The following is a 144,179-nucleotide window of genomic DNA, read 5'->3' on the forward strand; positions in this document are numbered from 1 at the left end:
TTCACCAAGGCAGTAAGCAATTCACACAGGCTCATAGAAACAATCAGTAGGGTTTAACACAGGATATTCACTCTTCTGGCCTGGCTGTAGAGAAAGCCTGCATCTGGCAGCACTGAAAAATATTTCAAATTGTTCAATGCCTTCTGGAACAGAAGCAGGATAAGTTACAGTCTGAATACTGCCTGAAGTGCTTCTCCATCTTAAAATAGTCATGACAGTGAAAGGATTAGAAATCTCCATCAGTCGGGACAGTGCCTGAGCTGTGCGATTTTAATCTTAATATAGCTACAGTAAATTGCAGGAGCAGAGCTCTGAAGAGCCATCTGAGCTTGCCATTCTGCCATGACAATGCAACTCCAATCAGACTCTTGGCAAGTGATTCCTGGTTTCAGAAGACAATAGGTAGCAGCAGCTACTGGATACTGAAACTCTTCCAGGCACTAAAACATAGTAAAAAGAAGTTGGACAGTTAATACCATTGTCTGAAAAACGGTTAGAGAATGATGCCAGCAGATCTGAATGTGCTGGTTAAATTGATTTAGTTATCCCAGTGCAAGTTACCTCCATTTCTACAGAGCCTACTCGCAGACAGAAAAGATCATTTAGCAGCTGATAGAAGCAATGAACAAAGTCAATTTTCTGTTACTTCAGAAAATACATCCATTTTTCTGAAAACATAAAAGCAGGGAAGAGCTTGTTTTATTTTACTCTGCAGGTACACTCCTGAGTTCAAGGTATTGGTGGCACAACCCCTCTGCAAAGGAGAGCATACAGAATGGAGCCATTTCTGAAAGGTAGCACCCAGTTCAGGGTGTATTCCATGAGCTAACTGTGCCAGTGTCACCCCAGGGTGGCAGAGAAGAGCCCCCCACAGGAGCAAAGGGCGTTTGATTCAGACTTCTGTGGAGCAGAACCCTGCACACCAGCCTCCTCCAACACATGCACACCCCCACCGCGGTAAAATTGTTATGGTAAGAAATCATTCACCTCGGAAAAAAATCATGCTGCAGACAGCGAATGTATGCGCTCCCCTTCACAGCAGTGACCATACCACCATCCAGAGACATGACTACTTAAAATAAACCTATGTAAACACATACCCTTATGTAACTTATATATAGAAGAGATATATATAAGTTTTATTTGTGTATACATAGATATAAATACACACACACACAGATGCGCACCCCTAACACGAAGCACAGAACACACACACACACAAATACTGTAAATAATGCTGAACTGAAATCTAAGAATATAATTAAGAAATTATTAGCACATTTTAAATTGAGTTAAAAAACTATTCAAAGTGTCTTTAATATTTATGTTCAAGTAAGGGCCAGAACGACCACAGATTAGCACTGCTAAAAAGAGCTGGCATCGTATTTCCCATACGATGCCAAAACTCGAGTTATTTCTCATTGTCATTTCGCCATCAGGGCACCTCATCAACTACAAAGGTTTTGGTTTCTTTTAGGAAATAGTGATTTTTAAAGACTTGGGTTAACAAACAGTATTGTTCAGGCACCCTCAATCATAAACAAATCCTAAAAATCATGCACACCTTAAGAGTACAAGAAATGAGAACTAGTGGGACTTAGACAGCCACACCCACAGTACTCAGTGGCACAAACAAGTCTTCACAGTAAAAAAGGCAGTACTGGAGACAGGGGATGAAAAGGTGACACAGTGGTGGCCATTAAAACAGCAACATTTACCAAGAGTGACCCTCCAGTAAACTTCTGAGATGCCACAGATGCTCCATATTCAGGAGACACAGAACCGTGGTGGCATTTCAGAGGCAACTGTGGGTGCAAGCTGGGTTTCTGTGGCAGCTAAAACTACTGTTTACATGTGCCCCAGGGTGACAACAAATACCTCTAACAACACTGCAAGGATTGTTTGGGATATTTAGTATGGCTAAAACCCTCAGTACCAGTGTCTTCTATCAGCAATCGCTTTATTAGAATGTCAAGGAATTGTTTTAACTTAACTGTTTAATGGCATTAAATGTAACTAATGTTTAATGACATTAGTTATATAAATGATAGTGATTTAAACAGGAGATCTTGAAAGAAAAAAAAAGTATTTTTCCTTTTGTTTTTTTTTTATTTTCCTTTTGTTAAGATCATTTACTATTTGTATTCTGATAAAAGCCTCTCAAAATGACTGGTACCCTGGTGTGTGTAACTGAGTCAGCAGACACACAGACATATCTCACACACACACACACAACTGTACACCTCACTGCTACATCAACAGCCTTTTAAATAGAGAGCCCCAGCTCCTGCTCGAGGACCTGTACATCAGATATATTCTCTTTGTGCATTTCGGCATCATCATCACCATTCAAGTTCCACGTTTATCCAAAATCAAGGTGGCCTTAAACGTAACAACAGCCTGTCCCTCACCCTCTCTAATAAAGCCATGATTAAAGTCTTGCAGTTTTTGCTCTCCTGCTGTTCAGTTGTGCAAATCCAGACAGATGTGCAGACTGCAAAGCTGGCTTCCAGTCTCTTCCAATCTCTCACCAGTCCACTCATCACACAGAGACGACGACGTCGAGATAGAGTCTGTCGTAGGACTCACGGAAGCACAGGATGAGAAGCAGGCTGAGCAGACAGGATCCTGGCAGGCACCAGTTGAACCAGGAAAACTCTGTAATGCAGAACACAATCCCAACCTCAGAGTTACCAAACATGTTTCGTGTTTAAAGTGAGCAAAACTTTAACTGGTGGTGAGTTTGAAGGAGATTGCTGTGTTCTGAACAAAATCCTGACAGCGCTTCACTGGCAGATGATTAATGTGGTCTATGAGACTTCCTTATGGATGCCTTATGTATACATAAAGTGGTTTTTTTTGGTGTGTGTGCCTATAAATACATACATATATATATAAACAGATATATGTGTATATGCATAGTGCTTTTTATACAAATGTGACTGATAAATGTAAGCATAAAAAGTGTACATATACACACAACTAACTTTATATAACATAGTATATATATGCACACATATATATGTATGCATACACATAATACATAAATAACACACACATATATGCACACATATATCTGTTACAACCAATGCCTCAGCTAATGTTAATCCACCATAGACAACCTGTCAACGAAGAGAATGAGGGGAAAAAAAATCCATCACTGCTAATGGAAAATGAACCATTTCTGAAGACTCTACTCATTAGTTCTTTGATTTCTATGGATTGAAAACAGAATCAAATTAAAAGTGTAAGAAGTAGGACTTGATTTTGCATCAAGCCTGCTACACAGTATCAGGAGGGAAAACCAATTGCTCAGAAGAAACTTGTGAGCAGGTCGATCAATTAAATTTAAAACTAGTTGTACCAACAGCTCCTCAGAAGCCTCTTTTTAGCTGTTAGACATAATGTACTACACTTAAAAGCCTGTGTTCCAAAGTCAGTAAATCCTGTTGTCTGGTATTTGACCACAAAACAGAAGCTTTATTCAGATTTTGGGTTTGGGAGGGTTTTTTTGGTTTTGTTTTGTATGGTTTGGGTTATTTGAAGAAAAAAACCCAAAGCAAGTCAAAACAAACAAGTGCACCACAACTTCCTTTAACACTTTACTGGAATTGGTTTTTTTAATTTGAAAGTTTCCTTTAGTATTATTAGGATTTTTTTTACAGAATCTAAACTCTCACTCGAAGTTTGAGTTAATAAAAATCAAGACTTCAGCACTGATGCCTTCTCAAATATGTAATTTATACTGATGCAAGTGTGCAAGTTTGAGCCTAGCTGGGATATTTTAGTGAGAGGGATTAGAGGTTGTGAAAAGGAAACAATGGTGATGTCTACTTCACTCATAGGCTTGCTGAGATGTGTGCTCTCTCTGGCTCTGGCTGCCTCCCTTCTCTCCCTAACCTGATGTCTAACTAATCTGTCTGCTTCCTAACGCCCCCATGCCAAGTCTCCAAACTCACCTTGAACATAAAGCAAAGTCTGGGATAAGGTGGAGGGGTGGAAAGGAGGTGGAATAGTGGTTGGGAGCCCCTCCTGAGGACTCTGTTTTCTGGGAGGGCTGTTGTGTTTCTGTATTACTTTTTTTAACTTATATATTTCTGTCTACAGCTGTGTATGTTGTAAATATCTGCTTGGATATTGTGCTAAGCTGTAAATATAAAGCTTCATTCTAATTTCCAGCTCAGCTGAGTCTAGTCTGTGTGATTTTCTTAAGGGGGGGGAGGGGGGTTGCAGTTAACACCCACGCCATCACAAAAAATGCACTTTATATTACACAATGCACAGGACAAAAGTCAGAAAGCTGACTGAAAAAAACCCACAAAACCACAACAACAGAAAAAAAACCCCAAAAATCAACCTTTCAAACACTGTAATCTTCAACACCACCTTCCCTCATCCACCAAAATCCCTCACAGATTTGTTTAGGCAATAATCTTCTTAACACCTTAGTAAAACCTACCTAGGCTTAGGGATGACCATGTTACGCAATGCCAGAAGTCAATAAGCAAATGCTTGGCTATTATTTTCCTTGTAATGTTCTTGCTTAATTGGATTAAGCAGACTTTAACTCAAATATCCTAAAAGACTGAATTTAACTTGTGAATCCTTCACATCTTTTGTACTGCAGAATTTGTGACAGCGCTGTCAATGCATCCTAACACACTGACCATGTGAAGCTACTGATTGATTTGCTTTAGTTTTTTCTCTTGGAAGTCCCTGCAGAGAAGGCAAAGGGAATTGCTTCCAGTGAGTGCAGCTTTGGGTCTCAGGGCACAGAACTAGTAGGGAGGTTGGAAACTTTACAGAGTTTTACTTCTCCACTGTGCTAGCTGGACCAAAATCTTCAGCGCACTGCTAAGTTTCCATGGCTTGGCTCTTCCACAGACTTTTCAATATCAGACTACAAGGAGAAAAGACGAGAAACTGGAAGTGCTGGAAGATTATTTGGCCCAAAAAGCCAGACTGAGGGAAGACGAATCTGACTGAGTTCTAATTTATCTGTAAGCTGCTTAAATGCCATTATAGGATGTATTTGAATCAAATAAAAGATAAATGTTTAACTTCATTATCTACCTCCTATGGGATTTTTTTTACAGCACTCACTGGCATCGATTCCCCCCAGTGGCTACATGCACCCTTCAACTTTTGATCACTTGTGGAGCTGCATCACAGAGAATGATGCCCCTAGCAATATATTGCTTTCTGGTATTGTTTTCCTTTGAAGAAACAGGGAAAATATTCCAAGTGAGTGGATATACTATTTTCAGGTTTTTCTTTACCTGCCTTTATTGACACCTGCTAGGGAAATACTTAAAACAAGGGGGAAAAAAGCTCAGTATACCTTATTTATGAGAGAATGAGTTCATTTTATCATAACTGTTCAGTCAGAAGTGAGACACTGAATCCGAATCCCTACACTCAGTAAATTCTGAATACTGGACGGTTACTTTGAAAAATGCTGAAAAAATTCCCTTAGTATTGTGTGTAGTCTTTTCAGCTCAGGTATAAATGTTGAAAATCATAGTATACATGAACAGAGTTCACACCTGTGCTAGTCTGAAGCTAGCTAGAATGTTTTGGTGAGAAGGACTTGGTTACAGGCTGTGAAAAGAAAACAATGGTGATGTCTACTTCCCTCATAGGCTTGCTGAGATGTATAAAAATAAGAATCAAAACATAGATAAGGGAGTCTCCACTTCTGCTGGGGAACTGGCTGAGCTGCATCTCTAACCTCACCCCTCTCTGCCGTTTCTTTGACTAATGCACTTTGCTTCCTAACCCCCTGGCTGACCCTCCATTCTTCCTTGGGACTGGGGTAAAGTTGAGAGGGGTAGGAGGAAGGTGAAGGGGCAGTTTGGAGCCCCTCCTGGGGACTCAGGTTTCTGGGAGTGCTGCTGTGTTTCTATATTACCTTTTATCTTGTATATTCCTGTATATAAATGTATACGCTGTAAATATCTGCTTGTATATTCTGCTAAGCTGTAAATATAAAAGCTTCATTCAATTTCCAGAGCCTGCTGAGTCTAGTCTGGGTGATTTTACAAAGTGTGGGGGGGGTGGGGAACAACCAAACCATCACACCATCAAATAATATTAACCAGAAAAGCACTCTTTAAAATGCAAAGACTAAGTATCACTCCACTGAGGCTAGGGATGGAATTCAGATTTTAGAATGACATGTTCAATGTCAGTCTTAATAAATAAATAAAGAATATATTTTTGTATCCATAGACCACAAGTTGCAACGGGGTTGTTAACCTGCTTGTGATTTCTTGGCAGAAGCATGCAAATCACTCTGACAATTTGCCCCAGGCTGTAACCTTCATAATTTCAAGCACAACTCATTCTCAAAATTGTCATTCTCCTCTTTAACACACATCATCTTAAGAAGCACAGGCACTCAAGATAACATATAAAGACTTGCAATTTCTAATAGGTCCAAAGCAAAACATTGCTTTACAAGTCTTGCATCATGAAGCAAGTGTTTACCACAACAAAACACAAACCAGAAATGTGAAAAACATTCATAAAGACCACTTCCCTTTGAAAGCAAGATGGGTTCTTATTTCACAGCTAACAGCAATAATGTGCATTATAGTCTATTAAACAGTGAGTTGAAAGTTACGATTATGAATTATGAGGAAGCAATTAATTCTTGAAAGATGACCAAGTCTGAAGATGTGTTGATGAAAATATCAAGCAAAACACTGTTCTGCCTCATTAGGCCACTAGATTATCTGAAGAAAGGAGTATTTAATCTTTGAGCAGTGGTCAGGAGATGCTCCCTCCCCTGCAGTTCAGCACTCTGAATGAAGCAGACCAGAAATGGCGCATTTCTGCTCTGCCTCTCCTGACCAACACATCAGATCCTACACCATGAGTCTGGATTAGTTTTTCAGTGGTTTTGAACACCCATAGATAGAAACATTATTGATGATCACATTACCCAGGCCTGTATACAAGCATGATGATTGTAGGTATCTTGATGGTTTTTGACTACAGCAAATTCTAAGCAGCATACGACTGCATACATCTTGCACTAGAGCATTCTGTTTTTACTAGCATGCATACAAAAAAGAACAATTAAAATTCTTCTCTTTTGCTGCTATATAGATGGATTCAAACACCTTATTATTAACAGAAATTGTCTGTGCAAATCCTTCCTCTACTGACAAGGGCATGTCTTCACGGAGAATGAGATTTTCAAAGTAGCTTAGATTTCTTACCTGTATGGTAAAATGTGAGGAAGAACAAAAGCACTCCCATAAACACATTACTCAAAAAAGTGACAACTCCACAGGTAATTCCTTCTGGAACAGGGTAGACTGTCTCCACAAAGAGTTCAAAGAATATTGGTACACTGCTGTTGAGGAATATACCCAACAAAATGCAGGATGTGTACAGTGTAGCTATAAAAGAAATAAAAACAGTTATTAGTTTCATGCTGTCACTTCCCCCCCTCTATTCAGAGCTGCCAAGAATACTAATACTTTAGTAACTGAAAAATGCATAAACTTATTTTTATTCTCTGTGTATCATAAAGCATATCACATCCCACTGGTTTTATGCAGAATGCATACACTAACTTTGAGCAAAGAAATGGAAACACTGATTTTAAAGTTTCTTTTATTTTTGAAACAGAAGCCACAAATACACTTTCAGTGGTTTGAAATGCACTTTTAAATAAAACAAACAGGACAAAATTATGAATGCAAAGCATCACCTCCAGTCTGATTTACTTCTGAAATGAATAGAAACTATTGTCCTAGACACAACAAGGACAGAGAGCAATTAATGCACCAAATTGGAAATGGACATAGATTAACCTTTCGACTTAGCTCTAAAGGTCAAAAGTAATTTTGTTTCCATTTTACGAATAAATACTAATGATCTAGCAGATATCAAGACATTAGTATTCAGCACAGTGAAAGCTGCAACATGTTGAATCCCTTTTTGCTTCGAAAGGAAGTGAAGGGCACCCCGCCCCTGGCAGGACCAGCACATGTCTGATAACAGATTATTATAATCACTGCTGTAAACCAGCTTATTTTTCTTGCACAAATTAACAGAAGAATAAAGACATTTCTTCAGTAGCCTCAAAGATTTTGTTCTACAATTTCTGACACTGCCTAATACTTTACAGTGCTTAATACCTTAATATAGATGCTCACTGTAACTATATCACCTATTAATAATCCTACATTATCTGCATCTGAAACAGAGAAAACTTTAGAAGCATTTAATGTCTATATAGAAATGTAAATAAGTCTGTGCTGAACACTGTCTTGGGAAGGGGAAGATTTCCTGACTTGCAGTCTCAACAACCTGAGATTATCGATCAAGTAAACAGTATAAGGAAACAATTAGAAGACTTGGAGGGGGGAAAAAAGAAAATAAAAGTCTGGAATAATTCCTGAAGTTTCTACCAAAATTACAAGAAAATGTGAAGATTTTTTTTTCATCTACAGAAGTGTTACCAAGTCATAGGGAAATTACTTATAGCATCTTTTTACAGTACAAAATCCTTAGACAGGGTTTTTTTTATAGATACTACATATCTATATGTAGTTTACATATACTAGAAACTACATTTTCAGTTTAACTGACATTTGTCTGTCTGGGAAAGAGGAGAACTGAAACAGCTCTGCTTCATCTTCTGTTAAGCATTGCTCAATCTTTCAATTGAGAAACTGTTAGGAAGAAGGAAATTTCTGACTTGAAAATTAAAACATTAAAAGAAAATAAAAATCACTGTTTCTTAAAACATGAAGAATCACAGAAAAGAGATAAGGCACTAAGAAGCAGGAAGGGCTATCAATCAGATCCTCCATTTGAGATGGTTCGCTTCCAAAGCACAAAGACATATTTCTTTCCCTACAGAGGATTTTCCTGGACAAGATAAAGAGGACAGAAGTCCCAGTCAGAAAGATGACACAGATGTCACAACTTCAGGAGATGCAGCTGGCTCCCCATTTCTATTTTTAAATAGCAGAATCTTCCAAGTTGGTAAGGAAAAAAAAAGAACAAGTAAACCATGATAACTTTACCAAGTCTCAAATTCTCTTATTATAAACTGCAGAACAGAAGTCAAAGAAATGGATGCAAGGTTACCTGCAAGAGTCATGGGAGTGGAACAAAAAAAAACACCCACAAAGCAGTATTAGGATGATCTTCCTTCTGGGCTCTCCTAGCTAACATTGAAGAACTGATTCCCCAGTTACAAGATTCAATGATTTTTTTCCCTGCAAGTCTTCACCAGTGTTTAAAATTTCATGAAGCTCTCTTTGAACTCCTGTATATCTGAAACATCACTGAACATTGCTCTAACTGTCTCTAAGTGCTCTCAGCTCTAGCCAACACCTCCAAACATATTCAGCTAAATGAAGTTTTCCCGTTGGCTTGAGAAACCAACACATAAATGAAACAGAGGAATCTCTTAAGAGATGTTGGCTTGAGAACAATATCTGCCCTTTATTGCAGTCATTTGAAGATACCTGTAGATAACTACTTGTAACTTCCAGGGAACATTGCCAGAAGTTTTCCCCAAAGAAAAGGAAGTCATAGGCAGCTCTATCTCTGCATCAGAAATTCAAACAGTAAAAACAGCCATGAAGCTGCTGAAAGCCACAAGAACACCATCAAAAGTGAAGGTGCATATGCAGAGTGTCAGAGGCAACACCTCTGCAGGAAGACTGAAACCTCTTCCAGAAAGAACAGCAGCTGGAAAAACAGAAATCACATGCTTCTGAGTAGAAACAATCTCCAGAAACTCAGATTCACTCGAGATGAGGGCAAAAAGGTGCATCTAAGATCAGCAAAAGACCAAGACTTCAAATTTTAGTCAGTATAGCAGGTGACAAAGGTTTCATAAACAAATAGAAGGCTTCAAAATAAATTTGATAGTTTAAAATATGTAAGATGAGTGACATCATACTGAAATGGAGTGAAAAGACTAGACTGTAAGAAAACAGGCACAGCAGCTCTGTACTTCAGCAGCTACACTCTTACATTTCCTTGTCACAACAGCTTGCTTCAGCCATGCAAATACACCCACTAGCACACACCCATCCTACTAGGAGCAAAGCAGTGCTAGCATTACCTTTTATTCTCCCCAAAGCATTATTTATGTCACACGAGCACACCAGGAACAGCCAGCTAAATACCATGACACCACCTCAGCTCACAGGTAACACTTATACATACAACATGTACATATGTACACACATATGGATATTAAAAAGAGACCTTATTGCTCTCTACAACTACCTGAAAGGAGATTGTAGCCATGCAGGGGTTGGTGACAGAACAAGACACAGCCTCAAACTGCACCAGGGCAGGTTTAGGCTGGACATTAGTAAAAAGTTCTTCACAGAAAGAGTGATGGGCCCTTGGAATGGGCTGCCTGGGGTGGGGAGTGGTATTTAAAAGGAGGCTGGATGAGGGACTTAGTGCTCTAGTTTAGTTAATTAGAAGGGCTAGGTGATAGGTTGGACTTGATGATCTCAGATGTCTTTTCTAAGCTGCTTAATTCTGTGATTCTGTAAAGAGGCAATCATAGAATCAAGCAGGTTGGAAGAGACCTCCAAGATCATCCAGTCCAACCTATCCCCCAGCCCTATCCAGTTAACTAGACCATGGCACCAAGTGCCTCATCCAGTTTTTTCTTGAAGACCTCAAGGGTCGGTGACTCCACCACCTCCCTGGACTGCCCATTCCAATGCCAATCACTCTCTCTGGCAAGAACTTCCTCCTAACATCCAGCCTATACTTTCCCCAGCACAACTTGAGACTGTGTCCCCTTGTTCTATTGCTGGTTGCCTAGGAGAAGAGGCCAACCCCCACCTGGCTACAATGCCCCTTCAGGTAGTTGCAGACAGTAATGAGGTCACCTCTGAGCCTCCATTTCTCCAGGCAAAACATAGGACCCAGTAGATGTCAATTTAAGTTCTAGAATCTACCAAAAATGGCAGCTTTAAACTGGTAAATCACTAAAGGAAGCTCTGATAGTGAAGGAGACGTACAAATCTGAAAGCCTCCCTTAATAGGTCCACGTTGTAATAGTAGGAAAATATCTGTATTTCATATTTCTGTAAGTGATCCAGGGTCTAAGTGGTACACAAATACGCTTCCGTTAATCATAGAATCAACCAGGTTGGAAGAGACCTCCAAGATAATCCAGTCCAACCTAGCACCCAGCCCTACCCAGTCATCTAGACCATGGCACTGAGTGCCTCATCCAGTCCTTTCTTGAACACCTCCAGAGATGGTGACTGCACCACCAATTAAGTTACAAGTCCAAGAATATAGAAAGTTGAAGATGTGCAGTTTCAGAAAGAAGCTTTTTCAGGAAGAAATCAAATAAGAGCTCAATAATTACACTGTTTTTTTTTTTAATTTCACTCACTTCATATTCCAGCTTATGGGCAACAAGACACTGTAGCTGGGAAAATACCACTTATTAATACAGACCATTTACTTTCCATTTCAATGACCTTGCATTGAAAGAATGCAAACAATTACCATGATTTTATACTGCAAAAGAACAGCTGTTAAAGTTACGGTGAATGTTTTTTCAATTAAGACAGTCTTGATGACAGTCATTGGAAAGGAATATAAAGATATAAGAGCACTGACAAAAGAAAGAAAAAATGGGAAAGAAAAAAAAAAAAGAGATATGTACCAAGAAGTTAACAATACGTCCTAATATCCAACAAGGACAAATAGCTTGGAAAGGCATACACTGCCAAAGTGTGTCATCCTATTAGTATTAAAGTTGGTGGGGTTTTTTTTGTTTGGTCTTGTTTTGGGTTTTTTAAATCATTTTTTCTTAGGAAAAGGAATTAACTGCCTATGAAGCAATGTGCAAAATTGTGTACTAGAGACAGTGGCAGCTGTGGATACCAATAAATAATGGAACTGGGATGGGTTTCTTTAAATCATTTTGATTAATGTCATGTTTTAAAGATGTTTGTGTGAATGAAGCAGCTATTTCTCAGGTTAGCCACTGTAAAAAGATCAGGAAAGGAAAAACACTGATCTGAAGCACAGCTGCTTCAAAGTATTGGTCCAGAGCTGCTGCAGCAGGTGGCTCAAGCTAGGCTTCATCAAGTCACATTCTGCAGTGTGGCCGTTTGAGCTGATTTTCTAGCTCAGACATAGGGGAAAGATGAACACTCCAGGGATAGGCCACATAATGGCAACAATAGATAAATTAATATAATTTCATTGGAGCATCAAGAGCTTAATGTCTAGAAGCACAGCTTGTTCTCCTGCTTCTTCTGCTGGCTTCTGCTGCTTGAGCTGCGCCTGCCTATCTTCCCCGGCTGCTGTTTTGGCTACTGCTGCTTCTGCTGCTTGCCCCCTCCCCCATCTCCCTTAAAGTTATTGTATTGTTTTTTTTTCTCTTTCCTTCTCTAGTTGTTATCTCTCTTTACATTGTTATACTTATTCTGTAAGAAATACAATTTCATCTTTCCCTGACTTTCAAAGAAAATCTGTGTTGTGGTGAGTTTGTTTTTTTCCCGGGGGAGGGATCTGCCCTAACTTGGGACATGCAGTATGTTTAGCAATTTAGTCTTGAATTATTACATCACTAAACAAGTAACCAGAAAGTCTGATCCAAGACTAAATGAAAGTAATGGAAGGATCTCTACTGATGTAAACAGTTCTCATCAACCTATTAGCACATAGATCTTGATTGATTTTTAACAGAATATGAAATAGTACCGTTTCTTAAATATTAAAAAACAAGTATTTAGGAGATAAATATACAAAAGAATTGCAATATGCTAGAGCAGTGTCAAGGGCAAGCAGGTGGTACAGTATCTTCTTCCACAGTCCTCTGCCAGAAACTCTTGAACTCTGTACATTTTGTAACAGTTTTCTTAGACAAACTGAGCCAAGACTCACATAAATTTCATATGGCTCAGAGGAAACTAACCACAACTGATTATGTTCTCTTGGGTACAGCATACAATTTAAAGCAAAATCTGTGGAGATCTAGGGCATTTTGTTATTGCCCTTTGTTAACAGTATCCCAAATGTCAAAACAAAAGGACAATCTTCACGTGGATGGATGCTTCACAGACTTTAGCATCCTTATGAATGACCTGAACAACTCAAAGTCAGTTCCTACTAAACTCTCTTAAGTCTGTTAAAGTGGAATGAAACTTCCCTGTAATTTAATTCTTGATGTTGGCCATGGTAAAAACAGTCATGGAAGAAGTCCTCCTTAACTTCTCTATGAGAAATGTGACTCCCTCAAGGTAAGACAGTAATTTTTCCTGTAATCCATTTATAGGAACAAAAAACACAATGCATGAGGATGTCCCTGTAGTGCACGTTGATAACATCAATATGTTTCATCGCCTAGATTTCCATTCCAGCATGCACTGATCAAATTCTTATTTCATGATATAGTTATGAAAGCAACCAAAATTCTGATCAAATTGGATTTGTTCTATATACTTCCCAGGAGGAAAAAAAAAGGCAAGTAGAACTTGCTTTGAAAGCAGAGAATTCACTTTGGAGAAGTAAAAAGTGAAAGAATTACTGAGTGAGCCTGGGGGAAGCTAGAAATCATATAATATTTGAGATGTGCTATTGAGGGGCATTGAAAATTTTCCAGACTTACAGATATTCATCTCTGAAATGTGCCTCCCAAATTTCAAGCATTGCACACTATTTAACGCTGAAGGTTTTAACCATTTTAATATAAAACTCTTAAATTATTTCTTCTTTAAGCTATTTTCTCTCTGTGGATTTACAGAAGCGATCAGGAAGACAGAGGTCATTATTCCCACCTTATGAGTGAGAAAAGCACCACAGAAGTAGGGCTAATGATTTGCTCACTGCCACAAGCAGGTTAATGCTGAAGCTAGAAATAGAAATGTTTTCAGGACACTGTTTTATCCACAGGGCCCCTTTGCCTTATACTCAAGCACATTTTGTTTACAGTAAAGAAATTAAACTCAAAGAATAAAGTTTTAAATAATTAACACCCCTCTTTTTCATTGCTGTGCTTTGTAGATGAGGATGGGAAGACAGATGTGTTTATAACATTCAATCTGTTGAACCTGAAAATAAAACGTAGGCTGCTTAACCTAAATATAGTCATCAACTCATGGAGATGCCATCCTATTCAGAGTACCTGCAATGTAGCCCTAAAGACATTTTGTAAAGTAAAATTCTGCTGAATGTACTCATAAATATTAGAATATTCTTGATATGCTGTGCTGAAAACATTCAATCTGAGCTTCAAGCAACTTGAGTTGCATATCAATTTTTGGAAAATGCTACTATTTGTATCCAGAGATAGAACCAGCAGTATAAAGTGGCAAGATACTGAAACTGGCACTACAATGGCTTACACAATTATTTTGGGTCAGAGTATCCCATTGTACATAAATTCACATAATGAAGTTCAGAACAAAGCAAACTAACAATGGACTTGGCACAGAGTAGCAGATCAGCAGCTGCATTGGGAATTCAATGGAAAAAACCCCTATTTTAATGCTCCATGTGTACATAAAAATGTCTCAAACTCGCTGAAAAATGCAAATAATATACATTAAAATTTGAATTTCTCAAAAGAAAATTCAAGTTTGCTTAAAATGTAAACCAGTTCCATAATCAAGGGGTTTTAAGAAATGTGATTAGCTGATGAGAGGTGCTGTAGACAGATGATACAGTAGCTGTGATGCTACTGTATCATTATTGCCTGGCTTGCCCTTTCTCCCGCACCTTGCTCCCCACTAGCAGTTATAGTTTCATACAGATGACTCCAAATACATTCTTCTATAAAATCTTTTGGAATATTAAGAAGCCAGCAAGTGACAGAAAACCTGTATTGCTCTGTGGCAGAAGGAAAACCAGTGTGTTATGATAATGCAGAGCGATGCAGGCATTACACAGTACAAACAATGCTAAACAGCATCATTTAAAGGAAACACAAAGCACTCATTGATTTTTAATATCTGCATTAAAGGTCCCCATTCCAAGTAATTCCATTTTGCAGGAAATATCTTTAGATGATGTGCCTATTTACAAGGCATTAGGAGAATATTACACAAACAAGAGCAGGAAAAACACATTTTGCTCTGACCATTTTTTTTGGAAATATAATTCCTCCCTCAATATTTAAACCAGACATTACCACAACTGCTACAAAGAATACTGATTAAAAGAGAAGAGGCTTTTGTTTGCATTTTCAAGACAAGACTTTAGAGATATTTTCCCCCTCCTTTCCTTTAGAGTGAGTATCTGGCTAAACTCTCTCATCTTCTTAGCATTTCAAAAGCCTGCTTGCAGGTAAGCTTTCCCATCTGAGTGTTTACCCCGGGGACCAGGTGAGAGAGAAGCAGAGAGTTTTCAGAAGAGGAAAACAAGCATGGATGCCACACAATACCCACAGGCTAATGGGGAAAAAAAAGTATTTTTGGACCTGGGGAAATTATAGAGTCATAGTCAGGGTTGGAAGGGACCACAAGGATCATCTAGTTCCAACCACCCTGCTGTGGGCAGGGACACCCTACCCTAGATCAGGCTGGCCACAGCCTCATCCAGCCTGGCCTTAAACACCTCCAGGGACGGTGCCTCAACCACCTCCCCCTGGGCAACTCATTCCAGGCTCTCACCGCTCTCATGGTGAAGAACTTCCTCCTCATGTCCAGCCTGAACCTACCCATCTCCAGCTTCACTCCGTTCCCCCTAGTCCTGTCATTCTCTGATATCCTGAAAAGTCCCCAGCTTTTTTGTAGGCCCCCTTCAGATACTGAAAGGCCACAATAAGGTCACCTTGGAGCATCCTCTTCTCCAGACTGAACAGCCCCAACTCTTTCAGTCTATCCTCATAGCAGAGCTGCTCCAGCCCTCTGAGCATCCCAGTGGCCCTTCTCTGGACACGCCCCAGCATGTCCACATCCTTCTTGTAATGGGGGCTCCAGAACTGGACACAGTATTCCAGATGGGGTCTCACCAGAGTAGAGGGGAAGAATCACCTCCCTTGCCCTGCTGGCCGCACTTCTCCTGATGCAGCACAGGATCTAGTTGGCCCTCTGGCAAGGTCTACCTATGGATGTGAACTATATACTTGTGAATCAAGCAACTGCTATGTAAGATGAATTGCATGATGATGATGTTCTCTCACTAGCCTTCTCCTCTAGGGAGAAGCATGCCCTAAATTCTAGGCCAGTACAAAGACTCCCACAAGGCATCTTGCTCACTGTGATAGGACAAGGAGCAATGGATGCAAGTTACAGCACCAGAGGTTCCACCTCAACCCAAGAGGGAACTTCTTTAAGGGTCACAGACTGGTCACTGAAACAGGCTTCACAGAGAGGCTGTGGAGTCTCCTTCTCTTGAGACTTTCAAGGCCAGTCTGGATGCATTCCTCTGTAACATGACCTAGATTGTGTGGTACTGCTCTGGCAGGGGGGATGGACTCGATGATCTCTTTGGGTCCCTTCCAACCCCTGACATCCTGTGAGCCTGTGATTTTGCTTCCTCATCAAAATGACTATCCTGACCCATGGAGTCTATCAGGCCATGTGGATATTTTAGCAGTTTCCAGGTATGGCTGAAGATGGCAATGCTTGTGGTTTTGTAGGGCAACATCTCACTCACTCAAGAGAGCCACATAAGGGAAAGCCCCTCACAAAATGGGAACCAGTCAGTTGGAAGGGGAAAACTCCTTGCAAGAATAAATGTACACCCCACAAGTTTCTGTAACAATCAGTTTTGAACTCAATTTGCTTAACCTCAACATATGAATGAGCCTGAAACCATGGACCAAGATTCATCACTGGCTTTGGAGCACCACCAAACCTAACACTTGTGTTTCTTGTCACTGGACAAGAAGTTGAGGAGCCCATTAACCTTCTGGGAACATCAAACACTGTTGCCCTCAGTAACACAAGAATCCTTGCTTTGCAGCATGTGTTCAGCGATGCCTGCAAAGTAGCTCTGGGACAAAAAAAGCATTACACAGACCTCTCAATAAAAAAATAAGAGAAGTAATAAAAAATAAGCAAACAAACAAACAAAATCAACCCACAAAAAAGAAAATCACAAAAAAAACCAACAAACAAACCCCCAAAAAACACAATAAAAGAGGGGGGGGGAAGAGAGAAAAAAGAAACCCTCCTCCAATGGTGGCTGACATTGTTCTGCACATCTTCCAGTTTCACAAAAACACACAGTATAACTAATTCAAAGCCCACTGTCACCACTGGTCCACTGAGTATGCAGAATGACTTCTACCTTAACCAGCTACTCCAAATCACTTCCTAAAACTCAGCCAATGGCCTGCATTTGACTTGCTACATTTATATTCTGATATACTCTACATCTCAAACTTTTAATTAAAAAGAAGGAAAAAAAAGCTCATCCAAATCAATTCAAATGTACCATTTCTCCCAATTACTGTGGAATGCATAGGTCATCATCATATTGCATCATTACATTGAGGAATAATCTAGCATGCAGTCCTATAAATTAGCTTAAATGGCTTGTGTGTTTTCATCCATAAAAGCATATTTCATGAAGATACACCAATGCTTTTCTGTGTACAAGGCTCTAAATTGAGCAGGCACATTACATCTATTTTAGCTGAACTGTAATGAGAAAAGGCTGGCAGGAACCCCCCCTCCTCCTATCCGTGGAGTTTGAACATTATACCGCAGAAGAAAAAGAAAGAGATCTTATTTGGAGGATGCACATTAGGTCCTGATGCTTTAGATTGGTTTTTGTTTGTTTGGTTTGGGGGTTTTTCTGAGGAATGTACCATATTGCTGGCATTTCTACTCAAAACAAGCCTGTGCTTTATAGAAAAGGGTTCAACATTTACAGTGACATATAGATGAGAATAGCACAGACAGTCTAAAATACAATTCACAACTCAATTGAGAAATCATCCATTTTAAAAGAAATTATAACTGGATGAAAAGAACAACCCAAGCCCCAGAGTTTTATCAAGGGATGCTATATCTTACACACTTTCATGTCCTGACAGTAGATCACTTTTACAAGCCATAAACAAGAAAGAATTAATAGAATAATAGAATGGCTTAAGTTGGAAGGGACCTTGGAGACCACCTACTCCAACTTCCATGACATTGGCAGGGGCAACTCTCAAGTAGTCTCACTTGCTCAAGGCCTTGTACACCCTGGCCTGAAACATCTCCAGGGAGGAAGTAACCACAACCTCCCTGGGAAGCCTATTCCGGAGTCCCATAACCCTTGTACCAAAGAACTTCTCCCTAAGATCCTTTGTCTTAAAACCATGCCCCCTTGTCCTATTGCTAGACATCCATATGAAAAGTCCCTCTCCAGCCTTACTGTAGGATCTCTTTGGGAACTGAAAGGCAGCTGTAAAGTCCCCCCAGAGTCTTTTCTAGGCTGAACAAACCCAGCTCCCTCAGCCTATTCCTGTAGCAGAGGTGTTCCAGCTCTTGGATCCTCTTTGGGGCCCTCCTCTGGACTTGCTTCAACAGTTCTGTGTCCTTCTTATGCTGGAGACACCAGAACTGGATGCAGTATTCAAAGTGGGGTCTGACAAGTGTAGAGTAAAGGGTAAGAATCATCTCTCTTGACCTGCTGGCCACACTCCTGAAGCCTACATTGCATGCAGAGTTCTTTACAAAAAATAAAATCAAAGAGAACTCCATCATTGGTGAGTGCACACATGATGACTTCCACCTCTTGAAAGCTCCCTGCTTCATACTTGTGCATAGACTTGAAGGGATATTTCTGTTTGGCTTGTTGCATCAGAGTACAGCTTTTACCTTACTGCAGGCAAGCACAAGAAATAAGCATTTATTTTAGATTTGATGGAAAGTGTAGTCATTTGGTATGACAACAGGCATCATGAAACCTATTTATTGATCAAAGAACATTTTATTCAAGCAGTTTTTTTAAAAAAATAGTTCAAATTTCAAGATAAATCACAAATTTGACCTATCCATCCAGATGGTGTTTCTCCTGAATTGATCATGTATTTCAATTTGCTGTACCCACTTTGGTTTATAGTTGTGACATATGCAATGCACCAAGGACACTTACTGAACTCAAAGTTAATTTGAGTCAAACAGTATTTTACATACACTCCACACCAAGCTCTTTATTAAAAAGGAGAAAGAAACAGTTTTCATTTCTCCTGCAATAAACTTGCCTATAAAAAGAGATGGCACTTCATGCAAAATGGGTTTACAGAATTCTCTAATACATATTTTTTTAAATCTCAATGGCATACTGTAACTCATTACTCTGCTGAAGGTATTTGTGCTGGGTTAGGAACTTTCCCTCTCCATTACTGGAATTTATCAGACCAGCTGAGATGCGTTAGAAGTAAGATGAAGCTATATTTACAGCAAAGCAAAATTTACAAGTATATATATATATACACAGTACATTTACAATTACATACAAATTATAAATAATTCAGAAATCCAAATTCCCTCCCAGACAAAGAAACTGCCAGAAGGGGCTCAGTGCCACCCTCTCTCTCCCAGACAAACAATCAGCAGAGCTTACTTGTTACCTGTTAGTGGAAGATACTAGAATGGAGCAAAGGACAAGTAAAAAGAAGAAGCATCCCAGAGCAAAGAGGGACAAATTGTTTACATTTTGGCTTTTTATCCCTTTTATCAAGGGATCATCATCATTATTCTTTCACAACCAGTGATCTAATTTCTCTCATTAAAATATTCCAATCAGCCTCAAACCAGCATAGTCTTGAACAAAGGGTGGAACAGTCCATTGGTACAGAGAGTAAACCAAAGTATGGATTTTAAGAGTTAAGCAGTGTTAATTTCCAACTCAGTGTACAGATTGCTGGAAGCTTGAGTACATCTCTAAGCTTTTCCCCCACACTCCTACCAAAAACACTTTTCCCCCATCTTTTTGAGGTGCAGGATGAGATAATTTGGGGCTGGGAAGAGTTTCCTGAAACTGCATGCAGGTGCAATAAAAAGGGCAGCACAGTGCAGGGATAGTATTTTCACCTAAGTCTATGGGTCACTTGGTTGAACTGCTCACTACGTGTTTCCAATAACCAATGTTAAGTTTCAAATCTCCAAATTCCCAGACATGTCACTACTTCTTACATGCAATGCTATTCCCATCATCTGATTCTTCTTGGTTTATTTCTCATCTCTGTTATTTCAAAACACTCAAACCAGAAACAAAACTCCATCACAAAATCAGTTCTAAAATTATATTCTGGGTTCTTGTTACTAAGTTTTGTTAGTTTTTAATCTTTTATGAACTTATACAAAGCTGATAAACATATTTCAGATTTAGTAGATTTTCTAAGCCTCTTTTTTGTGTGTGTCTTATCAGAACTACTGTGCCACTAAAGACATCAAACCAGGTTATGATACAGTTGATCTGAGACTGCAAATATTTGCCTGCAATACTTCTTATGAATAACAAGAATTAAAATAATTGTTGATACCTGTGGTTAAAGGCAGATGAGTGACACTAGTTAGGCAGGTGAGAGTGAACCAGGTTGATGCTAATGTTGCTCCAGATAAAAGCAGCAGCAGTATAAACTTCAGCATGCCCCTGATAAAATCTGCAAATCTAAAATAAAAGCACACATCAGAGCAGAACGAATGCTGATTTTCACATTATTTGACTGTGATGCTTGACAATTAATTCTGTGTATTCTCATTAAACATTTTGGAGACTATAAAAAACAATTTAAAAAAAATTTGGTTTTGTTTTCAGAAATAGAACAAAGGCATTTTTGTAAAATGGGGATATTTCCAGCTGTCAAGCTGAAGAGCAATGGATTTTTTAGCTGTCACAAAGCGACCACCAAACCAGAACAATTCTCAAGGCAATCAATTGAAAACACTTGGTATACAGGAAGAGGGATCTTTTTCCTGCATTTGTTGGACACAACATCATGCTACTACTTACACTGCTGTTTAGTCAGTTTGCCAATCCCCCTTGGCAGACACACTACTCAATCAGCATATGAGGAGGCTGCTACATTTCATTCAAGACATAGTTAAGATTCATTTCTGAGGGAAATGACAAAACTCCAAATACCACAATGCCTAGATCAAAGATGACAAGGAACAGATTGAATGGTGATGAAGCTCCGGGTGGCTTAGGCAAAGCAAGAAGCCTTTATGCAGGTGGTCACTCTGCTGGTGACTGGTTTGGGTTGAAATGTTCCAGAACCCAAGTGCTCGGTGCCACTCCTCTCCCACACATGCCCTATTGGCAGTCTTGAGGAGGACAGCCCCACAAGTCCTTGGGCAGTCTGGCTGTTATACAGAGTGTTGCGGAGAGGAGTTTTGGGGAATGACATGCGAGGCCGATTTCAATGAAAGTTTAAACCCTAACCCTATGTACAAATGAGGGTTTTGCAAAAGGGCTCTGCTACCTTCCATGACACAGAGAGAAATACCATCTTCATACCACCTGGTGGTACAATTACTTTCTTCAATCTTTTTTTCCTTTTTCTTTCAAGGAGACAGAATGCAACTGAGCAGTGCTCTCATGGCATAATTATCAGTGCAAGTGCTCTTTTCAAAAGGGATTTCATCACAGCTACTAAAAAGATATGTATTAGCAAAGGCAATGTCATTTATCCACTAGCAATTTTCTGTAATATCCTCCTTAGGATATGTGATTTTTGGCTGCACAGGTTAGGTATGTATGTCTAAAGAATGTCTTCTGTCTTCACAGCCTTCGAGTTTGACTCAACTAATGGCAGAGCAATCCACATAGGTTGATATATAATGAAATATGTCCTTTTGTCAGTTAACTGCCTTCTGTGCCCTGACAAAAATCACTGTACAAGCTCACATGATAAAACATATAATGTTACCAACATTTTGAGAAGTAGGAACACCTCAGCTCCACATACACTGTAAGAGATGTATGAGCAAATAAATCCCCCCCAACCCCCCACCACAATTCTTTTCTCTTACTTTGATTCTTCCTGTGCTTTAATTTCACATTGAATTTAGCAGTGAGTGGGTCAATACACAGTAGTGGAAGATCAATGCTGCATATAATCTTAATAGTTTACGACTGCAGTGTTCAAGTGGCTTATACATTAATCTACAATAATCAGAAGTTAGCTGCTACTGTGGTTTGTTTTTCTTCTCTGACAATCCAAATCGAGCAGTCAAGATCACCTCTGACAACCCAAATCGAGCAGTCAGGATCACCTCTTCTCAGTGCCTTTGCAGTTTATTTAATTATTCTTTGGGATCACTGGGGCCAAAATCAGAAATTCTAGAAGCTTCTCAGAAGCATCTCAAAGTACCAAGTTTGGGCTTTTTTGGCAGAGTCTGTACTTTGCCTCAAGCAAACACCACCGCCACTCCCTCTCCTTACAGGCAAGAACACTTCAGTACCTGTTCCATCTAGTGAAACACAAGTGTGAGAAATATTTGTTTTCAGGGAAGGACATTCACAGACAACAGGTCTGGAAGGGATCTCTAAGAGGTCCTCTATCTCTGTCCTCCCATCAGGAATATGTGAGGGTGGGAGGGTGATACGCAACTAAAGCCATTCATGACAGTTAAGTGGAACCATATCTATCTTTAGTGAGCAGCTGAGACTTTCTGACAAGCATCCTGGTTTGAATATGAATGGTAGCAGTGTACCTCAAGGAGCTCTTAAATATCACAGGACTCCAGAAGGGTCAAGCACAAACTCAGAGGTTTATATAATTATGGAAGTCAGTCAGAAAAAAACACAAGGGGAAAAAGTGACATAGCCTGAACTTTATAACTGAAGGACTTCTGTTTCTTGTCTGATTACAGAAGAATGAAGACGGCTGTAAATCTAGTCAGCTCTTCAGAACACTTGTTTTAATCAAAAAATGAGAAAAAATATTTTTATCCTCTAACCCAGGAGCTGCTATCAAAACTCTCTTTGTTCTGCTCAATTCCTTCTTCGTCATCTAGATATAAGATGTCTGCAGCTACTAAAGAGCTAAAAAAGTGGGCACACCAGAAGAAAAGGTATACACTAACCTAGAGACAGATCTGAGCCCACTGTTGGCAAAAGTCTCTTACAACCCAGCAAATCCAGCTCTATGCTGGATCCTACAGTCACAGTCACAAAACTGAGTTGCTGGTGACACTGTCTGTTGCTAAGGAAATTACCACCACATCATAAAGTTTCAGTATTTTGACTACATTGCAGGTTAAAAGCAGGTGGCAAAACTGAGTTGTGGAGGGCAAAGTCTCAAAACTATCTATGATCATTAGCAAATGTGGAGAGCAAGAAATAAACACATTTCAGAATCAATTTCCATGCAATGATATGGATGTCACTCTTTGACACCACCTTTCTTCAAACTCCTATCATCTGAAAGATGCAGGTAAGGGTACAGCACCTGCCAGTTGCCCAAAATAGCCGAGCCATTTAGATTGCAAAAACGCATCACACAAATTATCTACACATTATCTAAGTTCATGGCTACTGGGACAGCAGTGGATGGCAAGAAGAAGGATTTATGTCCTGTGCTGAGGAAAACTTGCACCTTTTAAAAAATGTGATAAACAGATTTCCAAACTGGGCACTACTTTAAACAGATGATTGAACACCTACTGTCACGTGCAGGAACAGATGTTCCAGGGCAAGGCTCAGTTGTTACAACTCTAAATGGCAGAATCTACATTGACAAAAGTAAAAGGAGCAAATTCCTAAACTGCCCCAATTTTGCTTTGATAAATTAGCAAGAAGTGAAAAAAAAAAAAAAAGAGAAAAAAAAAAAAGGAGAAAAGCCAAAAAGGAAAAAACCCAACCAAAATCCAACAGTTTCTTGAGAAAGTGGTTAAGGGACAGTGCTGCTTGCTTGGCAAATCACAGTTCTGACACTGAAATACATCAACTTGTCAGCCTTGACAAGAATCATTACTTAATTTTCCTAATTACAACTTTCAGTAGATTACAGTCAGACTCGTCATTGATTCAGCTCTACACAGATAAATGCTGAATAGGCCTAGGAGAGGGAGTCATCCATCAGGAGTGACAAATAACCTTCTCCCTCCCTCTCTGTGTGCAAACCCTCCCACTTGAACTGCGTATCGCCCAAGTTAGACATATTTGAAGACAGTCTGTTGGTATTTTTTAAATTTACTCTAAAGCTAAGAGCTGAGTACTACAAAATCCTGGCATTCAACTGATAATTTATCCGTTTTGAAGCAGTTAAGGAGACTGGCAGCACTTCCTGAAACTTAACCCAAGAAATATATTTAATAAATTAATCTATCAAAAAGTCTGAGATTTGCATGGTGGCATTGACTCAGCAGATTCTCTCCTAACAACACGAAGTGAGCTGGCTAAGGGTGCCCCTCTACTACTGAAATGCTACAAATATATGAGAGATTAACTCAGGATGTTATGGTGCTTGCTTCAGCATGTAACCCGCTTAGGGCATCTGTGTCACTTCCAGAATTGGTTTTAAACATCTACATCTCCTGGCAAGGAAACTTCATCTCTGAGCTTAGCTAATCAAAAGCAACTCTTTTTAGAGGAAATGAGAGTGTGAACTTTGTTTCAGTGAAGTTCTTTGGCCTGCATCTGGAGCAGATGGGAGGGAAGTGCTTATTCCATTTCCCTAGGTCAGGACTTGTTCCCTCTCCCTCATTCCAGTTGCTAGGCAGCTTGCAAAATGTCAGGATGAGAAACCTTACATTTCTTTATGCATTGATGATGCACGGCAAATGAAAGAAGAGAGCTACAATTTCTGTGCTAAAAAGATGCCTTTCTGGGTCCATAATCCCATGATAACTGTAACAATGACAGACCCCTGCTCTTGTGCTAAACTCATTGCAGAATTGGTGACTAAAGAGTGGAGATAGAGAAGCCAGAACAATGCCTAGATATCTCGATGCAAGGGCAATGTGCAAGTACCTCCTGAAAGAATTTTTCTCTCCTCCTCCATTGCTTTTTAAAAAGATCTCAATGAAGAAAATGCAGCAGTTTTTTGGAAGGGCAATCTGCTTCTTCCTCATCTGCTCTCCATGCCATCCACATTCACAAAGGCTAGAGAGAGTTGTGTTTGGATATATGAGAAGCCTAGGTACACCCATACTGTACCCCATAGAAGTACAGCAAAAATAGTCCATATGGGAATCCAGCAACCTGGCCAAAACAGGCCCAGAACAATTTCTCTGTGGATGAATACAGCATATTTGTGGGTAGGCTGCCTGTGCTACATTCCCAATATCCCTTTGAGAATCAATATGCCTAAAAGTGTTGATGGAAGGAGACAGACACTAATTTCTTCAATGCTTTCCAAATGTACAGCAACATATTCTCCCTCATACCAGGCAGCTTAATTCACAAGAACTGTGTTTAAAACTAACATACAGGAAGCCCTTGTCAGAGTGACTTGCCAAATTGAGGTATACACATGTGGAGTTCTCAACTCCAAGCAACCACTAACAATGTATATACAAATTATTGCTCTACAAGAAACAAATCATAATCCCAGAACACATTTTCAATTTCAGGGCTTTAGAAGATGAGAGAGAAAACAAGTTAGGTTATCAAAAGGATAAACTAAATGACAATCACAGTTGAAGAAACGAAGGAGAACCTATGATTATTCCTACCTTGCCATTGCTATGCCAACAACACAACCTCCAACTATAGACCAAAATCCAATCCACCCTGCATCTACCTGACAGGAAAAACAAAAACAGAGAGAAATGTGTTAAAGTCGAGAAAATAAGATGATAAGATGTTACTATGAAAACAAATGGTGCGCAGCAGCTGCAAACTGCTAGCAACAGCCTCTAACAACAATTTGAAGTACAAGACTTTTTCTAGGATATTCAAAAGGAATACTAAAAGAAAATATGACTAAATAACCAATGCCCTAAATAGGACCTCTCTTTATAGAACCTAAGTAATGTCCTCTGGATTTCTGTAATATATTATCAAAAGCTTTGAAATCCTCTTCTCCTTCCTTGTTCTTTTCTATCTGGTAAACATTATTTTCTTCTTTTATTAATGGTGCAGCAATCTACAATACTCTTGATTGTTCACCTGCCTCTTCCTTCTCAAAAGTTGGACAGGTCTGCAAATACACACTGCCGGTGGAAAGTCAGCAGGGAGAATGGTGACAGTTTGGGATACCAAACCTGCTGTGTATTTTGCTTAAAATTTCAGGATAAAGGTGGTCCATATGCATTAACAGTGGCTTACACATTAAAGCTTGATACAGTTCTGTGCTAGTGCAAAACGAAAACATGCCACTTACAAAACAATTGCTGGTTATCAGTCAGAAGATACTTACTTGGCTTACATGAACTGGCGTTAATATCAAATCCAGAACACCAGACCAGCCAGAGAAAACACCCAGTGGTATAGCATAGGCTAAAGCAATCATCAAGAACCGGAAATTGCTGTGAAAACAAAACATACTCAATTAGCTGCAGCTTATGATAGGAATTGCTCAAGATTACCTGCTAAAGTAAATTACATCCTAGAATCTGTATTCTGCCCATCAAGAAAAAAAACAAAAAACAGAGGTCTGAAGGAGAAATGAGCCAGGAAAACCAAGAAACATATCCAGCCATGTCACTGAAATTCCAGTGGCTGAGAGTTACTGCCTTACCACGTAGTTCAAAGGCTTTTATAACATGCTAAGCTCATGTGTTTCTCATTTCCACAAGCAATTCTTCCATGCATTTTTTTGGGCAACATACTTAGCCTAAGTGTATTTTAGGAACAATAAATACTAATGAAGAAAAAAAAAAGCTTATTACAAGAATAAAATCAGAGATTCATACTTTTTGAACTGTACCTTTTAATTATTTTTATTTTAAACAGTTTTATTTCTCTATTTTGGTGAAACACAGAAATAGCTCTGGGAATGAGGTTCAGTTGCAGGAGGGGAAAATGTTGAGTTTGAACTGTCAAAAAACAGAGATAAGTACAGTATCATGCTTTAAATAGTTAATGTGTTTGCTTTTTCCTCCCAATTAAAATTATTCAACCTTTAGTACTCGGTGACAATGAAGCAGTTAAAGCTGTGTCATCATCATCATCGTTGTCATCATCATCAAGCATAGCTAAACAGGAGTTGGCAGACAAATAACACCACTAATTTCTCCCACCCACCTACCATACATGAAAGCAAGGGCAAAATCTTTGCTAAGAGACATTGAACTTTTCCTGAAGAATGTTTCAATTTAAAAACAAAACCAGAAAATATACTTTGGACTCTGCAGCAGTGATATTTTGATGTGAAGAGATTTTACCACAATTCCAAGGCTATCCCCTGGGATATCTGTGTAGCCACAAAATCTGGCTTCACTCTACTCCCAAACAGTTTACACAATATCAATCCTGATCAGTACCAGTTCCTTGGCATGCAGCAGCAATTTGATACCAGAGTTATGAATGCCAGAAGAGGTTCAAATACTCTCCAAAACCTTCAGAGGTTTGCAGCTTATGCTGTTTTACAGCCCTAGAAAATCCACGCATAGTACACCAGACAGTATTCAGAGGTTTTTTTCTGCACTGTTCTTTTTCACACATCCTCTTCTTGAATAACACATTTCTATCACATGAACATATCCTCTTTCAATATCATTTATGTCAGAATTATTTTTCAAGGCAAAGAAAAACAACTCACACATTTTCAGCTTTTCTACACACTGCTTATATCTCTCTGAATGCTAAAGCTTTTGCTGTCTTTCTAACATAGATGATGGCCCTGTGATAAAGCAAAGAGAAGCTGGTTCATTTTAAGTTTCTCTCTTATCATTCATTATGTGAAACATTAGGCTGCAGGAATCTTACTTTATTGTGTGAGTTGTATTAAAATGAGCATCAGCTTTAGAAGCAAAAAGTTTTTCCTTTTCCAAGACAATGGTGTATAAGCAGCTCATGGGCTTGAGCGGCAACTCTTGCCCCAATACTGCAACATTATAGGAGCGTGAAAACAGATGATCCCGGAAGGCTGCTTAATACTATTCAAGTAAAAGTTAATTCAACACCTGCAGAACAAATGAAAGAGGGAATGTCCATTATATAGCTGTGTTGTAGACTGCAAAGAGGGAAACAACCTGAAAGCACTCTTCCAAAATAATGCTTGCCCGATATTCAAAATCTTTGGCCATCTGAACCTCATCTCTATTAATGAGATACTTTTGAGGGGGGTGAGCATTTTATAACCTACTTGACTGAGATCTCCTGTGGCATACTTGTCTTCTTTACCTTGAGCAACAAGAGAAACTGGCATGTGAAATAGCTGCCTGTGCCACATCCAACTCCTAGTACCAATACCACATCATGACATCTACTGACAGGGCTGCCAGCCTGCCTGGCCTCCAGAATAAAGAAGGTGACCAGAAGAAAAGGTGAATGGCAGGGACAACACGGCACCAATCACCAGATACCATTCCATGCCCTTGTCCAGCAATAGGTAGCAGCGGCTACACTGAGTGTTAAAGCTACTTGAAACATGTATCTTAAGAGACAGCCCTGTTTTTCAGTGCTCCAGACACTCGTATTTGTTTGGGTTATTTTTTGATTTTGCACTAGCTCCACTGAAAATAGAAAAATGTCCTGTCTGTCACACCACCAGTTGGTGAACCCACATTGTTTTCCATCATATCAGCCCTTGTGACAGGATATCACATTAGCCTCTCCTCTTAAACCATTCTGCTGGAATACAAATCAGTTTTTTCTTGTCTTTTTTTTTCCCAGAAACATACTTAACACCACTAGAATCTGTAAGACATGCTCGTTTGGAGGAGAGCCCCATTACTGTCAGTCACTATTTTCAGAAGAACTTTGACAGCACTTATTAACATGAGGCACACTCCTAAGCATTTTTCATCACTGGATGGTGATGTCACATGAAAGTTTCATTAAAGAAATAAAAAGTCAAGCTAAAAAAACCACCCTGTTATGGAATTTCAAAATTGCTTACACAGTCCCCTGAAAATATAAAGGCATGTAATCAGCTAAAAGCATCTAATTACTTCAAAGTAAAAACCACAACATGTTTTTTTAGTGTAGACTTAGCAACAACTAGAATTTTTTTCCCATGGAAATTTGTGGCGTATTCTGAAATGAGAGCGCTTTAAAAGACTGAGAAAGGGCACTATACTTTGTTCTGTTGGAAATCCAAACTACACTTGTCACAGTGTGTGATAGACTGTTAAAAGATTTGGGCTTAGCTCTCAAACCATGACTAATCTATCACCTGACAGTGCAGGCTGAGTTGGTATCAGGGGATAAATAGAATCATAGAATCAACCAGGTTGGAAGAGACCTCCAAGATCATCCAGTCCAACCTAGCACCCAGCCCTATCCAATCAACTAGACCATGGCACTAAGTGCCTTATCCAGTCTTTTCCTGAACACCTCCAGGGACGGCAACTCCACCACCTCTCTGGGCAGCCCACTCCAATAGAGGTCAGCTAATCAATATAATCTGTCAAAAACAAGGAGTCCTCCAAATGAAAAGGAAAAGCCAAGTTCCTAAGCAAGTCCAAAAAGCACAGCCTACAGGGGATGGCTGACCCTAGAAAGGTATGTATAATACAAATCTGCAAGAAGCAGCACATGAAGGTGACTGCTCAAGAATCTGAGGGCATGAAAAAGTGTGGGAGTTGCAAAAAGATGATAGAGCCCTTTGGCATCTAAAGAAAAAGGTCAATGACTTCAATGCTAAAGTTATGCTACGCAGCTTTATTTCCAAGTAATAAAACTGCAGCCTTGGGGAGACAAGAGGGAAATGCTGAACATCTCAATTCTCAAGAGTGTTTTTTTGGTGCATAGCTGCATCAGCTCACCATCTCACACACATCCTAAATGCTTTACACACAGTTTTTATAGCAGAGGTAAGTCTGCAACAGGGGGAAATCATAGGATGGTTTAGTTTGGAAAGAACCCCAAAGATCATCTAGCTCCAACCCCCACCATAGGCAGGGTCACCTCCCACTAGAACAGGTCACTCAAGGCCTCATCCAACTTAGCCTTGAACACCTCCCAGGAGGGAGCATCAACAACCTCCCCAGGCAACCTGTTCCAGTGTCTCACCACCCTCACTGCAAAGAACTTCTTCCCAACATCTAGTTTAAATCTCCCCTCTGCCAGTTTAAAACGTATTACCCCACATCCTATCATTAAAAGACCTTGTAAATAGTCCCTCCCTAGCCCTCCTGTAGGCCCCCTTAAGATACTAGAAGGTCACTACAAGGTCTTCTCAAAGCCTTCTCTTCTCCAGGCTGAAAAGCTCCAAATCTCACAGCCTGTCCTCATAGGAGAGGTGCTCCAGTCCTCTGATGATCTTTATGGCCCTCCTCTGGACTCGCTCTAACAGTTCCATGTCCTCCTTATGCTGTGGGCTCCAGAACTGTAGACAGTATTCCAGGTACTCATGAATTGATCACCTTAAGGTTACACTCTGACTCTTTGTGCTAAGAATAAGGAAGCCTAGATTAGGCAAGCAATAGACCTTAGAAGCCTAACAGACCAGATGATAGATTTCTTTTGAAGCATGGCAGATACCATTTTCTTGTCTAAAACTCCCTTGCTTGATAGATTGTTGCTGAAAGACTTCCCAAGATAAGTGGGTTTAACGATAAACCGTTGATTGTTTCATGTACAGAGGAATGAAGAAGTGCCTTTGATAAGGGGCAGCATGGAAGAACACATAAAGTCCAGAGGGAAGGGAGATATAATGATCTACTCTGACTGCATTTTAAAAAACTTCTTGGTTTTTAGAAATGCTAAAAGCTATGCTCCTTATTTAAGCATCCAGTTTGTTGAGTTTCACTGACTGTGAACAATAAGCCAGTTTTGCTGTTTACCTCTTGATTGTACCAGTATCACAAGTCTACAGTTTGGAACACTTTAAACAGGGAACCTAATGGTTATAAAGCTCCCAAACAGAGTATTGCCAACAGAAGTTTTATATTTCACCTGCAGAGTCAGTTGCTGTTTGGATTTCTGTGCAACTGCAACACAATTACAACACAGCCCTCAGGCAGGGTCTCACTGCACACCAGCTTGTGTGCGTAGTAACTACATCATTGTGTGTGCTCAGTGGCCTTCTGGGAATTACTAATTTTTAATATCCTGAGCAGGTCAATTTGCAGACTAACCAGCCAGCTACAGTCACACCTTCCCCTGACTGCCAGTCTGCTTCAGGATGAACATACAGGATTAAGTATCTTGTCAACTTTATTTACTCCTCCAAACTGAAAACAAGAGCCTCCAACGGTAAAGAAAAATGACAAGAGAGTTGTTTTTCCTAGCTCTAAATACACTTTTAGAAAGTACAGCCCACAACAGATCTGTAACAGCTAAATGCCTAAAGCTCCACAATTACCAAGTTAAAAGCAGGCCTTTGTCCAGTTCTTATCACTACATCACCAAAGAAACAATTACAGCAAGAGTTTGAAGCTCCCCAGTAAAGTCAGCCATATCCTGCACCAAGACACTGGTTCTTTGCTCTGGGAAGTTCATCTGTGCAATACAACATACAGAGTACTGGCTTTCACAATTATTCAGGATTAATAATACAGTGGCTTTAGTTGCTTCTCTGTGATCAGATTCCCATTACACAAGACACTGTATAAACACAGGAATGGTTGTGGCAGAGGACTGTATCTTGCCAAAAAGGTCCAAGTGGAAGAAGCTGCAAAGCTGCAGATGTCACTTCATAACCTTTTTTTTTTTTTAATCCAGAAATTTAAAAGAAACTAGCTTACCTTTGAACCACCCAGAAACATATTTTAACACACAACTAGTAAGATGTAATATAATTGTTTCAGATAGTTCATTCATTGCTCCCAAAAGTTGAGCGCAATTGAACACTCTTTTGAACAGCAAGCGAACTTCAAATTCATTCCAATGTAATGAAAACAGAAGAAAGTAGTTTATTAGCCAGTTATGCCCAGTATTGTTGTTATCTCACACCTAGCACTAAGCACAGTATTAACACTCTTGCATAACCTGACATAAAAGAAGCATTGTGTAAGAAAAGTCATGCTAACAGGACACCTAAAGTGTTGGTGCTGAAGGACTCTGGTAGGAAGGCTTGAGATATACCCAATGCTTTAAAATTTAATGTCTGCTTTTTAACAGTTAGCATCCTTTTATGCCTCAGCATTAATATTTAATTTTATTTTGTTTTAAAGTACTACAAATGAACTTGCATGCTCAACAAGAGGATTATAGCACACTTGTTTTTATTTATTTAGGTACTGATCTGGTTTAAAGTGGAAACCCAGTGAGGACGTACCTTAAGAGCCTGCAAAAACTTCTCCTGTAGCTGAGTCGTTGACTTGCTGCAGCCACACTTGGAGGGAATGGAGGACGTGAGGGGAAATAGGCCAATGCTGCAGAAAATATCAGGGAAACCATTCCAAATTCTAAAAAAGATGGAAAAGAAACACAAAGCAGAATAGATGTTATCATGACAAGACATCTTTTGGAACAGCATTGTTCTCAGCCAGCCTCTGATACAGAAATCCTGCTAGAAGTGCTTTACTATTCTTGACAACAGAAGTCCACAACTTCAAGGAAAACTTCTCCTTCCCAAACAAGATTTCAAACTGAGATGGAGAATCAATGAGATGAAGAAATACTGACAGTCCATCCCAGTGAGAGGAGACACAGAGAACAAGGCTCACACATGGGGAAACTCAGTGGTGCAAAAGGAAAGCTTTTAGGTGAAGATTTAACCACGTTACCTCACAATAGAAGTAATGCAGTGCAGGTAGCAGAGCACCAGACACTAAACAGATGGGACTGTGGAAGCCCCAGTCCACGGAATGACAATTACTTGGAGACAAGATGATGAAGGCAAACAAAAGAGCAAGCATGGCAGCATCTCAGACACAAGCAGTATCACTTGGTGACAGAATATAAAGAGAAAACTGTAGGTGCACCTCTCATGGCTGAGAAATAGAAAGAGCACCAGTAATAGGGAGAAAACTGAAACAATACAGATGTTTGCCAATGCTCCTCTTGTTCAGCAGTAGGAATTCCAGATCTTTGAAAAATTTCATAGCAGAAATGTGGACCTGAACTTGCAAAGTGATGAGCACTTCACAGAAAACACTCAGAAGCCTTGTGATCAGACATTCTGAAGAAAAACAACTCTACTCACAGGCAGTCTAATTAATTTGTTTTACAGGCCTTTTACAATGTATATCATGCTCTCCATAGTCCTTAATCCCAACATTTCTCCTATCCTCTTTGAAAACAAGATTCTTCGCTGCTGGAGAGAAAAATGTATAGCTGAAGTGTGTTATCTTAAAAGAACCTGTGATCTTATAACAAAGAAGTGTTCCCTGACACCACAAATAAATTCCGAGTTGGATACTCAATTCCATTCGTTTTCTCTTTTTCTTCTCCTTTTTTAATAAATCAATATGAACATGGCACTCTTCCAGCTCTTCTGCTAAACCAGAAAAAAATAAATTCAGGAAACTGAAAAGTAAATAACGCTCAGAGTCTAAATGTATCAGCTGGAGATGGGGAAGGGAAATTGATACTTCTGTTTGGCATATGGAAGAAAGTCTCCACTAAATTTCGTTTGAAGACAATGGGAATGTGACAATGCCAGTCCTTCCTATCATACACTACAGAATTAATCTTGAATTATGTGGTGTCTCCTTTCTTCCTGTGGTCTAACTGCATGTTTTGAAGGTCAAGAGAATTTTAACTTGACCTTTTCATCGTATTTCATCTGTTCTCCAGCAAATAGATTAATTCCTATCTTTATGTATATTATCTTTGCAACCATGAGCAGTAAATAAAGAGCCAGCAATAACAGCTCATCCCAGGACCTAAGAAAGAGATGAAATGCTTTGTGACTACAGAATGATACTAGACATGGAGGCAAGGCTTGCAAAAAAATGTTTATCCCGTTATAGGTCTGGATCTACATATAGGTTTATTAGGTAGATGTACAGGTATATGCACATTTTAATCACATTAAAGGAAGATTTCAGACTGAACACAGGTATAGCCAACAAGAACGTGATCAGAAAAATCCATAAACTTTGTCCAAAGTGCTTAATACTTCATTATACTGCAATGCTGCAAGGGCAATGGCTAAGTCTTTTTCTGAAGAATGTAAAGCACATAGATAATTTTTTTAAGTCACAGTAATATTTTAGATCAGGTGCCCATCTGAGGCCTCTTCTGTGGCTTGCCTCAAGATTCTTGCCAGTCAAACTGCTGAAGCAGGAGCAGCATAGGAACACTTTTTTTCCCCTTTTAAATTATTAAATTCATCATAGAGTCCTTGGAGTGCCTTCTTGCAACTCTTTAATGTTTCCCAGTGTTACACTTTCCTGGCTAACAAATTTGCCTTGAAAGCCCTGCCCTCATGGACAAAAGAGCAAAACTGGAAACTAAAGCAGCTCCCTCTGTTGAAGAATAGGAGAGTTCAGTGCTATCTTGGCTTTCTGTATCACATCTGCATCTCTATCAAAAGTCCAGTTACTGTTAAACACATTCAATTTCTTACATGTTGCACTGCTTCATTTGGAAGCTCACACCTCTATATCCATCAACATTTACTCTACCAGACTAGCTAAAGTAAAAGCAAATTCTCAGGACAAGTTTTACATTGTAAGTAGGGAGTAAGAGTGAGCAAGAGAAAAGGTAAGAAATAGGTGTCAATCCTAAGACAAGGGAGCTGCAGTCACAAAAGAAGATCATGTCCACAGGAGCACATGCATCAGCAGCACAATGGACATGATAAAGCAGTCAGAGCTATTCAAGTCAGCATAAATCAGTGTGCAGAAACAGAGCTGTGTGTATCTCCTGTTGAAGAGTGAACATCCATGAGTTTGCTGATGACACCAAGCTGGGTGGAGTGTCTGACACACTGGAGAGTTGTGCTGCCATTCAGAGAGACTTAGCCAGGCTGGAGAGTTGGGCAGGGAGAAATTTAATGAAGTTCAACAGGGGCAAGTGTAGAATCATGCACCTGGGAAAGAACAATCCCACGTATCAGTACAGGTTGGGGATTGATCTGCTGCAGAGCAGTGAAGGGGAGAAGGACTTGGTAGTACTGGTGGATGGAAGGATGGCCATGAGCCAGCAGTGTGCTTTTGTGTCAAAGAAGGCCAATGCCATTCTGGGGTGTATTCGAAAGAGTGTGGTAAGTCGAGGGAGGCTCCCCTTCCCCTCTTCTCTGCCCTGGTGAGGCCTTGTCTGGAGTATTGTGTCCAGTTCTGGGCCCCCAAGTTCAAGAAGGACAGGGAGCTGCTTGCGAGAGTCCAGCACAGAGCCACAAAAATGATTAAAGAAGTTGAGCATCTTCCTTATGAGGAGAGATTAAGGAAGCTGGGGCTTTTTAGCTTGGAGAGGAGGAGACTAAGAGGTGACCTCACTCATGTTTATAAATATGTAAGGGGTGAGTGCCAGGAGGATCACTTCTCGGTGATGTCCAGTGACAGGACAAGGGGCAATGGGTGGAAGCTGAGGCATAGAAGGTTCCACGTGAACCTGAAAAAGAATTTTTTCACTGTGAGGGTGGCAGATCACTGGAACCAGCTGCCCAGGGAGGTTGTGGAGTCTCCCTCTCTGGGGAGAATCAAGAACTGTCTGGATGCATTCCAGCATGATCTGCTCTAGGTCAATCTGCTCTGGCAGGGGGGTTGGACCAGATGATCTTTCAAGGACCCTTCTAGACCCTAAGATTCTATGATTCCAAGAGTGAATCTGGAATGCTTCACACAGGCTGGGAACCGCACCACAATGACCAGTGTCAAAGCAGAGAAATGCTTGTATCTTAGCCTAGAAAGTAGACACCCTGCTGTCTGTGTAAGCTCTAAACATAAGTAAGAGTTTTACAGAGATACAAGCATCCTTGATACAAGGTCTTTTTCATTCAGATAGTTTACTTATAGCACAAAACCCTACCCAAACCCAGAAACTGTCCTCCTCTACTGTTCCAAAATGTGATGGGGAAACGAATGCACTGTAGACATATGTGCCTATTTTTTTTCTCCCCTCAACAAATAATGATTTAACATTGATATTTAGGAAAGCATCTGGCTAAAAGATCAGGCTGCAGTCCAGATTAATTCAGTCTTCCTTGTGCAATTCAGGTAATACAATTCAATCCTGGTTTGCTACATCTGTACCATTCCAGCTGTAAACCAGAATGTGCAGTGACACAGATGACACAGAAAGAGGCTGTGGTAATTCAGCTGAACTCTTAGTCTGTGTTTGAGATAAAGAAACAGCAATTTATTAAAACACAGAAGAGACTGGAGTTAACAGAGCAATTTCAGAATGAGTTCATAAGAAACTGCTTTGTAATCATGTTTGAGGTTAAGTCCTTGGAAAATTAGCACACTTGGCATGCTACTGATTCAAGTTAACAATTCACATCATTACCATTTCTTGAAAGTCATCACCTAGCTTTTAGAAGATGTTTGTCTAACACTACCTCACACAAAAGCAACAAGCTCCATCACAAACACAACTGTTAGGCACACAGAGTGCTTACGCTGAGAAGCTGGCTTTCACACAGTAGTGTGTGAAGTCATATCAAGCTTGACCACAACTGCCAAAGCAGCAGGGAAGTGGGACATTTGGGTCTGGCTCCTCATTCTGCTACACTCTGTACCATCCACTTTCTTAGTAATCTGTCAGTTTGAGCTTCATTTTCCAACCAGCAGACCGAGGTGACAAACAATGCCTTACCATGACTATCAGGCATTTTTTTGTTCTACAGGTGAACACATTTGTACCACAACCAGCTTTCCTTCCACTTTGAGCCTACCTGGCTTAACAGAGCATAGAGGGGGCAGACAGCAGGGACCTTGCGCCTTCAGCTGTCCAGGGAAACAAAGCTAAGGTAAGACAGGGTGAATCCCACAACAGATTCAAAGCAACCTCTTCTTTGACAGTTCCTACCAATTTTAAACCAGCTGGATGTTTGGCTTGCGATTCACTGCAGGCCAGTACTGTTCATGAACCAGCTCTTTTTCTTTGCCTGAACAGCAAGAGGTTATAGCTCTTGACAAGACACACCCCCTATGACACAACCACAGGCACAGCTGCACGAAGAAACCATCTCTGTTCAAAGCACTTTCAAATCCTATGGAAGAACTACAGATGCCTCACAAAACACATTTCTGCAAAGATGAAGAGCTGCTGTAAGATCATGCTATGCTGTGACCAATGACCCCAAACAGGTCTGTGGGATGCTCCCAAATCCTTGCAGGCTCAGAAAGGCAGAAAGCGCCATGCTGAGACATGCGGTAGGCAAGACTGAACCTTGTTGGGAAGCAAGATCCACCCCAATTTCTGAAGAAAATGGTTAGGAAAACCTCCCAGAAGAGCACAGAGGAGAAACTGAATCTAAAATGGGCTGCTGAAAGCAACATTTCTAATGCTACCAGACTCACAATAGTGGCTCCAAGCACAAAACTGTACATCCTTTAGGCAGATGAATTCTCTCTCCATGGTCAATCTGGATGGGGAGTGCTAAAGCACTTCTTTAATTGCTAATTTTTTCCTCCTCTTATCTGCTGCTCCTCAGGACAGAAGCTGTTTTACCTTCAATTTCTCCTTTTTCACATCGGTAATTTTCATACACCATGAGATTTTTTGGAGTCTAACACTGTATTTACCACTGAATAAGGCCTAAGCAACCCCAAATTTCCTTCTTGTTCCAACACATTTGAATCCAGTAAAAAGTAGGTCACTCAAAAATACTCCTTGAAATAGTGATCCAACTTCTACTACATTTTCTTTAAAATGAACTGTAAAGTGGCCTTCATCCAATTTCCATAAGAATAACGTCCAGGAATAAGTGATCACAAATAGCTAACTCAGTCCCATAAACCTGCATATAAACTACACAGTATATATACTTAAAGAATTCTGGAAGACTTCACGCTAACTCCTGGCTGAGTTTCAGGGGCTGCATTTGTAGGGGGTGAAAAACCCAACCGCATGTGCAACTGCCACAGCACAGTAAAGTTCAGTTGCTTTTAATACGATATCAATTTATATCCATTAAGAATCAAACCACAGACTCTTAAGCCACTTGAGCAGCTCCTTTTCCTTAAAGCTTAATGCTAATTTTTGTAAGTGACACAAAGAGCCATAGATGTCATTGCATGATAAAGGGTAAGGATGTAATCTGTTTTATCAGGTGAATTTTAGATCAGTACTCTTTTTCACTTCATTGTAGTTGCTCATCACATAAGAATTATGTGGGTTTAGTTAAAAATAAAGTATATGAAGCTTTAATTTCAGTGTTAGATTCTTAACTACTAATAATCACATCACATTTGAAATCACATTTGAAAGGCATATGCAAGTCATAAATTAAGACTGATTTAATGCAGGAAAAAAAGAATGCTGAAAGTCTACTGGATTCCTATCCTTATAAAAACAAAGGAAAAAATTCAACCTGCCACAGACACATTTTTTTTAAATGAAAATTCCAGAAGGAAAGACCATTTTGGAAGTTCATGGAATGCATAAGCCCTCTTAGAAGACATTCCTCCTAAGATCAACTGATATAAATAACAGAAATACTTAATTTGGTATCCAAAAAGGCTATTTCAAAATCTTTCCTACACTAAAGGAAAAAAGCTCAACTCTTCTAATGGCACAGGTTAACCACTTCATTACTTTCCATCAGTCAGTAACTGTCTTCTGTGTGGATCAGCCACTAGAGGGTAGTGGTTCACAAGTACCAAACACACATGAAATTGTAAATTTTCTCTAATTTTCTTCTTAAAAAAAAAATTAGTTTTAAACCACACCTGCATACAACACAGCCTCAATGCGGTCCTTGATGTGCTCAGTGTTGCTCTGTGACGCCAGCAGGAGGTGAGATGTTCCATTAGGAGATGGCACTACAAGAGGTCCCACCAGAAAGGCACCAGCAGCGCCCAGGTAATTGAGTAGTGATGCAATGGCTGTTGCTGTGGCACGTTCATCTGGAGAAAACCAGGTGGTGGAAAGAAATGGTGCCGCGTTCATCACAGTTGGCCCTGCCAAGCCATTTAGCAGCTGCCCTCCGTGGATCAGCCTGGAACAGATAAGAGAACCTACAGTAATTTGGTTTACAATTGCTTGTCCCCACCCCCCTTTTTTTTTTTAATTAAAAAAGCAAGTAAGATACTAAGTGCTGAAGATGGAGTGACTGCACACAAAAACTGAAAGTCCTGTGCAAAAAAAAAGGACCATTCTGCATGCTAAAAGAAGCCCAATTGGCCTGATTACAGAACTCAGACCTGCTCTGGGCTTATTAGCTCAGATAAGATGGAGAAGCAAATGTTCCCTTCAAAGCAGGAAAGGAATAGTGAATAAAAGGGACTTTCCTTGTAGAAAAAAACTATTATGATAGGATACAAAATTAGGAAAGGTGTAGTGGCAGGAAAGCTTTAAATTACAAATGCCTTAAACCTGACCCGTTGCCTACATAAATCCTGATAGGAGATTTAAATTAGTTATAGCAGATCCAAAATTGAAATGAAACTTCAACAAAATACTTTGCATATTTTTTCACTGCATTATTTATTGTCGTTTACACACTCTCTATGTTCTTACAGATGAGGAGGCTGGGCTGCTGAGGTTTCCAAGAGAATCATCTTCTCCAGCAATATGGACATTCTCAAAACACTACTGAAACAGCCAAGCAAATCCAGATTTTTCTCATTTTTCACACTCATTGGGATTTAACAGATAAGCCTGGTGACAGAACAGACACAACTTCCAAGCAGTCAAGTCTCTGCAAACTTTGCCTTAATATTAATAGAATGAGCACATGCAGAAAGGACTTTCTGAAAGCTCTTCTACATGTGGAAGTCAGTCGGAAACCTTCCATTTTGACTCTTCCAAAAAACGATCAGCTGTGAAAGGCAAAAAGCATTTTGGAATTTACATTAAAACTTCATGGCTAAAAAACAGCTGTGAGTCAGACAAAACGCTGCAACCCTGCAAAGAAGATCTATCCATCACAAGGTAAGAGGGTGGCAGATGATATTTTTAAATGGGTGGTGGTTTTCTAAGCATGGCAGGAACCCAGTGCTATTGTTGCAATACTTGAGTTGTCAGTCATCAAATGTTATAGTCTGAAAACGGGGAAACACAAGCAAGCATTTAGGCAAAGTTTCAAGCCACAAATGGTTGAATAATATACAGTGTAGCAGGGGATTTTTAAAGCACACGAAGGAACAAAATATGTGAAAGAAATGTTGACAGACTCTTTATCAAATTAACAAGCTAGACTGCAATAAAAAGGGATAGATGCTACTGATTCTCAGTGGAACAGACATACATTTTAAAACCAACATTTATAAAAATATGCAGGAAAATAAAGAAAAAGCTGTTACATATCATCTGAAGGAAATGCTTTCCATTCTGGGACAGAAGTAGCAACTGATTTCTTCACATGGTGAAGCCAGATTTCATTACTATTTGTTCCTGATGTGCTTCGGATGGCATGGTTAGGCCTCTTTAATGCTTGTTAAAACTGGAGACTCCAAATACCATAAAACTAAATAGGTTTAAATCAACAAAAAACACTATATAAATACTGCTCTGGTATAGTTTTCCAGAAGTCACATTACATGAATCCCTTATGCTTACCCTCCAATCCAGTGTTATTTGGACAAACTAAGGTATCCTTGTCCACATTAGTATTTTCCTTCCATTTACCTAACTACAAGAAATTCTTCTCAAACTGAACAGTTCAAGGGTATTTTCAGAGCTATGCTCCATGCCAGAAACAGCTGCATTTGCTTGCTATTGAAAGTAACTACCTCCAGATGTAAAACTTTTATTTCAGTACTTCCCCTTGCTCCAAAGTGAATTTAATGCTTAAATTGTGATTTTGTTATTGTATGATAAAAAGACTGTGTCACCAGAAAACAACCTTCACAGTTACAAGTGCCATATTACCACTTCTATTAACTTATTCTACTATGATAATACTGTTTTAAATCAAATACCCCTACTCTATAGAAATCTTAAGGGCAAATAAACCTCATTAAAATCAGAAAAGCAGAGCTGCAGCTCTTCTGCAGCAGCTATGGGCAAGTGGGCACTTCACTTGGTAGAAGAAATGTTTATAAAAAAAATAGTTTATATATTGTGAGAATTACACACACTCTTTTCATGTACTTACATTTCAGATGTAGAGTATATCTATCAAATTCCACCATCTGAATAAAGCTCTAACCTTTATACTCAATTGAGAAACAGATGTTCATTTTACTTTGCAGATCCAAAGGGAGCAAGTAGTATCTTAATCCAGAAATTTAATTTTACACTACTTTTCTGTCTTAGTTTTTTTTTTTTTCAAAGAAGATTGATTTTTTGTCTCTGCATTTCTTTTCTGTTAGCGTTCTCCTGACTGCTGTCTCTTCCTTTGCCTTCCCTAGCATGCTGTCTGTTCCCACAGATTTGCTTTTTTATCTGCATTGTTGGTATTTACCAAGCTCAATAGGGTAGAGTACTTTTAATCTTCATGCTGCTTAATTTTAGATCAACATTTTTGGGTTAATAAACACTAATGTCAATTAAATTGCCATTGATATGAATACTACCTCAAGTATCTTTGCATATGATATTAGTCTCAACCTCATTTTATCTGTTTTCCACTACTGGCTTAATGAACTAAGCTACTTTTTCCATAAAAAAGGATTATTTGCACTGTTCTCTCTACACCCTTAACTCATTTCCCTAGAGAGGCAGGCATGAGAGGTTCAAAATACAATTCAGTGCATTTATAAAGCTGCTACTCCAAGACACAAATTGAGCAGCTGCTCCATCTGACAGAGAAACAGGCACACAACACAACTGAGGGCTTTTTGCTGTTTGTTACAACTTCTTATCACTGGCATGCTGAACTTTGGTCTCCTAGCCTATAGGAGTCTCCTTTTGCATATCATCAGTACTAAAAATTGCTCCAAAAGACATTTCTTTCTGTTACTCCTTGATTTCTCTCTTGTTTATGCTGCTGAACAAGTGCAAAGAGCAATTGTGTTTTTTCCTGTGACTGTTTCGGTTTCATTCTGCACAACAGAACTTCTCTTCCTTGAAAAGAAGGCTAAAAAGATAACTTCAGCTCAGGACCCTACCCAGATGGATAAAACATTTTTCAGTCCTATTGCAATAACAGAGGAATTTTAATGTATTATTTATCCAGCTCTACTCTGTTGTCAGATGCATTATTTATTCAATCATCATCTGATTATTTTCATGTATTAAAAACTAGAAAGGTGTTGAGTTCAAATAATAGAAAATAACACGAGTGGAAGGATTTTTAATCTTAATCATGAAAGAGAAACTGAAAGAAAATGACAACCAGAAATTCATCCCTGAATTACAAAATAATTGATGACTGTGTACCTTAAAGAAAAAGCAGGAATATCTTGTACCTAACCATTTCAGAAGCCAGGTGAGGGACTCATTTTGAAATTTCAAGGGTTTTGGACAGCTGACCTCTGCACTAATTAAGTTATGATGCTCTGCCAAACTTTTAAGTTGCAGATGAACACAAGCCCTTTACAAAAAATGTAAATAAGAACTATTTGAGAACTGGTAGTAAATGTTACTGTCATGTATCATGTACCACAGCACCACAGGATTGGATAACATATACGTTACATTAAGAATCTACCTATATAAAAGAAAACCAAGCACAGACTTGCCTGCATGTATATAAAGACATAGAATCAGAATAGAATCACAGAATCAATCAGGTTGGAAGAGACCTCCAAGATCACCTCTCTGCACTAAATAAAGGTCATGTGTGTTCCTAATGCCTCTGAACTGCAAAAATATATAGCAAGGGATAGTTAAAATACAGTGACAGAAATTAGAGAAGAAAAACTTATTGCACTATACTGCCACCTTTTAAATTTTTTTGTCAAGTCACATTATAAATAACTTAAATTATATGTTTTTCTTCACTTCCCTGAGAGAAGACTTTATGAGTTTTAAGAAGTAACCTGGTTATACCTGATTTATTCACTCCCTGCTGTCACTATTGCAATGTCCTAACAGGCAACAATAAAAATAAAGCAGGGAAGGCTATAAATGCTGAAATAACAATATCACTGAGCAAACTGGGTATGAAAAAAATGTGATGTTATATAGGAAAAAGGTTTTAGTGATTGATGATAACACCATATAGTTAAGATGGGAGAGAGCTTCCATTTACAGTTGGCTTTATTTATCTTTTTCTCCCTGTAAGGGCTGAAACTTTTCATGCATGGTCACAGTCCTGTCAGGTATTGGATTTGTTAAGCTATTTAAAAGCTGTGTGCTACATAAACAATTTTTTCTGTGTAAAAACCCCAGACATTTAGTGTTTCTACCACAGCAGGTCTCATGTTTGTACTTAAAAGAATTTTAAATGAAAGAAAATCTCATTAGTTTCCATACTCAGACGGGAAAACAAAAGCAGCAGTAGAGGGAACATTACTCAAAGCATTACTTTCAATAAAATGGATTTAAACTGCAATATTAAAGTAAGCCTCTAAAGCTCAGGTCTAAGACATGTTAATTGAACTTGTCTTAGAATGCTAGGACTGGAGAAGTATCAGCATTTTAATACTGATTTTAAGAGTAGAAAGAGTGTTTTCATATGTTCTTCAGCAAGCAACAGAGGGGAAGACCAAGACCATCAATCCCAGTCCATTGCTCTAAACACATATTTTCTGTACCAGCCTCTGATGAGCCTCTGGTCAACTGGGAAATTACTTTCCTTTGTATCCTCAGAGGAAGCAGATCTTATCTCTGTGAACCTTTTGAAGACAAGGTTTTGGTGCAGTTTTTCTCCCTTAAACTGTTCATACTGGCTGCCATGAGAGCTGACCACGCAGCCACGATTTGAACTTCTACACAAACACAATGAAAAAACCTGGCTAATATTATCGCTTTTGTCACCGCATAGCAAACCATGAGGAGCAACAAAGTTGCTGCGAAAGCTAACCTGCTACTACTGCATGAAGACAGTACTGCAGCATGCCTACTAGTCTGGAAAAGCCTAGTAGATTAATTCCTGATCCTAACAACACAAAAAAGGGATTTTGGATAAAGACATTAATGTTTTACAGAAATGGATGGCTTATTTTTCTTTCATATGCCTGACATTTTCACTCACTGAAACAAGTGGATGGTTCAACTAATGCTAATTTGGAAGACAAATATGTTGATATAGCAATTAGCTCATTGTGGGAACTACTAGAAGCAAATGAAAGAGTCGCTTCCACTGAAGGACTTCAGAGCACTTTTCAAGTGCTACTGAATTTAGCCTTAGCACTACATGGCAACAAAGCAAATAAATACCTCCAGTTCTAGAGTGTCTGTACTGATGTATGATGCAAGTTGCTTGCCCAGGGAAAGGAATATGAGAAGACAAGGATTTATGCACATTATATATTAGGTGATATATTATACCTCAGAGGGAACTGGTACTAGTTTTGTAAAGAACTACCTTTGATTTTTCACAGTCAAGTTACTAGAAAGGAACAGAGCTTTTCCTTTACACCCAAAAATAAATACAACAAAAGAACACTCTGTTAAGTGGAACCTTTTCAGGTACTTTTAAAGGCAAAGATAGAATTAGGGAGGTCAAAAATCATGCTTTACAGAAATTCACTGCTACAGAGTACTGGGAGAACTCAATGCAAATGCTGTTCAGTTCATAACCCAAAGAAAATGGAGTAAGGCTCTATGGCTGGAGAAAGACTGGAAAGAAAAAGACCTCTGGGTAAAGCAATGAATTCATCTATTAAAAATAACATTCTGAAAGATGAACTTTGTGGAGCTGCACTTCCTTTCAATATTTTCATTAAATGATATATTTATACTACAAAAGCTTTATGCCTTCTGGATATTCATGGATTGAGGCCATTAGCATTTTTTAGCTTGTTTTTGATGTATGGGACCACTGATATGTGGAATAATGCAAAGCGTTTTTTCCCCATCAGCAAGAAAAATTATTAGAAGCAGAAAGCCTGAGTCACCGTATGGTACATTATCTCCAGTAATAAAGTGAAGGAAAAAAATGGAGAAAATATTAAAAGATGTATTTTTGACTATTTTCATCAGGAACTGGGCTCACATTTCACCCCCAGTACAGACCGTGGTCCCTGGACAGTCAGTCGCATCATCATGGGAGCAGACCTGGAAAGGACCATAGCATATTCCAGGCATCACTGCCTTATACCTCTTCTGCTCTTAAAGAAAACAGCAAATACATTTGCAATGGCCTGAAGAATGGTGATTTTCAGTTTGAATTTGAAAACTAATGGAAAAATTGAGTTGCTCCAAAACTTTTATTATTGAAAGCTTGCCGAGAGAGAGAAAAGTATTGGCAAAGAGAGGAAGCAGTAATCTGAAGCCAAGACCCTGACGTGCCTGTCAGATGTCCTGACACAGGAAAGGGATGGGGTGGGCGTACAGCACAACCTCTGGGAGCACAGTGACAAATTCACTCACATCCTCACATCATGGAAGCCACGTTATTGTGTGCAGCCATCACAGCTGTCACACAGCTGAGAAGAGGGTTTCTTCACCTACAGCTTGATGCAAGTTTGAAGGAACGCAAAATCAAAGTTTCTTTTTTCCTTTTTTCTTTTAAATTAAAAATTGGTGCGGCGAGGGGGGGGGGGTTCTCTTTCAAGGCTAACACACTCCACAAACCCCTTACTGAAAGAAGACACTGTTACAGCAACACTAATGAAGGACACACTCATCAAATGTGAACAGATCCAAAATGAACAGCATTGCACGAAACACAAAGTAGGCAATTACAGTATGGGCTAATGAGGCAAAACAGACTGAAACGTGTTACCAGGAAGGGGCACCAGGACTGACTGCTATCGAGACTGCTATTGGAGAAAGCTGATGGAGATTACTTAGCACAAGACAGGTCCTAAGTAGGATTTTTTAGTAAAAGAGTAAGAGTGTACAGGAGATACAACAAACTAGGAAATGAGATAAACAAGACTTCATCAAATATTCCTGATCAATTTTTCTAAGGCCACTGAAAATGCAACAGGGTGTTTTGATTATAATGCAGCCACTTCAATATAAATTCAATTAATATGAATTATTTAAGGACAGAAATTAGCTGACAGATTATGAGTCACAAGGCTAAGGCAAAAAACTCAGTATGATTAAAAACATTTTCTTCATTTGAGGATTATACCACCTGTCATTATATGAGGGGGAGCTAAATATCCCACAAAATATAAATTCTCTCCCCTTCCAGCATAGGCCTTGTAGCAATGCTGCCTATTAAATACTGCTGCAACACTATGCCGTCCCAAGATTTCAGTTTCCTTTAATGTATCTACTGGATTTACACAGAATCTGTAAACTGCTAATTCAGCAACCACTCTCATTGCTAGGGGAGGTGGGTAACACCCACAGTGCCATGGCCAAAATCCAGCACAGGAGCAAGAGGGAAGAGTATTTATCATCAAAATCACCAAGCCACCTCCTTTTTCCACTAAAGCTGTTTCAGCTGAAGGAGATACCAATTTGGCTGCCGCAGGACACACAGTTTGGGCAGTGGCAGGCAGAGGTGCTGGGCAGCCGGAGGGATGCTTAAATCACCCACCAAAACCACTGCCTCCGCTGACAAATAAGCAAAGCATGAAATAATTGTTGCCACTTAGGAACAAATAATCAAACCAGCTTTGGAGCAAAGGTTAAAAATAAAAACTGTGTACAAGAGAAAGCTCATGGAGGTAATAAAAATAAGTTAAACTGCTAAATTACAAGGGCATAAAAATTAAATGTTCCTCATGGGAACCTACTCGTCACTGATCCATTTTCTTTTTTCCCCCATTTATTTCTTTTTCTGACACTATGGATTAACCCAGCTCAGCCTTCCCCCAGCACTGCAGCCAAAGCTGAAAGAAGCAAGTGCCAGGCAGGTGCTTCATCTTAACATCTTCCTCCTATGCTGAGCTCTAGCATAAAAAACAGGTAAATTTATTCATCTGTTTTACTCTCAGAGCCATGCTTTACATTAAATACTTTTTTTTCATTCCTCTGCCCCAGTGAGTTAGGGAGTACACAATGTGCATCATTCTTCTACCATCCATCCTCTCCTAAAAGGCTCTTCTCATTCCCTGTAACATTTTAATCCCTCTTCTCCACATATGCTCCAGTTAGGAGTGGAATTGAACACAGAAGTGTGTTCAGTATTGACAGGGAGTATGAGATTCCTAAAATGTCTTTTACTTACTACAATTATCTCTTCTGAGGTGCCCCTTTGCATTTTTCAAGCATGAGAATGGTGGCTCATGGCCATCTAAGGATGAGGAAACACAAATGATGAGATGATCCCATGTCATAAAATCATAGATGTGATGGCTTGAGAGTTACCTGCCCCCCCACACTTAAGAAAATCGCCCAGACTAGACTCAGCTGGCGGGAAGTTAAGAAATTAAGCTATATTTATAGCTTAGCACAATTTACAAGCATATATATACACAAACATATACAGTTATATACAAGTTAAAAGTAATACAGAAACACAATACCCCTCCCAGAAACATCAGACTCCTCAGGAGCGTTCTTTACCCAAACCTCTTACCCTCTCCTCTCTTTCCCTCTCCTCAGAAATAACGACATCAACTCCCCACATATCTCACATGATAAATCTGGAGATCTGAGGTGAGGTGTCAAAAAAAGAAATGATGATAAGAAGGTTAGAGAAAAAAGGGTTAGGTTGGATTAGAGTTATGGCAGAGGCAACCACAGAGACCAGACCACCAGAAGGAAGGAACAGAACTGAGTGCTGAGCAGTGTGTGAGAAGTGAGTGCCTTATCTATATTTTGACTAGTTGTGTTTCTCAACAGAACAATGAGAGATATAATTTACTGTTGGTTTTTTCCCTTTCTTTCCACAGCTAAGGATTTAACTTCTCTCAGTAAAATATTCCAATTAGCCTCAAACCAGCACAATAGAACAGTTTTGGCTTAAACAGACCTTTAAGATTGAGTCCAAACATTATAGTTGTTTAGGCTTTCAGAGATGAAAAAAAAAAGAAAATAAAATGTGGGACTGTTAAAGTGTAAGTTTAACAATAATGAAATGCAAACGAGGTTATAACTAGCTAATAGAAACAAAATGTACCAAAGATGTGCTAAGAATGAATCTTCAAACAATAAAAGAAAAAGCTAACATCAGTATATATAAAAGGAGGCAAAATCCCTTCAAAATCCTAGGGAAAAAACCTCTTTACAGGACCTACCAATTACCAGTGTATGTTCCACAAACCAGTTTGCAATTAATCATTCCTGTTTCCACTGTCCTTTTCCATATCACTGTTTTGCTGGCTTCTCCAGAAATGTTTTAATGGTATTTATTGCCAAGGAACATCCTCTCACTGCCATGACTCAAGGTAGTCAATAACTACTTCTCTGTTGTGAAATCAAATGTGAAGGCCAAACACGACCAGCCCACAGCATACTAAGTTCTAATAAATTGCTTAATTAATATATTCAATAGAAATGACAAATTATATTACATCCTTTACTTCCATGTCTTTAATTATCCTGTCTTTCAAAACATTTTAAGAAGTCTTACATCACCCAGCTGGTCTTAAAAGCCATAGATTTATGGCTATGGGCTGATTTAATCATTTATTTCTATCTTTCTTACGTATTTCAGCTTATACAGCTTTTTGCCTGCATTTGTTATTTTACAATCATATGAAAGACCTGACATGTATATAAACCTAATTCATAAACACAAAATATCAGATAAATATGAAGTGTTAGGAAGGAACAATCTTGATTTTTTTTCTATTAAAAAAAAAAATTTGGCCTCTTAGTAATGTTAATGTTCAGGATAAAAATTCAGAACAGTCCAATGAAAATATTCACTCAGTGCAAAGCAGCAGCCAGAACCAAAAGGACTGGGCAAAATGCAGGCAAAAACCAATAGCAGCATTCCTGTAACCTTCAGGGAAGGAAAAAAGGTACAAGTTCAGGACAAGTTCTTTCTTTTATATTCTATGCAATTTACATTAACTATGAACTTAAAAAACAGGTTATGGCAAGTTAGGTTTTCATAAACCTCATTTTCATAAGACTTTCACATTTAGAAAGGAATAGTGGTTTGGGGTTTTATTTTTAGAAGTCAAAGTCACTGTCACATGCAAAAGTATTTGTCACAGAAGACAAAACCTTTTTTTAACCTCCTTGTCTGAATGATAACACATACACCTCACAAGTTAGTGGGCTGGGAAGGAAAGCATGTAAGTATGAGCATATGTGTACATGAAAGTGACTCCATATACAGGTTGGTTCTTCCATCTCACATGCAAGTCCATACCTCCACATTTTCACCATGCACATCCATTTCAGCCTTCACAGAATTTATGTAATTTTTGGCATGGATTCCCAGCATGGTTTTAGATCACACACTGGCAAAGAATGGAAGCTCACCATAAGGGACAGCTGCTTCCAGAGACACATACTCAAATGTGAAACCTAAATTCTCCCTCGAACAAATTGCACATACTTGAGGCAACAAAGGAATTGAAAACAGAAGATATGGTTTGTGTTTAAAACATGACTTGGAGAACTGGAGGAAGCTTGCTGTTACATGCCAAAGTCAAGACAATAATTACAGACTAGAAAGGAGCTTCAGAATGCATTTGGATATTACAGGTCTATGTGAGATAAGAAGCACAAGGCAGTCCGGATTAAATGTCAGCCCTAGCAGTGATTTCCTCGTGCCTGTGATTGCTCTGATAGGTGATGGGCTTTAGCAGCATTCCTTAATGTTAAATTACAAGAACTTAGGGAGCAGAGACAGCTAAAAAGTACAAAAAATAGTCCTAAACTTCACAAATCTCATGACAGTTCCTGTAATTTCATGTATCTTAACTCTGATGTAATTGTTCTATGAAAATCCTTCAGTATATTACTGCAGATGACCAGAGACTGAAGGAACACATTAGAGAACATGCAAAGGCATTTAAAGAAATTCCAGCTACACTGGCTTCTGAAATACTCCAATATTAGCTTGTGTGTGACCTTGTCCATCTGACTGGCTCTATAATGCTCAAACTGTCATGTTAATGCCTATAAACATTCAGACTAGCACACAGTTTAACACTCTGAGAGTTGCTAACACATTAAGCAGTAACACTCATCTCAAAAATATAATTTTATTTGTTGTCACGCTTCAAGTAGCTGATGAAAAATGGCCTGCAATCTTAGCCCTCAAAACAATGCAGGTAGCCTGGTATAACATTGCAGTCTGTACCATTATTTACAAAGTCTCAAGAAACCTCCACTGAAAATCATCCTTTTGCCTCCCATGGTTAGTTACAACTCTGTAGATTTTAAATGAAACTGTGTAAAAGACCAAACCACTTCCTCAGGTAGAGTTGTAGCTCTTGACAATTCTGTTTCATTTCTTTTTTTCTTTTGGAATAGGCTAAATAAGCAAATGTATTGACTTCAACCAGAGATTATGTGTATTTCCACAAAAGGAATAAATTATATCAGCAGTCTTTTCCGTCAGGATTCTGCTCAGGATCTTTTTCTGTTTTTTCTTATGTAGTTTTCAACATATTTATCATATATCTCATCAGTCCCTACACAGCCCACAACTCTTCTTTCCCTAGTTAAAGAAGCTGTGCTTTGCATGTTTCTCTTTAGGTATTTATTTCATTGCTCTCCTAGGTCTCCTCAACACAGTTATACTGGAAAACCTGGTTGAAAGGTGATCACAACATGCGGAAACACTCTCCTTCCCACTTCCAAAATGATACCTCACTTGGTATCATTTGGGACTTGGGAATTTCTTCTCAGGAATTTCTTTTCTTTGCTTTGGTAAAGCCTAGAGCAGCACCAGGCTTTCTGTCACAAATCACAAATTAAAAGCTACAAATCACACCACATTTCACTGCATTTAAACCATCTGGCCCATTTAAGAGATATATGCTTAATCCAAGATTGGTCAGAATGGATGAACTGGATGTTAATCATCTCTTAGCACCTTGAGAAAAGGTAAAACAAGGGCACAGTGAGGACAGCTCTTCCTGGTCACCTTAACTATACAATTTAACCTTTAAAGGGTCACTGTGAAGAGTAGCACAATACGGTTAGTTCAGCCTCCCCTGCTTAAAAAGTCTTGGAACATCATACTGAAACACACAACGCTGGGAAACTACCATCAGGAACCTCCTGAGTGCTTGCTCGTATGCTCACCAAGTACCTAAGAACTGAATCTGCATCCCCCCTACTCATCACAGTGCACTTTAGTTACTAGCCTACTCACTACATACTAGCTTGGACTCCTGACTGGAGTGTGCTTATTAAAATGTGTTTATTACATTCCTAGTCCTCTCTCTGAGTCTTTTCCTTCATTCTACCTAAGGTATCCAGTCATTTGCCTTCTATTTCACACCAAACTTTTCTTACTCAAGTTTCAGGTTTCCAAGAACTGGCTGAAACAATACAAGGACTGTCTGGAAACTGACTAGAATTCAAAGGGAAAAAAAAAAACAAGCCAACCTCAAAACCTTTCATAAATAAAAGTTCTTAGTGCTGATGTATGATGCAAGTAATACTGTAGAGTTAGTGCTACTACTGTTTTTAAAGTAGGAAAAAACGTAGGAATTCCTGTACTCCTTCCTCCCTCAGTATGAGAGGCAAAAGTGACTAAGCACTCCATACTCCCCGGCTGTACAAAAGAAGTATAGCTCCTGTAGTTACTGAGGATTCCCAGGTTCAGGTTATGTCAATGGAACAACTGAATTGTGGGGACTATGTGATTTCTAGGAGGAATCTGTCATTATCATGAACTCTTAAATTCCATTTGTACCAAAGTCATTCACTTCGACCACAGAGAAAGCACTGCTTTGGAATACAGGCTGAAAAAAGGCCATTTTGTGTAAATTCATGCTTTACTGCACAATCCTAGATATCCAGCATGAGAAACATTAGTTAATTATTGAACATTTGCATACAAATTACGTATTTTTAGGTTTTGTGGCATCTTGTGTGATCTTGGGCCAGTTTCTAAACCTCTCTAAATCTATGCTCCCTTATTTGCAAAACAGATTAATATTAGTTATGCAGAACAGGGTGAGGCTCAATTAATTCAGGTTTGTGAAGAGCTTTCTGATCGTCAGATACCGTATAGAAGAGAGATTGGTAAAATTGATTTAAGAAGCAAAGAAGCATTTAAGTCCATGTCCACACAACCAACATTTGGCATATTAAATTCAATTAACATTTATACTAACATTTCTTTGCAGTAGCAGCAAAAATTACACTAGTATAAAATACTAATTCACTTACTTCTTCCTGATTTCTAAGTCTGAAACTGGAACACATCTCAGGCCAGCACCCAGTACCATGAGCGATGATGTTAGCAACACAGTTACCCTCAGACCTAAGATGAAAAAATAACAATATTTAACAAGTTGTCAGCAATGTTGCAAAAAATATTGCCTAAATATATATGTATTTACATGCGGTCTCAATGAAGTAACACATCACTCTCTCAAATCATAAACACTTTGGTGCTGATACGAATTACAAATACATTAGGAAACCCTGTGTTATTTTCTACACTTACACTCGTGAACAACAAAGGCTTACTCTTGACATTTTATTGAACAGGACTGTACCCAAAAATCTTACAGATGTTCTTGGAAGTGAAATGCAATAATGAAAGTACCAAGATGTACAACATGCCCTTTAGAATTAGAAGCATCAGGGAATATTGCTCCAGTGTGTGATTTAAAATCAAGGCAGACCCAAAGAAAAGCCTGGACCTGCACATTTTCCCCAACCACTTAATGAGCACACACGGAGCACTGTTACTGTTTTCTTTCGTAACACAGATATCATTTAATCCTGAAGAAACAACCATTTATTCAGGGGGAAAATGTGCAAGGATTTTTTTGCAGTCCTTGCAATTAGGCCAGGTTTTTGCTGCGCTCAGCTCAAATTGTCAGAGGTTGTAAATATAGTACATTAGGAAAAAAAGCTACAATTGACTGATTCCTTGAATATGTTTTCCCTCATACTGTGATTCCTGCATGAGAAACACTGAGATTAGTAACAACTTTATCTTAGTGCTGCAATTCCTTTTGCAAGCAGTTTACTTGCTGCTGCTGTTTTCAGCAGCAGCAAAGACAAAGAGCATAGTGATGGCTGAGGGCCTTAACCTCCAAAATCTTGTGAAATACCAAAAGTATAAATATGCACAATTAAAGCATGCTGACACAGTCTGTATCTGCTAAGTTATAAACCTTGAAACAAATTTACAGCAACAAGCAGAAAATAAAGGGCTCCCATGTTCTTAGCAGAACATAATAAAAATCACAACAAACACACAGTACCTCTAATCACAGAATCACAAACATGTTAGGAGTTGGAAGAGACTTCAGAAGATCAACTATTTCAAACTCCCTGCCAAAGAAGGATCACCTAGAGTAGGCCACACAGGAACACATCCAGTCAGGTTTTAAAAGTCCCCAGAGAAGTAGATGCCACAAACTCTAGATAGTCTGTTGTGGTGCTGCATCACCCTCACTGTAAAGAAGTTTCTCCTCCCGTTGAGATGGAACCTCCCGTGTTCCAGCTTGTACCCACTGTCCCTTGTCCTGTCACTGGGCACGACCAAAAAGAGACCATCTCCTTCATCCTGACACCCACCCCTCAGGTACTTACAGACACCAATAAGATCCCCTCTCAGCCTTCTTTTCTCAAGGCTAAACAGCCTCAGTTCTCTCAGTCTTTCCCCACAGGAAACACATTTAGGTGAAATTAGTAAGTACCCAAAAAACAGATGGAAAAAGATGACTCTTTGATAGTTCACCTATCAAACAATTCCAATTGTCTCCAACTGTCCATTTTCAGAGAAGCAATCCGTCCATGTTAATGAGTCCTGTTATCTGTACACGTCAACACACAGTTATACTAAGTATTCTGTCTTCATGTGAATTTTATGCAGGGTTTAGAGTATGTATTTTACCAAATATATTTAGAGGACAAAACATCACTTTGTTCTCATTGCAACAGCTTCAGGTGAGCCTCAATTATGAGTATGCAGCTCTCTGTGTTGGACACTGCACAAACCAAGCAAACACAGCTGCTCTCTCAATCAACCTAGACATGGACAACAAAAACATGGAGAAGTCAATGTCACAGGTGTCCTGAAATAGAAGTATAACTTCCTTTGACATGGATCAGTCATTAACAAAAAGAACGCCAGCTGCAGTCATGCAACTCGAAAAGACACCTCACATCCCTAATGCCCTGGAGAGGTATCATCAGTCAAGAGTATCTGTTTCCTTGAAGAACTTCCAACAGCTGCCCAAAATTACTTGCTTGACTCTGTGCTCAGCCATCACATGTTACTGTTAAACTGGTTTTTCAAGTGTGGATGTTCAGAGAGCCCTAACAAAATGCTCAGATAATAACGCTGCTCAGAATCCTGTTCTTCATGTTTGCTGGGCCACAACGTAAGCCTTCATGCCATGTTTAACCTCATATTACCATACTGCGTATGTTGTGAGGGTAATTGTTTGTATCAGGATCACATATGTGATGCTTCTGCCTTTTCTCCTGGGAAATTAATCTCTGTTAACATTGCTTTTGTGCATAATGAGAATGATATGCAGTAAGAATTAGAATTTCATTGATGGTAAATTGAAATACAAACCCTCCAACCAAAAAAACGGAAGTTTTCCATTTGGAAATATTGCTGCAATATTTCAGGAAAGCTCTAGCAAGGTACAAAACAACTGCTTATTCTCCATATAAACCAGGGACTTTTAAAATTCTATTTTAGAAATCACAGCACATTCTGCCTTTCAGGAGACACAAGGACAAAGACAGCCTGGAAGGTTCTGCTCATGGGGTACTGCAGGAGGCAAAGGCCAGGTGCAGGGCCAGGGTATAGCAGCAAATGAGTACTATACAGAAATGTTAAGTTTAAATCACCACAAGACATGAGAAGTGTTTCCAGATAAAAGACTTATTTGATTTTAAATGTATTTGGGGAAAAAAAATGATGGGGGAAAAACAAACAAACAAACAAAACCAAAACAAAACAAAGAAAAAAAAACCCAGAAAGCAAAAAACAAGTAAAACTTTTAAATTAAATCTGCAGAAAAGCTCCCCAAGAAGAACAACACACAATTCAGTGAAAACTGAGTTGGATGTCAGAGTTTTCCCCCAGTCCTAAATTTAGGCTTATCTTTAATGACAACTTGAAACAATGGGTAATTAAAGAAAAAAAATAGGTAGGGTAAACTATCAGTGAAAGCTTCACAGTCAAGTATGTTTGATCTCTCCAAACATTCTCTGAAGTCCTCATCTTGAATATTATACACTGTAATGTAGCATTTTAAAATGTTTTGATCACAGATTATGCCTTGGCCTTTCTTTTTTCCCCCATCTGAACATGTAAACACACCTCTAAAAATTCCGTTTAAGCTGCATGTTGAAAATGACAACACTAAAGTGAACAAGTAAAAGACCGTCAAGCACTGTGGTAGGCGTTTTCTTTGTGATGCATTTCCACCTGAGCACCTTCCTCTTTTACTTTGTTTTACATTTTAACCCTTTTCACCTTTTGTTAGAAATAGGTCTTTAAAAGTGGTTTTCTAATTATTTTGCAGTGGCCCTTAATCTGAATTGGACATCTTGTACTACTGCTCTAAAAGGTGCACTCCAGAGTGATTCAGTATGCATCAGGGAAACAATAAACCAAGTAATCAACTAAGGTTGAAGAAAAATAGCCTGTGACCCTTACAAAAAGTATTTACTTTAAAAGATCTAAGTAATCTACATAACCAAAACTTTGAGGAAATGTAACTAACTTCATTAATTTTACTTTGCAAATCCAAGTATTAATTCATGGGGGAGAAAGTGGATGGGGCTGTGTTATAGCTTCTTAAAATCCATCATCTGGTTTCTAGTCCCCTTATCTCAGAGGTTTCTGACACATAGCTGGAAAGGAAAGAAAACTCCTATACAGGATTTTTCTGCTCATGGAGGAAGTTTTCTGCTCTCCTTAGCTCCTCATTCCCACTCTGCTCCTGAAGGAGGCTTCTGGGCCCCACAAGTGTCACTGACTGTTGAGCAAAGTGTGGCCATGCTCAGAACAGCCAGATGTCATTGACAGCAACAGAGAAGTCTGAATTAGCAGGAGAAATTTGGTTCGTAATAAAAGTTGTATTAGTATTCATTTATGAGTGAAATGGTCAATACTGTTTAAGAGTTTAACCCTCCTGCAGCTAATAACAGAGTTTGCTTTACACCTTCAGCAGCCCACACAACATTTGATGAGTTTTATGTCATTTCAAAACAACTCTCAAACTCCTGCCACTATTAGAGACTTAACACAAACCCTCAACCGACAATCTTCCTAACTCTCCTGCAAAACACATACTTTTAACCTTGTCAGGACCATGTTGTACTAGTAAGTCTTAATGATTATCTGTGCTGGTAGCATATGCTGACCAGATTTGGTACCTGGAACACTCCTAGCTGGGCCAATGGCTTCTCTCTGCTAGGGAAGTAGATGCTACAGTATTGCACATGGCATGATAAATCCAGGGTCCCCCATCACACACAGCCCAACACAGAAAATGAGTAAAACTCAATCACACTGCAATATGGACTTAACACAGGAGTGCACGGCAGCAGCTGCTGGTGGCACCCTTTCTGCCCTTCAGTATCAAACCATAGGGTCCAATACATGGCTGCTGCAACCCTCACAACTCTTCCAGCACATCTTACTTTTGAGATGTTTGTTCATAATACATGAAAGGAAAACGCATTTCACCCTCTCATGCTGCCTTAGTGACTTACAAGTCACCCAGTAAGTGATTTATGTCAAGTTTAATAAGAAACCTTTTAAAATACACTGCACAGATACAATTAACTCCTCATTCCAACTATTTGTACATTATAATTTTGTCATTCAGAAAGAAAGCATGATTAGCAACTGTTTGATGCTTTTGTAAACTTCTAAGAAGTATGATCATTCCTTCTCTCATCTGTCAGTCTCCTGTTATGATAAAACATCATAAAACACATGACTGTCAGACTGTAAAAATCATATCCTTACACAGAAGACATATTCAAGTCACATTTGTCTTCACATGGAGAAGTGGTAGCTTTCACTTCTGCTGTCTAATGGCAGCAAGAACCAGGTGCACTGTCCTCAGCTGAGGCCAGCGCACAGCAGCACCTGGTTCCCCAGCTCCTGCTACTAAGTCCAGAGCATCACACAACTGGCAGATACTGTTCGGTGTCATTGTGTAATCGTCCCTCGCCATGAAGCAAACTCCAGTTGGACGTGCAGAACACACAGTTTATACCTTTATATTATGAACAATCAAAGCCAGAGGAAAGCCTGCCAGGTTCAGCCCTCCACCTGCTATTGCCAGCACTGGATTTCCCTCATACAGATGAGGGAAACCTTGCTCTGGAATGCATTAACAAGGGGTTTCCTTCCTTCAGCTGTAGATACTGTAATCAGTATCCTCACAGATACACAATACAGCAAGGCTCTGATTACAAACTAATGACATCAGCCTGCTGAATGTTTTCTGAGTATTTAAGGACCACACTGGAAGCAAGAACAGTCCCTCCTGACACTGTACCAAGACTTTAACTGCTCACTTCTTACTTTCACTAAACCACATCTAGCTAGAAAAACCCAAACCAAAAATAAGCAAAACCAAAAATCTTGTTTATTCACATGCACAGGCTAGGAATGAAAAACTCAGTTTCAACAACCACTCCAATAATTCGCTGTTAAATTGTGCTTTTTATTCCAATTTAAAGTATAGTCATTTTTCAAATGAATTTTTGCTTTGTTTTTCTTGATAAAACAAACAGAGACTCATACATTTTTCCTTCCATGAAATTAACCTTTTAAAAAAAATCTTTATCTTTAGTTTCAGTTATCACAGAATGTTAGGGGCTGGAAGGAACCTCGAATGATCATCTAGTCCAACCTATGAATCCAACCTCAAAAGATCATCTATATCAGATCACACAGGAACTCATCCAGGCTATCTCCAGACAAATATGTAAAACACTAACCTCCAAGTCCTTCACAATTTTTTGTCTTTGGTCCTGGATTATAAGGGCCTGTGGTGACAGGAAAAAGACAACAGTTTTAAACTACAGCAGGGTAGATTTACATTAGACATCAGGAAGAAGTTCTTTACTATGAGAGTGGTGAGACTTTACTATGAGAACGGGTTGTCCAGAGAAGTTGTAAATGCCTCATCCCTGGAAGCATTTAAGAGCAGGTTGGGTGAGGCTTTGAGCAACCTGATCTAGTGGGAGGTGTCCCTGCCCATGGCAGAGGAGTTGGAACTAGATGATCTTCAAGGTCTCTTTCTGCTCTTGTCCAAATACCCTCCTTACTGTTCCAGAATGCTTCTTTAAATGGGATTTTTTTGCTGGATAACAATTGTCCACTTCACAGGATGGGTCTCTTTGTCTTCCTGTTTAATGTGTGCCTTTATATTTAGCCATAATAAACCGAAAGCTTGATTAAACAGCTCACTTTGTCAGGGAATCATGAAAGCTCTGCACAGAATTTCCTCCTTCACCTCCTTTCTGCTACTCCAGAAATCTCTGTATTTTAAATGTAACTCTACCAAAATTATACTAAAAGCTGTACCATTTACTCTCAATAAGATCACTTATCTTTCTCATGATTAGAATACCCCAAAAACACTGCTACCTTTCAGCTAAACGCAGTGAATAAGTTTCCATTGTGCCTGCACTTTGCCAAATTGATTACTGTCATTACAGACGATAAGCCACAATCATCTTTCAGAACAAGCATCCTTGCATCAAGCAATAAAATTTTCAAGAGAAAAGAACCTTTTCACCGATGTAAAGACTTCATAGCTAAGATGTGGCCCCAATCTTTCAGCTAACACACAGAACAAATTTGAAAAATCAGTGTATTGGGCCTGCCTTGAGTTCCACAAAAGCACTTTATTGTGTTTAGAAACTCAATAGAAAATAAATGCACTCATGAATGGCATCAACTACACATGGAATCAATAAAAATTGGAACCAAATACAAGGACTGATAACAACAGATACAAAGAGATAACAACTACGAGGTTATATGTATTAATAAAAAATTACTCCTAATTTGATTGTCAAGATACGATGGGGTGCTATTAAGCACAACCTGAACTCACTTTCTCTAGGGCTGCATGATACTGATGCTTCTGTTATTGTCTTGTCTTCCGTAAGCTGTGTTTTTGCATCGACTTGAGCCAAACTGTTTCTATCCGTTCCCCTGGCTCTATATGGCATTGCCAAAACAGCAATCAAATCTCAACTGAAAAGGCTTAGGACTTTGCTTCTTTTTCAATCAGAAGAAAAATGCTCAAGTCAATTTAAGCTTTCTGCATGACAGGTGACAACACCCTCTGCTGTCCAGTAGTTAAGAAATAAGCTCTGACATACAAGAAATTAAATAGACCCAAAGCTACCGTTCAACACCCAATCTCATCGAGGATACAAAAAAGCAGGCTTTTTCCTGTACATATCCTACAACAGAGCCCAGTTTTACCTTTCAGAGGATCACACAGCAAGGGCAGGCTTCACTAGGTACTGTGCTCCAATTTCTGACATAAACAAGCCAGAGTGAGACTCCCAGACAAATGATGTGTTGGGAATCTCTTGAAACATATATGTAAGAGTTAATGATATTCAGAGGGGCAATTCCCCTTTGTAATCTCTTACAGCTGTTGTTACACGATCTGTCAACAATAGTGGCCCAGTTAATTACCCGAACTAACAGGAGGGGTTTGAAAGTTGCAACTTTATTTGTGAAATTTGAATTCAAGGAAACAAACTTTGCATGTATAGACACAGTAACTTAAGTAAATCACTTCCTTTGGTTTGATACAGACTTCCTAATCAGGGTCACAAACTGAGAAGAGGCAGTATCTAGTCGATTGGATAGGGTCTGGGTGATAGGTTGGACTGGAGGTCTCTTCCAACCTGGTTGATTCTATGATAACTGTCATCACCAGTGATGTGAGGGAACCTGCAGGAAAGTCCTCACCAAATCGGGAAAAAGGACAGTTCCCAGGATCCATATCTGAGCTGAAGATGAAATTATTTCTGCTGCTCACGCTTGTTAGACATACACAGCAATACAAAACCAAAAATGAGGGCACACATTCATCCCTACCTTCTATTCAGTGTAAATCTCAGATTAAAAACATGCATTCTCCACATAAATGACATCATGCTAGTTCTTGTAAGAAAAGTATCACTCCCAAATTCTGAGGTTAGTTAAGGATCTTATAGAAAATACCAAGAGAATCAAAGCACAAAATCTAGCCAGCCAGTGTTTGAGAGAACACTCATCTTGAGGAAAATGACTGAATGGTAACAAATAAAACAGATGTAGAAGCTACTAAAATATAATCACGAGAAGCAAAGCTAAATATAATGCAATTGACAATTATTATAACCACCACACAACCACTCTGCAATTGCTGAGCTACTGCATCTCTTGTGTGTAACTTGATTGTATGGAAAACAAAACACTTAAGTATTCACGCTCTAACTGCACCATTCACTTCTGGCTTGTATCTTAGATGCTCTTTTTGGCTTATGGTACTTTTCTTATTTTTATTTCCTCCTTAACATTCATTAAAGCACATAAAAATACTGATTTTTGTGTTTGCTCTAGATATATGAATTTGACTGCACCTACGCGAAGGAATAATAGGCTATCACAGCCATGTCAAGAGGCTGCAGGGTGCTTTTGTCTCATTTGCATCAGTGAGGTCAAGCCAGTGCTATCAGTGGACCCCTCCTGTTGTAAGATTATCCCAGCATATTAAGTAAACACAATACCAATCTCTAAAAAGATGTCAAGCTTAACTCTCCAGCTTTCTATTCCTCTACACTTAGTTGTTTAAAAATATAACAACCTAAGTTCTTCTGTGGCAACTTAGCTCCATTACCATGGATTAACTATGGTCAGTGGCAGACTATCCTGTAAACACACACAAAGCAAGTATTTCAAACTGTGTGCAGGAGTTTAGAAGTTTAAAGTAGCTTTGATTCTAAAAAATGAACAAGCTTAATCTAAGCAGTTTACAAATACAAAAGTTTCCCCCCCCCCATATGTCAACTAAGGATTTTTTAAGCATCCTAACAGTTTAACATCAAAAAAAAAAAAAAAAGATGCAGAATAAAAATCTGCACTACAAGCTTCTTCAAGTCTTGTAAATTCTATCTACCAATCCAGAGACTGACATTTTGCCTGGACAGATAAACAAAGCACTGAGTTGAATGGTATTTGCCTGGAGATCAAATTGCTGATTTTAGAATCAGCTTTAGACTCTTTTTACTAAAACAGCTCCTATTCTTTAATACCATGTTTCTTGGCCTCAGAGGAGGCCAATTATTTTAGTTATTTATTGATATTATACATTTTACTGCATTGAGCATCCATTTTATCTGCAACTAATCCAAGTGCAATGAACCTCTCTTAATGCTTGCAGAGTACCTCTGAGAGAAGACAGCACTGGCTTGGGGCAGTGGGACTTGCATCTCTCAACATGCCTTATGAATCTGGGCAGGTCATTTATCTTCTGCTTCACTTTTTTTTTTTGTCCCTCTGCCTTGTTTGTTCAGGCTATAAACACTTGGCAACAGAAGCCTGTCTGACCATTAGTGCTAGAAAGGCCAGTAAATCAGGTCTTGGCTTTGGGGTCAGTACTGTGCTTGGATACAAATAATTTTTTTTTTTTAAATAAAAAGAGCTATTTGAGTGCTGCGAAATTAATACACAAATGCAAGAGTTGTTATTTCTTCCTTCCCCTCAGGCACCTAATTTTTAGTCTCAATTCTACTTTTTACTGAAACACAAAGATGTGGGTGCATCATTTAATCTATATTTGCCATGTGATAAAGTGACAAACGATGTAATGAGACACATGCATGTGTACATGTGCTACGGTACACATAAAGAGCAGCTGACAAAAATAGTCAATAATGCAGTCAGGGACTAAATTTCTTCCTTACTTTTGAAGCTAAATTATGGATGCACATTAACAAGTCTAGAGTACAAGTACAAGACAACAAGCCTTTGCTCTAGCTCTTGCTGTTGTATTCCTGGATGAATACTGACAACTCAAGTCCTTTCAGCACTGAACAAGGGAAGGGAAGCTTTATTTTTGTTCTTCCCACTCATTTCAAGGACTCCCGATTGCACAGCAGACTTAATTACTACACAACTAACTGCAGATCCTTACCCACGGTGAAAGAGGAAAAACAATCTCTTGTACACATCTATCAGGAAAGATGTTCTGTCATTATCTTAGTGGTACTTGCCCACGCCACCCACTGGTGTGTGAAATTCTTCATTTTAAGAAACAGAGAGGTATTCTGGTATATCAGACTATCAAGAAGCAACCATGCAGCAAGGATTGGCAGCTAGTCTAAATATTGCCTAGTGCATCTACTAAGCAGGACACTAAGTGCAAAGTTTCTCCTTTTTACTATCCCTGCTGCAAGTTGAGGGAAAAAGAGCCCTACAGGTCCCACTGACATAATATCCATGCAAGTGTGGTCAGTAGGAGCAGGGAGGTCATTCTGCCCCTGTACTCTGCACTGGTTAGACCACACCTTGACTACTGTGTTCAGTTCTGGGCCCCCCAGTTTAGGAGAGACATTGAGATGCTTGAGTGTGTCCAGAGAAGGGCAACGAGGCTGGTGAGAGGCCCTGAGCACAAGCCCTACGAGGAGAGGCTGAGGGAGCTGGGATTGTTTAGCCTGGAGAAGAGGAGGCTCAGGGGTAACCTTATTGCTGTCTACAACTATCTGAGGGGTGGATGTGGCCAGGAGGAGGTTGCTCTCTTCTCTCAGGTGGCCAGCGCCAGAACCAGAGGACACAGCCTCAGGCTGCGCCAGGGGAGATTTAGGCTCGAGGTGAGGAGAAAGTTCTTCACTGAGAGAGTCATTGGACACTGGAATGGGCTGCCCGGGGAGGTGGTGGAGTCGTCGTCCCTGGGGCTGTTCAAGGCAAGATTGGACGTGGCACTTGGTGCCATGGTCTAGCCTTGAGCTCTGTGGTAAAGGGTTGGACTTGATGATCTGTGAGGTCTCTTCCAATCCTAATAATACTGTGATACTGTGAAGTCTTGTGACTTATAGGAAAGGTCACTGGAGCAAGCTTTCAATTTTCCTCTGCGTGAACAGTTTCACAGTTACTTGAACATTAGAATGCATTAGACACTATTTAGAGTACACAGTTCATCCTAAAAGACACCCTTTGCAGTGCTGTAATGGGTCCTAAACCCACTATGTTTTTTAAGGCTCTTTATCAATTATTAGGTTCACATGATTAATTAAAAATATAACAACTCCACCTTTCTTACATGTATCGACAGAGATAGTACTCATCAAAAATAGTCAAATAAACAAAAAGAGCTGCTTGAGGTTCTGTATCCCATAAAAACACTATCAGATTGAAAAAAGCAGAAGACATCTAACTTTCAAAACACATCACTCCCTCAGGCTGAGTCATGTGGCTCTCCAGCCTAGAAAGAAGAAAAATCTAGAAATCTTCTCTGTTACAAATCCTCATGAGAAAGCTTAATTTGCAGGTTTTAAGGAAGTTGCATTGTTGATCACAAGGTTCTGCAGCACCATTATAGTTACAGCATGCTCGAGTCACAACAGCACACACAATGAGAAGCATTAAAACCCAAAAATAAGGCAGAAACTGATGGAATGGCTCAGAATGTCACCACAGAGATAGGCAGAACAAGCCATAATTCCCCTTGCCCCAGGATTATAACTAAGAAAATCCTTCAAGAAACTCGTACCAGCAAGGTCTTTGGTCTGCTCAGCAAAGGTATACCAGGTTGCGTCTCAGAGAACTCAAACAACATTCTCCAAGAAAATTTGCCAAATATTCTAACAAAAAAATACCTAAAAATAATTTTACTTAAATTTACTTCTGTTCGTGTCATTGAGGGAGTAGAGGAAGAGGCTGAGTGTGTGTAACACATTTTATATAATCTAAGTATTTCTGTTTGACAACATCAAGCTATAGATTTGCACAACAGGAAACATGATTTCAGGACACTGTCAACCTCTTGAGCTCCGAAAAGGCAAGAAAACATCCCTGGTTTACATGGCTCCCTTTCCATAAGCAGAACATTTTTTTTACCAGAAGGAAAAAAAAATCCAAATAGAAATTAGCAATGCAGAAAATATCCGAACTTTATTAACAAGTAATGAACCTCATTTCTGCATTCGGTCCAGGCTTATTTTTTATTCCTGTAACATAGCATGAAACTAACTCCTAAACCCAGCATCAGCAAAAATAAAGAATAAAATCTGGTTTATTTGTGCAATGGGAATGGTCTTAGTGGAATTTAGACATCAGTAAAGCTGGGGTTGCTCAGCTTTAGATGAAAATGGTCTTTCTTTTTTCACACTTAGTTTCTTCTAATAGGAACAATAAACAATATCATATGAATTCTTTAAAGGGAACAGATTCAGCTTTTGCAGGTCAAAATCTCATCTACTCTTTTTTTCTCTTCAGTGGAATTATAAACTAATATCTAGGGAATATAAATACAGCATATACATATAGCTAGCAAAATTAATTAATGCAGTTCAACTTTCCAAAGTACTTTACTACTTCCACAATAAAAAACTACTAGAAAGCCCAAAAGACTTTGTGGAATTATTGTTGTCGTTTATGTTATCACAGTATCATCAGGGTTGGAAGAGACCTCACAGATCATCCAGTCCAACCCTTCACCACAGAGCTCAAGGCTAGACCATGGCACCAAGTGCCACATCCAATCTTGCCTTGAACAGCTCCAGGGACAGCGACTCCACCACCTCCCCGGGCAGCCCATTCCAGTGTCCAATGACTCTCTCAGTGAAGAACTTTCTCCTCACCTCGAGCCTAAATTTCCCCTGGCGCAGCCTGAGGCTGTGTCCTCTCGTTCTGGTGCTGGCCACCTGAGAGAAGAGAGCAACCTCCTCCTGGCCACAACCACCCCTCAGGTAGTTGTAGACAGCAATAAGGTCTCCCCTGAGCCTCCTCTTCTCCAGGCTAAACAATCCCAGCTCCCTCAGCCTCTCCTCGTAGGGCTTGTGCTCAAGGTCTCTCACCAGCCTCGTCGCCCTTCTCTGGACACACTCAAGCATCTCAATGTCCCTCCTAAACTGGGGGGCCCAGAACTGAACACAGTAGTCAAGGTGTGGTCTAACCAGTGCAGAGTACAGGGGCAGAATGACCTCCCTGCTCCTGCTGACCACACCATTCCTGATGCAGGCCAGGATGCCACTGGCTCTCTTGGCCACCTGGGCACACTGCTGGCTCATGTTTAGGTGGGTATCAATCAGCACCCCCAGATCCCTCTCTGTCTGGCTGCTCTCCAGCCACTCCGACCCCAGTTACAGAAGTTAGCACCAGCTACCTTTATGTAGCACAGCTGCCACACTATAAAAAGCTTCTAAAATAAAGGAGATTGACAAAATACTATGGTTTTAAAATGCAGCAAGGCAATTCCATAAGGGTTTCCTGAAGAGAAGATACATTGGGCTAGAGGGGACACATCAACTCCAGCATCCTGCTCATGCCTCTATCACACGGCCACAAGCCATGCAAGAAGGAACAGCCACCCTCCTCTGCATTAGCAGCACATGAGGAGCCCTGCGGGGAAGCCAACCACTCTGGCACCTCAGGGAACAGAAGGGCAAAGAAAGGACCAACACACTTGTTCTTGGCTCAACAAGAGGCATTGCCAGGCAGAGTTTCAGAGGCTGACTTATACGGACACAAAACACTGGGGCCTTGCTGGAGGTAAGAAAAGGTAAAAAGGGCAATTGCGTTCAGAGATACCTCAGCTCCTCATTTAAAGTGATCCTCAAATTCACAAAGGCCATGCTTGCTGATCTGTGGCTAGGGTGCTGTGCAGGCAACCCAAGAAGGTTGCAGACACCTGCCATCCCCATCATCTGCTGCTGGCTGCCCTTTGACTCCAGATCCTATTTCTGCATCAGTGTCCCACATGCTTCACTCACTACCTTGTCCCATACTCATCCCTTCCCACTTGTCCTAGGGCTTCTCACACATCTGCTCTTACTCCTTTGAGCATCTCATATCCAACTTCTTGTACTCAACAAGCAGGAAGGGCAGAGAACAGAGGGAAATGAGAAGACAAAATAGGCATGCCACAATAGCAAGGAGACATACAGGTGCGGCAGCAGACAAAGAAGCGGAAGCAGTAGATCAGGAAAAGTTTGGGTCAAGAGAAGGTTATGAGGGATAGTAAAAATACGTGAGCATGCAACAGGAGCATGCAACTAGGGAAAAGTTACCCTAGCATTATTTTCTGTGGCATCAACTTCCAAAAGCTACTGTTGACAAAATATCTTCCTAGAGAGAGCTGTGTCTTGACCCAGTTCTGGAATGCTTAAGTGCTTCAATTCTGCTTGTGTTAGCAGCTGCATAATAAAAAGGGATTGTATCCTACATTGATAAATTATTTCCCTATTCATCTATCTGTCAACATCAAGGTATAGCAAGTTACAAACCCCACACTCACTGTGCCTGTTCGCTCTTCAGTGTATCAAAGCTTCAAGATAACACGATCCTCAGATAACATGGCCATTACTATTCTCAAGCTTGTTGAAATTTCACTTTCCAACACACACACACAAATATATAAATGTATATATCCCATATGCAGTTTCCTGATACTCCTCAGTATATGCTGTCCTAGCACCACTGCTACAGCTGAAGAAGTGTGTAAAGATAATAAAAACCACCGCAGTTGTGTAAAGGGCAGCAGTATAAAAAGAAAAAAGTCTACAGAAACATGGCACAGAGCAGATACAGCAGGTGAAGCCATGTAACAAAAAGGGCTAGCATCAGAAAAGGACACTTGTCTAAAGACATGGCTGATACTTCCAATGCAACCTAGCCCATCAAGAAGTATGGGAAGTGAAGCTAACAATCAAGCTAGTATTGCTATGATGAATCATAGTCACATCAAGTAATACAACCCATGAGATCCTAATTAAACCACTCTATGTTGCTAATCACTTTATGCATCTCAAGTGGTCTTTTGCAGCATGCCCAACTCCAGTGAGGGTGGGCCAATCAATTATCTAATAAGTCCTCACTTCTGCAAGCACTTGCACAAATGCTCAGTGGACTTTCATGCAGCCACAGTACATAGAATTAAGCAACGAGAGATAAGGTTTATTCAGTCTTCCTTTTTTCCTTTTATTCTGATGGTATAGAGGAAAAGTGCAACTACACAAGAACACATACCAGCAACTCATCAAAATAACTTTTGTAAAATCAAGCTGATCAAATATCTGCTCTAATGGGAGTTACCTATATTCAGCTCTATAATTGCTTCTTTCATTTTTCCACATGAAAACCAATATTTCATCTAATTTCTTCCAAGATTTGTTAGCTTAGGAAAATTAATCCCTTTCACAGAATTTGATAGGTGTGGATCAGTATCACTTATAAGACAATGAAATATACATCACTCACAGCATTCAGAAGAAGACACCTATAGGACAAGAGAGAACAGAACAGAATAAAACAGCTATTTTCCTTCAAACTTCTCTTGCATTTGTTTGAGGTGCATCAATCACTTGCTTTTTCACCAAATATATACAGATCTCGCCTCATGAGTCAAGGTATTTTCTTCCTCTCTATCCCTTTTTTGTAGCAAAATAACTAAAGGACTAAGTTCACATTGTGTTTCATTAAATCCAATAGAGTCTTCTGCTGCTCTTGTTGGATTTAACAAGAACTTTGCCACTAAAATAAATGCTACCAAGCAGAATCAATTGTTTATGATGTGATTAATCTCTGTAATCCCATGGTATTCAGTTGAGCACATGAAGCATCACACTTTCTCTTCTCACTGGCTCCTTGCCATTCTACCCACATTTTCAGACCTGTACGTTTTCCCATGGGTATTTTGTTCCTGCATGCTCTACTAACCTTCCAAACCAGTAATGTCTGTATAAACCTTTCCTATTGTTGAAGAGCATAAATTCTCTTAGCTTGATCTCTCCTAATTATATTAAAGCCTTACAGCCCTATGCTGAGCCTTAGCCTAGGCATCTTTAGCTGAAGCTCATGCTTGAACTTGATCAATGAATTATTACACTGATCATTTGGAAATATTGGCCACATATCTTGCAATCACGCATCTGAGATTAGAAAAGTTTGTTTCTGAGATCATGACAAAAATTTCACAAAGTGAAAACTCTCAGACTTCAAAGGTTCATCATTCACCTGTTTTTGTCCCTCTGTTAATCAAAACCTCGTATGCCTGTGATCATTTGAGATATGGCAGAAGAAAAGACTGGATGAGGCACTCAGTGCCATGGTCTAGTTGACTGGATAGGGCTGAGTGATCTTGGAGGTCTCTTCCAACCTGGTTATGATACTATGATTCCCATTAAAAACTCTACATGTTCTTCTGAGTGCCACCATGGAAAGAACTTCACACTGACTATCTATGCCAACAGTGATACCTATTAACAACTTAGACCTGCTTCAATCTTTCTATGTTACTAGTGCCACACTCCCACTTGTATTTACTAACTCGTTATCTGAGAACCTGAATGACAGACATGGATCATGGGACACCAAGTCAAGCAATGGAAACACTAGCTTAACCGTTCACACTTCCACTGACATCTGGAACAACTTGTTTCATCTTTGCTCTCTGCACCTACCTCGTCATCCCTCAAAATAAAAACAAAGGCATTTCACAAACACTTCCTAAATGAAAATCTAGAAGAGAACAAGTTCAGTTGAAATTTCCTCCCTTCTGTTCCAGTGACCCTAGATGTTAGTCAGAAAAGTCCTGATGTGGAATAAGACCCAATTTAGTACTCATACTCAACATTCATTTTGTCAGACAGTATTACAGGATTGAACCTCAAAACTCCATTGTGGAAGAGACAGAACTATCAAATATCTCAGAGAAGGAAACTGAGAAGCATGATTTAGGAGACAGCAATGAAATCAAGAGTTTGATATTCAGGAAGGGAATAACTATTCATACAAGTAAAAACATTTGTGGTTTCAACAGACAAGCCAATCTCCATTAAAACCCAAAATCTGATTATTGAAGTTTTCTCTTTACTTCATAATTCAATCACTAGGATAACTGCTATGTAAATTTAATTTTGGGAAAATAAAGTTAGTAAGAATGTCTACAGAATCAATGTAAGCATATCTTGTCATTTTATAACAAAAGACCAAGAAATAGATTACATTTCACTTTCAGAAGTATGTGTCACATTCCTTCAAAGTCAATATAAAACTGTGTTCACTGTATTCTGAAAATTAATGAAAAGTATCAACATTCTATTCAATTTGTTTAATTTAAATTTTCATAAAGTATTTCATTCTCCACTACTTGGGATGGTTTACACGGGAATATAATGAAGACTGACAATATATACTGCTTTTGGGTCTCACTTTTAACTATGAATTCACCTACCAAAAGCAGAGAACCAGATCCATAAACGTATGTTTTGGAGTTAGAAATACAAACATCCTAACAGTTCCATGTGCTTGTATTTACAGTTCCCAGGAAATGAAGTTCTCAAGGCACACAACATCTACAAACACTCAAGCACCATGTGACAAACTGTAGCTAATTTTAATCATGTAAACAACAAGGGTCCAACCAACAACACACTGAAGTAATTTCCCAATTAATTTCAGTCTTATTGAATCTCTAAAGGCAATTATCATTTAAACAAGGACTCTCTAATTCTGTTGCTAAAGAAAATTGATAAGACACACATCACACTATCTTTTAACCCCTCTTCACTAAGAAGCCACACAACCAAAACAACACTTGTAATTCTTACCAGAAAAGTTTTCAAAACTGCTTAAAAAAATGGCACATGCTCAAAAATGACACATGTAAACAGAATTCCTGAATTTCAACATGTATCCATCCAGAACAGGACTAAGAAACACCACAGATGCCACTGCTGTTTCCATTGCAGCACCCAGCCAAGGAGCACAGAAAGCTCCCCCAGGTTCTGGAGGGACAGCACCCTAGCACAAGTTTCCATTTAGCCAGAGGAACAGGGCTTGCTCCCCAAAGGAGAATTTCCAGCTGTGATGCTCCAGCCTCAATAAGTGCCTGAAGATGGCTGAACTTTTAAGAACAATAGAAACTTCACAAAAAACATGAACTTTCAACTAACACACCTTACAGAGACACCAGCTAAGTACAGGCTTCCCCCAGTGCTTCAAAGAGATAAGATATTCAAGCAATGTTTTTTTTTTGCCATTACAGCCTTATGCCCACCATCATGACCCTCCTGAAGAAAATTCGCTCTCAATTTAAGTAAACAAATACCCAAAACAAAACCCCATAAAACAGGGTATCTCTACAGATCCATAAGAGCATAATCTTAAACCAATGCATCTGACACCAACACCCATACTGCTCCTGTTCTCCAAACGCACTGCCTGCACGAACTGTAAACAGGTCTTCACAAAAAGTTCAGGAGACACTCTTGGAGGCCAGGAAAACCTCTGAGGTTAGAAAACAAACAAACAAGAGTAATTTATCCACTAGAGATCCCTCATATAAAAAAAAGAAAAAAAAAAAAAAAAAACCAACAGATCACTTGGAGCTTATTTAGCATAACTAAAAATAACACTCTTCTCAGAAGACCTCACACTTCTCTGAGAAGCTCTGATGAAACTCAGTCACAAAGCCCAAGAAACGTTTCTGCCAAGTAGGATTATAAACATGCCTGTTGCTAAATCTTTAATATTTCAAATTGTAGTTATTTAAAAGGTATATAGCAACCAAACCCTTATAAACAGTAGTGAAGTAAGAAAAAGGCACACAAAGAATACAACAGAAGTCTGGTGTGAGAACAGATTTGTTTCAAACTCTGTGCTACACTGAACAAGTGAAAACCAAAGAGCAAACACAATAGTATTCAGGACTTCATTTGAAGCATCACACACAAAATCAGACTTAAGTGACAGCAGGCAGCTACTTATCAGTTAGACATACCTCTGACTGTGAAGTATAGGACTATCCAACAGCAGAATCTCCTCTCAAATTCTGACATGCATCATCTACAGTGTCATACTTCTGATACATGGCAGGCTTTACATGTTGACACCTCACAAATGTATTTTTTCCTGACAGTTCCTTTACTAGCTAACTGCAGTGACAGATGACTGAAGCCAGAGTGTAAATGGTACTATTTCTCTGTATTTTTGGTCCAGAGAGTAGATGTGGTGTAACAACAATCACTTGTACTCTCAAGTGAGTGAAATACTGCTCTTGCAAGGTCAGACTCAACCAGCTTGACAGCTTCAAAGTAGTAGTCATGCCCCTAGCAGAACATGCATAGTCTGAAGAGCAGATAACTCCCACAATGTGCCTCCAGTGGAAATGCTCCCCACATGAGAGCCAGGCGGCAGCAGCAGCTCTCCTCTCTGCTTTGTGAGAAACCAAGTGGCAGGACTCCACCATCGCTTTCAACATGAACGGCACCACATTCTCTTGATTCAGAAAACACCACACAACAGAGCTCCCACAAACTCTGCTGCTGTGCAAAGAATATGATTCAGAGCACTTGTGTACTCCTTATGCCTAAAGCAAATAAGTTACGATACTAGGCTATAAACAAAAATTCTTTCAACAACATAAGCAACAAAGGCAAGAACAAACAGGAAGGATCAATGTCTCCAATGATAGTGGAAATAATTAAAAAACAAACAAACAAAAAAACCCCACCAAACAGACAAAACCATCCAAGCAATTACAGAATCACAGAATCAACCAGGTTAGAACAGATCTCCAAGATCATCCAGTCCAACCTATCACCCACCCCTAGCCAATCAACTAGACCATGGCACTAAGTGCCTCATTCAGTCTTTTCCTGAGACTCCAGTCTCAAGTCTTGAGACTCCAGTCTTGGTGACTCCACCACCTCCCTGGGCAGCCCCTTCCAATGGCAAATCACTCTCTCTGGGAAGAACTTCCTCCTAACATCCAGCCTATATCTTCTCCAGCACAACTTGAGACTATGTCCTCTTGTTCTGTTGCTGGTTGAAGTAATGAGGAACACCCTGATATACATATTCTCATGAAAACAAGCCACTTGTGAAACTGAGAAAGCCAGCAACTACATTACTAATCGCCTTAAAGAAACAATAAAACCTAATGCTTCTTCTCCCATGAGCTACTTTGAAACTTTTCAGTTTAGTTTTTGGTTGTTTGGGGTTGTTTTTTTTCCTCTGTGGCTCAGAATCGACTTTGTAGAAAATGAAGAAATAAAAACACAGGCTTGGCTCTACAAGTACAGGTTCAAGTTTAGTTTTTTTACTTCATACCATGAGGAATGTTATTATCTTTGCTGTACAAACCAAAATAATTTACTTTAAGATAATTAACAGCACCATCGTACAGCAGTCTAGACAGACATTGCCGAATGAAGTCTAAATTGCTTGAGAGTAGACTGGCTGCACAGCCACCATGGATTCATTTGGAGAATATACTTTCAAACCAGTAAGTTTTATTCCCTCAACACCTCTTCAGTTTTAGAAAAAGCAATTCCAATTTTGAGACACAGGCCTTCTCAGCTTTTCTCACTAACTGCCTTCACTTTCCCTCCTCTCCTTTCCCACAAATGAGCTATTAATTCCTAAATAAATCGAATGAGTAGCTTTTAACATCAGAAGTCACAAGGGTATGTAGGCTCTTATCTCCTGTTTAGAGGCCTGTTTAAACAAGAATTAAAAGACTAAATGCTTTAGGCCCAAAAGATCAAACACAGGTACCTGACCACACCATCGTGGTCCCTGGGGTGACAGCAGATGAACAGCACAGCCATGAAGAAGTTCTCCAGAGACAAACACCATTTTCTGAAGTTTTCTACTGAGACACCACAGACTGAACAAAAATTAGGAAGCTCTCCCTCGTGCTCATCTGCTGAAAGCCTGAGGCATAACTTCTGTTTTACTTTCCCTGTCTTTGCATCTCTCTAGCACTTCCAAATGCAAAGCACAGACTTCACGTCCAGCTTGCTTCTAAAATCTAAGTATTTCCTTGAAGGCGCAGTGGCCACCTCTAACACTGACATTACCTAATCCAAACATCAACATGGGCACGTGTTTCACACCTGATTACCAGCAACCTTGACCATCTTCAGGTCAATCATCTACACGGCAATGCCGGATGGAGAACATCTCCAGACCCACACCTCAATGGCGATGTAAGACGCTGTCACTCCCTTTGGCTCCAAGAACACCTTAAATACCTTCCTTATGCATGGCCTTTGATGTTCCTTTGAGCAAGTGTACTGAAAACAGCACTCGTTATGCCTTTAAAGTATGTCTGCCCCTTTAAGACCGAGAACACCAGCCTCGAGTGCAAGGCATGTCCCCGGGCCGGTGGTTCCCCAACCCCCGGCCTCAGGACCACCGTGGCGCTGGCGGGCACAGACCCTGCCATGGCCACAGCCACAGTGTCCCTGCCTGGCCCGGGGGAAGCTGCAGCAGCGGGGCGGGGAGTCCCAAACCCCTGGCCCCGCCGCCCCCGGCCCCGCTCACCCTTCTTGTCCATGAGCCACATGAAGAAGAAGCAGGGCGCGAAGCCGATGGGCCCCCAGAAGACGAGGAGGGCGATGTCCCAGCCGCTGAAGCCGAAGGCCAGGCGGGCCGAGTTCTGGATGGGGCCCCAGCTGTTCCACACCAGGCCCTGCGCGAAGCCCAGCAGCGAGAAGAGCAACAGCACCAGCCACCGCCGCCCATAGACGCGGCCCGCCAACGGCGGCAGCCGTCGCACCGGCCCCGGCACCGCGGTTGGCAGCGCCGGGGCCCCCGCCGGCTCCCGCGGCCGTCGCCGTTGCTGCTGCTGCTGTGGCGGCGGCGGCGGCAGAAGGGGCTGCCGCTCCTCCGCACTGCTCCAGCCTAAGCCCATACGCTGGGGCGCTGTCGGGGCCTCGTAGGGACGGGGCCAGGGGGCAGGGACACCCACACCTCAAGCCCCGAGCACGGCGGCGCTGCCCCGGCCCGGCACAGCCGCATGCGCGGTCGTGGAGGGCCGGCGGCCGCCTCCTACCTCCGCCGGCGAAGGGAGGAAACTGGGCCCGCCGCCCGCGAGAAGGGAACCGTGCCGGCGGGCAGCCGCAACCCGGCGGCCTGTGGGGGCGTGCGGGGCGGGGAAGCCCCAAGGCCGTCACCCCGAGGGAGTCGGGTTCTGGGGCTGGACAGGGGCGGCCTGCAGGGTCCAGTGGCGTATGACCCGTAAAGCCCCTACCGCGGGGCTCCAGTCAGCCCCGGCCGCCACACTAGTACCGCGGCTCCGCCCCGCACGACAGAGCGCAGCCGGCCGGGCTCGCTCCCGAGCCGAGCTCCCCCTCCTTCCGCTAGCGAGGGCGGTGCCGAGGGGAGCCCGCCAGAGCCGCCCCGGAGGAAGGAACGGGGGAGCATGGCCGGGGCAGAAAGCTGTCGTTCTCCCGTACCGGGTAGGTGCCCCACGCCGCCTTGCTGTGGAGGGAACTGAGCCGACTCAGCCCACAGCCGCCGCGCTGCAGCCTAGCACGGCATGGCTACACGGCAAAGCGCAGGCCCGGCAGCGCGGCTTGTCTGCAGGCCGTGGGCGGGAACGGGGTCGGGGTACTCCATCGCTGTCCTTCGGTTCCTCCTCCGAAACGTCCCTGTGGGGCGTGGGTCAGCTGCGGTCACGCAGGACACAATTAAGTTGGCTCTTCGGCAAGTGCAAGTACTTCTCCTTTCTAAAGGGAGAAGTAAATTGCGTTGTCTTGAGGTACAGCAATCAGTCATGCCCCGAACTGGGGAGGGAAGGGGAGCAGGATTCAGTTACAGCTTGCTCTGAAATCCATTTTAGAATCATTTGGATGGCTATACCATCGTGTGAGTTACACTGAGCTCATTAGAAGCTGTTATCATTTAAACAGATTGAAGTATGTATTCATTCGTTAGGTTGTGCGAGTATTTATCTGCGAGTATCTACCATCTGCACCTGCCATAAAATTAATGGCTTATATACTGCACACTGCTTTATGTCCCCAGAAAAAATAATGAAGAATTTCAGTTTGGCTTGCTTAGCCATACTGTCACAAAGTCTGGCAGCTGGCTTGATAAATGCCTATGTGCTTAACTGGGGAGAGCTCAACAGTGGGATCCATGTGGGCTGGTTTTAGATCCGCTATCAATACCATAACTGTTGATTTGCTGGGCAGTGCACAAGTGAATTTCACACGTGGTCCCCATCGCTCAGTTTTGCAGCCAGAACCCTGCAATCTGATTAAATTCTGCCCAAAATACACAGACATTGCATTTTGTTTAGCCCACAAAGCTCTGTATGCTAGACTGAGGTTCAAAGTAGTAGTGCTGAAGGTGCAAAAAAGGAAGTTTATAGCAAATGAGATCAGCAGAACTGTGACCCAAAAGAAAATTATGTTTTTGTCTAGAAAAGTTCAAGAAACTTCCCAAGAAAAATAAAATTCGTGCACAATTAAATAGCAGTAGGACATACACATGGTAACAAACCAAAATTTGAGCTTGCTGTGTACAACTGCAGTGATGCAAATACAGTTAAAACTTTGTACAAGATTCAGATTTGGTCGTGACTTTCTTCCAGTACTGCTTTGGAGCTCCAAATAAAAGTAATTCCGTGGTTTATTAGGTCTTTTTCATACATTACCACCTCAGCATAGCTTAGCCCACACGAAAATGTTCTTTCAGTTTAGAATGGCTACATTACGACTATAATTTAATTGATTTGGTGGCATTATGCCAAAATGCTGGTGCTTGCAGAAGTAAACAAAGTGGAAAAATTTATGAACGTTTTTCAGTTAACTCCTGGTCATTTTAGTGGCAGGAAACCCATCCAGAAATAAGGGGAGTGGGGCTTTGCAGTATCCTTTAACTGCAAAACTTGCCTCTTGCCTCTTACTGTCTGCATAGCAAAATGAAAGCTTGCATTTAAGCAGGGTAGCTATTTAATGACTTACCCAGATCACTTCATCTGATGATGGGTAAAGATGTTTTGACTCCTGCATTGGTCATCAAGAAAGAGTGACAAAAGAAAGGAGCTGTAAAAATAGGCTGTAAAAATTCAGGTGTATTTATCATTGACTTAATAATTATTCAAATTATTCAATTGCTTGATTTGAAATCACTTCATCTTTTCATAGCTCTACAACCCATATGCACATCTTTCAGTCGTGGCCTGACCTTTTCTCTTCCAACTATTTAATTAACACAGTGTAATATTCTGTGTGAATTATTCTTGTTTGCAGGATATGGTACCATTTAAATTTGTTAATGTAAGGGAGCAGTGCATTGTTGATAAACTGTTGGAAACCAAATTAGCTTTATCTTGCAGCTAGCTGATTGCATTATTTCACTCATGGGTATAATACTTCTCTAAATATGCTAATTTCACTCTTTTCTCCATGTGGTGACATTTTTACTGTTCTCATTACTGACATTTGTAATATTTGGGGTGGGGAAATCTTTTCTTGCTTTAACCTCATTATAATGTAGCTAAAGAGCTTTGAATATTATCAAATGAAGTGCCATATATTTAGGAAAGTGGAAAGGTTATTTTGTCTCCTGGCCCAGAACTTCATGGCTGTAGCAGGACTTGCATGGATTTAATGGTGCCTAAATCTGAAATTGTGCTACAGAAGCCCAACCGTGATAGCATGCCCCTTGGTGGTTGCCAAACCTAAAAGCTCTCAAGGTAGTTGTATCTCCATATTCATGCCTATCTGCCTGTATCTGGCCTAAAACCTACTGGAATTCATTTTAGGAGGAGTTGGTTGCCTGGAGCTCTGATAGACTAGTGGTGACAGATAAAAATTACATGGCTGCAGCTGTTATTGCTTCCAAATACTCATCCTATCCCTGAGGCAGGTCTGGCTGATCTGCTTATGACTTGGCACATAGACTGTGCTGATTTAAGCCTGGCTTATTAAGATAAACTGAAGGCTGTGACAGGTTTGTTATAACCTAGAGGCATCTGGAGAGTGTAATTCAGCTTAAACACACCTGTCATGTAATGGTTGAGCTGAGCAGTCCAAGAAGAGTATCGACCCCATGGTACAACCCTCAGTTCTTAGCACATTATGAAGTGCCATTTGCTTGGTCCAGACATCAGGTTTTTGCTGATTTGCTCTCCATATGACTTTTCTTTAGAGAGATTTGATGAACTTGAGCATCCTGTTGTTTCTTACACTTTAAGAGAGACTTGAGCATCTCTTTGTTTCTTACACCTTTTATCCCAACAACTCCTAACATCGTGTGTACAATCTTGTACCTTCTTGTTGAACTCACATCTTGCATCTGCCAAGTAGCAACTGATTGCATACCCCACAAAAGTGAAAAACATTTCTGCATGAATGGGCAGGACCCAAAATTTGGTATTCAAAGTTATGAAAGTGGCAATTGGCTGATTCTGAGTATTCCTTCCAGCATCCCAAAAGAGGCCTGTTTTACAGGGATTTTTCTCAGCTTCTGGATTTTGGATGGAGTTGTGACAATGTCATTCCAGAGCTGCCATAACCAGCCCTAGTGTAGCATGGAGCTGTAATAGTTCTCTTCTTTACAGCCCTGTCATAAGCAACACCTATGAAGGTGAGCCTGTGAAGTGTGAGCAAATCATATTCTCCCCTCATCAAGTTTTGATATCTCTTTTTAGTTACTTAGGAACAGGATGTTCAGCATCTGCTCTGTTTGGGGCTTGATTTGAGCACCTTCAATCATGCATTCTGTAGCTTTCATCATATTTTCTCACTTTTCCTTTTATTGAGAGGTAGGTAGACTTCCAGCTTTAACATCATACAATGATTTCCTTGAAGAGGAAAGAGATCTTACAGTCTTTTTTTTTCTTTGTCTCCTGACAACCACAAATAAAAATATGGACACTTTTTTGGCTTATGAAACCCAAACAGTTTTATTTTGAAATTCAATTATCAGACACTGTCCAGTGGGCATTCTTTTATACCTTTTTGATTGCAATATAGATATACACAGCTTGCAAAGTGACCATTGTGGTGGAGATGATTCTAGGTTTGTGGTGAGCCAGAGCCTATTGCAAGGTCCTTTAGGGAGATATGGGATTGCTCCTTTTTCTTGTGGAGTCTAGCTTTGAGAGTGGACAATTAAAGATGTCTCACCATATTCACTCTTACCATACTGTTGATTCTTTACTGTAGCTCTCCGAAGGAGTATGCAAAAGTCACACCTGACTTGGGCTTTGAGTACATCTGAATCCTTTCATACTCCCATTTCTGCTTGTTCTGCCATTTGTCACCAGCTCGACAATAAACACATAGAGGATGATTGTATCTTCTTCAAGCGGGAGGTGGAAGCTGCATGCCTTTCATGCAGATTCCTTTTGATGGCTACTTCCTTACCTCACACAGCCTTCAGGATCTGTGTTCTAGGTGTTTTAGGGACATTATGTTGGAGCTGCAACCTCAGCAGACTACATTTTTATGTTCTTTCTTGTCACTCAGGGGCACCATGTGCATGTAACATGCAGTAGAGTATTTTGCATCCCAAAGTTGCGTTATGGAATTCCAGTTTCAAAGATTGGTGGTTTCCGACCTTCCTGAAAACCCGGGAATAATGATGGAAATTAATTGAACCATATGAGAATGTTAGGCTTGAATTGGGAATACAGGGTGAAAATCTCCACCTGTCCGCTTGTGCCAAGACTGTTTCAGTGCAGATCTAATTGTCTCTGATACCATCAAGACAAGCTACTCATGTTGCTCTGGTATTGGTCTGTCTGTTGTGTCTCTAGTGAATGTGTTTCTCTTTTTAGATCAAGCTTTGTTATTGTTCTGCTGTCTTACATCAAAGTAGCAAGGAGTAACTTAATTATTGCTGTGATATAGTTAACAATGGTAGGCATTAAGGAATTTGGTCTGGCTGGTCACACTTGGCTGTTGTACCATAGGGATTCTGTGTGCTCTCCATAGGAGTCTTCTGAAGACCTGATTGTCTGGGTGGGTGTTTCCCAACAGATCCGTATTGAAGACGTAACGTTACGAAATGTAGATTGTCTCTTTGGAAATATGACTCTCTGACATGCAATTCTGTATAGAAAGAAGAGTCTAAATTGATTATTTCTGTGCCTCTGCTTCTCTGAACCAGGGTAAATATGATTTAAGAGGAGATTCCTCTATGCTTTGTGATCACAGACACAAGAAGATTCCATGGAGTAGATATGGTAGCACAAAGCTTTGATTTACATCAGAATATTTCAACCAGAGCAATGGTAAAGCAGTTTGGATGTCTTGCTATAAAAGTTGAACCTTCTGCAGTTTTATTGATTTACTAATGTTTAGGGTGTTATCTTAAATTTTTAAGCATATGTGGTTTTGAAGACTGGATATAGAAGACATTGTCTCTGATACTAATATTGAATTAGTCAGTGGTTGAGATAGTGATAGTAATGTTTTAAAGGAATCTGATTATATTGAAACCTCTATACTGAAAGGACTTTTCCAGATATACAAATAGGTTGACAAATGCTGAGTTTTGATAAATTTTGCATATGGCAAAAAGTTTCCAAAGTTCAAAGCAGCAGCACTGCCATGGTTTCTTCTAACATTAAAGGTCATCTTCAGTCTCCAGAAAAGCAGGTGCAGCTGATTAGAAGAGTTCATGCACATCAGAGTGCAGATTGGGGCCTGCAGAGTCCTTGATCTTTTCTGATATTTAGCTCTCAGTGTTTACTGATAAAGAAACTTTGCAGGCAGTTGTTATTTAAAAAAGAAAAGGGAGAGAAAATCTCCAGAGGGAAGATGGTGAAGATATACTGACACCACTAGCAGCATTTTTTTGTATTACAAAGTTGTGAAAGATAAGCTTCTATCTAACAAGGCTGTGCTTTTTCATTAAAAATGTAATTTATTTGTTGTTTTATGTTTAATATTTGTACTGAAAACAGAAGTAATATGATGAAATATTAAGAATAAAAAATTAAGGTAGTAAGAGTGTAGTGGTAGTTCACGTTTTGGTCAGCTGCATTAGGCTGAATCTATCCTTAGCTCTTTGTTATGTCAAAGGAAGATTTTACATTTTTCATATGAGCCCAAAGATTCAAATCATAAATTGGTAACAGTTTTTCAAAGACAAATTTCATGTTGCTGCTTGGGAATCTCTATAAACAGCAGCTTGAAACGAAGGTTAGGCTCAGTTCTGCTTGTTTTACCCATGCTGAAAGAAGTGGAATGCTGTAAACAGATGGAATAATGGCCATACTTTTTGCTTAATAATCCTATAATAATTGCAATCCTTGACTGATCAAAGAATCATAGAATGATTTGGGTTGGGAGGGAATGATTTGGGTTGGTGTGGTCAGCAGGAGCAGGGAGGTCATTCTGCCCCTGTACTCTGCACTGGTTAGCCCACACCTTGAGTACTGTGTTCAATTCTGGGCCCCCCAGTTTAGGAGGGACATTTTGATGCTTGAGCATGTCCAGAGAAGGGCGACGAGGCTGGTGAGAGGCCTCGAGCACAAGCCCTATGAGGAGAGGCTGAGGGAGCTGGGATTGTTTAACCTGGAGAAGAGGAGGCTCAGGGGTGAGCTTATTGCTGTCTACAACTACCTGAGGGGTGGTTGTAGCCAGGAGGAGGTTGCTCTCTTCTCTCAGGTGGCCAGCACCAGAACGAGAGGACACAGCCTCAGGCTGCGCCAGGGGAAATTTAGGCTGGAGGTGAGGAGAAAGTTCTTCACTGAGAGAGTCATTGGACACTGGAATGGGCTGCCCGGGGAGGTGGTGGAGTCGCCGTCCCTGGGGCTGTTCAAGGCAGGATTGGACGTGACACTTGGTGCCATGGTCTAGCGTTGAGCTCTGTGTTGAAGGGTTGGACTTGATGATCTGTGAGGTCTCTTCCAACCTTGGTGATACTGTGACCTTAAAGACAATGTAGTTCCAAGCACCCTGCCACGGACTGGGACACCTGCTAGACACGACTGCTTAATGCCCCATCCTGCCTGGCTCTGAGCACTTCTAGGGTTGTTGCCTCCTGAGCTTAATACGCTGGCTGTTCAGATTGCTTATTGTGTATTTCATAAGCTGTTCTTGAAGTTCACACAGTGACTCTCTCTCTCTGTTTTCTTTCAATTCAATAATTTATGTGATTAAAAAATACTTCTTTTATTCCTTCAAAATGTAGTATCATTTTGACCATTATACCTCTGACTCATCATGTGTGTCCTATGTAGTGTAATAGTGAACTGTCACGTGTACTTCCACCTTAGCTCTTGTGAATTAGATTCAAAAGGCTCAGTTATGTTATTGAATACAGCTTGTGGGAACTTCCCCTATTTTTGGAATGCTATTGATTATGGGAAAATGGTGCATTTTCAATGATTTAGATTCTTTCTTCAGTGTCATTTTGAAGTTCTTGTCAGCCAAGTTTGCAGCATGAGACAACAACAAAGTCATAAATGGTTACAGTTTCTGAGAGGGAATTTTATGCAGTGCATTCATCAGTTTAAGCAAAGTGCATTCATATTTACTAATAACGGGGATTAAAAAAAGACATACAACTAAACTTTGCTTCCAGCACAAATTCTTTTGTTCTTAGAAATATAGATGTTAGTTTCAGATGTGCCAGTCCTCTTACCTTCAACCCTAGTGTTATATTAAGTTTTGCATTATGTTTCCCATCTGTTAGGAAATGTGGATCAGTGCCAGTGGAATAGTGGAAATAAATGACTTGGCTACTAAATTTCCTCAGCATCAACTGGGTGTCATTTACACTCCAAACAGAGAGAAAGGTGGAAATGTAACAGCCTAACTTAAGGAAGAATGGTCTCTCCTTCGGAGAAACTCTTTTATATCCTGATGGAAGGTTTTGGTCAAAGATTATAGTCTTTTCCTTCAAAAGAAAATGAAATGCCAGTTATCTGACAAGTGCAGCAGTTTTCATTGTTTCCACTTTGCTTTCAGCAGTTTTGCCAATAAGAGGTATACAAAGTCTGTTGGAAATACATTTAGTATGATTTCTATTAGTTGTACATTTCCTCTTTTTCATGGAGTTTGGGGAGTGGGAGGGTAAGGGGGGGAGAGTCAAATGGAGAATATACAGGCAGGAGCTGTAAGGACAAGCAGTGAAAAGTTTTTCTTCTGCTAGAAGGGACCAGTAGAGCTGAGCTCATTCAACATCCAGTTAGCTGAAAACTGACATGGCTGCCTTCTAAAAGTGCGTTACAGGATGGGAGGAGAAGAGACAAGAGGCAGAAGCTGGCCAAGGGTGCAGGAAGAGCCTTCTAGGAAGATCACTAGGGCATTGGGGAAGGAATTCCATAACTCTATGTGTGAGATGATGTGCTGTCATTTAGAGCAGGGGTAGGAAGTCCTGCTCAGCCTCTTACTCCACCCCTAAGAGGTATCACAGTATCACAGTATCACCAGGGTTGGAAGAGACATCACAGATCATCAAGTCCAACCCTTTACCACAGAGCCCAAGGCTAGACCATGGCACCAAGTGCCACGTCCAACCTTGCCTTGAACAGCTCCAGGGACGGCGACTCCACCACCTCCCCGGGCAGCCCATTCCAGTGTCCAATGACTCTCTCAGGGAAGAACTTTCTCCTCACCTCCAGCCTAAATCTCCCCTGGTGCAGCCTGAGGCTGTGTCCTCTCATTCTGGTGCTGGCCACCTGAGAGAAGAGAGCAACCTCCCCCTGGCCACAACCACCCCTCAGGTAGTTGTAGACAGCAATAAGGTCACCCCTGAGCCTCCTCCAGGCTAAACAATCCCAGCTCCCTCAGCCTCTCCTCGTAGGGCTGTGCTCAAGGCCTCTTCCCAGCCTCGTCGCCCTTCTCTGGACACGCTCAAGCATCTCAATGTCCTTCCTAAACTGGGGGGCCCAGAACTGAACACAGTACTCAAGGTGAGGTCTAACCAGTGCAGAGTACAGGGGCAGAATGACCTCCCTGCTCCTGCTGACCACACCATTCCTGATGCAGGCCAGGATGCCACTGGCTCTCTTGGCCACCTGGGCACACTGCTGGCTCATGTTCAGGCAGGTATCAATCAGCACCCCCAGATCCCTCTCTGTCTGGCTGCTCTCCAGCCACTCCGAACCCAGCCTGTATCTCTGCATGGGGTTGTTGTGGCCAAAGTGCAGCAGGTATTTCCTTTTCATGATCAAGACAGTTTGAGGTTTGAGGGCTGAGCCCAGGCTCTCGTCTTCATGTCTTGAGTCACTCAGACTTACTTTAAGAAAAACTCTAAGATGCTCAGCCCTGCCACAGGAGGACTGGGAAGTGAGTGCAAATACAGATCCCTCTTTTGGCCTCTCTGCTTTTGATTCTTTCCTTCCACAGTAGGAGATAGAGAGGACAAGGAGCATGTTGACTTAAGGCTATTAGAATAAGCTTCAGGTGCCAGTTCTACCAGTGCAGACTAGTCTAACCTGAGAGGCTCTGTGCAACTGCTAACTCTCCTTCAGTAACCAAAATACCTATGCAAATCTAGGTGAGATGCCCTTCGGCTATGCTGCATCTGCAGTATTGACATTCCTGAAGTCAAAAATAATAGTAACAGCAATAATTGGTTGGGAAGTAGGTGTTCTTGCAGTAGGTCCTGGAAACTACTCGTGTATATTTAGCTGCATTCTATTTGCCCAGGGTAGGCTGATTATAGTGCATAATGTTGTAATCACATGCAAATTATTTAAAGTTGTTTTTTAATTTACAGAGTTAATGTATTGTGGAATCATTAAGTTTGACCTCCAAACCAAGTCACTTCTCTTTGGTTTGGGGAGTTTCGCCATCCTCCCCCACACCTTCTATTTTCCCACTCCTAGGTATTGGGTGGTTAATTAGTTGAGTTTTTGAGTGACCTGGCTGCTCTCTTCATATATTCAAAATACCTAAATTTTCTTTTAACTTTTTTTTCTTCTTTTTTTTTTTTTTTTTAATAAATGAGGATAATGAAGCATTACAGATTTGCAACAAAAACAATTTGATGATGCTTATACCAAATATGTAACCAGGATTTCCTTGTACTCCCTCTTTTAGAAAATAATTTTAATACCTCTCAATTAAGTCTCCTATTTGAACAGCAGGGTGTTTTGGCAGAAGCCAACTACTATGCACTAATGAACTCTTCTAATTTGCTAAATTATTTTAAATGAATGGCAGCACATTTAGTTTTTTAATGACAGTACATTTAACTTCTGAATAACTTTGATCAAGTCCACTTTTTTGTCAGACTGCCTGCTGTGCTAAACTCTTTATTCCCAAACTCCACTCAGTTATTCAGAAAAATTGTTAATCAGTAACATTAAATTATTTTCTCTCTTAGAAGCACAAAAACTGCTGGAAAGTACTTAGCCAATTCATTGCTTTTCTTTTACCAGTCCCCAGTGCTGAGTCTGGATGAGTCTTCATATTTGACAGCACTTCATGTAAAGACAACTGGAGAGCTTTGGTTTTTTAATTGGAAGACCTCTATTTGTAATGTGTTACCTTTCTGAAGGAACACCTACATTTTTCGCCAGGTTATGTAAGCTGTCACAATTAGAAAACTTCAGCTAAAACTTGCTTTGGTTTTTCAGTTCCTGGTTGGATTCTATACATGCCGTGTGTAAAGTGAAAACAGGAGATAAATTATTCCTTCTTCCTTTTGTACTGTGAAACCACATCATTTGTTGAGCCTGATAGAAATAACCAATTTAAAGTATTCCCTTTCTCTTGTGGATCAGAGTACAACTGAGAAAATGAAGACTCCAACAGAGCTTTTCTGTTCAAAGGGAATAAGCATTTTTGTTCTCTCCTGCTACCTAATGTCCCCTAGAAATTTGATATCTAAATGCCGAAGATGTGCTATGGACATTTTGTTTCTTTGCAACACATTTTGTTTATGCACCATTTAGTTATATATATCCATGTCCAAACCTTATGTATGCTGTTCAACCTCAGGTTTTGCCTAGGAATCTGTTACCATCCATTTCAGATTAGGAAACACTGAGAAGCAAGAGCCAGCTTATGAAGTCTTTGTGAAGCTATGTTAGCAATAACTAAGGAAATTATTACTATTATTAATTTAAATTACAATTTTTTCTCTCTTTTGTGAAATATCTTCAGTTCCCTAAATTATGATAATATCTACTTGATATACTGTATGATACTTACCCTTTATCATGTGCCTTTTTTCTAACAGCCATTTAGATATTCATGACAAATATTATAGGGAAATAATTACATTTGGCTGACTGCTGTTCTCACCAAGGAATACATAAAACTGAGTCAAAACAATTAAAGATTCTTTGCACAAAGTCAGCAAGAATCCCCATTTGTCTTTGCAGAAACCTCTTAATGTTCATTTATCTAATGCTTTAAATTTTCTGATGTGCTTCAGACTTCGCCGTTGCTTATATAATAGAATCAACCAGGTTGGAAGAGACCTCCAGCTCATCCAGTCCGACCTATCACCCAGCCCTATCCAGTCAACTGGACCATGGCACTAACTGCCTCATCCAGGCTTTCTTTTCTTGAACACCTCCAGGGATGGTGACTCCACCACCTCCCTGGGCAGCCCATTCCAATGCCAATCACTCTCTCTGGCAACAACTTCCTCCTAACATCCAGCCTATACTTCCCCCGGCACAACTTGAGACTGTGTCCCCTTGTTCTATTGCTGGTTGCCTGGGAGAAGAGACCAGCCAACCACCTGGCTACAGCCTCCCTTCAGGTAGTTGTAAACAGCAGTGAGATTACCCCTGAGCCTCCTCTTCTGCAGCCTGAACAACCCCAGCTCCCTCAGCCTGCCCTTATAGGGCTGTGTTCCAGGCCTCTCACCAGCTTCATCGCCCTTCTCATATGTATCTATGCTGTTTGAAGATAGAAGTGTTGAGCATCTTCCCAAGACTCTCCTCTTTCATTGTTTCTAAATTTTATAGGGAAATAAGTTTTCAAGTGAGTGAAGCATGGTGGCGTGACAACACCTTCTGGCCGCCATTCAGCAGAGAGGCTATTTAATCTGATTCTGGGGAAATTTTTTCATCTGGCATTGAACAGACTCTCCCAGTAGCTTGAGGTCTGAGCTTCTGTATATTCACTGTGGTCTAAAGCCACACCTTTCAAAACAACATGCATGTGGAAATCACATTAGAAAGCCATACAGAATCAATCAACAGCTGGTTTCAATGAGTCTTCCTGTCTCTCTCTGAGTAAAGTTTCTGCTTTCATAGAACATCCCAACTGTTGACTGAAGTTGTAGGATAGACCTGAAGCTTTTTCAATGGAAGAGAAAAAGCTTTACAAAATCCTCTCAGAAGTGCCACTAATTTCTTCCATTTCATTGGATTTACATCCTCTAAAATAATTAAATCTACTGCCCTTAAAGACAACTGAGTAGTCAAAAAGCAGCCATGCAGCCATAAACTTAGCTTAAGCAGGAGTAATTTCATTTCTATGAGTTGAAAAATCTGACGCAGTGCCTGCATCATGAAAGCTGCTTCTGCATATTATAATTGCACTGGTCAGACAGAAGATCTATTCTAAACCCTCTTGGACTCTTCAGGTCCAAGTCTTGCCTTAGTCTTGGAGCAGCATCATGTGCTAAGCTTTAACTTTTAGCCTTGCTTACAGCCAGCTCCTGGTAGCTGCACAGCAGCATGTGCTGATATGTCTGCAAATGGCCTTTCTGCCCTTCTCTATACTGTCTTCATCTAGGTTTAATAACCTATTGCTCAGAAACCCCCAGAGCCTCCTTCCAGGGGTGGGGAAGACCATATGGTAAGACATACAGTCCCTGTGAGACCTCCTTATGTCCTGGTTGTGCAAGTTGCTAGAGCACGAGACTGAAGGCCGAGTGTTGTGGATATCTCCGTGTCACAGCAACACCATCCTGTTAAGTGTTGCACTGTGTAGGAGAGGAAGCATGGAAAAAAAACCAAACCCCAAACTCCCTCCTGTCATCTGCTTTAAGAAAGAGAAGCCATTTGATAGAATTATGTTCCTGTAAGGGAAGATATTGGAGGTCTTTAATTTCAGTGTTTCCAGATAGAGTTTTCATGAGTGAAAGGAGAGAGGCATTCGGTTGGAAAACTGTGAAGGTCCATGGGAGAAGGGATCCCCTCACTGTAGGAAACTCCATCCCTGGTACTTGAGACTGACTTTGTGTGAAGATAGCAGGCCAATTTAGACAACTGAGAAGTACCTATGCTAGGGTATGAACCTTGTCAAAAGAATCATAGAATCATAGAATCAAACAGGTTGGAAGAGACCTCCAAGATCATCCAGTCCAACCTAGCACCCAGCCCTAGCCAGTCAACTGGACCATGGCACTAACTGTCTTATCCAGTCTCTTCTTGAACACCTCCAGGCACGGTGACTCCACCACCTCCCTGGGCAGCCCATTCCAATGCCAATCACTCTCTCTGGGAAGAACTTCCTCCTAATATCCAGCCTATACCTACCCTGGCACAACTTGAGACTGTGTCCCCTTGTTCTATTGCTGGTTGCCTGGGAGAAGAGGCCAACCCCCACCTGGCTACAATGTCCCTTCAGGTAGTTGTAGACTAGGGAGGAGCAAGAGGCAACCAGCAGTAAAGGGAATTTTCCAGTTCTGTATTTTTTGACCCATTATGCATGCCAGATCAGAGTTTGACTCCTAAGCAGTGTGACAGAATTGGTTTATTTTAAATGAGCTCTTAGGAGTCATGTGGAATCATATGAATCAATTCAGTATGTTAAATCTGAAGTATTATACAGATAAAAATTCTGGATGAATTAACTTCACTAGAGGTTAAAATGATGAATACATTTTTTATCATCCAAAGTTATAGTCCACTGTTTCAGCTCTGTGGAGCTGTTATGTTTTGTTTGGGTTTTTTTTTTTTTGTTTTGTTTTTTAAATCAGGTTTTCATTCTCAATATGTCCCTAAAGAGAAGTTGTTCAGAAAGTGCTGAGTTTATTCAAGGTTGCCAGCATTTCAGCTTGACAGTTTCAGTGGGGCATATAAATCTTTAAAGAGCAAGGGAGTAAATGGAAATCTTGAGTTAGTTTAGTTCTTTGATTGGCACAATTTTCTATTTCTAAAATTCTAGAATGAATGAAAAGGTTAAAGAAGTTCTAAACACTCAAAAGATTCCTGCTGGTTTGGTAGTGCTGCTCTTTGTTGGTTTAAATAAAGTGCACAGGACCCTGCTTTGCTATCTCTTACAATTCACTGTGCATCTTGGAAAGAATGCCATGCAGGAAGACTCACTCCTAAAATTTATGTTCTATAAATTCTTGACATTATTTGGAAGGGGGTTTTATTGTTAGTCTAATTCTAAACAGTTTGGCTACAGTGTTTTATTGCCTAAGCTGCAAGTGAAAATTCTAAGCACATGCATTTTTTTATTTTTTTTACATGTTGTGTGCTAATAAACTGCTTTAAACTTCGTGCTGTGGGATGTGGTAAGTAACACTTCACATATCATAAATCATCTCTCTGTAGCTGTTTTTTTTGTTTGTTTTTTTTTACATAGATGGAGATGTAAAACCATTTACTCCTGAGAAAGCCAAGGAACTTGTGATGGCTCTACAGCAACCTTCAGTCTTCTGTAACATGGCTAGTGACTGGCCAGCCCTGCACTGGAACGTGGAATACCTTTCTGTGGTGCTGGATGGAAAGGCAATCCAGTTTAGGCTAGGTTTGAAGACAGTGGATTTAGGTGAGACTCAAAGTGCACAGGCATTACAGGTCACAGCTCTCACTTACAGGTTCTTCAGTTCTCTGCCTCTCCATTATCAGTGTTCAGATGTATTGCTTTTCACTGCAGGCATTGTTTTTAGGGCATGGGATTTGACCAAGGGTGGAACTCTCTTAAATGTTTATTATTAGTAGGAAGTTTGGTGAGTAACACTGGACACCTAAAATCAAGTGTCTCAATGTTCTTTTCTGGCTTGAGTGTGTGTGTGTGTGTGTTTGGTCCCAGCCCTCTACACCATTAAGTTGTTCACAGGAGCTAAGCTTCCATATCCACAAACCTGCATGCATTAAGTTAGCCAACTAACCAGTCTAAATTGAGATTTTTATCTGTAGAATGGTGATGATTCTCACCTTCCTCCAGAGGTTTTATAAGACTCTGGTATTTTTCAGTATTTCAAGGTCCTGTGATGAAAGGTACTATTGAAAGCAACTGCAAAGCATTAAGAATATCACTTGATGCCAGTACAATAATCTCACCTCTAACTCTCCAGATTCACTCGGACATCTAAGAATGTGCCATGGGAGAAAGACAGTTTAATTTTAAATACTACAACTTAATTCTGTCCATAGCCACACAGTAATAGTTACAGACTATCCATGGACACACAGAGCTTCATAATAGGGAGGGAAGATACAGGAAACATGTTCCAAGGTGGCAATTTGCTTGCCACTTTGCCCTCCCAACCACATACCAAAATACATTTTGCTGTGTACTTTCTCCCTTTTGCCTAGAACACCCTGTCTACCTGCAGACTACTTTTTTTTGCTATGCCAGACAAACCCAGTTCTTAAAAAATATTCAATGTGAACCATGTTTTTCAGACCCCACCTAGCTGTTCTTGCTGTAATCTTCTAAACTTCATTTGGCCTACCTTTTTCTTGGAATGTAGAGTCTGCACAGAGACTCCAGACGAAAGTCTGCCAGTTTCTATGGAAGTGGTAGGATTGCATCACATTATCTTACTTAATGACACTGTGTGAAATTTGCTTTCTTCACAGCATCCTGATGGTATAATTTCATCTTCAGTTCTTGCAAGAGAAGTGATGAAACAGAAAGGAGCGTTAGAGGGAAAATGTATCACAGTATCACAGTATCATCAGGGTTGGAAGAGACCTCACAGATCATCAAGTCCAACCCTTTACCACAGAGCTCAAGGCTAGACCATGGCACCAAGTGCCACGTCCAACCTTGCCTTGAACAGCTCCAGGGACGGTGACTCCACCACCTCCCCGGGCAGCCCATTCCAGTGTCCAATGACTCTCTCAGTGAAGAACTTTCTCCTCACCTCGAGCCTAAATTTCCCCTGGCGCAGCCTGAGGCTGTGTCCTCTCGTTCTGGCGCTGGCCACCTGAGAGAAGAGAGCAACCTCCTGCTGGCCACAGCCCCCCTTCAGGTAGTTGTAGACAGCAATAAGGTCCCCCCTGAGCCTCCTCTTCTCCAGGCTAAACAATCCCAGCTCCCTCAGCCTCTCCTTGTAGGGCTGTGCTCAAGGCCTCTCACCAGCCTCGTTGCCCTTCTCTGGACATGCTCAAGCATCTCAATGTCTCTCCTAAACTGGGGGGCCCAGAACTGAACACAGTACTCAAGGTGTGGTCTAATCAGTGCATAGTAAATGTCTGACATTTTAGGATTTCAAACCATTTTACCAGCATGGATTAGTGATTCCTATGCCATATCTTGGAAAACAGATGTTTATTCACTTTCTACAGATGAAGTATAGAATGAATACATTGGTACACATCTTCACAGCAATACCTCTATAGTTCAGTGAGATATCAAGTTGATGCATTACATGTAAAAGGCATCCCATTGCCAATAATGAAGATGGCATTTTCCTTGATACCATGTTAATGTCTCAGGTTTACCAGGTAAAAGGATAGTTTTAGTCCTCTTCTCCATTAATTAGTAAGCATTACAACTAGGAAATCTTCTGATGGAAGTGATGGAGTGTTATGTAGCTAAATGATGGACTCATGCTAGCAAGCAAGTAGATAAGAGTCACTTAATAACTTGTAGTCACTAGGGATATAGAGTGGAATTGAATTGGAATTTGTATCTTGGAGTTGCATCTATCTGTATTTTGCTTATTTCTGAAGGCATCAATCTCTAGGCAGCAATCAGTTTGTCTCCAGGAGCCTCCATTTTATGCTAATGTGAGCTAGAAGTGTCTTCAAGAAGATGGGTAGAGCCTTCAGGGGTTATATTGTAAGGGAATGAGACCTATGATGCTATAAAAGATTTGCATTGTAAGGATATATTAGTGAAGTCATTAGCCATGCCATCTCACAGTCTGAAATAATGTAGTACATTTCGTGTGCCAGTGTCATTTGGAAGATGGTTGATAGCACTCTTGCGTGCTTAACGTTTTTCAGCAAGGGCCTCTCCTACTGTTCACGCTAACTTTCCCAGATGAAACAGAGGCACTGATGTGGTTAGAGAAAGCAACAGGAGATAACAACTAAAATTGATTTATCTGATATTCCTCCCATGCATACAAAAGATTAATTACCTTAATACTAGGCAGACCACTTCTGTCACTGAGTCAGAAACAGAGAGTCATAGAATCATAGAATTGTTTTGATTGGAAAAGACCTCTAAAATCATCGAGTCCAACCATTGACCTAACACCACTCTGTTCATTAAACCACATCCTGAAGTGCCATGTCCACACATGTACAAGAAAGAAACAGATCTCCTCCTTGTAGTTGTCTGTGAAGTGGCTGATTTAGAGTTTCAGAAATCAAGACCCAAGGTTCACGTGGAAGATTCAAAACTATTTGAAACGTCTTACTGTGACTTCTCATCTTTAGTGCCACATCTGCAGCCTGGATTCCCAAACTGAGAATTCCTTTAAGAAGTGGAAACTGCAAATGAGGCAACTCTGTAGGAGTTAGTTGAATTTTATGTTTGCTTTACTTGCTTGTTTGGAAGTTCTTGAGGCATATGCATGTGAAAGGGACATTTGAAACATGGGAAATGTGGGAGGTGGCAGTATTACTTGTGCAAATTATATGTACTTACCTAAATTTGTGTTTGATACTATTCTGTCTGACTACACAAGTTAAATAGTATCTGTCCATAAGGGGAAAAATACAATCAGAGGATTAAGCATTGACAGAGATAAGATGCCTCCAGAGAGAGTACCAGTGTTCATTACAACAACAAAGTGCTATTAATCAGCAAATCCCTTACCCATCTAGTTCCAGTCACACTCAAAGATGTGTTTTTCTGAGGTGGGATAAAGGGTGGGCAGCAGCTACAGAAGCTGAGTTTCTGGCAGAGAAAATGCAGCATTTTAGTCTGTCTTGTCTGATGGCTACCTGGAGCACGCTGGCAATTACAATGAAAGAAGGAAGTTTACATAAAAGGGTTGGACTTGATGATCTGTGAGGTCTCTTCCAATCCTAATAATACTGTGATACTGTGAAATGGACTTCAGTACACAGACATTTCTTATTTCAACTATTTTCTCTGGTTGTGTAGAAGCATTAATAAACAGTGAGTTTAGTCTGAAGAGAACAAAAAGTTGTCATGCTGATCAGCTATGAGTCACAAGATCTCTGGAGGAAGTTTCTCTAAGAGATGCTGGACAGAGCTGATGCTGTCAGATACACAGATGGATGGAAAAGGGCTGCAACCTGGACATCTGCCCAAGAGGTTTTATCACTAAGGACTACAAAAAAATTCAAGCCTCTGACATTTGATATAAGGGAGGATTGCAAAGTTGGCTATAGACTCAGCAGCTGAACAGGAGGCTGACAATGCAGCAAAAACACCATACACGGAGTAAATGCTGCATAAAGCTGAGATTTGAGGTGATTATTTGAGCTAGATGGGGTTTTTTTTTGGTTTGTCAGTGTATCTGTGCACTGTTACAGTATTACATGGCTGCTCCTTGCTTTCATTATTTAAGTAATTTTAGTCCCTCGGCAGCTGTGAATAGACATTTGGTTTTCTTTTACGTTTAAAGAAATTAAGGAGATGTTCCACTTGCATTTTTACTGGCACTTTGGGGTATTTTCTAAGACTGTTAGCCATTTTTTCAACATTTCCCTTAGTAAACACTGTCTTTCTGAGTAGAAGTGCATTTGGTGTCTCTCAGGACCAGACTTTAATAAGAAGGGGAGCTGGTTCCTTGAACAAGCACTGCTTCCCTCTCCCCCTCCAATTTCAATCTGTGGCATTAGGTGGGAGAGAAGATAACCTGCATGCCTTCAGACAATATGGCCAGGCAGCACTGGTTGCTTACCTTAGATTTAAATGGTTTAATCTACAATGTGTCAATTACAAAACACCTTTAGCTTTTAATCATTAGGTGTTCAAAAACTGGCTAATTGTGTGCTTGCTTTCAGCTGCCCACTGCTAACATTTTCACCCTAGCTGCAGTCTACAAATCCAAGCAACCTGTTTAGATTGCCCAAATAAAATTCTTTTTTATTACCATTTATTTTTCCATGAGCCCCACACCTTGGTGCTGAACAAGTAATAAATTGAACCAAGATCCTTGCCCTGAGGAGACTGTATCCTAGAAGATTGTCTTGCCTTTCATAGTTGGATTTTTTAAATGAAGCTCAGAGTGAAATATGCTGTGTGGTAGAAAGAGCTATTTCTTGCATTTAAAACACTTGTTCCTGAGTTATCCTGGAAAATAGGCAGTGTCCTAAGCAGTCTTCATTCTCATCAAAATCACACAGGTATTGAGCCACCTTCAGTAGTGCTTATATAAGATAAATTAGATAAAAGATACCTTTTGTCCAATACCAGACCATTATTCACTAAAATGATGTGTATTGTATTAGTGACTGGGTATCAGGAAGGGCACTGGACTGCAATGCAGGGATCAGATACAGGGATTTTGGGTTGTTTCAGTTGATTTATGTGTCTTCTGTGCAGTTCTTAGGTAGGCAGCCCTTCTACTGCAGAGACCCAGGTTACGGATTGCTGAATAGCAGGGCTTATTTGACATTCTTAGTTAATGAATTTGATAGGGGAAGGAAAACCACTACCTAGGCTACTACAGTGGAAAATGGCCAAATGATGATGGTAAAGATTTGTAAAAACTGTTCTTACACCCAAAGGGAGCAGGAACAAACATATGAGAATTGACTCTGGGGGAATTGCTGCAGTAACAAAATGAGAGCACTAAAGAATGAAGAGCTGCTACTGCACAACAGTGAAAGGATCCCATTTCTGAGCAGCTCTGTGCAAGTTGCACAAGGTTAAACTGCAGCTCTGTCACTGTCATTCACGCAGGCTGCAGTAATTTTTTCCCTGATAGTAGTTATAGTAAAGTAATCTTTATTTTAAGTCTCTTTGAACCCTGCACAATTAGCAGCTACGGGAAATGAGGATCTCTGATTAACCACAATTAAAGTATGCTGTGATGTGAGTTATCTTGTAGGCCTTCCAAGTGACCTGACCTTGAGCTGAAAATCTGTATCAGTCAGCCTGACCAAAGCATGGCAGGAACAAAACACTGCTGGTAAATAGTTTTTATGTCTGCCAAGGAACACCGCAATACACTTTTGTCAGTCCCAAGTGAAAAATAAGGGTACACAGCATTTTAGCTGGATCATTGGCACACATGTGGCTCCATAATGTCTTTCCTACACATTACTGTGCTGATTTAGTTACTGCTTTAAGGAAAGGGAAAGATGAACGTGTCCTTCTACACATAAATTCATGGAGACAAAATAAAGGGCACAAAAGAACTTATGTGCACATTTGCAGCTCACACTTGAGAGATGAAGCAGAAGGCAGGTCCTCAGTTGTATAGGGAACTTGGGTGTATTATCGAGTTACTGTACTGTAAGGTGTCTTGCACGTGAACAACAGTAATTAGTGGTGTGCTTTTCCCTCACAGAAAGCTCAAGGTAACAGCCATTCACTTAAACCTTATGGAAAAAAGCAATAGTCTCAGACTTTAGTTATGAGTTAGGTGATGAGAAGAACCATTTTATTGGCCAGAGTTGAGCCACCTAGTCTCACTTCATATTGCCTGTTGCACTGGGGGATAGGTTGGACTGGATGATCTTCGAGGTCTCTTCCAACCTGGTTGATTCTATGATTCTAAGAGACTCACTCAGAGCCTTAGAGGCAAAAACTGAAGAAGCATCTGCCAGGAATGATAGAAGGATATTGGTTTTGCTGCTTCTTTGATCAATGCTCATGTAACATTTGTCTTTTCCTTTGTTGCTGTAGTTCCCCAGTTTGAAACTAGGTGTAGCTACGTGAAGGCTACACTGAAAGAGTTTTTGGCTTGGAGTTGTGGACAGCCTTCTTGTCTCTCTGGGCCATTCAGATGTTACGAGTACTCCAAATACTGGGCTTATGCTGACTACAAATACATTGCCAGGATATTTGAAGACAAGCCAGAAATTTTCCAGGTAAAATACTATAATTATCTCTTGCTAGTTTAATCATCAGTAATTATCTAATGAGTCTTCTGAAACATCTACTGCTATTCCCTCCCTGCTTGGTTGGCTGTTTATTTTAAAATTTGGAAATAAAAGCTATTGTCTCTCAAGCTAATGGAGAACTAGTACCTAGTGGCAACCATCTACAATGTTGAGTCCTCTTTTATGCACAAAAACACTACCACAAGTGACAGAAAGAATTGCTAGGTTTGCAGTGCTCCTCTCTGCATTTAGCCCAGCTTCATTTTTTGATCATGTAGGCTTGGGGAAACCAAATTAACAGCTCCACACAGAAGAGAGGATTTGATGGTGTGGATGTCATCCCCATGTTTTGCCTTGTAGCTCATTTTCTCAAGCAGACATTTCTTTCCCTTAATATATTTAGGTTAACTGCTAGTGAGAAGAAAAGATTCTGAGTCTGCGGGATTATTATACTTTGATTGTTGGTGCAGGCAGTAAAACACATGAAGTAAGAAGGTATCAGGACACCTACTGGGTATTTTCTTTTACTTTCTTCATGTCTGTCTGTTATTTCACAGAGTCACAGAATCATGTAATGGTAGGACTTGGAAAAGACCCCTGGAGATCCAACTCCCCTGCTGGAACAAGTTCATCTAGATCAGATTGCATAGGAAGATGTCCAGGCACGTTTTGAAAGTCTCCAGAGAAGGAATCTGCACAACCTCTCTAGGCAGCCTGTTTCTGTGCTCTGTCACCATCACACTTTTTCCTCCTGTGTTTGAGTTTGTACCTGTTGCCCCTTGTCCTATCAGTGGGCACTGAAAAGAGCTCACACCCATCCTCTTGACCTCCATCCTTTAGATATTTATATGCATTGATAAGATCTGCTCTCAGTCTTCTATTTCCAGACTAAAGTGCCCCAGATCTCTTATCCCTTCTCATAACAGAGATGCTCCAGTCCCTTAATGATCTCTGTTCCCTCTGTTGGACTTTTTGCAGCAGATCCCTGTCACTCTTGAACTGGAGAGCCCAGAACTGGACACAGTAGTGCAGCTGTGACTTCACCAGTGCATAATGATGAGGGAGGAAAACCTCTCTCCATTTCAATGTATTGGTTCATCTGCATTCCTGCTGCTTCTCCTTGGAAATTTTAAGAGGGTATAATTAAGGATAACTGTACAAAAGATGTATTTTTTCCAAAAGATACAAAGAAAGAATAATAAATGAAGCCTGATTGATTTCTGTGTCTTCAAATGTGAAGATAGAATCATAACTCCCTGCAAACACTGTATCACTGGGATGACAGTGGGAACTGATAAGCCTCCTCAAATTCATTATTTCCTTAGAAAGCATTTCCCATGCTCCTTTTATGTATTTTATTCTTTTATACCAGTAAAATTAGAAACTTTCAGTGCTCAGCTTTTTTCCCAGTGTCTCCTTTCCCATTGTTCTGTGGGTCAGGAGGTAAGGCTTTGGCACAGGACCATCTGACCTTCCTTTCTCTCTTCCTAAGCTCACTGAAACACAAGGCTCACATAAACTTGGGTGGCATGATTCTGATGCTGGGTTGTGCTATTTGAGCTAAACTTGGGGCTCCAAAGATGCTTTAGGCTTCCCTAGACCTTTGAGTGTCTTCCTGTGTCTGTGGTCCTGCCTTGGTCTTCTCTCTCAATGCTTCAACAAGCAGCATTTTCCTGTCTTGTGTGGCACAAGATAATAGCAGCTTAGAAGACCTGAATAGCTTGCTGCTTTACTCAGTCAATAAAAAAAACCCACTTGATGGAAATAACCATTTTCCTACCTGCTTCTTCCTCTTGCCCCCATTCAAGAACAAAATTGAGTATCCAGGAATTGCATTTCTATGCGGGTGTCACACCACAGCCTCATTACCTGACCTATAACAAGCAACAGATTGTAGTGCAGTTTTAGAATAGACACACATAATGGCTATACTGGGGAATTTTTTTTGAAAGCAGAACCTGGGAAGGAAAAAAACCCAATGGTGTTATGTAAGCAAATATGGTGTTTGTCATCTGCCAGTTTCATAGGCATGAGAGTGAAACGCAGTCGTTCAGTTCCAGACTCATATGGCTTTTGAAACACTGCTACACAATTTATACCAGCCAAAAGAGCTCTTTGTAGAAATTCTCTTCCATTCCTGGGTGAATTTGATGATCAGTCCTTTTTTCTTTTTAGGTTTTATTTAGATTTACGTAAGGTGATTTGAAGGGGAAAAGAAGGCCAACTGCACTGTTATTTATAGTGATTAATAGGGCCATTTAGAAGTTGTTTGAAATTTAGATTGCTCTGTTTATCATTTACAGTTGTGTGGGCTAAGGTAATGATTCCATTATTCTAATCTATGAGCAGTATCTAGTGCCTTACATTTTTTGTTCAGTTGATATTTCACTACAGAGTTTGAGATATAAATCAGAAGCAAGATATATGCATGAAGTTTAAATAGAAATGAGACCTTTTAAAGTGACATACGGGTACAGATTAACTTCATTATAAGCAGCAAATGAAATAAATGTAATTCACAAGTAATGTGCCATCTGTTATGGTTGGAACACCTTTCAGTGCATTTCTTCTTGCTGTGGCTTTTTATTGTAGATAAGGAACCCACTGTGACAAGATTTCAGTAATCCTACCAGTTCCTTTTCAGTTCGTTGCTTAAAAACTATTTTACCCATAATCACTTCAACTCTTTACTACAGCTGCAGCATCTTCAGAAAGTTCTTTTAAATCTCATATTGATTATGTGTGCCTTCTTTCCACTTAAACTGTAACAAAATACAAAAACTATTTAGGTGTGAGATTAAAGTGCAGAGATGGAGTTACGCTTAACTTTATCACTGAGATAGTTGTATTGGATTTTAAATTTTACGGCTGCTGAAATCTATAGGAGCAACTTTTCTCCTTTTGATTTTTTGCTGTCTTTGACAAATGTTTATATTACAGTTCTGCTTTTTTTTTTTAATTTATTTTAATGATATCTTTAAAATCAATAACTCTGAAATTCAAAATCTTTAGCAACACCTAATTTTTGGGAAGGCTATCACTCATTTTGAGGGTTTCCTGATACAGTCATGGTGAAGTCATCCTTAGAATAATGTCTAGCTATAGTTTTCCTCACCCCCTAGATCTTAAAAAAAGGGATAGTCATCCACCTGTCTGCAAGCAGCTAGCTTACATGCTTAAATGAGGAGGCTAGACTCCTGTTTTCCCTTTACAGGCAGTGGAAAGAGAAGCATGATTGAGAGTCCTTTGACAAGAGCAGGAGCCGAGCTCAAATTAGGTTCCTAAAGTTAGGTGGTGTGGATGACCCCAATGTGCTTTACTGAAACAGAACAAATGCTGTTATCTTCCTTTACAAGATGGGGAGGATAAAGGTCTGAGATGAAGTGATTTGCCTGAGACCATCAGAAAGCCAGGAATTGAATCTGTTTCCTAAGGCTCATTCTGGGGCTCCAGCCAAAAGGCACCAGTATCTCTGGCCAGTATACTCGAAGTGCTTTCCAGTAACAAATGATCAGGTCCTGCAGGTGGCACGGCAAGCTACAGAAACATGGGAAAGCTTTATCCATGCTATGGAGAGCCATCCTGCAAAACCCATGAACTGTCTGAAAAATACCTCACTGTCATTCCAGCTGTCATCCCCAGATGATTGCTTGTAGGAGCATCAATGAGCAGGAAAGCTCCAGGATCATATTCATAATGCACAGATGTCTGTTCTACCCTTTCTCACCATGTAATCGAGTTGTTTTAAGTTCGCTGCCTGCACAGTTACAAAGGCAGGAGAATAATTTGTCCATTAAATCAAAAGAAACTTTGGAGGAGCAGCCTACCACTGGGAAAGAGATGAGCTGAATGGTGCATTTCCAGAATGCAAGGAGAAAGCTGAGACAGGAGCAAATAGAAAGCAAGTGTACTATGTAGAAATCACAGAATGCCAGGTTGGCTGGGACCCCAAAGATCATCTGATCCAGCCTTTCTAGATAAATGAGAAGGGCCAGCATCCTGTCAAGCTAAGTCTTAAAACTGTCCAATGTAGAGGAATCTGCTACTACCCTTGGGAGATTATTGCAATGTCTAACTGTTCCCACAGTGACAAATTTTCTTCTTCAGTCCAATTGGAATCTCCCCAGGAGTAACTCGTACCCATTACCCCTTGTCCTTTCCATGTGACTCTCTGTAAAAAGAGAGTTTCCACCCTTCTGGTAGCTGCTCCTTATGTACTGGTACAAGGTACATGTACAAGGGTTATCAAATTGTTTGGAAAAGGGAATAGGGATTTTTCCTTCCTTCCATTCTGTTTTTAAATGCCATATATCCGAGTTTTTTCTAAAACCAAGGAAGAAGTGAGTATTTGGGAAGAAGGAGCAGAAGTCATGTGTGGCTACAAGCAGCTGGACAGTTCTTCTGTAAAGCAGACAGGTAGCTGGGGTGATAGGAGAAACTAGGATGGTAACTGGAGACAGAGATCTGGGAAGCTGTGTGGTCAGACAAGGAAAGAAGAAAGTCAAGAGCAGACATGCTACTAGAGATGAACATTTTGGAAAAAGGCTCAGAGGCTGTACAGGCAGGAGCCCCACCAAGAGGTAAAGAGTGCTGAGCAGTAGAGGCAGAAGACAGACACAGGGAACTGAAGGCAGAGTGTGAGTCAGTGCAACAGCTTACAGAAATAATCTTTTTGTTGCTCTAGGATATAAGATGGTCTGACTTTGGCTTTCCTGGGAGAAGTGGAAAGGAGAGCACACTGTGGATTGGTTCTGAAGGAGCAAACACCCCCTGCCATTTGGACTCCTATGGCTGCAACTTAGTGTTACAAGTACAAGGAAGGTAACAAATGTGCATACATAAAACAAATACAGAAGTTATACTGTGCTGTAAGGTTTCCTTAAAACTCCTCTGACTATTAATTCTAGGCCCCAGTTATTTTTGTTTTCTGAGCTGTCAGTGAATGAAGAGCATCAGAACTGTTCTATGGGAAATAGGAGAACCTCAGAGGATTGGAGTTTGAGGCTCAGAGGTAACAATCTTCTTTGTTCTGTCTGAGGAGGATTTATCCTGATCTATGACTTATGTGGCTCAGCAATAAACATTTTAATCTTCCTAGCAGTCAAGAATTCAAGAATGAGGAGGTAAAGAGTTAAAAAGCCTAGAAACAGAACAGAAATAAACTACTTTAGACTTCTGTGATATGCTCTGTACAAGAACTTCTAATAGCCTGCTAGCATTAATTTAAAAAGGGGAACATCAGCTTGGGAGCAACCAGCTGTGAGCAAAGTTGAAAGGGACACTTGAGGCTCTAAACTAATTCTGGAGCATGCAGCTTTGTCACTGTATCTTTTTGCCTGTTTACATGCTGTCTTTTTTCTTCTTCTTCCCTTGGATGTTGGCATCGGGGAGTTTTTGCTATCTATTATTGCTAGAGTAACAAAGCAAATTGCATACAGCTTTTAGGTTTGATGGTATATGGTGGAAGGAACAATTTACCAGCAATGTTTTAATGTGATTAATTTGACATTTTGTGGAACAGTAAAATTAAGGTGGTCTCAAGATTAAAGATTGGAAGACAGGCAATCTGGCTTCTATATTGGCCAGTGCCACAGGCTGACTGGCTTTAAGGCACTCCTTATTGCTGCAACCAGTCCTGTAGAATACAGATCACGTCAGTAAACATTATGCATTGGAGTCCAGATATTTAATTGTATTTAGACCCAGAAATCTCAGTGAAAACCACGAGACTTACGTGTCTGAATATCTTCTAAGTTTAAATACTGTGTATACTAAATAAGTACAATAATTATGGAATTATTTTGTTTAGAAGAGACCTGTAAGATCAACTGTTAACCAGCACTGCTAGGTCACTTCTAAACCATGTTGCTCAGCACCACATCTAGCAGACTTGATACATGCCCTGTCTCTTTGATCTCCAACTCCAGCTGTTGGAATTCAAGCCAGAGTACCAGCATCACATAGCTGTTTTGCCTGCCTTCCCAAGACACTTCCTCCTACTCTGGTAGAACAAAATTGTTGTTGCTCTCAGGGAAAGAAGCCTAAAGCCTCTGCATAACCTGAAAAGTCAAAGTTGTTTTCTTCTTCAGAGCAAAGCTTATAAATAGATTGCAAACTTCCACAAGCTTGTGAATCCTGTGCTTCTTCAGAGCAGAGAGATTCCCTTTTGAGACTCACAAACAAGACAGGCTTTGTAACAGAATATAAGCTTATGCTAAACTTAAATAGATTTGCCTTTACAGGAAATCCAGGGATGACTCCTTAGCCCTTTGTTGCTATCTTGAATTTCCTTCTTGCATCCCTTGGGCTTCTTAATTTTTTGCTTCATGATATTGCTTTGTCATAAGCCTGCAGGATTAACCCACGAGCCTCCTAACCTAGTTATTCTCTGTCCCTTCAGAGGCTCTAGTTCAGAGGGTAAAATAAACTTGCAATAGTGCTTAAGTTTCAAGATAACTACTTTTTATGCTTGCACTCAGCAGTAGTTTTGCTAATTACCAGGAAATGTTGGTGGTCAATGGATCTTCCATCTGTGCTGATCTCTGCAGTTCTGGCTACCCTGCTATCGTTGCCTCTTCTGGGTTTGTGCCATTTGGCTGCTCCTCTCCCATTTTCAGATCTATGACTTAGACCTGACAACTAGCAGCAGTAGGCAAAATGAAAGAAGCGAGTACCAAGGAAAAGGACAAAAAAAAGATCTTGCTGAAGGCTGAAACAAAGAGAAGAGCTGCTCAAATTGTCCAACTGTGCCACAAAGTACTGCCTTTATTTTTCTATTGCTTGTTGGATGGCTCACTGTTGTACTGATTGTGTGGCACATCTTAAATGTAATAAATTCTCCCTTTGTGTATTCCTTTCTAGTTATTTCCATCACCTAAAGTACAGCCATATAAAACTCCTATTTCTAAGTAACATATGTACCTGCTAAGATATTTCATTTATAGTACCCATAAAACTGTCACCACCAGTTCTGGCATATTCTTTTTCCTTTCTTTGATATTGTCTAAGTGAAACAGGAGCACCTGCTCCTAAGGAGAACGTCCGTGTCTGGGCTCTGCTTGGCCCCACACTGCAGTGTGCTCGCCTGCTTCTTTGGTGATTGCAGAGAGAGCAACGTGGAGCATGAGTGCTCTGATGAGCAGAGCTAACCTGGGGATTTAGTCACATCAGTGACACCTTAATCCCAGTGGCCCATACTAGCCACCTTTTTGTCAGGTAGTACTCCTAACAAAAGAACACAGCTGCTGTAGAATGCTTTTGTCTGTGAATGTCTCTGGGTTTTATCTGTACTGTCTGTGGCACAGAGGCATCAAAATGAGTGACTAACAGCCAAATAAGTGCTGTAGGTGACAGACTGAGAGACTTGGGACTGTTTGGTCTGGAGAAGAGAAGGCCTCATTGTGACCTTCCAGTATCTGAAAGAGACATACATGAAAGCCAGTGAGGAACTTCTTAGGATGTCAGGTAGTGATAAGACAAGACTAGGGAGAGTGAAGTAAAACTAGAAGTGGATAGATTCAGATTGGATGTTAGGCAGAAGTTCTTCATCACAAGTGTAATGAGACACTGGAACAGGTCGCCCAGGGAGATGGTGGAAGCCCCATCCCTGCAGGTCATTAAGGCCAGGCTGGACGTGGCTCTGAGCAACATGATCTAGTGTGAGATGTCCTTGTCCATGGCAGGGGAGTTGGAACTAGATGATCCTTGAGGTCCCTTCAAACCCTGGCAGTTCTCTGATTCTATGATAGTTGTAAGATAGGAGACAGGTGATCATGCCCACACCTCTTTACTGTTGCCAGTCTAAACACACATTGCCTTCCTTTTAAACTAACCATGAGTACATCAGCTATTCATTCAGTGTATGCAACACTAACAAAACTATTTCTGCTGGTTTACAGAGTAATTTGTAATGCTCTGAGCATCTGTAAATGCTGCATGTTGCTTTGTAAAAGGGAAGACAGGAGGAACCAGATGGAAGAACTTAAAAAAAAAAAAAAAAAAATTATCTGCCTTTTAAAAATAATGTGTGAGAAGCTGTAAATCTTTTCAGTTAAAAAATTAAAAAGTGGAATATTTTAAAAACACTTTGAGGAGACAGCCTGTAAGCACTGCCTGTGTTCTCACTGCGTAGGAGATTCACACAGTGAGGCAGATTTATGTTTTATTGAAAACCTTGCTACTGCCTTTGGTTCTTTGCTGTAACTGACAGGCACTGAATACATTTTTATCTTCTCTCTATTTTCAGGAAGAGATGGCACCTCTTCCCACCTGGTGACACCAGTTTCCTTTATCCCACCAGGATCCCTTATGAAGAGTCCAGCGTGTTCAGCAAAGTCAACGTTGCCAACCCTGATCTGAAATGCTTTCCTGAGTTTAGGAACGCAACAGCTCATGTGGTGACACTCAGCCCAGGACAGGTACCATTCACATAGGAGCTTTTCTTTCCTTTAAAGATACTAATAACATTTTTAGTTATCTAATTAAGAGCTAGGAATTCTTAACAAGCTGACTGTGGAACTTCCCTCTCCCTGCCCTCTGCACTCAGGCTTGATACGTTTCTCTCAGCATGGGAACTTTCTCTGCTCACAGTTATTTTACGAGCCCTTTTTGTACAAAAGCCACAAACATTTGGAGAGTTAGTTCAATCAGCTGCTGAACTCCATCACAGTTCTTGCAATCTCCTCCAGTTTGTCTGCTTTAAAACTTTCTTGAACAGTACTCCAGCGTGACTACTGTGAAACCAGTGTGTTCCATAAAATGTATTTGATTAACGAGCATGTAGAGCCAGCAGAGGAACTCATGGTTTGATAGTGAATAACCTTCACCAGGGAACAGTGGCCCAGCTCATTGCTTTAAGAGCAGAGTATTATAATGATGATCCTTGCATTTAGAGTGCACACCATTCAGAGGTTTTGTGGTGCCTTACAAGGATGTGAGGATATTATTAGCCCTGTTTTACTGAGAAAGTTCAGCTGTAGGTGCCTGGCTTATAGTCTCAGAGTCAGCAGCTGCGTGAGAGTAGGGCTCAGGACTCTTAATTCCTAGTCTCCTGTCGTAAGTAGTGGCATCCTTCTTTATTCAATCAACGTGGTCTGTCTTTGGAGTCTGAATTACTCTTTTCCATTTGTGCAGCAGTGCATGTCCTTGTAGCACACTCCTGCACATCTCAGACTGTCAGGCCTTTCCAAAGGAATTTTGCAATGTTCATTGCTTTGACTGCTTGCGACAGTGGAGATGTCACTTCTAGAACCATTTCATCATTCAATCCTACCAGCTTTTGTCACTTCTTTGACCTGCTAGGTCATTGACCTGTGCAAGTGTTCCCCTGTCCCTACCTGGCAAACCCAGCTACTTTCAACAATGTAAAGAACAAATTTTTGCTAATCCAGCTAATTTTGGGTAGGCAGAGCAAGGAGTGCTCCTCTGAACTGTTGAGGTGTCAGACTGGAGCAAGATAGTAGCTTCCAGCAAGAGGATGGATAGGTCTTTCTCACCTTATAATAGGCTTTTCTGCTGGTGCATTGTAAATGTGTGATCAGCCTTCGTTGTTTGCACTACACTAGCTCCTAGTTGTACTCCTAAAGCATTCTACGCCTTGTAAGGTTGCAATGTTCAATAATTTAAAGCACAGAGAACGAATTTTTACTATTGATAAAAATGCCTCATCCATTCAGCACTGCATTATCCATAATCTCCAACACTATTTCAATTTATAATCTCCTTTGGAATGATCAAGTGCCATAGTGAACCTTTAATATGATCTTAATTTTAATTAGGCTTAAAGCAATTACAGATTAATCTTGCTAGGAATAAAGATCTTGAGCCAGCTCAGTAACACAAGTTGTCTGCATTGCCATGAGCAAGATACTGTTTAAATTTCTGGGGAGAAAGTAATGTAGAGGCAATGAAGGAATAGTGAGGTATTGCCTTTATCCATTTCAACAGCACCTTTTGGGTGCTGCTTTCTAGCATCCTAGCCAGAGGTTTCTGGGGAGGTAGCTGGGAACTGCTGTGGTTTGATGGAGAGGAACGACCTAGAAGAACTCCATTGTTAACAAAGGAGAGGATCACTAAATAATAACCATCTTGATACATACTTGGCAGTGTTTTTTCTGTGGAAACTACTGCAGAATTTGCAGCCAGCCTAATTGTGTGATAATTTATAGCATCTCCACTGCTTCCCAGTGGGCACACAGAACGTTTTGGATTGTATATTTTAACAACAAAGACTTGAAAAATAAAGACAAAGGTGTTTTTAGGTATTCAGAAGAACGACTGCAGGTAGTGTGAGTGCTGCTTTGAATATCAAAAACTTCGTGTGTCTAATGCCACCTTCTGGTCATTGTTTTCCTACAGCCATTTTTCTACACCTATTTAAGGCTTCAAGCAGAATTCCTTTCCTATAATACTGCGTCAGTGCACAATGCCTACTTCAGCTGCATCCTTTGTGCCCTTTCGCTGTGTGGTTCAGAGGTGTATTTCTGTTAAGAATTTGGTGGGCTGAGGGTTCACCTTTTATAATGCTTCATCCTGTACTTGACCAGTGGCTGGGAAGAGAATTTCCACAGAGATCTTAAGAAATTCTGTCAGTCAGATGTAGGAGTGCCTTATAACCATTTGGACCTAGTCGCCTGTGTGATGACTGCAAGGCTGAGTGACAAGTATGTAGATGGTTGTTGACTGATGGTGAATTGGTGCTCACTGAAGTAGTGAGCTTTCACCCAAAGTGTTAATACTTTGGTTTATTTGCTCATAATTTCTGCAGTCTAGTAGCACCCTTGGTTGTTTTCACAAATACACAAATACTGCATAAAAGATGGCAACTGGGGCAAAATGTCTGTTCTAGTACATTCCACCCCACACTCTGAGACAGGTGCTAAGAGAGTTAGGAGTAAAATCTGCTTTCCTCAATTGAAAACCCTATCCAGCACAGATGTCCTATCTGCCATCAGTGGGAAGAACCTGGCACCTCTGCAAGGTGATTCATTCTCCCTGTCTCATACAACTACCATCCTGTGGGATTTGGCCTTCAGCACAGGCTGTAAGAGAAGCCTATGCTTCACTTTTTTAATTATTAAAAATCAGAGAGATAAATCTCACCTGAAAAGGCTACAAAAAACTGAGATGCTATTCAAATGCAGTATCATTGATCATTATTTGTTCTGGTCCACTTCTCACTATCTTCATGCTTCCTTCCTGCTCAGTAATGTAATTGTTCTTAATCCATCTTCCTCTTAGTCCATATCCATATAACTAGACAATGTAAAAAGATGAGAAAGTAAACCTCACTACAGTTGAAGGTAGACACAGGAGACTGTACACATTTGCTCCCCTAATGGAGACCCTGTACAGTGGGCTCCCATGAGCAATGCTTTCCCCTCTCATGCTGGCTGGACAGGATGGGTGGTGGACAGCAGGACCCATGCAATTACTGGCAGCTCTCAGCTGCCCTGCTGCCTTCTCTTCTGCTTCCTGGCCTCATTCTGCAGGTGCAGCCTGGAGCCAGAGGAGTTGCAGTGAAGCTGCAGACACCAGGAGTGCAAGGGAAGACCTGACTTGAGCTAGTCTTAAAGACACATCAAGTCCAAGAAGGATGCTCCCCTCCAGCCTTGAAAAACACTGTCTCTGTGTGGGGAGCAACACTTTGAGAGATCAAGGTTATTTCTTGCTCTCTCTTGCTGTGGTCTGTTGCTCAGCAGCTCTCCTCCTCCACTTTTGATAGTCTGCTTTCTGAAAGCCTGAGAAACACACCTCAAATACAGTCTCTGTCCACAACTACAGCTATCAATAACGTCCCACATATAGCTACAGGGTTTTCTCTTTCTGTGCAGTGTCTAACACACCATGGATACTGCTCAGCAGCCAGGGCTCTCAGCAGTGGAAGGCAGACCTCTGACTTCTAAAACCTAACACTGAGCAAGCAGAAATCTTCATTCAGTCAGGGAGGGATTTCCCTATGTGCCACCTTTAAAGAAAAGGAGGGGTGAAAACTTTAGTTTGAGCTGAGAGTGGGGAGCAGCAGAAACACAGTCTGAATAACCAAAAAAAAAATATAGCTGCTGCTAAAAAAAAAAGAAAGAAGTGTAACAGTGAGTCAGGAGATGCAGTAATTCAGATTTTCAAAAGGACAATGAAATGTTCCAGCTCAAAGTATACAAAATACTTCTTTCCCAAGGGGTTGCAGGCAAAAACTGCTTTTGCTGAAGAGTTTAAGTGATTTTAGAAAATCAGCCTTCAGAGTTGTCTGCAGCATTATGCATAGTATATGTCTGATAATTCTAGTTTGGTGGAGGGAAGAAAGAACTTCCATGTGGGAGGCTACACAGCCAGTCACCCCAGCCCAGCCTCTAGATACCAGAGCCTTTCTCTCCATCACAGAAGGGCAAAATATCTCTGAGATGAGTTTACACTAGACCTGGCGGTGAAAACACCACTCAGCCAGCAACACACATGGGGAATCCTGCCTCTTCCTAACTCTACCTTTCCACCTCTTCCTTGATCTTGCCTGGGTCCTCATGGACATGGTATAGTAACAGCCCCCTCCCCTTCCTGTGCACAGTGCTTTTACCCAGGGCTGTGCCTGTATTTCTGACTTTAGTAGCCCTTGAAACTGTTTCAGCAGGTGGGAAGACACCAGCATGGGAGAAAGGGGGAAGGCAGATTAAAAAACACCTTCCCAGCACCAGTGCATCAAGGTTCCAGCTGGGATGGCAACACTGTCACCGAGTCTTTATGTGGTCCTGGCACAGAGCTGACTATGCATTTATTTATTTTACATTGCCAGGATTGCAAGCAGCTCTGGGATTTGCTTGAGTCTTCCTATAGCCCCCATCTTTATCCAACCATCACACTGCTGTTCTTTGGTGCTTCCTTTTCTTGCACATTTACCTAAATATCTTTTTCTAATGAGCAGGAAATCCTTGGTATAATATTTTGCTTCAGGGTATGCTCTTCTTTTGAAGCAATTCCACCTTTGCCCTACCTTTGCACTATATCAAGTTAATCATGTCCATGGAGAATTTCAACCTGTTCTGCTCTCTGTGCTGTACAAGTCTTCAGCATTGCTCCACTTGCTCTCTCAATGTTCTTTTTGTATCTTTCCTCCAGTTACAGACCAGAATTTCATTATATCTTTTCTGAGATTTCTGTCCTACTTTGACTTTGTCTGCTATATTTGCCTATCAGTAGCCTAAATATTAAAATTATCTGATTGGTCGCTGTTTAGATCAGTATCTCAGAGGAACCAGATGAAGTTCAACAAAGACAAGTACAGAATCCTGCATCTGGGGAGGAATAATAAACTCCACCAGTACAGGCTGGGAGGTGATCTGCTGGAAAGCAGTCCTGTGGAGAGGGACCTGGGGGTCCTGGTGGATAACAACCATGGCACAGCAATGTGCCCTTGTGGCCAAGAAGGCCAATGGGATCCTGGGGTGTATTAGGAAGTGTGTGTCCAGCAGATCAAGGGAAGTTCTCCTCCCCCTCTGCTCTGCCCTGCTGAGACCTCATCTCGAATCCTGTGTTCAGTTTTAGGCCCCCCATTTTAAGAGGGTCAGGGATCTGCTGGAGAGGGTCCAACAGAGAGCGAGGAGGATGATTAGGGGACTGGAGGGCATGGCTTATGAGGAGAGGCTGAGGCACCTGGGGCTTTTTAGTCTGAAGAAGACTGAGAGGGGATTTAATAAGTGTTTATAAATATCTGAGGGCTGGTCAGGAGGAGGGAGACCTCCGTGGGATAGAACAAGAAGCAATGGGTTTAAGTTGCAGAGGTTCTGCCTCAACACAAGGGGGAACTTCTTTACTGTAAGGGTCACAGAGCACTGGAACAGGCTTCCCAGAGAGGTTGTGGGGTCTCCTTCTCTGGAGACTTTCAAGGCCTGTCTGGATGTGTTCCTCTGTGATCTGTGTTAGATAGTATTGTCCTGCTCTGGCAGGGGGTCAGACTCAATGATCTCCTTGAATCCCTTCCAACCCCTAACATCCTGTGATCTTCCCAGCCCACAAAGCTAGATATACCCTGTAGAAAGCAGGGTAACACAAGATTATCTCTTAGCTTGGGATAGTTCTGTCTTGCTCTGGCACTTTACATTTTCCCTGTAGAATGTTTGCAGCATTTCTCTGTGTACATTATTTCTCCGTGGTTTTCTTTCACATTTCCTACTGAAATACAGTTCAGTGTGCATCCCACATTCATAAACACGTGGAAGTCTGCTCTCTTTTATTGTGGAATTGATAGTTAAGGGCAGGGCTGGTGGGAGGTTGTTTCTTTTGGTTTGTTGAGAGGGTTTGGCAGGTTTTTGGCTTAGTTTGCAAACCTAGAAGAACACTGCTTAGCTCTGCTGCCTTTTTATTTCTTGTTTGATGGTTTTGGTTTGTTTTTTTGTGGAGTGGGGGAGGCATCTTTTGTTAATTCTGCTGCTCCCCTGCCAGCTGTATTTTTTGGGGGGTTTCATTACTTTTTTTTCAATTCTTCATCTTCCTTAAAGTTTTTGTCCTTTTTCTTTTTGATAATTTCCATTTTTTGATACTATGAAGGGTTATTTTAGCAAGCAGAAGCCTGCCTGTGAATAAGAAGGAGAGGAAGTGTCTTTGTGGTACCTGTTACATCTCTGAGTCACAGCTCTGTAACACACCAGCTGCAGAAGTACACAACTCTGCAGTTATTAACCTGCTGGCAAGTAAAATCTGAATAGTTTCTCCAAAGACCACATCTCTCCTCTTGGGTTTGTTGAAAAGATTGTATTTTCCTCCTAGTTACAGCTCCTCTTTCCAAGGCAATTCTGTCTCTGCTTTGCATGTGAGTCCTGTTGAGCCAGTACGTTCCATTCCATCTTGTTTTTCCAGGCATCCCCTCTCACTGAAACGTTTATGCCCTTTCCTTAATCCACCTTCTACTTTTGTTCCCTTGCTGCATAGTCCTTCTGCACCATACTCAATTCCTTTGTGTCTTCATCCCCTTCCCCAGCACGTTGCAAGCTCACTCTTCCAGTGCAACTCTCACAAAATGGACCCCTTTGTTGGAAGGAGCTACTTCCTGCAGAAGCTATGTCCTTTGTGCTACATTATAAAGTTTCCCAGGGTTCATCATTAAATCCTGTCACTTTGAGGGCATCCAGGTTGTTTAACAGAGTTCAGTGTAAGATCCCCTGCAGAGCAGATGAATCTTTGGGTTCTGGTGTGATTCTGCAGCCAGTGAAATGTGGGCAGCCACTTGCTAACAGATAAAGCCATTGCAGGTGATGCAAATGCACTTTTCATTTAAAGTGTAGGTTCCTGTCATAAAAGTCCCATTCTGAAACCTGCTCAGTGTCGAAAATGTGTTCTGGCTTTGGTCTGTGTAGGGTTTCATACACTTTTAGGTGTCAGGAATAAGTAATTGGTGATATTTTTTAAATAATGACCTTGCACAAACTGACTTCTTCTGGTTTTTTATGCTGTACCCGATTGAAGTACAGTTTCCAAATGGTTTTGACCTTTAGAGAGCCAGTGGGTTTTTTTGTTTTGTTTTACTTCAGTTGAAACCTGCAGAGAACATTTTGTTCTCTGGTCCAAAACTGACTTCACTCTGACTGTCTTCTAAGTAAGTGTTTGCAGGATGAGGGCCACAGTCATTGTTTCCTGCACTGACATTTTCTCATTAGCTGTGCTTTGATGTAACAAAGCACAGGACTATTGAGGTAGCATAACATTCTTTTAAGTGATTTGTGTCTACCAAGAAAAAGACTTTTCTGCAATTCAGATACAGATCATTGCTTCACTTCCCTCGTTCTGAAGTGTGTTTTTAATCAGTCTCTGACCATTTTTATTCCATGTCAGAAGACATCTATGCTTTTCTTGATAGCTCTATGTTAATCTAATGCTCAATCTCTAAAAGCTTGTCCTATATCATCAAGACAACATTAATGTCTTTGTACCTTAAAAGCCATGGGTTAGAATCAATTTTGTGTCATAGCCATCATCCTTATATAGTTGTAAAGCTTTGATCTGAACTAGATTGTCATGATTCCTGGGACACCTTTTAACAACCTGACTTCTAACAGTGCTTGATTTAATACTGGTTATTATTTACCACAACTAAAGCTACATATTGTTAATCACCTAGATGGGTATTAGGATACCTGCTTTTTTAGGGAAGCCAGCTGGCAGTCCTTCTAAAGGGACTAGGAAGTCTACTCAGCTGGAGAGTCTACAAAAGAGTTCTTGCTTGGCTGAGACTTTCTCTAAAGCCCTGTTCTACTGCTGTAAGCAGCTACACTCCTTTTGTACAGCCTGCCAAAACCTTCTTACCTAAAGTATCACAGTATCATCGGGGTTGGAAGAGACCTCACAGTAGTTACATAAGGTCACAGTCTTGCTTCACATGAGGAGGAGTTCGGGTGAGAGGTAGTTCTGGAGCATGCCCACTTGCAGGATAGTGTTGATACAAATGGAGAAGGGAGTGGATATTTAAGTCTTGAGAAACGACTCTTTAGAAGAAAGAGGTAAAGATCACCTCCAACCCCCACCTCTATTCCTTGCCGCCTTCTGTCTCTACATTCTGCTAGTACCCTAATGTGATGTCTCCCATTCCAGGTCCTGCTTGTTCCAAGGCACTGGTGGCACTATGTGGAATCCATTGATCCTGTCACTGTCAGCATAAACTCTTGGATCGAACTGGTATATTTTCATTATGTCATGGTGATGCAGTACTTTAAGACTGAATTGACTTTTATCCCTTACCTGCCAGGTTTAGCCCTACTGGGTATGCTCTATCCAGAGGCTGAGGAGGAAAGAGCCCTTATGAATAGTCTTTCCTGAAGAACCTTCCAAAGTTGCAGATCTAAAGTCTCCATTTAGAAGAGATCATTCCAGTTTACCTCAATCAGGCAAACAATTAAACAGAAGTTAAACTTTTCATATCCAGTTTCTTACAGGCTAACTGGATTTGTGCTGAATAGGGAACAACAAACAGCAGCTTCACCTCAAGCACATGCTGACATGGCAAGCTAAGTTAGAATTTAAATCAGGTTAGTGTGATAGGAAGGAGGTGGCAGAAAAAAATTAAGTCTTTGTTTCTCTGTAATGATTTTGATTTGCCTAGAGTTGGATTTTCTCAAGGATTTAATTAATCTTCTTTTCCCCAGGCTTTGATTTTTCTTCGCAGGTTAACCAGTACATATGAGATGGTTCCAGGGTTATCTTAGAGTAGTTTGTGTTGGAAGGGACCTTGAAAGGCCGTCTAGTCCAACCAGCCTGCAACGAGCAGGGACATCTTCAGTTACATCATCCTAATGCTGCAGAAGGTTTTCCTCTTCAGGATTAGTAATAAAGTAATTTAGCTTGACATATAGAAACAAACCCCTTTGAAATAGCCTGTGAAAGCTGTTTACTTACTGCTTTTTTTCCCCATTTTTAACCTTTATTAGGCTGAAATCTGCAGGGATATGACCAGCGATGTCCAGTGACAGGACAAGGGGCAGCAGGTGCAAGCTGGAGCATAGGAGGTTCTGTGTAAACATCACAAAAAACTTTTTTCACCATGAGGGTGACAGAGCACTGGAACAGGCTGCCCAGAAAGGTTGTGGAGTCTCCTTCTCTGAAGACATTCAAAACCTGCCTGGATGTGGTCCTTTGTGACCTACTCTAAGTGATCCTGCTCTGGCAAGGGAGTTGAAATTGATCTTTCAAGGTCCCTTCCAACCCCTAGCAAGCCACAATTCTGTGTCCACATGCATTCAGCTGCTGTTCAAAGACCAGGCAATACATTCCTAATACCAACGTCAAACCAAGTATGTGCAGAGTAGAGGAACTCACTTGGGCATTTCCTCTCATAGAGAAACTTTCCAGATGACACTATGCATTTAGGAAGGACAGCAGCATCCCCCCAGCCCACACCAAGCTGCTACAGAGCCCTAAATACAGTCAGACTGTGTCCAGTGACAGAGAAAGCACTAACAATATTGAGAAGCAACCATCTAAGCCTGCCTTACATTTGAGCAGCCTTTGAGGCAATTCTGAGAAAGTGGCAGTGCTTGGGGAGACCCTGATGTCGCCATACACACCTGTACCCTAAGGTGTGCCTCACAAGCTGTCCTTCTGTGGAAGAGCAGGTGAGCGTTGGATCAGCTGTGCTGGGCTGATAACTCCCTGCATTGCTAGCTGTTCTTACACACTGCCAGAAAAACAAAGAGAGCAGCTTAACTCCATGGCCTTTCTGATCATTAAGGTCTTGCATAAGCCAGCAAGAACCTGTTTGGTGACAGCATCTGAGAGGCCAGCAGTTCAAGAAGAGGTAGTTGTGTGGCATCATGAATGAAGGAGAATTTGCTGAATCTCACTTCCCCTCCCCAAATGCCAAAAGCTGCTATCCAGTAAGCGTAGCTATTCAGCCCAGGTGGAAGTTCCTTAGAGAAACCATCGCTGGCAGCACTGTCAGGTGCTGCTGCATCTATAAAGATAAATTCTGCCATGGATGTTAAGAGGCTGTGCTGAACGTTCCCATTACCGAATCAAGCAGTCCTTGCTCACAGCTGTTACCAGCTGCTTTCGTACTGACAGACATGAATCATGCCAACATTTATAGTCCTAGGGAAACCATTAATTATACTGGCAAGACTTTAGAGAAGAAGTTTAATTTGTTTTCAGCTCGATGGGAGCTACTCAAAGTATTCCTTGCTTCCTGATGTACTCTCGTGGTACAGCTCTGTTATTCAGCAGACCAGGACGAACTGCAGGAGTGTGGCACCTCAATATGCACATGTAGATACCAAACTCTCTATATTGGAGGCTTGTTGTATGAGGCCATTACTAAGCCAAGCCTCCAAAGCCACAAAATGCTAAGAGCACTTTCCCCTGTTTCCATCCCAAATTCTGCCCAAGGTTCCAGGATGAATTACTGCCTTCAACGCTCATACTAGCAAGATTCATAGCTTGCCTGAGGTGTTCCCTAAAGCCAAAAAATCAGGCAATTCAGGGCTATGAGTTGACCAAGATACATTTTTCTTCCAGAATCCATATGTCAATGAAGGCAAACTTATGTGTCCACTCCTGGGCAGTTGTCACTAAAGTAACTAAAGCACTCATCTTGTTTGGAGAGTCTTACTGTCTCCTTTGCACTTTACTGAGTTTCTGATATATGGAAGGGAAGGGTAAGTAGGAAGGAAAGGTAAAAAAAAGATCCTATAAAGTTTTGTTCTGCTGTCCTAAAGTAGCTGGTGTCCAGGTGCCCAAGGGGATGATGCAGGAGCTGAAGGCCTGAAAGTTCCTAGCCTAGGTTGTAGTTCTGCAGGAGGGCTGTCAGAGGAGACACATTTTTCCTTCTACTGATGTTTAAAACTGCAGCAGTATGCAGGCTGCTGTTACATGATAAAATATTTCCTGCATTTCTTTAAGACTCACTTTTTGCCTCTGTAGCCCCCAGATAGTTGCTGCTTGCTGTAACATCCTGTGCCTTATAAGTACTTCAGCCATAATATGTAGATATGCAAGATATATTTTCCTTTCAGAGCCTGTAAGCTAGTTCTTCTCACCAAAACATTCCAGCTTGCTTCAAATTAGCACAACTTCTGTGGTCCTTTTAGTCCTAAAGAGCTATGTAAACTCATACATGAATTAAATGCTAACATTGCATTGTAATCTTAAGCACCAGATTCAATTAACAGAAAACTAATAAGGGAAAAGATTATATACACACACTAAAAAGCTATTTCTTTTTCAGAGGAGTAGCTGCTGTTACCCATGGGGCAGCTGTACACCAGTAGGAGCATCAAAAGCCTTTCACTGACTTTGCATACCCAAGTATGGGTTTCAAACAAAGGCCATCCATTTAGTTCTTCTCAAGATCTTCCAGCTTTCTGGAGAGACTCAGGTGCTAACCCATCTCCAAACACTTTGTGTTCTCTTGAGGCAGGATGCAGATCATGAAGCTCGTGTAGAAGAAGCAATAACTCGAACACTGGTATGTGCCATGAAATCAGCAGAAGATCCCAGTGATGGAGATCTCTGGCTAAATCCCACAGAGGTGAGCCCTCTCTTGCTCCCATTACAGCCTTGATAATGAAGAATTGCTGGCATCTTACTTAGCTCCCCCAGAAGAAGAATTCTAAATTCCTTCCCTTTCCCCCCAGAAAGCAATTCATGGAAGACAGTTGTGCTACCTCCTTTTAACTGCATGTATCCTGGGTGTTTTCTTAGGCTGAGGCAACATCCCATGAAATCAACCTTCAGTACCTGAATAAGGCAGTGTCTGCATATTTCAAGTATCAAAAGGCAAGTGTGTCAGACCAGGCCTGCATCAGCAGCACTGGTGCAGAGCAAAGAGCAGGCACCTCGTGCAAGAGAAGGAGAAGAGAAGTTGGCTGTGAACCAGAGGGCTGCAGATTACTACCCCATGAACTCGGCTTTTCAACGTTTAAAGCAGAAGAGCTTCAGAAAATACCTTTTGGGCCTGATCTTATCCCAGTTTTACCACAGCCTCAAGAAACAAGCTGGATGGGTGCAGCTGTGGTTGAAAGTGACAGTAGACATCTCCTCCAGGACAACAAAGCAGGACTTTTTGGAGAACTACACCGCACCGGGAAGCAACCGGTAATGAGTGATGACTGTGAAACGCCTGCACACCAGATGCATTCAGACAGCAGTCCAAATGCCTCACAGGCAGCCCTATCGACCAATGATTTGCTAGACTGTTTGGTTAATCCACATGTCATCAATTTAGTGGCTCGGCTGCTGTTGGAGAGAACAAGAGTTTAACGCTGGAGTGCTTTATTGTTGCTGAAATAAATCAAATAGCAGCCTTGTTCTGAGTGTTCCATATCTGCAATAACAGAGTGTTTCATTGCAAATAATTTTTAAATATAGATAGACACAGTTAATGGTTAAGTGGCAGGCTGAAGCTGAGCTGAAAGAAGAGTAACTGGTTAATGATGGCTGGGAAGTGAAAAAGATGTGCTTAGTCAGAGAGCTGCTTGGTGTTACAAACAAAAGAGAACATACAGAGTTATCCTCCCACCAGGCTGTGTGGATGAGATCTTTAAGTGTTCTGCAGATCTGAGCTATGAAATGAGTATGGTTGTAAAAGAGATGATAGGAGGGAATTCTGGGACATGGTTACATAGCAGAGGGAGACTAAGATTGAGAGAAGATAAACTGACTTACTGTAGACTGCAGCCACATTTAAAGTGAAATGGTCAGTAAGTCATCAGCTGATCAGACCAGAAGTGGCAATTTCTGCTAAACCTAACCTCAGGCAGTGCACTCACTAATGCATCAACTTCAAGGGGACACAGTCTCAAGTTGTGCCAGGGTAGGTATAGGCTGGATATTAGGAAGAAGTTCTTCACAGAGAGAGTGATTTCCCATTGGAATGGGCTGCCCAGGGAGGTGGTGGAGGCACCGTCCCTGGGGGTCTTCAAGAAAAGCCTGGATGAGGCACTTAGTGCCATGGTCTAGTTGATTGGTTAGGGCTGGGTGCTAGGTTGGACTGGATGATCTTGGAGGTCTCTTCCAACCTGGTTGATTCTATGATTCTATGATTCCTCCCTTCTACAAAAGAACAAAGCTCTCCTTTGTTGCAGAGCTCTAGGGTGGACTGAGATGAACTGTCCAGTTCTGGGCCACCCAGTTTAAGAAAGGTGTTGAGATGCTCAAAACTTGTCCAGAGAAGGGCAACAAGCCTGGTGCACAAGCCATATGAGGAGCAGCTGAGACAGCTGGGATTGCTTAGTCTGGAGAAGAGGAGCCTCAGAGGAGACCTTATTCTGTCTACAACTACCTGAAAGGAGGTTGTGGCCAGGTGGGCATTGATCTCTTCTCTCAGGCAGCCAGTGACAGAACAAGAGGACACAGTCTCAGGCTACACCAGGGAGGTTTAGGCTGGATGTTAGAAAGAAGTTCTTCACAGAAGGAGCGGTTGGCCTTTGGAATGGGCTGCCCAGGGAGGTAGTGGAGCCAGCATCCATGGAAGTGTTTAAGAAGAGACTGGATGTGACAGTTGGTGCCATGATTTAGTTGATTAAAGTTGGGTAATAGGTTGGACTTGATGATCTCAAAGGTCTTCTCTAAGCTGATTGACTCTCTGATGCTGTGATTCTGTGAAAGCATGAAAGTAGCCTTCATCTGGTTCAGAAACACTTGAAGCTGGGAGACAGAGGGACATTGGGAAGTTAACTGTTGTGATTTAATAAAAAAACAGGTGCACACAGTTCCCTATCTGTAAGGAACAAAAGGAAACAGTCATAACCTTCTACCTCTGTCCTACTTCTTAATGTAGTGATCAGAAAGTAATGATGTTTTTCTTTTGGTTCTAAGCAGTTGCTGTACAAGACCATCCTTTCTTCCAAGTACAGTAGTCCTTGGATTTGCTTTTGAAGCCTGTGTGGTCCTTTGATTAAAAGGCTGTGAAACTTAAAATACAAGCTAGGAGGTGGGTTAATACTGAAGCCATGCATGGAGGCTTAAAACAAACAAAACAGCACCACTAAAACCACCTGGAAAGTGAGCTGCTGACGTCACCTGGAATGCTCTTGCCTCTTCTGCTCTCTGCAGTGGCAATAGAATGGCCTTTGCTCTAGCCACCAGCCTCAGATGAGTTCTACTGGGATAGCTCCTGTGAAACCTTTGCTTTCAAACCTTGTCTTTGCTTATATCTGCTAGCCCCAGTTTTTGTCATCAGCCTGTGTCCACATAACCCTCTATCTGATATTTTCTCTGCCTGATGCCAGTTTCCTGCTACATAGGTTAAGCTAGTGCTGTTTTCACAAAGATCACCTTCCAGCAATTTATGGTTGAAAAGTCATAATGGCAAAGGTGCTTCCTCTGCTTTAATACAGACTTGTATCTTGGCAGGGTCCTGATGGATAATGGAATGTGCTCTAGATACAAACCAACATATCAGAATTCCAGGAAACATTGCCATTTTTAAAATCCTCTCTAAAACCTAATTCACTCAGAAGGGGATTAAATGGAAAAGGCTCAAAGGTTCACTTTTAACAAGCAGAGAAACCTCATCCTGATGGACCTTTTTGGGTACAGTTATTTCAGCTCTTAGACAGGGCAGTATTTACCTCTTCTGGACAGAAAGGAAGAAGAAGATGAAGCTGTACATATAGTGAGCTGGAGACCTTGGCTTTGACAAGTGATTGTGAGTTAGTGGGAGGAGAAAGCCAGAGAGGGACTTTTGACAAGGTTGTGTGGTGGTAGGACAAGGGGTAATGGCATTAAGGAAGCTAGATTTAGATTAAGTACAAGGGTGGAAATGCATCACTATCAGCCTAGGAAGGCACTGGAGCAGGAGGCCTAGAGAGGCTGTGGATGTCCCATCACCAGATTTTTCAAGGGCAGGTTGGATGAGGCTTTTAGCAGCCTGGTCTAGTGGGAGGTATCCCTGCCCATGGAAGGGGCATTGGAATTACATTAACATCCATTCCAAACCAAATTTGACTGCAGTTCTATGAGATGAGCCCTGTCTTTGACCCAAAATGTACCATTCTAAGTGTCCTGCTCTAGTAATTGGGCTCAGACCCTGGTAACACCCCACACGTCATCGTAAGCAGCGCTCTGCAGGCAAGATGCTGCAGCATATGACAAAATCCACTTGTCTTGTTTCATGTTAGGACATCAAAGTGTGTTAACAGGGTCTCACCACCACAACAGCACCAGAGTTTAATAACCAATCCCACTGATACAGCTGATGTTTGTGTGGTGCCAAAAAGATTGAAAATTACTTAAGAAACAACTTAGCCACATCTGCTGCACTTAGCAATTCTCCAGGCTCCAAGGGAAACACATCTGTGGAGTAAGGCAGCCCTGTTTTGATACATGGACACACCTCAGCAGAGCTGGGCCCTAGTGACAGTCCATTTGCATCCTGTTTGCTGCTGCACTTGTCTCCTTTCCCAGGCTGACCTCAGGGGCTGGGACCAGCCGGATAACACTGATGCTGGCATCACTTGGCACTGTGTAGGAGGGGTTGCAAATGCTTCATTTTAATAGTCTTGCAATAAAAAAAGCTTTTATACCTAAAACATGTCTTGGTAAGGGAGGAAACACACAGGCAGTAAAGTGGAGGAGGTGGGCAGCAATACCACTTTGCAGTCTCCACCACATGAATTTCCATAGCTTAACTTCCCTCCCAACGCAGAGATGATCTTAACCTACCCCTCACAATCCACGTTGAACATTTCCTCCCTTCACATTATAAATGACTGCCCTTGAAAAAGCTTGCTCAATGTTTCAGAGATCATTACAGGTGTGTGGGTGGGGGCTGTGGTGGGGGCAGCAGGGAGTCTCTGGACTGTATACTGTGTCGAGAGGCATCTGTGGTGTACGCGTGGGGCATGAGGGCTGTGTGTGGTGTATGTGGGGTACACTGGAGCACTGGAACTGACTGCCCAGAGAGGTTGTGGAGTCTTCCTTCTCTGGAGACGTTCAAAACCTGCCTGGCTGATCCTGTTTTGGCAGCAAGGGTTGGACTGGATGATCCCTAGAGGTCCCTTCCAACTCCTGTGTGAGTCTGTGTGTGGCATGTGTGCATGACGTTTATCTGGCTGGTGTGTGGCATGGGGTGGGTCTATGGTGTGCACACAATGGGGGGTGTGGGGTGCCTGTGGCATGGCACAGTGTGTGCAGGCTATGTGGTGTGAGGTGGCATGGGTGGCTTGAGTGGGGTGAGTGTGGGAATTGGTGGTGTGTCTGTGCACAGGGGGTGGGTGTCTGGTGTGTGGTGCACGGTGTGGGTGCAGGGTGTGTTCCTCAACTGATGGAATCCTGGATCTTCTCTGCTGCAAAACCAGGGTTAGAGAGTGTTTCCTGGGCCAGCCTGGTTTGTCTCTCCTGAACTGGCCTTGATACTCTGTTCCTGAGCACAGCACTCACCTAAAGGGACTAGTACCTTGCTTGTCTGCAAATGAAACACTACCATACACAAAAAGTCTCACGCCTCAAGAGAGCAGGAAAGGAAAAACCAAAATAGTTGCATGTTTCTGAGTTTTAGTCTTTCACCAGAAACCTCCCTGCTACATTTCACTGGTACCACAACACTATTTCCCACCATGTTTGCATCGCTCAGGACTTCTGCTCTGACACTGTTTGCTTGATGCCACGGAGCAACTCAGCTGCAGAGCTGTGACATATGTTACCACACAGTGCTGGCTATACATTGAAATTCTAGCTAACAAACATGGCATACTGAAGAGGCAGGGAAAATCCTTCCACAGTACTGACTGCCCTTTAAAATAAAGGCAATGCCACAGATTGGTTCTTTTGCCTACTCCTTGCTGTGCTTCTCTAAATGTGAAGTGTTTAGGTTTATGTCCCAGGCAGGCTTCCTCCCTGGAGGATGTTTCTTGACATTTCTGGTGTACTACATCAGCAGCTGATGGGGAAATACTTTTGCAAATGGGTGGCCTGCTTTTACCACATGGATCATCTGGAGGATTGAGGAAAAGGAGCTTAGATCTGCACCATGCTTTTCTGTCCTCTGGCTGAAGAGGTCTGATTCCATACGGAGACAGGGACAGATGTTACCAGATCAGCTAAAGGGGTAGCAGGAGGATGGCATCTCTGCCTAAAAAGCTGCACGTTTCTGAGCTATGTCTCTGAAGACATCCCAAGTGGGTACTCTGCTAGATATTTATATCACCATCAAATTGGTGGGGATCATCTGTCTTAGCAAGGTGACAGGGAACTAGAAGCTCTAGTCACTCTGGGACACTCTCCATAGCAGGATTGCATTACCCAGAGCTCAGCAGGGAACAACAGAGTGGTGGAGACCAAGGGTGGCAAGTGCTATGGGTCAGGGATGAGGTTTGTGAAAGTCTCCCAGAGGCCCTGGGAACACAAGCAGAAACAAACCCTCTGACTTCCCAGGGCTCCTGTGCTGAGGAACTGGGGAGCCCTGCAGAGGTAAAAGCTTCACAGCCAAATCTCACATGCATTGCAGCTGCCCCAGCCCCTGCATTATCGCTTACCTACCTACAAGGGGTAGTGATGGAAAAGGTATGGCTCAGCATGTGTTAGTCTCTCAGTAAAATCTAGCTCTAGGTTTTGAGGGCACAAACTTTGCTCCTTTCAAATCTCTGGTGAGATTGTCCCAGCAATAAGTATGGATTCCTCGTGACCCATGAAAACCTCTTCATGAAGGTCTGAGGCAAACATTTCAACCACCAAAGAACTTTTAAACCCAATTTCCCTGCATCTTTCCAGGCCATAAAGGTCCCTAGCAAAAAGGGTTTTCATCTCCCTGGGGGCTATTTGACTCATGTGGAACCAATCTCTGCCCCATCAGCACTACGGGAAGAGAATGTTTGAGCTTCCACAGCAGCCAGATGGTTAAATTTCTCCCTAAATTCCTCTCTCACTCCTGCCATGCCTCTTCTTCTGCATCCTGCAGTCTGGCTATGCCCACCCAAAGCTCCAGGCAGTAAAACTCACCCTTACCATTTAACCAGCAGGAGCCTTGTCCTGGCCGTGCAGGACACATGAATCCAGACTAATTAGCAGCAGCCCTAACAAAGCTGGCTGAGAAACCACCATTAAAATGAAAAATGGTGTTGTGTAAAAAGAAGGCAGAGCAAGCAGGGCATAATGTAACTTATTGCTTTCCCCAGATGAACAGCCTCATAACTTACAGGGAGCTCAACAGCTCACCTGAGTTTCAGCCTGTTTTCCCCCGGGGAGCCCATGCTTTACCTCCAGCCCACACTCTGCGTTGCCTCAGGGCTTTGGGGTTTTATCCGAAGAGGTGAGGAGCTCTGCTGCAGTTGGAAATGAAGATGTCTGCTGTGTGGCTGTAGTTCAGCAGAAAGTGGTTTAAATCCTGATTTGCTGCTACTTTGGCCAAAAGATAAAGAATTGCAAAGGTTGATGTCATGCACTGCACAGAGGTCACTGCCACTTCAGCCACAACTGTCTCCTGCTGGTACCCCAACAGCTCTATCTTCCACACACTGGTGGTCCTTTTTGGGACAACCTAGGCTGGGTGAGCTAAGGACACAACATGATGAAAGGTCTCCAAATCACACACAAGTATGAAGCTTGACTAAGCCACCAAATTGCTCACAGTGGGGCATGGGCAGATCAAATATGGAGGTTAAGTAGGGCCAACTCCAGGACACAGTATCACAGTATTATTAGGATTGGAAGAGACCTCACAGATCATCCAGTCCAACCCTTTACCACAGAGCTCAAGGCTAGACCATGGCACCAAGTGCCATGTCCAATCCTGCCTTGAACAGCTCCAGGGACGGCGACTCCACCACCTCCCCAGGCAGCCCATTCCAGTGCCCAATGACTCTCTCAGGGAAGAACTTTCTCCTCACCTCCAGCCTAAATTTCCCCTGGTGTAGCTTGAGGCTGTGTCCTCTCATTCTGGTGCTGGCCACCTGAGAGAAGAGAGCAACCTCCTCCTGGCCACAACCACCCCTCAGGTAGTTGTAGACAGCAATAAGGTCACCCCTGAGCCTCCTCTTCTCCAGGCTAACCAATCCCAGCTCCCTCAGCCTCTCCTCGTAGGGCTGTGCTCAAGGCCTCTCTCCAGCCTCGTCGCCCTTCTCTGGACACGCTCAAGCATCTCAATGTCCCTCCTAAACTGGGGGGCCCAGAACTGAACACAGTACTCAAGGTGTGGTCTAACCAGTGCAGAGTACAGGGGCAGAATGACCTCCCTGCTCCTGCTGACCACAGCATTCCTGATGCAGGAGCACATCATCAGAAGCATCCCCAGCCCCACGGCTGCCTTTGTGTCTGCCAGAATCACCATTACCATTTTCAACCAAAATAATGTTTACAACTCCACGAGAAGAAGCACTAGAGCACAGACTGGTAGAAAACAAGCCTGCCCTGGCTGTGGCAAGTAAGGAAGGCAGAAGACAGGGCTGAGCAGGTCTTTCCTACGTGTTTCTCTTCAAAGAGTTAATTAGCAAGGCAAGGTAAGAGCACTGTGATGGCATTTGTGCAGTTCCTGCATGTGCTGATTACACTAAATTTTGTCCTGCGTGTTAAAGTCACAAACATCTCCCATCTGCCAAAAAGCAATCAGGGCCAATTAATGAAGATGTAATTTCCCCAGATGCTGCTAGGAACATAATTCACAGTGTTCCTAGCAACGTGAATATAATTAACCCAGTTAACCACAACTCTCCTCGCCGCTGCACTGAGCTGCCTGTGCCGGCAGAGGAGCCTCACTGCACACCGTGCCCAAGTGGCACATCCACAGGGCTGCAGCTCAGAGCTGGCCTGCACTCTCCCTCCTCTGGAAGTGCGTTTGGGTGTCACAGACGTGGCCCACACCCCAGCAGTAGTCAAGGCTCTTCTCAGAGGCAGCACAACACAACAAGTCTCAGTGCAAGTAGTTAATACAACTCAAATGCATCTCTTCAACAGGAAGGATGTGTAGCACAGTATCACAGTATTATCAGGGTAGGAGGAGACCTCACAGACCATCAAGTCCAACCCTTTAACACAGAGCTCAAGGCTAGACCATGGCACCAAGTCCAACCTTGCCTTGAACAGCCCCAGGGACGACGACTCCACCACCTCCCTGGGCAGCCCATTCCAGTGTCCAATGACTCTCTCAGTGAAGAACTTTCTCCTCACCTCGAGCCTAAATTTCCCCTGGCGTAGCCTGAGGCTGTGTCCTCTCGTTCTGGTGCTGGCCACCTGAGAGAAGAGAGCAACCTCCTCCTGGCCACAACCACCCCTCAGGTAACACCACAGCAGGTCCACCCCAGTCTTGGCAAAGGCACCTACCCATCTTGGTCACACACATCCAAAAACCAAGACAATCCCTTAACCCAGGATGTTCTCCCACTCTTTTTTTTGCTTCACACTCTGCATAACAATGTGGTAACCACGCAATTTTACCTCCACCACCACCCAAAGCACAACACTTACTATTGGAGAGCAGCAGGACCAGCTGGGAGCCAAAGGCTGTAGTCCTGCAGGAGCTGGTACCTGTGTCCATCAACACCTCCAAACGCAGCAAGCCTTGATCCAAGTCCAAGATCCTGTCAGAGCCCAGCAGCTGGGAGCAAAAGCAAAAAGAGCTGGAGAGATGTAAGAACGTGGATCTACACTTCTTTCTGAAGGCAGGGCTTGAGCCAGGGCTGTCAGGCCAGGGATGAGGTGAAATGGGGCTCCAGAGGTTGTGGGTAGGTATAGCTCCCAGGTGAGGCTGGATAGGGCTGTTAGGACCTTCAGGTGCTTTTCCTCCAATGATTACAGAGGATAAGCAACCATCAAACACTTCATCTGCTGCAGCATGTGCTTGTTGTAGGCTCTGGTCAGGCAATACTCTCAGTGCTGATGGGAGAGGGCAGCAGTGGTGGGATTTCCTTCCTGCTCTGTCCCCACTCCTGCTTCTCAGGCAGCAATCTGGGGTGAAGAAGAGGAGAAGGAGATTCAAGTGTTCAGATCAAAGTTCAGTGTTTTTCCAATGTCTTGGTCCTTGCTGAGCTGAGACTCTCATCTCATGCTTGTGTCTCTGTGTTGCTCTCACCTGATCACTCACCAAACCTGGTGGCAGGAGCTGGAGCTGCCCTTGGAAAGAGGAGGATTTGGCCTCCTGCTGCCTCCCAGGTCAGGTTGTAGCAGTCCAGCAGGATCACTGCCCACCTTCAGGGTGAGGGATGGGTTCAGACAAGATGCTTTAGCCAGTCCTAGTAGCTTGCACAACACTATTTCAACTTTCCCCAGTTTGAAAGAAAAACTAAACATACTTAAGCAGTCAGAAATGGTCAGAAGTGGCATTTTCACTCATGTTTGAGCGTGCCATGAAAGGACTTCTGGGTTGAATTTTGGGGCTGGGTTTTATTTAATCCTCCTCCATTTTCAATGAAGTTTCACATCAAAAAAAGCTACATGGGCAGCATTTCTAAAAAGCTCCAAAAAGTTGGAAGGGTTTTTCTTTCCTGAGGGAAGAGCCCCTGATTTCTCTTCCAGCCTTTTTTTTTCCTCTGGTGAGAAAGGAAACAAGAAAGGGGATGTTAAAAATGAATGAATATTCTTTTTTTTCTACAAGTGTGGAAAGTTTTCAGATGAATTTAAACTCTTCAGTTCGTTCTTTTGATAGCTTTGGTCAATAGGGAGTTGATTTCCCAGCCAGCTCTGAGAACACCTTGAAGCTCCTAAAATCTGGAGAAATGTTGACCAAACCCTGTTTCCTAGCTGGAGACCCACCACTGCTTTAAATCATTCATCCCTATTTCTTGCAGACTGATTTAACTGAAATCACCTGAAAATATTTGGCTTGAAAAGGTGAGTAATCTGCCTGGTCAGAAAAAGCAGGACACTGTGATGAAAACACAGATCTCTCTTAAACCAGTGAGCAGTTTAACAGTTAGCTGATATAATTCAATGTGGAAGGATGCTATGGAGAAAGGTGAGATCACTCACTTTAATTAAAATGTCTGAGCTGCAGCACTCCCACCTTAATTGTGGATTCAAGGTGAGACATTGTAAAGCAATGCTAGAATGGTCGTTGCTTTCGTGTAGCTAAGGGAGAAACAGAGAATTAACGAGTGCCTTCGCTGGAGGGCTGAGGAAATGCTGCCAGCTCCTGGTGGTCAGTGGGTGAGTGATAGTTCGAGGGTTTTCCTGGGCCTGAGTGGGAAAGCAAAGTGCCAGGTAGGAAGGTGCCAGGATGAAAGGCTGTCACCAGCAGGGGTGGCTGTCACTTTATGATGGTTTGGGTGTTCCCTGCCTCCCCACACTCTGGAAATCACCCAGACTAGTCTCAGCCGGCTCTGGAAATAAAAATGAAGCTATTTATTTACAGCTAGCACAATATACAAGCAGATATTTACAGTATATACAGTTATAGACAGAAATATACAAGGTAAAATGTAATACAGAAACACAACTCCCCTCCCAGAAACCTGAGTCCCCAGGAGGGGCTCCCAACTGATATCATAGAATCATAGAATCAACCAGGTTGGAAGGGACCTCCAAGATCCAACCTAGTCCAACCTAGCACCCAGCCCTAGCCAGTCGACTACACCATGACACTGAGTGCCTCATCCAGTCTTTTCTTGAAGACCTCCAGGGACGGTGCCTCCACCACCTTCCCAGGCAGCCCATTCCAATGCCAATCACTCTCTCTGTGAAGAACTTCCTCCTAACATCCAGCCTATACTTCCCTCAGCACAACTTGAGGCTGTGTCCCCTTGTTCTATTGCTGGTTGCCTGGGAGAAGAGGCCACCCCCCACCTGGCTACAATGTCCCTTCAGGTAGTAGTAGACAGCAGACTGCCCCTTCACCTTCCCCCTGCCCCTCTCAACCTTACCCCAGTCCCAAGGAAGAATGGAGGTTTGGCCAGGGGGTTAGGGAGCAAAGTGGATTCGTCAAAAAAAAATGGAGGGTGAGGTTAGAGAGTGAGATGCAGCTGGAGGCTTGCCAGCAGCAGAAGTGAGAGCAGTTAGCTATGGTTTTATTTCTTGTTCTTATCCATCTCAGCAAGCCTATGAGTGAAGTAGACATCACCACTGTTTCCCTTTCCCAGCCTATAATCTAGTTCTTCTCACCGAAACATTCTAGCAGCTTCAAACTAGCACACACTTGAACCCAGCACTGAGGAAGGTGAGGATGCCTGCTGGTTCCTTCGAGCCACTCCTGTGTGCCACTGCATGTGGCTGCAGCTCCCCAGACTCTTGTCCTCTCTTTCTGAGAGATGCAGCCACCGAGCTGGCATCACTGCGAGTGCCAGAGATGACTCCGGGACTCCTTTCGAGGCATTTTTGTGCGATGTGCTGCCCTTCCCCACCCTGTCCCTGCAGGCAGGCAGACCGGTGGCAGGCACTGCCCTGACTCCCGGCTGCCCAGGCTGCATGGCCCCGCTGGGAGGCATGAAATATTCATAGGGGAAGCGAGCGAGAAGAGAGCGATTGACTCCAGGGCCCCACGCTCGGGGCAAGGGCCAGGGGAGATCAATTATTCACACGCCGCAGAGCAGCTTCCACAGAGGGAAAGCAAAGCCTACGGCACCCTGCTGCCACCAGCTGGAAATCCCCTTCTGGCTGCCTCTCCATCCTCATCCCGCTGGCATTTGTGCCCCTTTTGCAAGGGATGTAATTTGGTCCTCAACCCTAGAGTGGGTTTTGGGGGAGTGAGATTATGCACCCCTAAAATAAGGGGCTCAGGGATGCTAGTCCCATGGATCACCTCCATCCCTCATCTGCTGGATAATCACATAATCAATAGAATAGGTTGGGTTGGAGTGGACCTTAAAGATCATCCAGTTCCACCCCTCCCTGCTATGAGCAGGCACATCTTTCACCAGACAGTGCAGCCTGATCCATCCAGCCTGACCTTGAACACTTCCAGTGAGGGACTATCCACAGTCTATCTGGGCACCCAGTTCCAGTGTCTCACCATCTTCACACTAAAGAATTTCTTCCTATAGCTGATATAAACCTACCCTCTTTCAGTTTGAAACTGCTGCCTCTCATCCTATCACTGCACTCCCAGCTAAAGAGTCCCTCCCCATCTTTCCTGTAGACCCCCTATAAGCACTGCTTCCAATATAGCCATAAGGTCTCTTCCAAGCATTCTCTTCTCAAGGCTGAACAAGTCCAACTCTCTCATCCTCTCCTTATGGAGGAGACACTCCAGCTCCCTGATCATATTCATGCTCCTCCTCTGGACCCACTTGAGCAGGTCCATGTCTTTCTTATGCTCACAGGGTCCAAGAGCTCTGTGCATACCTTGACCTTAGCAAGGCCTCTGGCACTGTCTCCCATCATATTCTAGTGAGCAAGCTCAGCAAGTGTGGGACGGAAGAGCAGGCAGTGAAGTGGATTAGGAACTGGTTACCAGACAGAGTTCAAAGAGTGATGGTCAATGGTGCTAGGTCCAGCTGGAGACTCCAGTGGAGTCCCCCAGGGATCAGTGCTGGGTCTGGTGCTGTTCAACATCTTCATCAATGATATTGATGAGGGCACAGAGTGTCTGCTCAGCAAGTTTGCTGATGACACCAAACTGGGAGGCTTGGCTGATACAACTGCAGGCTGTGTGGCCATCCAGTGAGACTTGGACAGATTGGAGAGCTGGGCACAGAGGAACCAGACGAGATTCAACAAGGGCAAGCACACCTGGGGAGGAATAACAGACTGCACCAGGACAGGCTGGGAGGTGATCTGCTGGAAAGCAGCCCTGTGGAGAGGGACCTGGGTGTGCTGGTGGATCCAACCCCAGAGCACTCAAAATTGATGCCCATAAGACAGTGCAGGTTGGGGCTGCAAGAGGGTCATCTCCAGTGCCAGGGAGCACCAGGCCCACCGATGCCCAGCCTGTGCCAAGGTGGTTTTTGAACATAGTTGTCCCCTTTTTTTGCAGCACAGTAATTCTTTTATTGAATCAGCTACAGAAAATTGATGGGTCTTTCTGGTTAGAGGTCCTGGCTTCAAACTTTCTGTCCTTTAAATCATCTTCCTAGGATTTAAGAGGAGGCAAAATGCCACTCGGGTGCCAGCTGCTGTGTCACCTTCCAGGAAAAGCCCCCCCACAAAAAGGCGATGTAACTGCAGTAGGTGTGAAAGGGGCTGAGCCTCCATCCCCTGCCCCTTCACCTCCCACACCCCACCAGGCTCAGCAGCCACCCAAGCTCACAGCAGCAGCTCTGCCAGGGTCAGCCCCTGCACCTCCCTTGAATCCTGCAGCCTCCCACCGCCCACGGTGGGGGGGGAAAGGTGCTGGTGGAACCCCCATCTCCCAGCCCTGGAGTACAGTAACCCTTTTGACATGCAAATGGCGCAAACTGGGTGTGGAAGTCACTGAAGCACAGGAAAGAAGCCGCATCGGGAGCGCATTTCCAGCTCCGCTCCTGGGAGCACAGCGGCACCCGCGTACTGATCCAGCCAGATGTGATAAAAGCCTCCATCAAATTAGCCATAGAGAGCTTTTAAGTTCTCCCCCCGGATCTGTCTGGAATAAATTCTTCTGAGAAAATCAGCTTATCGATGAGTTGCTTTCTTACAATGTTGGCAGCTTGCTGGGCTTGGAGAATCGGTGTGAGGGAGCTGCTGTCCCTGTGCCCAGGCAAGGATGGCTGGTGGGATGCTTACGCGATCCACATGCTTCCCTAGCACTTTATGGACTTGGCTAAAACAGCAGGAGGGCATGGAAAGCCCCAGAAATAATGTTAAGTTCTGTCCTGAAGGCCTTTCCCTCCTTCCTGCTTTCACAGTCATTTGTTTAATTTTCCCCCTTGAAATAAAGACTAATGGTGCTGAATCCAAAAGCAGAGCTCCTTTGTCTTGCCTCACAAGGAAAGAAAATAGCTTTGCTCCCCTCTTAAGGCCAGTGCATGAAAAATCTCCTGGCAAAATCTCCATTTATCAAGCCAGATTGAAGGGCACACAACAGAGGAGCTTATTGCCCTGTCGCCTTTTGCCTTGTACCTCTGTTTGTGTTATCAAGTGGTGTGATTAAGAAGATTGCTTTTTCCTTTTAAGTGTGGTAGGACAGAAAATTCACAGCGAGGGGAAGCAGGAAAGGACATGGGAGCAGCTTTACAGGGATGTCAGAGCGTTTCCTAACAATTAAGAGAGGGACACCACGTTTGAGGCACAAGGTGGTGCTCAGCATCAATTCGCCCTGTGCCCTGTCTTACCGAGGCACTGAAGTCTGAAGCTGCTGGTGGAGGGCTCAGGCCAGGTCTCTGCTGATGCAGACAGCTCAGCCACCAGCTGTCCCAACCATAGAATCACAGAATCAACCAGGTTGGAAGAGCCCTCTGATTACTATCCCTTATTAGTTATACAGGCAGGGAATGATGAGATTAATAACAGAGGGCTAAAAGCTATCAAAAGGGACTTTAAGACACTGGGGAAAGCAGTTGAGGGAACAGGGGCACAGGTAATCTTTTCATCTATACCCTTAGTCACAGGCTGGAATACAGAGAAGAATAGGAAAGCATATTTGATGAACAAGTGGCTCAGAGGTTGGTGCATCCAACATAACTTTGGATTCTTTGATATTGGGGAACTTCATCTTGCCACAGGTCTGCAATCAGCAGATGGGACACAACTATCTCAGAAGGGGAGAAGGACCCTGGCACATAAGCTGGCTGGGCTTGTTGAGAGGGCTTTAAACTAGAATGGAAGGGGGAGGGGGTTAAACATGACAGCACCAGAGATAAATCAAAGGGAATTGAGGATGGTAGGCTAGAGCTAGGAGTAAAAGCAGCAGCCCAGATGAAGTGCATGTACACTAATGCACGCAGTATGGGTAACAAACAAGAGGAGCTGGAAGCTCTGGTGCTGGAGGAAAACTATGATATTGTCGCCATCACTGAAACATGGTGGGATGGCTCACATGATTGGTGTGCTGTAATCAATGGCTACAGACTCTTCAGGAGAGACAGGCAAGGGAAAAAGGGCGGGGGAGTGGCTCTGTATATTAGGGATGCTCTGGATGTCGTGGAGGTAGAAATCAGGGATGATCAAGTTGAGTCATTATGGGTGAGACTTAAGGCGAAGGCCAACAAGGCTGATATCCTGGTTGGAGTCTGTTACAGACCACCCAACCAGGAAGAAGAGGTTGATTTATTACTCTTTAAGCAACTGGAGGCTGCCTCAAGATCACCTGCCCTTGTTCTGGTGGGTGACTTTAACCTACCAGACATCTGCTGGGACTTAAACACTGCAGAGAAGAAGCAGTCTAGAAGGTTTCTGCAATGTGTGGAAGACAACTTCTTATCCCAGCTGTTGTGTGAGCCTACCAGGGGGGCAGCCCTGCTTGACCTGCTGCTCACAAATAGAGAGGGGCTGGTAGGGGATGTGGTGGTTGGAGGCTGCCTGGGGTCCAGTGACCATGAAATTATAGAGTTTTCAATCCATGGAGAAACCAGGAGGGGCATCAACAGAACCTCCACACTGGACTTCCGAAGGGCAGACTTCAGCCTATTTAAGGAACTAATTCAGAAAGTTCCTTGGGAAATAGCCCTTAGAAACAAAGGGGTCCAGGAAGGTTGGACCTGCTTCAAGAAAGAACTCCTGAAGGCACAGGAGCAGGCAGTGCCACTGAGCCGGAAGATGAGCCGACGAGGGAGGCAGCCAGGCTGGATGGGCAGGGAGCTGCTGAAGGAATTAAAGATTAAAAAGAGAGTGTATCACCTCTGGAAAAGAGGGGAGCTGTCCCAGGAGAAGTTCAAGGAAGTTGCTAGGTCTTGTAGAGGAAAAATTAGAGAGGCAAAAGCCCACTTGGAGCTCAGGCTGGCCACGGCTGCCAAGGAAAATAAAAAGTGTTTCTTTAAATATATGAATGGCAAGAGAAGGGCCAAGGACAACCTCCAGTCCTTACTAGATAGAGATGGGAACATAGTGACAAAGGATGAGGAAAAGGCAGAGGTGCTTAACACCTTCTTTGCCTCAATCTTCACTAGTGGGACAGGTTGTCTCCAGGACAGCTGGACTCCTGAAGTGGTGGATGGAGTCAGGGACCAGTACAGTCCCCCTCTAATCCATGAGGAAGCAGTAAGGGATCTGCTAAGTCACTTGGATCCTCACAAGTCCATGGGACCGGATGGGATCCACCCTAGGGTGCTGAGAGAGCTGGCAGCTGAGCTGGCCAAGCCACTCTCCATCATTTATCAGCAGTCCTGGCTCACTGGAGAGGTCCCTGAAGACTGGAAGCTGGCCAATGTGATTCCCATACACAAGAAGGGTCGTAAGGAGGAGCCAGAAAACTACAGACCTGTGAGCCTGACCTCAGTGCCAGGCAAGGTCATGGAACAGGTCATCTTGAGTGCCATCACAAAGCACCTACAGGATGGCCAAGGGATCAGGCCCAGCCAGCACGGGTTTAGGAAGGGCAGGTCCTGCCTGGTCAGCCTGATCTCCTTTTATGATCAGGTTACCTGCCCGGTGAATGTGGGGAAGGCTGTGGATGTAGTCTACCTGGACTTCAGCAAAGCCTTTGACACTGTCTGCCACAAGAAGCTCCTAGCCAAGCTGGCAGATCATGGTTTGGACAGATTCACTCTGTGCTGGATCAAGAACTGGCTGGATGGCAGAGCTCAGAGAGTGGTGGTGAATGGTGCCACATCCAGTTGGCAGCCAGTCACAAGTGGTGTTCCCCAAGGATCAGTGCTGGGCCCAGTCCTGTTCAATATCTTTATTGATGATCTGGACGAGGGCATTGAGTCCAGCATCAGTAAATTTGCAGATGACACCAAGCTAGGAGCAGGTGTTGATCTGTTGGAAGGTAGGAGAGCCCTGCAGAGGGACCTGGACAGGCTGGATGGGTGGGCAGAGGCCAATGGGATGAGATTTAACAAGGCCAAGTGCAGGGTTCTGCACTTTGGCCACAACAACCCCAAGCAGCGCTACAGGCTGGGGACAGAGTGGCTGGAGAGCAGCCAGGAGGAAAGGGACCTGGGGGTACTGATAGACAGTAAGCTGAAGATGAGCCAGCAGTGTGCCCAGGTGGCCAGGAGAGCCAATGGCATCCTGGCCTGCATCAGGAACAGTGTGGCCAGTAGGACAAGGGAGGTTATTCTTCCCCTGTACTCAGCACTGCTCAGGCCACACCTTGAGTACTGTGTCCAGTTCTGGGCCCCTCAATTCAAGAAAGATGTTGAGGTGCTGGAGCATGTCCAGAGAAGGGCAACGAAGCTGGTGAGGGGCCTGGAACACAAATCCTATGAGGAGAGGTTGAGGGAACTGGGCCTGTTTAGCCTGGAGAAGAGGAGGCTCAGGGGTGATCTTATTACTGTCTACAACTACCTGAAGGGGCATTGTAGCCAGGTGGGGGTTGGCCTCTTCTCCCAGGTAACCAGCAATAAAACAAGGGGACACAGTCTCAAGTTGTGCCAGGGTAGGTATAGGCTGGATATTAGGAAGAAATTCTTCACAGAGAGAGTGATTTCCCATTGGAATGGGCTGCCCAGGGAGGTGGTGGAGGCACCGTCCCTGGGGGTCTTCAAGAAAAGACTGGATGAGGCACTTAGTGCCATGGTCTAGTTGACTGGCTAGGGCTGGGTGATAGGTTGGACCCGATGATCTTGGAGGTCTCTTCCAACCTGGTTGATTCTATGATTCTATGATTCTATGATCATCCAGGCCAACCTAGCACCCAGCCCTATCCAGTCAACCAGACCATGGCACTAAGTGCCTCATCCAGGCTTTTCTTGAACACCTCCAGGGATGGTGACTCCATCACTTCCCTGGGCAGCCCATTCCAATGCCAATCACTCTCTCTGGGAAGAACTTCCTCCTAACATACAGCCTATACTTTACCCCTGGCACAACTTGAGACTGTGTCCCCTTGTTCTATTGCTGCTTGCCTGGGAGAAGAGACCAACCCCCACCTGGCTACAGCCTCCCTTCAGGTAGTTGTAGACAGCAATGAGGTCACCCCTGAGCCTCCTCTTCTCCAGGCTAAACAGGCCCAGCTCCCTCAGCCTCTCCTCATAGGATTTGTGCTCCAGGCCTCTCACCAGCTTTGTTGCTCTTCTCTGGACACGTTCCAGCACCTCAACATCTCTCTTGAATTGAGGGGCTCAGAACTGGACACAGCACTCAAGGTGTGGTCTGACCAGTGCTGAGTACAGGGGAAGAATAACCTCCCTTGTCCTGCTGGCCACACTGTTCCTGATGCAGGCCAGGATGCCATTGGCTCTCTTGGCCACCTGGGCGCACTCTGCTGTTTGTCCAGAACCTGATCTAGGGTAGGGTGTCCCTGCCCACGGCAGGGCAGGTGGAACTAGATGATCCTTGTGGTCCCTTCCAACCCTGACTGATTCTATGATTCTATTACTATCCATGCTTTTCACTGACTTCAACACAACCTTTAAAGAGTTACTTATAGAATTAATAGAGAAATCATAACCCAATAACATTTTAAAGCAATTATTTGCTACAAATGAACACAAATGGGTTTGATATATAACACATTAACTCCAGCAGTGGGGAAATTCATCCTCATTAGAAGTGCACACAGGCTGCAGCATGTTCATTGAGGCACTCAGCTCCAGGATCTGCCTGAAGCCCTTTATTAGATGTGAATCCATATTTTCTTCCCTGCCATATACACTCCTCCACTCCTCGTAGCTTTTACCTTGAGTAACATATGTCCATGGTGAGCTTTTCCTATTTGTCCCTGAACTGCTCTGCTTTGTTCCATTTAATCACCCAGGAGGTGTGGAAGGACACAGCCCAGCTGCAAGGCTCATCTGCTCTGAAGTAATTTTTTCTTGCACAGAAAATTTGTATCAGACAAAGAGAGCATTTTAATGTCAGCCTCCCTCTGCCAGCATCCAAATTCACCAAGAAAAGGGGAGATGAGTCCTATACCCACAACAATATCCATGGGACCAGGCAGTAGCTGCTTGCTAGCCCTCTCAGTCAAACACCATCACTTGACCAAACAGGGCCCACGCCTCAATCAATCACCAGGAAAGACATTTTGTAGGCATAATGCAGTTTCTTACACTTAATTAAATCCCTGCATAATGAGATTACTGAGTTTGACACCTATTTGTTTGCACCAAAGGCACACACTTTCCACCTTTTATTTTTATCCTCCCAGACAGCTGACATTGGACAATGCAATCAGTGGTGACAGAAAGTTTCTGTTTTGATTAATGAGAGAGCAAAGTTCTAGGGGAAGGAGAGGCAGAAAAACAGGGGTGGTGAAGGATTAATGATAATTCTGGATTATTAGGGCTAACTGCCCAGTTTTACTGCCAGTTGTAGTTTGCTGGGCTGTGAAGGTCTGGAGATGTCCCTCAGGTGCTCACAGTGATGTTGAAGTGGTTGCCTTATGTAAGGTGCCCAGTTGTTCACAGGACTCAGCACTTTCCACTGCTGCTCATAGTGCCCTGCCAGGCAGCATTGGGCAGGGGAAGCAATGAGACAGGAACCTGAGTGTTGTCCCGGCAGACTCAGCCGTGGCAGCAGGGGGAGGGGAGAAGCTTGGTTTGCTGTAGAAGCATCATATGGAGGCTGTTACTAGCAGTGATCCTTGGTGCACTGCCATTGCACTACATGGACAGGAAAACACCAAACCCAGGTGTTCTCAATAGGGGAAACCAGAAAGAGCCTGTATGCAGCACCCTTCCTCTCCCTCTGCCTCTGAAGTGGCTGGCTGCTCTCTGAATTGTGGTGGTTCACGTACCCCTCACAAGCCACGCACTGGTGTGCTAGTTGGAAGCAGGGTAGAATGTTTTGGTGAGAAGAACTAGATCATAGGCTGGGAAAGGAAAACAATGCTGATGTCTACTCCCCTCAGAGTCTTGCTGAAGAAGAAATGAAAACATTAGATAACACTCTCACCATTTTGATGCACTCTGCTTTGGGCTTCTGACTGAGCTGCATCTCCCCAACCTCACCTTCCACTCACTTTTGCTTCTTAACCTCTTGGCTGAACCTCTTTTCTTCTTTAGGACTGGGGTAAGGTTGAGAGGTGCAGGGGGAAGGTGCAGGGGTGGTTGAGAACCCCTCCTGGGGACTCAGGTTTCTGGGAGGGAAGTTGTGCTTCTGTATCACCTTTTACCTTGTACATTTCTGTCTATAACTGCATATACTGTAAATATCTGCTTGTATATTGTGCTGCTGTAAATAAATAGCTTCATTTATATTCCCAGAGATGGCTGAGTCTAGTCTGGGCAATTTATAAAGTGTGGGGGGGCAGGGAACACCCAAACCATCACAACTTGGTGAACCTCCTCTTTTCATGGGCATCCCTTAACTCTGATGACACTTCATGGCAAGTGAGTTCACTTAAACATTTACCTGTATCAGCACTGTCACACTGTAAACATTTGTCTTTCCCTCTAGTACCTGTGTAACAGCTGTGGATGGATGTGGCTACATTTGCCCTCCTCTAACCCTCCTCTCCTATCCTGACTGTTGGCCTCACTTCTGTCACCCTGCTTCATTCAGTATTTCATTGAGGTGAAATCTCATCTGGATAGACCTCAGCAGGAGCAGAACACAACATCAAGAGAGCTTGTGTTTAAAAGGCACATCTTGTCCTTCAGCTTACCTGGGTCATCACTGTGCTGGAGACAAACAAACCAAGAGCACCTGGATTCCTGGACTGCCTCAAATGCCTGGTTTGCCAATGGATGTGTTGACATCCCCACACTCAGCCTATTTTTCAAGGCATGTGATTTGGTTTTAGAAACTCTCAATCCTTGGGAAAGCAAGAAGAGACTTGGCTATTGCCCAGACGAAGCACAGTTGATGTAGAAAAGTTCCCCAAGTGCTGTGAGTCTGCCTTGCCCTTGCACAACTTAAATATCACATGAGAGGCTTGTGTAAGTGAAGAGAAAGGCTTTTATCATTACTAGCTTTGCTGTTTCTCATTGTGCTTTGCCATCTTCATGGCCTCTCTGGTCAGCTGGGATCATGCCACCTAGGAGTTAATGTCCCAGGTACCCCCCAATGCCTGGGAGCCCCTGAGACACCTTCTCCTGCCAGTCCTTCTTCCATGACTGCTGGTGTTGGGTTCACAAGCCACTTTTCATCACCTGAACCATCTGTGGAAGGCCTGTGAGATAAAGCCTTCACATCAAAGCATACCATACAACAGAAAACCTGATATGCTCCTCCAGCAGAGCCCAGATCCACTTGGAAAGCATTGCTTAGGATATGGGATATTTATGCACAGCAAAACCTTTCACTGAGACACAGCTGCCCTCCACCGAGGCCACTTCAGGAGTGACTTCAAAGGGTTTCCACCAGCCAGCTGGCACACTACCCTTTCCCCAGCACCATCATGCAGGTAGGGCTTTGGGGGGGATGAAGGGGATATGTAAGAGCATTCAACAGCCATCCATGGTGGGGCTGGCCTGTGTGGAGACAGGTCAGGTGCAGAGGCAGATGTTGGTGATGGCAATGACATGTGACCAGAGTTCCCTCTCCCAGGTATTTGTGTGCATCTGGGTATCTGCAGAGTGCTGTTGGTACTGCTGAAAGCAATGGTGCTAAGGGAGGAGCCTTCTTCAGCAGAAATGTATTCTTATTTATTTGTAGGACTTCCAATTTTACCCATGCCTCATGTCCCATAGCAGCCACAGGAGCAGACCTGCCAAAGTCATCTTCGTGGAGGGCAGCAGCTTGGAAATAACAGGGAGCTTTTATCCAGAGCAAAATCTTTGTCATCAAAACTTCAGAAAACAAATTTCTGTTTCAATGGGTCCCCTGGAGCCTAAAAAATAAATATCTGAGGATTCATGTAGTAGTAAGAGTCAATAAAAGTCTCTGAAGCAAAGGGTCTATTGAGGAGTCATGCGTGGAAATGAATGGATGGATTCTTCTTGAAATCTCCTCACAGAGGTGCCCTGACATAATGAAGACACAGTAGGTGCATTAGTAAAAATCCTCTTTTTAATAACTGCTATGCCTTCTGGTTTTCCTAGAGCAATGCTTTGCCAGATGGGAAATCCACTTAGAGGTTTTTATCTAGAAAGGAGACTGCAGTCCTTGCGTGGGAAGGAGCCAGCTTTGTTCTCCATCCCCTCTCACCTCCTTTAGGTCATAGGTTATAGAATCAACCAGGTTGGAAGAGACCTCCAAGATCATCCAGTCCAACCTAGCACCCAGCCCTAGCCAGTCAACTAGACCATGGCACTAAGTGACTCATCCAGGCTTTGCTTGAACACCTCCAGGGACTTGGGAGGAAGGAGGCCATATCTGCTTGTCTAACACTCAAGAGCAGTAAAAGCTTTCTTTTCTCCCACAAGAGGTGGCTAAAAGATCATCTAAGGTCCACAGCCAACTTTATGGTAGCAAAATTCAGGGAGAAAATATGGAAATAAATATTGGACATAAAAAGGTTCCCAGCTGGGACAATGGCAGACATATCCCCCACGGGGCACCTGATGGCCACAAAACTCACTGGGCTGATCCCTCACTGTCCCAGAGGCTGGGCTCGCTCCATGGAGATGCATGTGGCTCCCCTGGGACCTCCACTCCTCCGAGCAGCATCTGTGCCCTCCCCATCGGCCACTCCACATTGGAGCCAGCTGCATAAATAAGGTCCCAGTAGGCGGCACTCGCGCTGCAGTGTGTAGCGGTGTTTGCCAGCCCCGGAGGGGAGTTTTGCAGGCACCCCCTGCAGAAGGGGCAAGTTTCACCTAAGTGCTGAGCTCTGCTGCGGACCCACTGCTCCCTGCTTTCATCATTATCGATTTCCCTTTTCCTGAGGAAAGGCTGGGCCTCTCTGCACCCCCTGCTGCTGACTCCAGACATCTCGGAGTGGTTTCGGCTGAGCAAGCGTTTCTCTTGCAAATCTAAATGTTTATGCTACAGCTGTGTAAACAGCCAAGCCTCCAAGGGGGGGGGTATTTTTAGCATGCTTGCTAAAATACCAAGCCACTCTCCATCATTTTCCAGCAGTCCTGGCTCACCGGAGAGGTCCCAGGAGACTGGAAAATGGCCAACGTGGTCCCCATGCACAAGAAGGGTCGGATGGAGGAACCTGGGAACTACAGACCTGTCAGCCTGACCTCAGTGCCAGGGAAACTGATGGAGCAGGTTATCTTGGGGGTGATAAGAGCACACCTGAGGGATGGCAAAGGGCTCAGGTCCAGCCAGCATGGGTTTAGGAAGGGCAGATCCTGCCTCTCCAACCTGATCTCCTTCTATGATCAGGTGACCCGCTTGGTGGATGTGGGGAGGCCTGTGGATGTGGTCTATCTGGACTTCAGCAAGGCCTTTGACACTGTCCCCCACAGCAAACTGCTGGCTAAGCTGTCAGCCCATGGCTTGGATGGCTGCGCCAGGGGAAATTTAGGCTGGAGGTGAGGAGAAAGTTCTTCACTGAGAGAGTCATTGGACACTGGAATGGGCTGCCCGGGGAGGTGGTGGAGTCATCGTCCCTGGGGCAGTTCAAGGCAAGGTTGGATGTGGCACTTGGTGCCATGGTCTAGCCTTGAGCTCTGTGGTAAAGGGTTGGACTTGATGATCTGTGAGGTCTCTTCCAACCTTGTTGATACTGTGATACTGTGTGATACTGTGAATGAAGATGGACACCTCGTGCAAACTCTTGACATCTTCCTCTGTTGTTCATTGCAGGTTGCTGCTGGTGTGCTCAGCACCCTTTGGAAGGCTGCTTTCGTGCTAGTTCTTCATGCGGCAGACCCAGATGGATAGGAAGGAAGGAGAAGGTCGTTACTTTATGTTGCACCATCTCTCTGGACACCAAATGTACATCTGCTTGAATGCAGCAGTTTAAAAAGGTCCAACACTCAAATGGAAAGAAAGAAAGAAAGAAAGAAAGAAAGAAAGAAAGAAAGAAAGAAAGAAAGAAAGAAAGAAAGAAAGAAAGAAAGAAAGAAAGAAAGAAAGAAAGAAAGAAAGAAAGAAAGAGAAAAGGAAACAAACAAACAAAAAAAAACACCCAAACCCCAGTCTGTTGTTAAAGCACAATATGCAGGAGGGAGAAATCTTATGCCTTAGTGTGCACCCAAAGAATATGTTACCACTCTTGGAATGACCCTCTGTGGACGCTTCTCATGGGGAAATGACTTACTTAGCATTGAAGAAGAGGGAGTTTTGTTAGCGAGAGCTGACCTAGAGGTTATGTTATCCATAACTTTCTGCTCAAAGGCTAGGGGAAAGCATGTACATGCTTGATGGGGTGTTGAAGAGATCACAGACCTCCTTCTTGATTTTGGCTAGGGTCTTCCTCCACGGTAAATAGGAGCTTTAAATGCCTACGTGTGCGGCATCTCTATGGAGCCGCTCCCAGCTTTGGCCAGCTGCCTGCAGACATCACTGATGCTGGGAGGGAAGCGTAAGGAGATGGGAGCTGCAGGGGATGAGCAACCTGAGATAAACACAGTTCAAAGTAGATAAAGAAAGAATTTTTTTTCCCCCTTCTGGTCATGGTGAGAAAAACTGCAGCTTGCTTTTGAAACTGTCACACCAGCCAGGACAGCCAACAAGGCTGACAGCCTGGTTGGAGTCTGCTATAGACCACCCAACCAGGAAGAAGAGGCTGATTTATTATTCTTTAAGCAGCTGGAGGCTGCCTCAAGATCATCTACCCTTGTTCTTGTGGGTGACTTTAACCTGCCAATCATCTGCTGGGACTTTAACACTGCAGAGAAGAGGCAGTCTAGAAGGTTCCTAGAGCATATGAAGGACAACTTCTTATCTCAGCTGTTACGTGAGCCTACCAGGGGTGCAGCCCTGCTTGACCTGCTGCTCACAAATAGAGAGGGGCTGGTGGGGGATGTGGTGGTCAGAGGCTGCCTGGGGTCCATTGACCATGAAATTATAGAGTGAAACCAAGAGAGGCATCAACTAAATCTCCACTCTGGACTTCTGAAGGGCAGTTGAGAACTAACTCAGAAAGTTCCTTAGGAAACAGCCCTTAAAAATAAAGGGGTCCAGGAAGGTTGGACCTACTTCAAGAAAGAACTCTTGAAGAAGCAGGAACAGGCTGTCCCATTGTGCTGGAAGATGAGCTGATGAGGGAGACAGCCAGACTGGATAGGCAAGGAGCTGCTAAAGGAATTAAGGAAAAAAAGAGGGTGCATCACCTTTGGAAAAAAGGGAGGTATCCCAGGAAGAGTTCAAGGATGTTGCTAGGTCTTGTAGGAAGAAAATGAGAGAGGCAAAAGCCCATTTAGAACTTAGGCTGGCCACTGCTGTTAAGGAGAATAAAAAATGTTTCTATAAATACATTAATGGCAAAAGAAGAGGCAAAGACAACCTCCAGTCCTTATTAGATGCAGAGGGGAATATAGTAACAAAAGATGAGGAAAAGGCAGAGGTATTTAACACCTTCTTTGCCTCAGCCTTCAATAGTGGGACAGGTTGTCTCCAGGACAACTGCCTCCTGAACTGGCAGATGGAGTCATGGACCAGTACAGTCCCCCTGTAATCCAAGAGGAAGCAGTAAGGGACCTGCTGAGCCATTTCAATCCTCACAAGTCCATGGGACCAGATGGGATCCATCCTAGGGTGCTGAGAGAGCTGGCAGAGGAACTGGCCAAGCCACTCCCCATCATTTATCAACAGTCCTGGCTCACTGGAGAGGTCCCCGAAGACTGGAAGCTGCCAAAGTGATGCCCATCCATGAGATCGGCTGGAGGGAGGAATCAGGAAATTACAGACCTGTGAGCCTGACCTCAGTGCCAGGCAAGGTCATGGAACAGGTGATCTTAAGTGCCATCACTCAGCACCTGCAGAAAGGAACCTGGGGATGCTCATAGATAGTAGCTGAACATAAGCCAGCAGTGTGCCCAGGTGGCCAAGAGAGCCAATGGCATCCTGGCCTGCATCAGGAACAGTGTGGCCAGTAGGACAAGGGAGGCTATTCTGCCCCTGTACTCAGCACTGCTCAGGCCACACCTTGAGTGCTGTGTCCAGTTCTGGGCCCCTCAATTCAAGAGAGATGTTGAGGTGCTGGAATGTGTCCAGAGAAGGGCAACAAAGCTGGTGAGGGGCCTGGAACACAAACCCTATGAGGAGAGGCTGAGGGAGCTGGGGCTGTTTAGCCTGGAGAAGAGGAGGCTCAGGGGTGACCTCACTGCTGTCTACAACTACCTGAAGGGAGGCTGTAGCCAGGTGGGGATTGGTCTCTTCTCCCAGGCAACCAGCAACAGAACAAGGGGACACAGTCTCAAGTTGTGCCAGGGGAGGAATAGGCTGGATGTTAGGAGGAAGTTGTTGGCAGAGAGAGTGATTGGCATTGGAATGGGCTGCCCAGGGAGGTGGTGGAGTCATTGTGCCTGAAGGTGCTCAAGAGAAGACTGGATGAGGCACTTAGTGCCATGGTCTAGTTGACTGGGTGGGGGCTGGGTGCTAGGTTGGCCTGGATGATCTTGGAGGTCTCTTCCAACCTGGTTGATTCTATGATTATATTCGATTCTATGAGATGGGAGTTTTCAAAAGCAGTTTCTGCTCACTTTGCAGTATTTCAGGGCCTCAGGCACCCTGAACAGGGACAGTTCATCACACCAGCCCCAAGCACACGTTTGAGCCCTTCAACACAGTTTATTAAAATGAGACATGTGCTGCTGGTACCATGCAGGGATGGAGCTCAGATTTCCAGCCAGGGAGGCCTTGCACTAATTTGCCTGGCATGGTCAATATTAGGCAAACAATTTCTAACAGGGTAACATTCCCAGAAAGAGAGGATTTGAATTTTCAGGTGCAAAAGAAAAGCTGGTTAGTGGGGGTTCAATTTTTTTCCTTGTTTTCACTGGGGAGGTTATTGTGGTTTGCCAAATGCTGCTGCAGGATTAAGGACTGAAATCAGCTCCTTATGCTCTGCCACTTAATTAATTTTAAGACCTTTACAGTAAAACACAATATGGCCCAACTTCTAAAAATGAGAGGATAGAGGAGAAGCCCTGCTCTCACAGCCCTGTTGTACACCCCAAAATGCACAGCAGCCAGACACAGAAGCTTTCCCACCCAAATACTAAACATGAAGTGGTAAGGAGGTGATTCAAGCCACCTAAAATGAGTATAAATCCACTTACATTTACAGGCTCTGTAATTAAATAATAAACCAAAATATTACTGCTCGTGCTCTAAATGTGAATTCATTTCCTAAAAGAGCATATATCTAAAATTATGTTACAGCTCCTTATTTGTTTAGCCTGCTGCAGTCTCTGCTTGCAGGAAGAATTTCATAGAGGAGAGAGAATGAAATCCCCCAGTCGCAGAGCCACAGCAGGTCCCTTCTGCTTTGGTCTGGAGAGGTTCAGACAGGATTTTCTCCCACCATTGTTGCATCTTCCTTCTCTGTGAGCAGAGGAGCTGGCACTTGACCATATCCCATGCCCAGCCTGCCCTGCTGAAACTCTGTGCCAGAGCCTTTCTCCACTGTGTGACCTGTCCCCAAGGTGATTGCTTGGAGATGCTTCCTGTGCCCCATCACACAGGCTCTCGTGTGCCAAAACACAGCAAAGACCTGGGCGCTTGTCCATCCTCCCTGTTCTGCATTGGCTCCTCTCTTTTTAGGGACTATTTATTTTCTCTTGGGGTGTCCTCTTTCTGCTCAGCCCACTTCACAGCCTCATGCTGGCACTGTTGAGACCCACTAGTTGCTTAGCAAGAGCTTGCAGCAGGGCCAGAACGCAAGTGGCTTCAGGAACCTTCTCAGTTCAGAGCCTCCCTCACCATCATCTCAACATCATTTACCGCTTCATGAATATTTAAAGGTCTTGTGTACATCTGCACAGCCTGCTGCTGCAGCAAAGTTTCCCCCTGCACAGCAAGGAGGAGTCACCAGTTCATTGCAGTCATGTGCTGGGACCAACAGCATGGCTACATCTGACCACAGGTCTGGCAGTGCCTGTCACCTGCCCCATCCCCTCCTCTCCACCCCAAGGGAAATCCAATGCACTGAAGACCCTGATTTGGTTTGGTCCACAACAGACCCTTATCTCCACGTGCCAAGGTCACCTAAACTCATCTGTCTCTCCTTCCCCTTTTTCTTCATTCTTTTGTCCCACTGTGCTGCTGAAGTGGTACAGGCAGCCTCTGCTCTCCAGAGCTTCTCCTTCATTTCTCTGCCTGTGAGAGCCAAGCCCCTTTAAACCCACGCACAGCCACGATCGTCACAGGGTCCTCATCCTGCTCACGGGTGCAGTAAGCAATGCAAACAGCACAAATAAAGGCTTTGATATTTAATGATCCCTGCACTGGATGGGGAGATGTGCTCTTGAGCAGCAGTCACTTTCTCAAGCCGGTGCAATGCACAAGGACCTTTGTCTTTCATGACTAATTGAGCCTTAATGATTTTCCTTTATCATCTGAAATGAAAACAAAGGATTTAAAGGGATGTTTCACTGCAGCACTGTGGGTCTCTCTGCTCATTTATTATTCCCCACGCTAAAAGTTGTCCTTTTGAACCCTCTTCTCCCTGGTGTTGCTGCTGCTTTTGTACTTCTGTTCCCTTGCCTCTAACAGCTCAAAAAACCCAACCACAGCTCACACATCCTCTGCTAGGAGCAAAGGTGCCCGAATCATCCCCATTAGCCACACCATCCTCCAAAGATCTGTGGTTTGGGGCTTTTTGAGCCAATTTTGAGCAAATTCCCAGAGCTGTAAGTTCAG

The 144,179-nt window shown here is 42.3% G+C and overlaps 2 protein-coding genes across 5 annotated transcripts; one reads left to right on the plus strand and one right to left on the minus strand.

Annotated features, from left to right (window-relative positions):
- Positions 1-663: 663 nt before the first annotated feature.
- On the minus strand, positions 664-74,033 carry SLC49A4 (solute carrier family 49 member 4). The gene is made up of 9 exons (XM_064157229.1): positions 73,625-74,033; positions 52,291-52,384; positions 38,757-39,025; positions 32,249-32,378; positions 26,279-26,387; positions 25,593-25,660; positions 20,453-20,580; positions 7,227-7,409; positions 664-2,658 (listed from the first exon to the last, which is right to left on the minus strand). Exons 1-9 carry the CDS (start codon positions 73,992-73,994, stop codon positions 2,543-2,545), a joined length of 1,467 nt encoding a protein of 488 aa, XP_064013299.1. The 5' UTR covers positions 73,995-74,033; the 3' UTR covers positions 664-2,542.
- A 147-nt stretch (positions 74,034-74,180) lies between these two features.
- On the plus strand, positions 74,181-115,971 carry HSPBAP1 (HSPB1 associated protein 1). 4 transcript variants are annotated; one of them, XM_064157195.1, is made up of 9 exons: positions 74,470-74,541; positions 79,208-79,331; positions 88,558-88,743; positions 94,984-95,168; positions 99,865-100,001; positions 103,426-103,597; positions 111,753-111,836; positions 115,069-115,179; positions 115,353-115,971. In XM_064157195.1, exons 3-9 carry the CDS (start codon positions 88,605-88,607, stop codon positions 115,908-115,910), a joined length of 1,386 nt encoding a protein of 461 aa, XP_064013265.1. In that variant the 5' UTR covers positions 74,470-74,541; positions 79,208-79,331; positions 88,558-88,604; the 3' UTR covers positions 115,911-115,971. The 4 variants fall into 4 exon arrangements, with proteins under 4 accessions (XP_064013285.1, XP_064013259.1, XP_064013275.1 ...); XM_064157189.1 differs by lacking the exon at positions 79,208-79,331 and having other exon boundaries at positions 74,412-74,541; XM_064157205.1 differs by lacking the exons at positions 79,208-79,331; positions 111,753-111,836 and having other exon boundaries at positions 74,412-74,541.
- Positions 115,972-144,179: the final 28,208 nt, after the last annotated feature.

This window comes from Pogoniulus pusillus, chromosome 2 (assembly GCF_015220805.1).
Source record: "Pogoniulus pusillus isolate bPogPus1 chromosome 2, bPogPus1.pri, whole genome shotgun sequence".
NCBI classification, from domain to species: domain Eukaryota; kingdom Metazoa; phylum Chordata; class Aves; order Piciformes; family Lybiidae; genus Pogoniulus; species Pogoniulus pusillus.

Bases quoted from the DNA above. Each gene is read 5' to 3' on its own strand.
- SLC49A4 (XM_064157229.1), bottom strand. From the start codon at position 73,994: ATGGGCTTAGGCTGGAGCAGTGCGGAGGAGCGGCAGCCCCTTCTGCCG. The intron at 52,385-73,624 runs GTGAGCGGGGCC...TTTTCATCTTAG, and splicing joins GTGGCTCATGGACAAGAAGG to GTCTGAGGGTAACTGTGTTG. The intron at 39,026-52,290 runs GTAAGTGAATTA...TATCTGTTCCAG, and splicing joins GACTTAGAAATCAGGAAGAA to GCTGATCCACGGAGGGCAGC.
- HSPBAP1 (XM_064157189.1), top strand. From the start codon at position 74,505: ATGGCCGGGGCAGAAAGCTGTCGTTCTCCCGTACCGG. The intron at 103,598-111,752 runs GTACCATTCACA...CTCCCATTCCAG, and splicing joins TGACACTCAGCCCAGGACAG to GTCCTGCTTGTTCCAAGGCA. The intron at 115,180-115,352 runs GTGAGCCCTCTC...GTGTTTTCTTAG, and splicing joins TCTGGCTAAATCCCACAGAG to GCTGAGGCAACATCCCATGA.